Source organism: Lonchura striata, chromosome 1A (assembly GCF_050655825.1).
Source record: "Lonchura striata isolate lonStrDom1 chromosome 1A, ASM5065582v1, whole genome shotgun sequence".
Classification (NCBI taxonomy): domain Eukaryota; kingdom Metazoa; phylum Chordata; class Aves; order Passeriformes; family Estrildidae; genus Lonchura; species Lonchura striata.
The window spans coordinates 59679084-59810094 of record NC_140741.1 but is presented as its reverse complement, the minus strand read 5'-3'; the positions used below and the strand labels follow the sequence as shown (position 1 = coordinate 59810094).

At 39.9% G+C, this 131011-nt stretch overlaps 3 protein-coding genes across 5 annotated transcripts; 2 read left to right on the top strand and 1 right to left on the bottom strand.

The window, feature by feature from the left end:
* The first annotated feature begins 10297 nt into the window (after positions 1-10297).
* On the top strand, positions 10298-56633 carry NUP205 (nucleoporin 205). 2 transcript variants are annotated; one of them, XM_077783578.2, is made up of 43 exons: positions 10298-10335; positions 13328-13470; positions 14485-14656; positions 15595-15739; positions 16588-16747; positions 17907-18135; positions 18289-18453; positions 19194-19369; positions 21298-21414; positions 22636-22773; positions 23800-23950; positions 24720-24925; positions 26341-26523; positions 27168-27218; positions 27813-28022; positions 28776-28875; positions 30392-30529; positions 30773-30962; positions 31611-31731; positions 32235-32316; positions 32733-32897; positions 34974-35098; positions 36008-36122; positions 37800-37949; positions 38961-39035; positions 39758-39915; positions 40895-40975; positions 41792-41983; positions 43570-43840; positions 44283-44381; positions 45491-45639; positions 46344-46535; positions 47223-47344; positions 48446-48584; positions 48804-48930; positions 49873-49949; positions 50749-50877; positions 51398-51524; positions 52223-52389; positions 52796-52919; positions 53749-53877; positions 54573-54646; positions 55694-56633. In XM_077783578.2, the coding sequence occupies exons 1-43, from the start codon at positions 10308-10310 to the stop codon at positions 55844-55846; spliced, it is 6045 nt and encodes a 2014-aa protein (XP_077639704.1). In that variant the 5' UTR covers positions 10298-10307; the 3' UTR covers positions 55847-56633. The 2 variants fall into 2 exon arrangements, with proteins under 2 accessions (XP_077639704.1, XP_085425079.1); XM_085568953.1 differs by having other exon boundaries at positions 52196-52389.
* A 145-nt stretch (positions 56634-56778) lies between these two features.
* ARL1 (ARF like GTPase 1) lies at positions 56779-63413 on the top strand. The gene is made up of 6 exons (XM_021552870.4): positions 56779-56836; positions 59295-59432; positions 60754-60835; positions 61867-61978; positions 62670-62848; positions 63038-63413. The coding sequence occupies exons 1-6, from the start codon at positions 56794-56796 to the stop codon at positions 63066-63068; spliced, it is 585 nt and encodes a 194-aa protein (XP_021408545.4). The 5' UTR covers positions 56779-56793; the 3' UTR covers positions 63069-63413.
* A 431-nt stretch (positions 63414-63844) lies between these two features.
* On the bottom strand, positions 63845-127038 carry UTP20 (UTP20 small subunit processome component). 2 transcript variants are annotated; one of them, XM_021552867.3, is made up of 62 exons: positions 126904-127038; positions 126317-126397; positions 125148-125214; positions 124821-124953; positions 124189-124377; positions 123115-123196; positions 121889-122026; positions 121340-121495; positions 119617-119763; positions 119001-119135; positions 117491-117568; positions 116675-116853; positions 114588-114743; positions 113985-114073; positions 108657-108762; positions 107416-107566; positions 106963-107025; positions 106485-106643; positions 105478-105554; positions 104534-104613; positions 103632-103875; positions 102881-103099; positions 101089-101179; positions 99293-99378; positions 98612-98737; positions 97939-98105; positions 97214-97422; positions 94318-94461; positions 91897-91976; positions 90798-91024; positions 89737-89881; positions 89206-89293; positions 87980-88123; positions 87269-87319; positions 87021-87173; positions 86344-86499; positions 85821-85961; positions 84891-85028; positions 83528-83667; positions 82950-83029; positions 81846-82135; positions 81234-81373; positions 80614-80770; positions 79731-79829; positions 78968-79135; positions 78119-78285; positions 77044-77185; positions 76633-76749; positions 75749-75919; positions 75106-75234; positions 74533-74643; positions 73206-73285; positions 72389-72458; positions 71213-71395; positions 70245-70376; positions 68994-69126; positions 67755-67954; positions 67339-67410; positions 66360-66626; positions 65563-65689; positions 64584-64729; positions 63845-64244 (listed from the first exon to the last, which is right to left on the bottom strand). In XM_021552867.3, the coding sequence occupies exons 1-62, from the start codon at positions 126946-126948 to the stop codon at positions 64089-64091; spliced, it is 8397 nt and encodes a 2798-aa protein (XP_021408542.3). In that variant the 5' UTR covers positions 126949-127038; the 3' UTR covers positions 63845-64088. The 2 variants fall into 2 exon arrangements, with proteins under 2 accessions (XP_021408542.3, XP_085425078.1); XM_085568952.1 differs by lacking the exon at positions 126904-127038 and adding an exon at positions 126659-126677.
* Between the last annotated feature and the right edge of the window lie 3973 nt (positions 127039-131011).

The window sequence follows — 131011 nt, the reverse complement described above, 5'->3', positions numbered from 1 at the left end:
AAATCATTTCCATATTCATAAAGAAAAGCTTTTGGAATACATTTTCTTGGAAATAACCAATATGCACTAGCTAGAGTAAAAATGTCTGTTCATATGATTGATTTATATGATTTATATTTTGATTTATATGATTTATATATGATTTATATTTTGCTTTATGGCAGCATGGCAGCACTGGTCCATTTCTCAGCAATGTCCCTTTCTTGCATGCAGTTTGACCAGCAGTCACAAATAGTAATATTTGAGGCAGTGCCCTGAAGTTTGGGTTGGATGTGCTGATACATATAACCCATGAGACAATATTAAGGAGGGAAAGAGGTGGTACTCAAAAAAAAAAAAAAAAAAGTGTGCATCTGGAGGAGCACACACATACTGGAATTGCAGTGGAAGCCATCAGCATTCAGCAGGAGAGATTAACATACTTGATCCAGATGATCTTGTAACAAAAGAGGGCACTCAGGGGCCAGACAGCAAAGAAACCTTATCACATTATACAATGAGGGAAAATTATTCAAATATGGGTAGAATCCTCTCATAAACTGGATACAGGTCATAGCTGAGAGCTAGTGAGCCTGGGTTTCATCCATGCAAAAAAAGAAAGTCCAGCCACTTTAAAACAATCGTTACAAATATGCTCAAGCCAACTTATCTGAAATATTTGAAGTAACATCCCTGTGTAGGCTGGACTTCATTATGTTACTTATTATTGTTTTCAGGGAGTCATCACCTGCTCTTTAAAGCAAAACATACATTATGAGACAGAATGATTGCTCATTATTGTTATATTCCTTAATTGCCTTCTATATTAGTGCATTCAAAGGAATGTATTTTTCCTCTTCTGTCCTTCTTTGCCTTCATCCAACAGCACTCAGCATTTTCCAGAGCTCAAAATTGCTCACATTCTTACAAAAATGCCTCAGCCATATGCGATTTGCTGAGATGAAATAAAAAGTGCATGACTTGAGAAAATGCAATACTTTCTCCTGCATATTGATTCCATGGCTGCTGTATAAACAGGAACTGTCCATTACAAGAACTTCCACTGACTTTTTCTTGTGTTGGAAGTCATGTTCTGCATAAGCCAGGTGTGACAGGAGCTCACCTGTCAAGAAAGTATGACGTTGCATTAAAGGGTTGGCATGAACTTTGACGCTTGTAAATATATTGCACCAGCCAAGCTCCAGCTGCAACCTTGCAATTTTCCAGACAGATATATTTCCTTTTGCCAAAAGGAATGTGAGCTACTGCAGCTAATTTTATGCTATATAAATAATGCTGATAGAGAGACAAGTCTGAGATTAGATAGGCAAAGTAATAGCTTAAGTAGGAAAGTCAAAGCATTTATTAAACAGAAATATGAATTATGTTCCTTAAGGAGCTGAGGGAACCAGCTGTAATGAGGACAAATGAGAGATCTGAGAATAATTAGATCAGTTTTGCATATAGGCAGCACTGTAACTGAGACTCTTTATGACAGAGATGCTTGTACAGAGAAATTTGGCTCTTATATTCTGATAGAGAACATTCCCTCTTAGCTTGTGCTTGACACGCCGACAGAAGGAAAGGAATGTTGTGCTGTGTGCCTTGTGCTGCTCTGCCCTCTTTCCCCTCTGCTCCATCTTTCCCCTATCACTCTGTACCATGACTGGACCAGGCCAAGAGCCACTATGGGTCAGGAACATATCCACGGGGATCAGGGACCAAGCTGGTATGCTAACCATATTTTATAGATTAACCAAGACACCTAAAGCATGGAAAGATACTTTTCTATTTTAATAACCACTTTTTTATTCTTCCATATGAATTTAAAAATTGTACTATGTTTTCCTTGGCAACATTTTAAAATCATTGGTACATCAGTGTATGAATACGAGAATTTCCTGCTAACAAGCCAGACATGGAATTAAAGCCCTGGGTAGACCCATTTTGTTTTACTCCTAATAATCCAGCATTTGTGGGTTTTAAGGAATGATAAATTGCCTCTTCTTAAATAGGTTATATTAAACTGTAGCCAGTCAGCTCTGGTAGGTTCTATAGTTTGCTAAAGCAAATAAATCAGGTGTTGATTTTTATTTCAAATTACTTTCTTTATTTTTTTTTCTGCTGTTTACTTTTTTTATGTTGCTACCATACTTAGAAAAATTAATTTTTGCATGGAAAAATTCTGAAGCATGGAAAGCTTCAGAACTGATCTGCCCCAAACATTTCCACTGATAGTGTATTGTGTCATGCATGCCTGAAGTGTTTCTAATTTGTTTTATGCAAACCTTCATGCTGTACTGTGCAGTTGTCAGATTGTCATGGGAAGAAGGTAGTATATACTCAGTGTTCTGTGTGGTTTTAGTCCATGCCTAGCAGTTTTTCTCCTCATTAATACACAAACCAGTATAAAGTCTAAAAGCCACAGAATTTGAAACTTTTAGGTGTTTATATTTGCATGGAATCCCATGAAAGTACCCTGGTTTCCAAAACAACTGAGCATGTGCAACTTCTCCTGAGTTCAATGAAAATCCATGTTCTCTGAAAGACAGTTCCATTCTGCAAGTTTCCACACAGGACTTCTATGTTGAATATTAGTCCTAAACTGTGGAAAACACTATGTACAATATTGTGAACATTAAGATTAGGTGGGGAGCCAGCTGCTTCCCATTTGTGCAAAAAGACTTGGCCAAAGTCAGGGACCAGAGAGAAGTGAGTTGCTGGTTGCTTGCTTCTTCACTACTTCTCTTTGCAGATAGGAGCCTAGACATTGGAATTCCTTCCTCTGCGTAATAGATACCTTTCCTCATTCTTCTGAGCTGTATATACTTTGACTCATCTCAGGCCTACTTCAAAGACACAGAAATCAAAGGGAACACTCTCAGACCTTTCCTACTAGAGTGAAGTCATACATTCTCACCTCAGGACAGGTAAACAGTGAGTTATCTCAGCTGAGCTCTTAGTATAGACAAGGGAGTTAATTTTTCATCATCAAGATCTCATTAAAATTCAAGTTTATTTACATTTAATAATTTAAGTGAAATTGCCACTATGGATTTTTTTTTAAACAGTTTGAAAAGTAAAGTAGCTATTTTTTGAGGTATGTCTGCTTTCATGCACAGAAACAGCTCTCAGGTCTCAAAACATGCAAACTGCTGAAAGAGTAATGGTTCTATTGTACTCCTATAAAAAGCAGCACTGGGTGGTCTAATCGAGTTTTATTAGGCATTGCTTTCTAATTGTTGACATGACTGAACCATCAAAGCTGTAAAAAGTGCTTGTCTAATATTCTTAGTAGTGTACTTCCTTAAGAAAACTTAGCTCTGATACAGCATTCACCTTTAATTCATACCTTTCCTCTCAGATAATTGTGGAACTAAGATAATAAATAGAGTCAAATTCGTTTTTCATGGCTCATCTCCATCTTAGGTAGAGTTTTAAAGTATAGGTATGTCCTCCTTATAGGAGGTCTGCATGCCTCAGTCTGCAGAGGGCTGACAACTGCCATGGAGCAGCAGAAAGCTGCAAAGTTGACAGCACAATTTTCCAAATTAGGGCAAGGTGTGCCCTATTGGTAAAAGGCTGAGCTTCAGCAGTTTGGTCATGTTACAGCATGTGACAAAATGTTACCAAAGAGCTGATTACTCCTGTCCTACCACACTCCTTGTGTCAATTGGTTCTAGCAATGGCAGCCATGCTTAAATTGAATAATTTCTTACAAAGCTATCTAAGCCCTGATTTGGATGAGAAAATGCAGGATGTGGTCAGAGAAGCATGGTAAGAATAACACACACTGCCCTGGGTGATACTATAGCCGAGTGTGCACTTACTGTACTGAACTGTATTCTTCCCCTTGATTTTAAATACCAGCAGTTAATAACTATCCCCTTAATGTTGTCCCAGTTTGTGTTTGCACAGTATTTAAAGAGGAGGTAAGTTGCTTACAGACAGCGATTCCTAGAAGTGGACTGTTAACTCTAGAGGGATACCAGCTTACCAAAAAGCTAGCTTCTTGTCTCATGTTATGTGTGAAAGTTCGTGTGAGGCACGACTTGGAGTTGATCATTATTTCATGGAGCCATGAATAGGGAGAAAAGACATAACTTTCAAACAAGAGATCAGTTTTTTGAGAGCACTGGGTATATATGACTCACTGAATTATCTGAGTAGGCAAACAAACCAGAAAGTATTGAAAGAATAGCTGTGATCAATGAAAATAAAAATATGATTTTGTTCTTGCTGAGATCAGAAAAAAAAAATCCACTCTATGAATACATATTGCCTAGGTTTTGAATTTCTGTAAAGGAAAAAAGTTATAGCTGGTCAGGTTGACAAGGCTGGTAGTTCGCTTTCACATATGGTTCATGCTTTCAAGAACTCTCCAAAGCAGTTAACACAGAAGTTATATTTTTTTGTGAAAATAAAATTAATTAATATTTGAGTCAAACACATGCTGATGTGTTTGACAAAAAGACATGATCACTGAGATGAATCACAAGAGAAATATTCTTCAGCAGGTGGTCAGATTAGCCTTTTGAATGGTGGGATTTTTTCTGCCCCGTTCCCTGGCAGGTTTCAGTTGCATATCTGGTGGAAGTTTAATTTTTTTCACAAAGTTAAGTGTCACTAACAAGAGACTGAGAGTGTAGAATGCCAAAGACCTCTCCAACAGTCATGGGAAGTAGCAGCTGTATATTAAGCTGGGAAGAATTCAGCAAGCCTCTCACAACCTGAACAAGTAATCTGAACTCCTTCAGTGAAAGGGAGGCATCAATCTTCCCTATAAGGCTCTTTGAATCTCACCTCACAACTGACACTATACTTCCTGAGAAGTTCTGGGAAAATATACTTTGAAACACATCCAGTATGAAACAATGTCAAACTAAGACACCCAAAAGGCATAATCAAATCCTCATTAAAACTATGGCCATCTAATTTTTAGGGGTTTCTCATAGCTTAGTGTCCTTGTGTAGTTATAGTCTAAATATACCTGCAAGCAAACCTTTCCCTCAGTGTTTCAGAATGAGTCAGTACCTCGAGCTTCTCCTGGGCTGGACCTCACCATAACTACTTGTTTCTGCAGACAAACTGCTCATTAAAGAGGACTCAGAGTGATGCATAAGAAAAACAAAATTATATTGTTAACAGGCAGATGCCCAGGAATGCAGCTGAGTGATGCAAATACAGCAGGAGAAGATTTTAATAGACTTGTGAAAGATGTCCACTGAAATATTTTACATAAGAACCGATTAATACAATTTCTTGTTCCAGAAATTGAATTTGTTCAGTCCATGTCCTTTAAATTCTTGCTCCTGAACATAATTCTTCCTGATTCTCAGCAAACTTACATGAAACAAAAAAATGGCCTGGAGGAGGAAAGCAAATCCTTTCCTATGCTACCTCTTTACACCGGTACTTTCTTATGCTACCTATTTACAATGGTTTTTTTTCAAATAAGTTATCTCAGAGCATCACAACAGGGAAAGTATTTCAGTAACAAAAGTGCACAAACTATATTTTGTGTACAGGATACTTCTTGTCTTCTGCCCAGAGAGGTCCAAAGAAGTGGACAGTGCTGGGAAGATAATTGACAAAATGGTAGCATAATTTGTGAAGCAATTTTACATTGCAGTAGAGATGGCATTGCAAGATACTCTTTTCCTGAGGCTTATTGGTTCCTATATCAATTTCACTCAGTTTGTAAGTATAAAGTAATTATTTATTTCAATTTAGCTTAAACTGACTACCTCTCCCATTTCTTGCATTATACCTAGTTAAAGAAACCCTCTGTTTTGTATTAATAGTGCAGAGATTTTTGTGCAATTTTACACATCTTCAGGGTTGCCCAAGCGAACTCATTATACTCTTGTAGCTTTGCACTTATTTCAACTCACCCATGCTTGGATGGGAACCCAAAAGAATGAAAGAAGTATATAAGTCAGCTGCAGAATATATAGAACATGCTTTAGAAAGTGCTCAGAGTAAACTACAGGATAAAGCCTAAACTTGCAAAATTGGCAACGTAAAAAAACATCAGCCGTCCTTAAATCTGATATGTAAATCCCTGAACAGAATGAATATCCATAAGGCAGTTGATGTGCCAAGACTTCTATTTACTATATCAAATATCTTCACTTTGCTTATGCTTTGTTTTTCCAGCATTTCCTTGGTTGTAGGTTTCTGCACCTCTCGTTGACAATTACTAGCAGCTACATCGTTACATTTGTCAGATCACCTTTTGGGCTAATAACTGCCTCATTGCCCTCAGTAGCTGAATGGACAAATAACAGAAAAAGAAAGACTGTTCTTCTTTCCAGAATAGAGAAGAAAGAGAAACAAAACAGATAGCTTTAAGGGCCCCAAAGCAGGAGTTAGGGAAAAAATAACTCACAATACATCACAGAGCTGAGAACACTATTTTGACTTTACCTCTGAAGCCTGAACAAGGATCATACAGACCCAACTGACAAGCAGGATATCATTTATCAAGGCATTAATTTATGGTCAGATGCCAATAGTCACTAATTGTCTTCACCTGCACAGGAAGGGCAGCACTTGCTGTTGTTCGTCTCCTGCTCCCTGACCCCAAGGAAGGTGTTTGTATAACTTTGAGAACTTTTAGTTCATTGTTGCTTTTGACTAGATAAACCACTTACACGAGCTAGTGACAGCCTCACACAGTTTCTTTGATGAGCTTAGGTACCATGGTGACACTAGAAATATCTAGGATGGAAAACAGAGAAATTACAAAAATTATTTTGTTGAGAAATGCTGCAGGGAAATGTCTCAGACCTTTTTCTAAGATTTGATGCCAAGATAACTATCTCCATGTATAAAGCATGCTTTTTGCAGCAAAGACAGGATTATAGCCAGCTAAGAAGTTTCGAGGAAATTTAGCCAGCACATAAGACAATTCAGGGTTTTTTACTCCGTCAACTAACATTAAACAAAAATACGTTATTTTTCCTCTGTTCACATGATGGGGCCAGGCTGAAGATCCATTCCATCAGCATTCCAGGCCTGCTGTGAGATGCTATACCCATTTTTACAGAACAGTAAGCTGAGATGCACAGAGTTAGTATCAGTCAAAACAAGAGCTCCAGGAAGTCGTATGGTCTAACCAGTAGCCAGAAATGTTTCTGGCTTTTTGGGAAAGAGGCATATTTCGCAATGCAAGGACTGGTCTATTTATGTAGATGCACTTCTACAAGGCAACTTTTCAGTTTTAGTTGCAATGCTGAAAAGCCTTTCTTCATTTTTCTCCATCATGTGATGGAAATGTGAAAGATGTGATCATAAATGACACTGAAAATTAAAGGTAGGAAGTTAAGTAGGGCCTCTGAGGCATTTGAACAATACTCTTTTTTTGGCTAATAATTATTCTTCCTGGTAATAATAACACGTAAATACAGTAAATTATATCATCATCGTTATCTTCATATCTTGATGTATGATTTTACTATGAACCACTAAATAAAGTACTATCAAAATTAAGAATGTTACACCTGTAGCACATCACAAACCACCTACAAGTTACAAAGAGTAGATTCCCACTGTGTGGTTCATTTTAATTACTACTAAGAGTTATTTCCACCTATAGAAATTAGTGTAGATCTCTCACCACAGAAACAGAATTTGCTACCCTACAGGCAATTTGGAACCTCCTTTCCCTGGAATCCAGGGGAATTAATATCCATCCCAGGTATTTAGTGTCAGCCTACCTTTGATACTTCACAGATTTCTGTCTAGTAATTAAGAATTAAAGACATCGGTGCCCCTTCTTGAACCCATCTGTGTTGCAGAACTTGCTGAGAGCTATTGTTAGAGAGAGGAATGAGGTAGTCTTTCCCTATAGTGACTTGTGAAAAATAGACTACCAAACCAGCCAGTGATCCTGGGTAAACAATGGGAACCTAAATTAAAGGACAGCAAATAAAGCAAGAATAACCAAGAATTACTATTCATGGACTTCCCTACTCATTAAAGCATGGATGGATGGATGCAGTTATGCCAATAAAAATATGTGCAGAATGTATGGTATGGTGTATCTAGATGCCTCTCTTACTTCATCCATACTAGGAGCTGAACTGTCACAACTATTTTGCATTAAAATATCACATTGCTGACAGAGAAAGAATATAATAAATGCTGTGCAGCTGGAGCCAAACGTGGTATTTTTTCTTTTGCAGTTCAGCTGCCCAATGACCTACCCCTTGCCATCCACTATTTCAGGCTGTCTTCTTTTTTTTTTTTTTTCTTGTTGCTATGTGACCCTAGGTCCATTGGCAAGGAGAGGAAAGAATTATTTGGAAATTTAAAATACTAAATATGCAGTGGTTAGAAAGGTTTCTTTTTCCTTCAACAGAGTTCAAAAAAAAGTGGGTGCAATCTGGCTGTATCTGAATGCCAAAAGAAATATGACAGCTCTTAATGCCTGGGAAAGGATTTTTTTTTTTTTTTAATCAATTATTTATTTCTCTCTCCTCTTTAAAACATCATGTTTCTTAAGGAAACACAGCCTAGGAAATCACACTGTAAGCCAAACTTTTTCAGTAACTTTTGAACCTGTTGCAATTTCTGAGTCAATTCCAACCTAATCTGATCAAAGGCTAGAAGGCTTATAAACTTAGTGAAAATCAGGGAATGCATAAAGGAAAAAGATCAAAATTAGAATCACTGTGGAAGGAAAGACTGAAGCAAAACCTCAAGCTATCCATTGCATTTGCTGTGGCCAGGTGATCAGCACATGCATCTCCAAGTTTACCTGATACCTGCATTTCATAGTCATGGGTCTTGGGTGGCACATGGGCAGCAGAGGAGCAGAACTACAGCTTCACAGGGAATGATACAGGAGAGGATACAGGTACCAAGGCTGCTTTAGTTCAGCGCTAGGGGAATAATCACTTATTTTCTACTTTGACCTTATGCCTGGCTTTCTTCATTTCCTAGAATGAAATGAACAATTCTCTGTCATTCTCATCATTATAGGTCTAGTCTGTTCATGGCTAAGACTAGGATAAGATAAATCTCAAAGAAATATGGGACCTTTGACTAAACCAACAAATTAGGCCAAATTACTGAGAACACTTTCATCTATTGAACTCTGAAATTCCCCTCTTTTCTAAAATGTTAATTTCTCTCTCCTCTTCCAACTAAGTGAAACAATTTCTCTGTTTTCTGTCTCCTTTTTCTTACAGCTGTCTTGCCAATTCACTCTCACCCCAGGAGCACTACTCTCTCTCTATTACCCCTTCTGCCATCCCATTATAGGGGAGATCTACAGAAGCAAAGATGGTTATTTTGCCAGTTTCCCATGGGTCTAGTTAATTGGACATAGTTTTGCAACCATGAAATACTGGTTTAATAAAGTTCAAGAGGGGAAACTATTGGAACTAAAATTGAGTACTTTTGGAGATTTTTTTTTTATCCTAAAGGTAATACAGGGGGGAATTTCTGTAAGAATGGTGATTACTACTGGGACAAAGAATGGTAAATTCACTTCAGACACACTCTACTTTTAAGATACTGATATTTGTTCCTCAGCTCCAGATACATAAGTGTATAAACACGCTTTTTATTTTCTTTTCTTAGTTCCTGGTACTGTTTTCTTTCTTGCATTTTTTTTTTTCTTGCACATACTTTGTAGCTTTCTTTACAGGATAACTCCTATCAGAGCTGGCAGTTTTTTGGTTTTTCCTCCCCTATACAAAATTGTAAACCCTAGTTCGCATTGAAAAGTTATTTATTGTCTGTATTTTTTAAGACTTCAATCAGAAACCAGACAAGCTGGAATCGTCCTGGTGATTTTTTTTTTTTTTCAGTTAAAAAAATAAAATATTCTAATAAATGTATCTCCTAGTGCAGTGTCTGAATTCAGGTATTTAGCCATATTCAGTGAAAACGGCTTATAGGGCAGTGTTTGGAAGGAAAGACTCACTTGAGCGTGGCATGAAAAGGGAAAGAAGGGCACGGAATCGCTGTGCTATTTACATGAGAGGAGCGACGGCAGGAGTGCAGGATGCCGGCGCTCTCCCTCTCCCGCAGCCGCCGGGCGCGGTGATCCATTCACCTGCATTAACTACAGCTCCCATCAGCCCGGGCGCGCGGCTGCCCCGCCGCCGCCGGAGCCGCTGCTCCTGCCGGAGCCCCGCCGCGGGAGCGGCCGCGCTGTGGCCGTGCCCAGCTGCGCTGTCCCGCGGCGGCCAGCCCAGCCGGGCCGGGCCGGGCCGGGCCGGGCCGGGCCGGGCCGAGCCGAGCCCGGGGCCGAGGCACGCCCGGCCCGCCCGGGCCTTCCTCGGGCGCCGGCGCCTCCCCGCCCACTGCCGAAGATGGCGGCTCCGTTGGCGGTAAATTCGGGTAAGAACAATCTGAGCGCGGGGCCGCGGCTTCTCCTCCGCCTCTCCCGCGGCCGTCCCGCTTCCCGGCCGCTGCCAGTCCTGCGCCTCTCCTCCGCGCCCGCGGAACGGGGTGGCCGCCCGGGGCAGGCCGGGCGCGGCCAAGCGGCGAGGCGAGGCCCGGGCGGGCAGCGGGGCAGCGCTGCGGGGCTCCCGGTGCGGTTTGCGGGGTGCGGGCAGGCGCTGGGAGAGCGGCCTCCCGTGCGGCGGTAGCCGGGCTCGGCCGCGCAGAGCTGCCCGGCGACGGAGCTCCGCGCTCAGAGCTGCCGCCGCGCCTGGCTGGTCCTGGCGGGAAGTCACGGCCGGCAGCCGAGGCCTCCTTGTTTAGAGGGGACTGTGGTAGCTCGGTGTGCACGTGGTTGCGCATCACTTCGGCATTAGGCTCATCTCCTAATGCTGTGTGGTTTAACAGGGAAAAGAGGAGTATATCCAGAATTATGCCCTGCTTTCCACGTATAGTGGCATTGAGTAGTTAGAGAAAACAAAGCCCCTATCCCTCTTTAGTCTTCCTTCTGTAAGACTGAACCAGGTCACTTCTTTCAGCTTCTCATTCATCCTGTTCTCTGGCTCGCTATTTCAGTGTCTAGCTCTGAGGAGCCAAATATTAGACACAGTATGTGAGTGGAGGACTCCGAGATGCCTAAATAATCACTTACTTGCATCTGCTGGCTACAGCTGTTAACACAGCTTGGAGCCTGTAGGCAGCCTGTGCTGCTGACTGGTCAGCTTCCTGTCTGCCAGGACATTTGGGTATTTGACACTTGGGTAAAGCTGCTCTCTAGAAGTTCCCTTGGTCCCCAGCCTGTGCAGTGATTCTCTGTTGGGTGCAAGATAATGCATTTACTCTTGTTGAGCTTCATTAGGTTAACAGAAGGAGAATGGAGACCCTGTGAAAAACAGTTATCACTGCAATATAGGCCAGAAGGTCTGTAAATAAGGTTTTGTATTTCAATAGTGACAGTTAATATTTATTACTGATTCTAGCTAATAGAATTAAAACATCAATTCCTGTGGCAAGCAAGGAACAAATTTTACAGAGATTTTTTAATCTCACTGAATGGATTGCATCCCTGTAGCCTTACAGAAAAGCAGTAATAAAGCAAAGACTCTTAATGAAAAACTATCGCTTTGTTGAAGTGAAAATCGGAGTAGTTCAAATGAAACTATTTTATGAATTGCACAGCAAGAGAGTCCATAGCCTTATAATTAAAAAACACTAGGGGAAGAAGGAGTTTTTTCCAGGAAATACAAGAGAAATTAAAAGGAGATATGGCACTAGAACTAGTAAGGACTTTGCCTTAGGTTAGAGTGTATTGTTTGTGGGAGCAGATATATAATGGTTGAGTCTATCCCTTGGCAAGGTGTTCAGGCACTTAAGCATCAGCTGCTACTGTTGCCAAGAGAAGCAACTCACCTTATCTTTCCTTGCTGCCCCCAATGGAACAGTCTGCCTTTCTAAAACTAGTAATAATAGAGCAGCTTTAGTGGGAAAAAGTCAGCATGGTTGCTGAAGTCCTACCTCTTCCTATTCCAGGTGCCTGCTCCTTTCTCTGCAATAATCCATCTTTGTGCCATTGCAGAGCAAACTGGGTTGTAGATGTGATCCTGGTGAAAATAAACTCCTTTTTGGATTAGATTTTGGTTAACAAAGTTAGATCCTTAATTTATTCTAATTCCCTACGGTACGTGTGTTTAGGCTGGTGCAAAGCAATTACGTGGTAGGGACAAAAGTAAACAAATGGGCCAGGGAAGTAGTTGAACAGCTTTTGGTAGGCACTGTGGTTTGCTGCTGGTGTTTATTTTTATTTGGTAATGTAGTAAGAGTGAAAAGACAATTTCAAGTGGAAATAAATCTGGACTCTGAAGTTGTGTGGGACAGCCAGTTACAGCTGAGCATGAAATTATGCATCCAATAGTAGCTATTTCTAGGCTATTTCTAACTGTACAAGTTAAAACACTGAAGCTCGGTAAAGGCAAATTTATCCTTTTTTTATTGGTTGGCCTGACACAGCCATTCTGGCACTGCTAAATGTGTTCTCTCAGTCATTTGTAAATTCCCATATAGCTACTCAGCATGAATGGCTTCACCATTTAAGTATGGCAGTCTTTGATCTGACACTCTAGAAGTACTTTGAAGCTTAGGAGATTGGCATTTTGATTGTTGGGAGGGATATCAATTTTAGTTGGAGTAATCAAAGGAGTTTGTGCTCTCTCAATGGAGAATGTTTTTCTCTGATTAGTGAGGCAGGATTTCACACACCTTCCATATATGACTAGCTCAGTACACACTGGTTCATCTCTGACAATGTAGGAGCAATGAGGGTGATTTAAATAGCTTGCTTTTGCTTAAACCGCTTTTTGGTTTTCCCAACTTGCTCACTCAAGTAGTAATCTTTGGAAATGGTTGAAACAATTTTTCTTTAGCCATCTGCTGTAATGCAATAGTATTGTATATTTTGATTTGATGGATTGTTTGGCTAACAGTGAAGGTAGTCCTTTTCTGGAGTGTTCTGCAGAAGTGGTAGGGTCACAGTCCTGGAGGGATTTAAATGACATGTAGATGTGGCACTTGGGGACATGGTTTAGTGGAGGACTTGGCAGTGTCAGATTAGGGCTTAAACTCAATACCCTTACAGGCCTTTTCCAACCTAATACCTGTATTTTAAGTATTCTTGTAAGATGACTTTCAGCACCAGAATTTAGGTGTGTACATAATCTTTTTTGGTTCTTTACTTCCCTAAAAGCATTTAAGTTTTATATCAGACCATTGTTGGGTTTTTTGTTTTTGTGCCTTAGGAAAGGAAAATATGCTTTTCTTGATGGGTGTAAGAGTATACTGACGTGCCAAGAGTAACAGTAAGATAAAAAAGAGTTTACTTATTGAAAACAATATAGAAATAATTTGTTTTCTTCCTTTCTGTATTTCAAACACATTGTTTTATTTCTTCTTTTAGCTGCAAGCTTGTGGGGTCCATATAAGGACATATGGCAGACTGTTATGAATGCCATTTGGAAAAGGCAACCTGAAGCTGTTCATCGTCTCGATCAAGTTTTAAAGAAGCACAAATCTGACTTCATTTCTCTCTTCAGAAATCCGGTACTGGACTAATGCTCTCTTTTGGGATGAGCTGGAGAATTGATGATTTACTCAGTCCTTTACTGTTGTCTTACATGCCATTTTAGACCCTATCCATTCTTTTCATGTGACATTTTTACATTACATAACACAGATGTTTTATACCAGTCTTGTTCTGCTGTAAGAATACAAATAGTATTAAGTGGGAAAAAATAATACATACATATTGTATCTTCTACAGGATAATTTTATCTATGATGTTTTTTTTTCTCTCATTATTTGAGTGCTATTTTGAAAGGAATAGTAAAATTATCTGATGATCCATCAGTCATGTATTAACTTTTTTTGTTACTCTTGTGTGTCTGATGTAAAGTGCAAAGCTATTTTGTCTTTGGTTTTGCTCATGTTTCAGTCAGATTAACAAACATGCAAAACGGGTGAACAAATGAATTTAAAAAATACAGAATGTGTCTTGTTCAGAATGCCAGATAATATGAAAAAACTCTTTTTTTTTTGGCTGGTGGATCATAAGGTAGTAACTAGAAATAAGTCTTCTTTCAGTGGTGTAATTTCTCCAATGGTAGATGGCATTTTAAAATTGAAAGGTTGGAAAATTTAACAATCAGCTGTAGAGTTTCATCTGTATATTTTAACATCTGGAAAAAGAATGATGTAGAAAATAGATGTGAGTAACACAACAGTTCTGATCAACAACCCAATGTCTTTCACTGAGTTGATACCAATTCCTGCTGAGGATTGTATCAAAGTTTACTTTCAAACTAGTATTTTGAGTAAACTAAATGTCAGCACTGATTGTATAAGATTATTTTTTTATATTCTCGCAAAGAGACCACTGCTGTCCAAGCATAAAGCATTTTTAGGATGCTGTCTCTTTTTAAAAGCACTGCCTTTGTTTTTATGATAACAACCTAACCTGACAGAACTGTATTTGTGAGGAAGGATAAATGTGTAAAGCTTTATTCAGTATTTGATCTTGCCATTTGGAATAACTTCCGATGCTTTTTTCTCTTGCAGCCAAAAAATGTTCAGCAGCATGAGAAAATTCAGAAAGCAAGCACAGAAGGAGTTGCTATCCAGGGTCAGCAGGGAACTAGGCTTTTGCCAGAGCAGCTCATCAGAGAAGCCTTTATCCTCAGTGACCTCTTCGATATTGGAGAGTTGGCAGCTGTTGAGCTCCTTCTAGCTGGTGAGAAGGGAAAATATTTAAGATCTGGAGAAATACTGCTTAAATAGGGCCTTCTTATTTAAGTGTACCTTTAAGGTAAATACATGATACATTGAAGGCTTTAGCTTCCTAATACAGAATGTTCTTAAAAAGAGATTCTCTCTGTAATGTCATATGGTAGTAGTGTTGTGAACCCTAATGTTTGTATGCTCTGCTATTGCAAAGGGAAGTATATTCTGAGGAGGTTTTATGATTTACTTTCTGTATAATTGAATTTAAACATAATTAAAACATGATAGAGAATTTTTGCATAAAGCAGCATAATAGATACTGATTCTTCAAATTATGTATTAGTTATATATTGTTGTGTGATTCTGTAATCTAATAACTGATAAGTAAGAGAAGTGTTCTGGAGAGTGACACATTCTTTGTGTAGAAGATTGATTTTAGAATCGTTAAGTTAAAATTGTTAGATGTTATTACTAGCTACTGTTCATTAACTTGAAAAATTCATTAAAGAAGTAGATTGCAAGTTTGTCACCTTTGGAAAGCCATCTTCAAGTCAGGCTCACTTTCTGTTTTGAACTTGAATTTTCAGTGTACTTTCAGATAGAAAATTTAATTTTGAATAAAAGATATTACTGTGATAATAATTTTGAATTGATTATTATGATGGATGCATATCAGTGACAAATACCATTTGTACTAGGATGTTTATGGACTAGCACGTGAAAAAAATTTTGTATGTTTTAATAGTTTAATATTAATTTTACCAGTAGCACCCACAATATCTGGGATTTCTTTTGAGTGTCTGGAATAAATCAGAGTGATAGTGAATGACCACAGGTACTTTGAATGCGATATTTGTATTTCAATTAGAAATAAAAAGAGTTAGAGCTGTTACTAAGGCGTATATGTTCACCTTTCTCTGGCTATTTCTGTGGATTTTCATTCACTAGGAGAACACCAGCAGCCTCACTTTCCTGGGCTTACAAGAGGTCTAGTGGCTGTTCTGTTGTACTGGGATGGAAAAAGATGCATTGCCAATTCACTGCGAACCCTCATCCAGTCACGCCAAGGCAAGACGTGGACATTGGAACTCAGGTCTGTATCAGGGTGATGAGCTGATCAAAGCTCTTTGTTTTGAGTGCTTTTAGAACTAATTAGACTAAAGGGAATATGTATAGTCTTGAATTTGCTTTTTTCTCATACCTGATGCAGCTGCTTTCCTGTTTGTTTCTTAAGCATAATCATTTTTTTGCACATATTTTTGTTGGATTATAGAGATATCTATTTTACTTTTAGTTCTTTCATGGTACTTCACCTTTTGACAGCATTTTACTTCAGACATTCTCCCAGTCATTGGTGCTCTAACTAGTAGTCATTGCTCAGTATTTGAGAACACTGCTGTGTTCCATCTTTCTGTGTACTGTAAAAGGGAATTGTGGTCCTGCCTTTACTTCAAAGGAATGTACTATCTACTGATGAGCATTATATGCTAGTATTTTTTGCCTTGAAAAAGAAAGCAGTGCACACTGCTTGCTTCTAAGTTGGCTAGAGAAAGATCAAAAAATGTGTTCTACTGTAAAGATAAATTGTGAGTGCAGTATCTGGACAGTTGCATTTAGTAGTAACAAAGCCTGTGAGTTATGTGTATCTTGTATATAATACTTTTTCCTTTTAATAGAAATCTTAACTAGCTGATCCCTGTTGTATTCTTACATTTCACATTCTTGATCCTACAACTAGCTGAAGACCCTGTATCTATTCAGCATAATGTTTTGAGAGGGCGTTACTTACTGATTAGTGATGCACATTTAGTTGCTTTCCATATATAATTTATTTGTATGTTTTTTTGTCATCAAATACATTTTATGGGATTCATTATTTTAGACATGTTTGTGACTGAAAAACTATGATTAATTGTTATATTTATATTCTTTCCCTTATAGTCAGGAGTTAATTTCCATGACAACACGCTTTACAGATGACCTAATGGAACAGGGTTTGACTCAGAAGATTCTTACACTTGTGTCTCAGATTGATTTGAACAATGAATTTGATAAACTCCAGAGAGAGCGAGGATTGGGCAGTGAGAAACATCGAAAAGAGGTAAAATTCACCGAGCAGGGATATTCTTCTGTGCTGCTGAACACATTAGGATAGAGTTAGACTGCAAGGAATCCTTTACCTTTGCAAAGTCTGCTACTGTCAGAGATCACAGGTACTGCTCCACAGCTTGTGCAATATCAGTATGGGATTCACATTGTTTCATGCATTTCTATTTTGCTGTTACTCCCATATGCTAAGGCATGTCTTATTTTTAGTGAAGAATTGTAATAGTAAAAATCTAAGCCTAATAGTTATACCATGTGTAAATTTCTTCTTTAATTCTGAAGTCTGTATTTTAAATTATCAACATTACCATTATCTGCACTATTGACATAAGAAAAGTAAACTAATTCACAGATTATTAAAACATATTGAAACCAAGATGAGTCAGGTGAATAATTTTCTTAATAATCCAATTGTGTTAATATGCATTTCTAATAAAAAAGTGAAAATTGCTTAAAAATACATTGTTATCTTTGTAGTTCTTGGACTTAATTTACACTGTCACTAACTGCAGCATAATTTTGCTAGCAGGAAGATTTTAAACATTATTGTTTTAATTTTTTATCACCTTTCTAATGGGTAATCTGCCTAAAAATCATTCTGTGTAGTAATAAACCAATTTCCTTCCCACTGTATAAAGAACTAGCCTTACACTTCTGCTATAAATCTAGAAACTGGAAAGAGTATCTTTCTCATTTATCTTAAATTGCCCTAATTTACCTTAATTTCACTTTAAGATTAATTTTTTGGGCAAAGGGAAGGCTGACTGTATCTAGGATAACTGCCAGTGCAGTTGTGTAATTAGAGACAGGGAATGTGCCTTCTGTGTGATACATTTACAGCTATGTTAATTCTGTGTAGATTGGTGTCTCTTGAGCTCAACAGGGATGCTGGTTTGTGTGTCATCATAATTCCAGGTATCTACTCACACCTCCCATGAAATACATAGGAATATAAATGCAATTAACAAGCAGAAGTGTCCTTTTTTTGTTTAGCAAATAAACCCAACATTTTCTGTAGCTGCTGTCTTTAAAGTGATTTTTAGTTTAAGGCAGTCATTATGATTGACTGAGAAGGACAAATTGAACATGTTACCAGAATAGGTATATTCACTGGTTTGTTTTTTTGTTGTTATTTGTTTGTTTGTCTTGTAAAGGTTTCTGATCTCATTAAAGAATGCCGACAGTCTTTGGCTGAAAGTCTCTTTGTCTGGACCTGTCAGTCACCCCTGAGTAAGGATGACACTCTAATCCTCATAAGTTACCTGGAGAAGGTAACAGTGGAAGCCGATGGCTCGTTGGATGGTGTGAACTTGTCTCTTCTCATGGCTCTCCTTTACTGCTTTGATGTCAGCTTTCTGGAGCAAGGGGCAGAGGATCGTGAAGGTAATGCTGGCACCTTTCCCAGAGCGACATTGTACAGATGGATAAATTGTTGTTTAAGCAGTTTTGTTATTGATCAGTAGCAAATTGGCAGGATTTTGCATGTATTTTTTCACATTTGTTTACTGAGTATTGGTTTCGTGTTTTTTGTTGAAGACTTGATGCACCGGCTCCCTCTGCTAGCAGAAAGACAGTACATAGCAACGATCCACACTCGGCTTCAGGAGTCTCAGCCCTGGAAATTACCAGGCCTGCAAGCTACTGTTAGATTAGCCTGGGCGCTGACATTGCGGGGCATATCCCAATTTTCTGATGTGACAGGTAAATTACCCTGAAGTTCAGTTGCTGCACATTAGTATTCAGAGCCTGCAAGTCGTGTAAGTCAAAGGATCTATTACCTTTCTAAAATGTTATTTACTTCCTTAAAACTTTTTCTATGTGAATTTGGTTGTAGTGAATTGAATTGCTCTGAAATGTACACAGATGTAGAAGTAATTATTTACTAGACAGTAATAGTGCCTCATTGAAGTGAAAGAGATTTTAATGTACTGGAAAATTCAAGGATTTAATTTTCAGCTGTAGTATCATTTGAAACTGCTTAAATCCAGAATAGATTCTTGTGATTTTTTTACATCTGTAGATGTTCGACCTCAGTATCTTGAGATGATGAATATATTTGTAATTTTCTTTTTTCCTTTCTGAACCTCACAAACCATCTAGCTTTCTACTACGTTAAAATTGAGTCTACTCCAAATTATTTAATAAAGAAAATGCAAACATTATAATTAATGTTTAATTAAACTTGGTTTGTGATTCTTGGTTGACTGCCTTAGAATTTTTAGGGTAAATGGATATGCACTGTAACATATATTAAAACAGAAAGTTGAGGTCATCATCTGCCATTAATTTATCTTTTTTTCAGTCTAGGTCTCCTGTACAGTAGAAAAAACCGAGCTGATAGAAGCGTGGAAATTTGCATGTCAGCTGTGTATCCTGAAATATATTTGTTTGGTAGTAAATTGTTATTTACTTCTTCCCCTCTTGTGAATTTTGTTGCCTAGCTCTAGCAGAATTCACTGAGGCAGACGAGGCAATGGCAGAGCTAGCGATTGCTGATTATGTTTTCCTGTTCCTGACTGAATCTGTTGTGGCATCTGAAAATTTCTACCAGGAGGAATTTTACATTCGCAAAATCCATAACCTTGTCACGGACTTCCTTGCACTCATGCCAATGAAAGTAAGTTGTTTGTGTGAATACCACTTTTTGAGAAATGTGGGCATCTCTTCTATGTTTCTATTGTTTGGACAAGGTAGCACAGAGATTCAGACATCATGCTCAGCTTGAGCTCCTGCGCTCCAGAAAACTTGTTTGCTTTATAGAAGCCATAATGTTTGGGGTTTGTTTTCCACACTGAAATAGAACGTGGTTTTTAAAACACTTCAGTATGGTGAAATTTGCAAAACTAGCTTTTATGGTGGTAGTGGTGTTTGTTTTACAAGATTAAATTTAAATGAATGCTGACATTCCATTTCAGTTTGGGTTTGGTTTTTTTTTTTGGTTTTTCTCCTGCTTTGGCTCAGATTTTCAGTTGGGTGTAGCTAATTCCTGAAGACGAAGAAAGATGTTCATTATAAACAGGATTTTATAATATAGGATACAAGATCAGATATAATACAGGATACAAAAATCAGACCATTGACTTGCATTCTAGTTTGATATAAACCAGTACTAGTTGTTTCACAGGAAATTGTTAGTAGGCAATTGAGGTATAGCCCTACAAGGCAACTTTTTGTCTTAACTGCTGATAGGTAGTGGTTGGTTTATGTCCTCAGCTGTTTCTACTGAATCTCAAATTTTAGGTAAAAAGAAGTGTCTGTTTTGCAGGATCTTTGTTTTGCTTTGTGTATCTGTGTAACCTTTGTTCAGTTTTACTTAAATCTCTAAGTCAGCATTTTAATTAATTCTTCTGCATAGTTTTTAGCATTTATGGTACTTGCCAGTGATGATTTGGGTAAATATTTTGGTTGCCTGCATTATATTAGTTTAAAACTTGATAATTTGCTTTAGTACCTCAAATAATTCATAATTTAACTTGTCAACAGTTTTTTTCTTGTTCAGTTAGTATAATAATTTAGCTAGTTTGCTTTGACCTTTCCACAGTTATTTCTAGTTCTTAATAATTTTTCATGTTATTTTTAAACTTTTTCCCGATGAGGCACAATTATTTTGCTGCTCATTCTGTTTTGCATATTCAAATATATTAGACCATGAACTAGTCTCTATTGACTGTCAACATGTTTTATTTTTTTATATATTGAATTGGTTGCTTACTTCTGTTTCTTGTTCTTCAATGTCTCCTTAATATTTAACAAGACTTTTAATCTCATCTCTGTTTGCTTTCTGTTAACCTCTGTTGGGGTCTCATGTCAAAAGCTTTTTGAATTTAAAAATAATGTCAGCTGTTTTTTGTTCAGTAATTAGCATTTTCAACACAAAGAAGTTTAGGATGCTGATTAAATGGCTACTTTAAAAAAAAAATTGCTGCCGTACTTCTTGCTCTTCTCTCTTGTTTTTCCTGTGGTATTTATTGACGTGATAATGTTTCTGGCTGAGATAGAGTAACTCCAAAGTTGCCTCAGTTCAGACCTTTTCAAGTCATAAAGTAGCTGCAAGTAGAAGTATTCTTTAATGGTGAAGAAAAATGCAATCCACAGATCTATATACAGGAATCAATATTCTGCATTCATGTTTGCATTTACATTACATGTTTCTTTTCACTCCTTTTGAGTAATGGTCTAGCATTCTTTGAAACTAAGCTGTCTGGCTTTTAAATTAAAGAGTTAAAGGATCTTCCTTTTGAAGCCAAACCAAAGTATCTGGTGCAGTCATTTACAAAAAACTCCCATGATATAAATTAAGGGCTTTTGCTACGCACTGAGGGCTTTGGCAGTAAGCAAGCAATTGACTATAACTTTCAGTGTAAGCTCTTGGGGAGGAGAAAGGATTGAAAAAATCGAAAACTGATTATTCTTGTCATGTTCATGCAAGTGCATTTGCTTTCTTAGTTTTAATAGGCCATGTAGACAATTCCATTATTTCTGTTCTGTTTCATTCTTAGCTAAATATAGACCACTGTTTCTTTTTCCACTTCATAAATCCTGCAGGTGAAACAGCTGAGAAACCGTGCTGATGAAGATGCTCGCATGATCCACATGAGTATTCAGATGGGTAACGATCCACCTATTTCCCTTCGGAGAGATCTGGAGCATTTAATGCTTCTAGTAAGCCTTACTTTCTTGAAAATTACTGTGACAAAATAATTTTTGTGACTTCCGTTTGTCATCTGAAACCCATATCTGAATGATACCATATGGTGCTGGATCTTTTCCTTTGAGGATGTATTTTTTTTTCCTTAAGTATAGACACTTTTCTATAATTTTTCATATAAAGGAATTAATTTACTGCCTTGTTTTTTGATGTTAGTGTAATGGTTTTTATTATTTTTTAATAAGCAAATACTGCATTGTTTCTTAGGTTTGAAGGTTTCAGAGGTTTTACCCCACTGTTGGCAGTTACTCTGATAAACAATTGAAATGTTTAAATAATTCTCATGCATTAATATATTTGTAATGAGAGTTTTGGAAGACTGTTTTGTATTTGCTGTAGAGTAGGCTCAGTAAGGTAACTCCATCAAGGCTGATGGAATTACAAATTCCCTTATATCAGTAGAGTTTTGACCATAAGTGTACATTTAAAAGAATGACTTTCTGTCATATTTTTAATAAAATAAAGAAAATCAAAATAAAATGGAAATAAAAATACTTATATTTGTTTAAATATTAGCTATTAGGGTCTTAACTGCACTTTCAGAAAAACCCATGTTGAAAAACAGATTTGCATACTGAACTGAGGTGTCTTATATTTTCTGGTAATTTAAAAACTTGTATTACTAGTCTTTTAAAAAAATATTCCTTTAGGTTATAGGACATTAGCAGGAAAATTTGTAGTGAAATGCTTTCTTAAGCATTTCAGATAGCTATAGTAAACTTAAATGAAGAAATAAAAATTAGCTCTAAGAAATTTTTATGTTCAGATAGGAGATAAGGTTTCTAATTACGACACCAGCTAACTTGTAAAATTAACGTATAAATTAATTTTATACATTATATATAAAGGTAGGCATATGGTTGTTTAAGGAGAAATGACACTGGTTTTTTAGCAATTATTTAATCCATAATAGTTAAGTAGAAAATTATTAAATTCATTTCATGATTCATGATTCATTTCACTGTGCATTTGGAATTTTGCTGGCTGTCACTAGTTCCAACACCGTTATTTAGAAGTTGTGATTTTCAGACAGTTTTAAGAACTGGAGCACCAGCCCTGCGATGCTTTGCCTCTCAGATGTGTTGAGCTAATCTAGAAGCAGTGCTTATGTTTGAAGTAATTGTTCTTTTCTTCCTGGAGTTTATACTATTCTAGCATCTTCGTTTTTCTGACAGATCGCTGAGTTGTATAGGAAAGACCCCTTTAATCTGGAACTTGCCCATGAGTACTGGTGTCCGTCGGAGCCCCTGCAGACATCCACCATCATGGGCTCCTATCTTGGAGTAGCTCACCAGCGACCCCCTCAGCGCCAGGTTATCTGGATTTTCTTGAGTAATTACTAGAAACTTAGAACTAAAGTAACAAAAAACCTTCAAGCAACAAATTTTTTGGTATCCTTATTACAGATAACCTCTAAGAAGACTCTGTTTTTTCAATGACTGATTTGCATGTGTCCTGCTCTGCATGGCATGGTTGTTGTTGCTTGCCCTAAAATGAGCTACTGCCAGCCATTTATGGTTGTCAGTAAACTTAACAAGAGTACTAACAAACCTCTGTGAAATGTTATTTAGGTTTGATTTGTTACAGCTGCTAAATAGATTATGTTAGTTCTCTTGTGTTTTTTGTCTGATGACTTTTTCATGTAACTGAGAAGTTAGATTCCTTAACAATAAAAAAAACAAAACTTCATTAACTGCAGTTGACAGTATTTTGGGGTAAAAAGTCCTAAGAATATTTTAATTATTTAAAGTCCTAAAATTATAGTCCATAAGAGACAGAACTTAAAATTAGAATGAATAAACAACCTAAGCAGATAAAGCTGACATTCCAAAAACTCTTTGGCTATCTGGGGCACTGTCAGCCCTCATTGCTTCTTGAAGGACTGTGAAGTGCTAGGCAAAACCTTGTACAAGACAAATCAGACAAGACCTACCCAGAATACTGTCAACTTAAATTAGGGCCAGGTGCAAGCAAGCCTAATATGACCCTGAGAGGAACCACTGTGTGTGAGTCACTGTTCAGGTATATGACAAGCACACTGAATTCTTTACTTAACTTGAACTGTGAGATGTGCTAATAATATTCCTGTGGAACATTTGGGAGCTGAAGTAAATTTTATCACTAGAAATACAGAATTGCAGAGTATGTTCTGCAGTCACATGAGTTACTTCGTTTAGTTTCTCTTTCAAACATGTCAGACTGAATAGGCCAGTCTACAAAGGAATTGTCTACCCTGCTCTCATTACGTTAGTCTGTTTTCTTTTACTTCTTAATGTTTTCCTATAATACTCAGATTTTTCCTTTTTTTTTTTTTTAACACTGATCTTTATTTGTTCTAGGTTGTCTTGTCAAAGTTTGTTAGGCAAATGGGAGATCTACTTCCTTCCACAATTTACATCCCATACTTGAAAATGCTGCGGGGACTGGCTAGTGGGCCTCAGTGTGCTCATTACTGCTTTAGTTTGCTAAAAGTCAATGGCAGTAGTCATGGTAAGAGAAGTGTCACTTCAGCTCTTTCTCAACTCCTTTTCTTTCAAAAAGTGTGAAGACTCATTTGAAATGAATTGTGGCCTCATACTTTTAACATTTCATTATTAGTACAAAGGTGAAATTGGAAGTCTACTTGAAACTGTAATCTAAAAAGTGACAGATGAGGTAGTTGGATGTCTGAACACTGTAGTGAGCAAGTCACCTAGTGAAATAATGCTTTTTTTAAAAAAAAACACCATGTCTTAACACCGTAAGAAATGCAGAATGTCAGTGTTGCTTATTATAAAACAAAAAATAAGTAATGTCTAAAAGTTAGCTGTATTTACAAAATACACAGTGTAACTTTCCTGAGTTAACTTTGTTCAGAAGCACTATGTTCATTTAGAATTTTTTGATACACATAATACAATAGCACTTTCTCAAAGTAAGAGATGCTGGTCAGTCCTGTGTATTGCATTAATTTTGCATTGGTCAAATTATAAAAAATCCCCTACTTTGAAGATACAAATAATGCTGCAAAGATTCCAATTCATAAAACAGAAAAATTATTTATACTAGTTCTTTGTATTAGCACCTTTCTGTCTCAAGAAAACCATAAACAAGAAAAAGTCCCCAAACATAAATGATTAATTTTGGATACAATAACTCTCCTTTGAACTTTACTTTTTCCATTCGATAAGAAAGTCTTCCTTTTAGTTTTAGCTACCCTGCTTTTCACCCTGTGGAAGAGTAGAAAGAAAATCTTGTCACCTGTTTGTTGTTTTTCTAGCGGAAAACATCCAAGGAGCAGGTGGCAGTCCTGTCTCCTGGGAGCATTTCTTCCACTCTTTGATGCTTTATCATGAGCACTTAAGGAAAGACTTGCCAAGTGCAGACAGTGTCCAGTACCGTCACCTGCCTCTCCGAGGCATCACACAGAAAGAACAGGATGGATTAATTGCATTTTTGCAGCTGACTACTGTTATAGTCAATTGGGTAAGAAACATTTTATTTGGTTTTCTTTGTTAATACTTTTTTTTTCCTTGCAAATCATCGTCATTCATCTCTGAAATTCTCCTTGACCAAAAAGTATGTAGGGAAAATTTATTTAGCAGTTGTCATTTTATTAGTGAACTCCAAAAGTATGGGAAGCATCAGGAGTAACTGTAATGACCAAAAACTGAAGGTGTAGGTGAAGCAGAAAGAGATGATGCCTTTTCCTTAGTTGTTGGTATTGCTGATTTTTTTGCTTCTTTAACTCTCATGCTGGTAATGGAGATGTCTTTCAGAAGTGAGGTATATTCACAGTAAATCACTATGGAGTAGTAAAGTTCTTTGCCTTTATTTATGAGTTTGAAAAAGCAAAAGTAATAGTTGAATTCTAAAGGAAGTGGTAGAAATTTAGCAAGCAATGTTATCAGCTGTGAAACTTGCCTCCATGGTTATAATTTAAAAATGTCCCCAAACCAAGGGTTTAAAATTATTTGAATTAATTGTCTGGAAGAGAATTCCAGGAGAATAAGATTGCCATGCATAATTTTGTATTGTGACTTGTCTGTGTAATTCTGAATAGTGTAGAATTCTGCTCTTAAATACCCACCAGATTTTGCAGCCCAAAAGTTTTGTGATATAGTGAGATAGCCTTGGTTATGCTGACACAAACATGAGACAGATCAGTGAAACTAAATGTGTTTTTTAAAAATCCTCGATGTTGGGTGGTAATGATAATGGGGTGATCCTGTTTGAGTTGTAACATCAGCATTGGATACGCATGGAGAAAAGGGAACTCTTAAGACTAGTATTTCTTGGCATCATCAAATCATAGTCTGCAATGAAGATAAATTTGTTCTAAGGATGAAGGGAATTACTGGTTGATGAGGCTAGAGGCTTGTTCCTGTTCGGTGGTTCATCTCAAGAGTCTCTAGTGTGCTTATGTGAGTGATGATCCTATTCTTAGATTAAAACAAATTGATGCAAGTTATTAGAGAATATCCAAATGAAGTGTGAGTTCATAGAATATTTAGAAATAGGAGTATATAGAATGTTTGTAATAGAAATACTAATGAAAGTCCCTCTACCCATGCCTGAAGAAGCTGCTTGAACCTAAGTACTTAAAGACTAATTCCATGAATGTGTGTCTACTAAAAAAAAAGTGGATTGTTACAAGAAGCTTGTACTACTCAAATAATTTTTCTGTGTAGATAGGCACAATTTTAGCACTTAGAAGTCTTTATACTCAGCTTTTTGTTTAATTAAAATGGTTGCCTTTGGAATTGTCTACTATTCTTTTGATATTTTATATACTTTCAAGTACAAAGCAGTCTTTGGTACTGAACCATGAATTAGAGATTGAAAGACATGAAAACCTTCAAAGTAATAATCTGCAGTTCCATTTTCTGTTGACTCTGTAGAGTGAGAATGCTCGCTTGGCTCTTTGTGAGCACCCTCAGTGGACACCAGTAGTGGTCATCCTGGGACTTCTGCAGTGCAGCATTCCTCCTATTTTGAAAGCAGAGCTATTAGAAACCCTTACTGCTTTTGGAAGATCTCCTGAAATAGCTGCTTCACTCTGGCAATCCCTGGAATATACACAGGTATCTTAGGCTTTTCAGTGCTTAAAAACGTAGCATCATAGTTTGTTGAAATTGCCAGTAGTATATTTGAAATAGTATTACATTTCCTCCTAAATTTTCTTTTTGCCATTGTTGAATACAATTTTTTTCATGTACTTAATGCTTTGAAATGATTTTGAAAATGACAGTATTGCCTCAGAGATGCCATTGGCTGTGCTTACTTTACATCAATACAGGTTTTCTAACAGTCCTGTTTCAACTGTAATTGCTGCCTTATTTTTAGTTACTAGTAAGAGATCCTGACAATAATGACATCTCACCACCTTTGCTTCCTACTTTATGATAGTTCTTAAAGTATACTATTGTAAGAGATAATGAAGGAAATGTCTTTCCCCTACCCAATATAAGATAAAAATAATGAATGTGAAAACGTGATGCAGATCTTGGAGAGTATAAAGCTAAAATCAAACAAGTGTCAAACATAATCCAGCCTCTCGGACAGAAAAATCTTGTCTTTTTATCCTTTAAAAGGATTTAGAAAACCTCTTCTTAGATCTAAAATGTGATTAGTGTCTTTTTCTTTAACTCCTGATAAAAATGATGGAGATGTACTTTGATTAGTTGAAATGTGTTGGTCTGTATTCATTTCTCTTTCTGTTTTGAAGATATTACAGACTGTGAGAAGTCCAGGCCAGAGACAAGCAATTGGTATTGAGGTAAGAGAGTCTCTGTACTTTGGCAGCCTCTCTGATCATCTGCATTTGGGAAGCATTTGCAGAGGCTGCCTCTCCATGTGTCCATAGGAAACTTTTCTAATAGAGGCTGTTGTTTCACTACTTTGTAATTTGCTTTTGAGCCTGCTTGTAATTTCTGGAGATTTTTATCCATTTTTGCAGTTCAGCTAGTATAAAGCTAGTTCAGCTTCATACTAGTAACAGAACAGCATCTAAACCCTCAAATTCCTCATGACCACTTCTTATCAAGTTGTTCCTCAATTGGACTAATTTTTGTTGCCTCTTTGGTATAGCTCACTTTGCTTCTAACAACAGTGGTAAATAAAAACAAAGTAGGTAAATGTTGAGGCATACCTTCTAGTAGCTCAGAAAGAAAAGAGTATGTGTTGCTGAACTGAAATAACAGTACTGATGCTTTGCTGCTTTTGCTCTGTTGTACTGTAGACAGAAATGCTGCTAAGTTGATTCACTGTAAAGTAGTCCACAGATGATGCTATTATATTATTTTTCACATGTTTCTTCCTTCCCCAAAATTTATGATTTGTCTCATCCTCTTTTTAATGTCCTCCTGGGAAGGTTGAATTGAATGAGATTGAGTCCCGATGTGAGGAATATCCTTTAACTCGTGCCTTCTGTCGACTCATCAGCACTCTGGTGGAGAGTTCATTCCCAGCTAACTTGGGAGCAGGTCTCCGCCCTCCAGGCTTTGATCCCTATCTCCAGTTCCTCAGGGATTCTGTGTTTCTCCGATTCCGCACAAGAGCTTATCGGAGAGCTGCTGAAAAAGTAAGTTTTGTTTGAAAATATTTTTTTTTTCCTTAGGATATAGTTGTTGATGTGGCTTAGATCTGTTTGAGAAAGCTTTGCAAAAATAACCTGGAGCACTTGGTAGTGTTTTGATTCTGTAAACAGGTGATATTTCAACTTATGGTTCAGGATACACTTCAAAGAACCCTGTATAAAATATCTTTTAAAAAAGAAGTTTGTATTTCTAAATTTCACTTTGATGTGAAGGAGTCTGCAAGTCTACTACATGGCTAATGATTTCTGAATATGACATGCCCAAATCTAAAAGTCAGATTTGTCTTTTTCTGAATGTTACCTCAAAAAATATTTTTGACTTGCTGAACCAAGGAATTTGGCTTTTGTTCTGGCTGAAATACTTCTGGATGAAGGCAAATGCTAAACTGTATCCTAGAAGCTGGCTATTCTTGATCTATTCTTAGCTGTGTACCTAATAAAAACTATTTATTGCTTATAGTTACAATATCCTAATATGTATATTGTATACTAAGAGCCAAAAAACTGGTAATAAATCTCTTTCAGAGTTCCCTTTTGACTTAAGAAAGAAAGCTTGGGCTTTCAAATGATTTGACATGATGAAGTATAGTGTTGTTGGTGTGACTATGTAATTTTGAAATGCTAGCCATAATTCTGATCCATTACGTCACTGCATGGTGTGTTGTGTTCTTTGTCATTGTGGCCTTGCTTCAGTATCAGCCTTAATCTGTGTATGATTTGTTTTCTCCTTATCTGCAGTGGGAAGTAGCTGAGGTTGTTCTGGAAGTGTTTTACAAATTGTTGCGGGACTACGAACCTCAACTTGAAGACTTTGTGGACCAATATGTGGAGTTACAAGGTTAACTTGTTCATTTGTTCACTGACAAACAGAATTGTAGATCGTTTTGCTCTGTTTTCCCTCTGTCTTGGGATCTCTTTAATATTGCAAATAAGCTTGTGGAAAGTTAGCCCAAGACATTAAAATAAGAAGATGTTAAAAAAATTTCCACATAGTGTTGAGATCTGCATTGCTGACTTAGTAGATCTTCATGTACATTATTTTCTACTTCTCTGTCCCTGCTAGGAGGATAACTTCCATCTCTTTAATTTCTGATTTGTTTGAAGAGCAACATTTGATACTTGAATACCAGCTTGGTTTTGGCTTGTTCTTCTGGACTTGTTTGGTCTATAGCTAAATCACCACTATTTGTAGGATTAAGTTAAAGCCATCACTGTATTTGAAATAACCTTTACTATTAATATTATTGATATATGAATTATTGAAAGCAGACAGTAGTGGTGGAATTGTGACCTGGAGTAATGTAATTCTGAGCAACTATTCTTTAAAAGGCTAAAGTAGATTACAGACTTGCCTCATTATAGGAAATCAAGGGCTTATTTGGGCTCTGATTTTTTTTTTCTTGAAACAAAGTTTCTTACAATGAATTCCATTGTGATGCCTGTGGATTTTCTTGTAGCAATGCTGTGAGAGCCATTTCTTAATTGAAAACAACTTTAGAGTTGGAAAGCCTCTGTGCCTCATACTTTGACGAAGAGTACTTGGCAGCATAACTAGCTCAAAAAATTTGTTACCTTCTTCCTGATCTCAGCTAATCATTCAACTTGTATGGTTATTTGTGGGCTCCACAATACGCTGGAGAAATGGGTTAATCTAGTTTTGGGTAGATGCATTTTTTTGGACAGATTCAATGTGTGGCTCCACACACAATGGCATGTCTTTTCTCTTGGTGTGTGGTGGCATGGCACACACAGAATGAATGGAAAAAGGGCATTTTTAAAGCTGGTGCCAAAAGAAACCCTTGTACACTTGTTCTCACTTGTGTGTTTAAGAAGATTCTTACTGTTTTCCTTCTTTTATCTACCAAGTTTATGAAGAGCCTAGATAAATTAGAAGCATTAGTCTTCTCCTTTTATTTCATGTCATGAACGTCTTTGAATTTTAGGCTAGTAGGTTCATTTTTGCATACATTATTACAACAGTCATAGGATTTTCTCGTGGACATTCTCTTTGACTTCTGGAAATACTTTTTCCCTCATTCAAGGACTTTGTGCAGGTTTGGGGGCAGGATGTAAACTTTCTCCAGTTTCTTTTGGGTAAGATCTTTTTTGGGATTAAATTTGAAATTGTGCTATTAGATACTGTATAGTAATGGTAATTGCCCTTACAACTAATCCCAAACTTTTAAAATTTCCTCAATGGCTTCTATGTAAAGAAAATCTCTGACGACCTTATACAAAGGATGTTGCTTAGAGCCATGAGGGGTGTTATGTTTTGTAGCTTATGCTAACTTGAGTAATAGAAGAGATTTTTATTAGCGGTTTTATGTATTTTTTTTTACTACTTCTGTCTTTAGGAGAAGAAATAATAGCGTATAAGCCACCTGGATTCAATTTGATGTATCATCTCTTGAATGAGTCCCCAATGCTGGAACTTTGCCTTAGTTTGCTAGAAGAAGGGGTTAAGCAGCTTGATACTTATGCTCCATTTCCTGGTATGTGCCTAGAATTTGTTTTTCATGTGAAGTCAAAATCTATAGTAAGTAGGATTCAAAGCTAACATTGCATGTCTGTAACTTACTGTTGTATCTCTTGCATATAAAAATTTTGAGGAAGTTTTCCTACTGGTAAACAATGGACAAGTTTTTTTCCTTGGTGCAAGGCTTGATGAATGACATTTATGAATGTAGTCTATTTAGTTTCTCCTTTGTATTTCTCATGTACTTTGTGCGCTGCAGGGAAGAAGCATTTAGAGAAAGCTGTACAGTATTGCCTTGCACTTCTAAACCTAACCCTACAGAAGGAGAATATTTTTATGGATCTGTTGCGGGAGAGCCACCTGTCCCTTATTGTCACACCACTGGAGCAGCTGCTTCAAGGAATCAATCCTCGCACTAAAAAGGCCGATCATGTGGTGAATATTGCTAGGTACGTACAAAGTACTGAGAAGGGAGGAGTTTTGGAGGCACAGAAGTGTTTGGATACTGGATCCTTTCATTGGTTTCACTAGCCAATGATCCTCTTCACACAGCGTGAATTTTTTTTTTGTGATATGATCTGTGATTGTCTAGTACAGTATTGAGATCTGTATTTATAGTTTTTCTTTCTGAATTTTCCCCCTCTCATTATTTCTTTTTCTACCTTATGTTCCATGATTCTCTTGCATGTAATTTAATTTTGCCCCAAACTTTGGTTGTCACACAGTGGGAAAGTTCAATGAATTTGGTACTTGGCCATGTTTTACAGTATTGTCCATTATTTACTGTATTATTAAATGCCTACAAACCATTGTTTAAACTTCTGCAGCAGTGTTTAATGTAGATATTGAAAAAAAAGAATGATAAAAATTCCAGGAAAGATGATTATCCCTACTTAGCCTACTCATCCCTCCCAATGCAGGAGCATTCAGTGCTTCATACAGAGTGAAATTTTAATTAAAGCTTTAATGTTATCTCATATAATTTGATTTGTAAATGTTTTAGTTCTAAATGTTGTTTAACTTCTTATCCATGCATTATCATCTTGAAAAAGTTAAATTCTCAACAATTTTGTTGCCATAATCTTGTATCTTTGAAGGTATCTTTACCATGGAAACAGCAATCCTGAACTAGCTTTTGAAAGTGCCAAGATTTTGTGCTGTATTTCTGATAATTCCAACATCCAGATAAAACTAGTTGGTGATTTCACACATGATCAGGTAAGTATCTGTTTCTTTGAATCTGGAAAGAGAATCTGATGGAGAAATATTGGGGCTTCATAATATTTCTTTAAAGGATAGGTTTCTAGGTCAACTACATTAAAACTATATTTTGTTTTCTATCTCCTGACATATACAACATCTTTTACTGTGGCATTGGAAAAACAATTCCTTCATTAATTGAAAAAAACAATATTGTTAATGTTTTCAAGAAGAAAAAGGGCAATATTCTTTGAGATAGGGGGATCTTCTTGTGACTTTATAGTTTTCAGTTTGTGAGAATTATTTATCATATGTAACAACATTAGATTTTTTTTTCCTGTTCGCTGGCTAATTGCTAGCCTGTTCTTAGACCATCTTGACTTTTAACTCTTGCTTATTAAATAGGTTATATAATTTTTGTCTAAAAGTTCTGTCAACTTACATGAAGGGAATTATGAAAAGTATTTGGTTTAGTACTCTTAAAATTGTCTTCATTTCCATCCTTTCATTGTTGAATACAGAGTGTTAGCCAGAAGCTGATGGCTGGATTTGTGGAATGTTTAGACAATGAAGATGCAGAAGAATTAATTAATCCAGATGAGGGTATGTAAAAGGCTTCTTAAAATGGCTTAAACAGTTGTCTTTTGCAAGGAATGAAATTAATGAAAGAAGTTTATAAAGTGTTCTTAAGTCAGGAAACAATCTTCCTGTATTTTCTGTGGAATTAGACTTCTAACAATGATCAGCACTTGTGTTTTTTAAAATATGTCCACAGTATGATGAGCCAACTCCAAACTGCGTCTGTTTTTAGAAGACAAGTACTTAACATTGCTTTAGGTATATTATTTACAGCTGTATTAACAGCAATTTGTAGTTTTCTTCTTATATCTCTTTGCAGTAATATAAACATTCTTGTATTTAACTTGAAGACACAAAGATTACTCTATTATATGGGAGTTTTTTACTTCATTAGTCATCTTGTCTGCTTTTTCTCTTTTTCTTTTCTTTTTCTAATCAAGAACTGGAGCCGGAGAAGAAGCGGGCACAAATCCATCATGAAACAAGGATCCATATTCTGAATCTCCTTATCACCTCTCTTGAGTGCAGTCCTCCCAGCCTAGCTCTGTATCTCTTGGGATTTGAACTGAAGAAACCTGTCAGCACCACAAATTTGCAAGATCCAGGTATGAAGACGAGAGGTTGATCTGCCATTTAATCAGTTCTGCTAACAACACTGAGAATATTTATTGGGAAATTCATGGGAAAAAGCAGTTCCTCTTCAATTAAAGACTAAAAGAACAGGCCTTGTTCAAGTCCTCAAAAGCTGAATACATGAAAAGATATATTAATACTCAAATGCAACATTTAAGCAACTTTAGGATTTGAATCCTTGTTTAAGTTGTATTTTGGACCAGACTTGAAATTAGAATTGTGAGGGAAAAACATAATTCAGAAAGGAAAAATTAATGTATTTATTATTTAATACAGCGTAGTTGTGTCCCTAGTATAAGGAAGTTGATTTGATGATGCAAGTAGTACCTACATATGACAACATGTGAGCCTACAAAGAGAGTGTTACTTTTACTGCTTGGTTCTACTCCTTGGCTATTGTTCTGTCCTTCCTCAAGCTCCTGTTTAAAATTATTTATAGGAAAGAAAACAAGTTTTGTTTTTTAATGTTGTAGAAGAAAACATTTTAGAACATGTGGGATTTCATTCTAGTGCTAGGAATATATAAATATATTAATTACATCTATATGACTATGCAAACTTCAGAAATACCATTCCTGCTTTCAAGCTGAATTGATGAGAGTAATAGTGTGTTACTATGTGTCTTGTTTGCTGCCTCAGTTTCTAATTGGTATTTTACAAAACAGACTGAGCAAGTCCAGCAGGGATGATCAGAGAGCTGGATCAGTCAGCCTGTGAGGAAAAGCTGAGGGAAGTCTGGAAATGAGAAAGGCTTTGAGGGAACCTAATAGAAATCTTTCAACACCTGCAAAGACATAAATGACAGGATAAAACCAGAGTCTTCAGAGGAGTGTGGTGGGAAGATGAGAGGCAGTAGGCATAAAATGAAACAAGAGAGGCTGAATTTGGATATAGGAGAAATTTTTTCACCAGAAAATGGTGAAGCAGGTTAGCTATAGAGGTCTTGCAGTCTTCATGTTTGGAGGTTTTCAAGACCCAACTCTCTAAAGCCATGAACAATGGTTTGATATGTAGCAGTAGTTTGGTGTTGAGATGTCATGGTGTCCCTTCCAGTCCAGTCGGAAATACAAGGTTATTTCTCAACTGTTTTAAAGGATTTTTTATATAGACAAGTTTGAACAACATTCAGTAATTTGATTTTAGTTTTTTGAGAAGAATATTTCTCATTATCTTCAGGTTTGTATTGGATGCTATGGTCCACCAGTTTTTAGTTCTTCATAGTTCTAAATGAAGAGTAGATAGGACCTGAGTTTTATTTCCTCAGATATTGTGAAATATCTGTAGTTACACAATACAGGTAACTGATCTGCACCCAAACAATTTTGCAGGGTATCTGTCATATCTTAGATCAGTGATGAGGAAATCTGTCTCAAGGGTGTGAGAGACCTTGCCGATGTCTTTCAATTTTCTTGTTAATAATGTGAAGAAATAATGACCGTAAAGACATTTACCTCAAGATAATAATTTCCTGCTAAAGCATAAATTATTCATGTTCAAACAGAGATTATTTCCCCTATAACAACTCTGATTATTAATGATTTTGCTGCTTTAGGACATCTTTCTGGGTTGATTAAAGAATTAATTGGCTAAAGGCAGAATGCAAAAAGGCAGAATTTTGACTTCAGTATTAAAATCTATTCCCTATTCCCCATGGTTGCAGTGTCAGGTGCCTTTAGGAGAATTAGTCATATAATGGCTGTATTTGTAAAGTAAGACAGGAACTTTTTAAAGCTGTTCTTTGAAATGGTAAAATGGATCTTGGTTTAAAAGTGTTAAAGCAGAAATTCAGACCGATTCACTAGCATCTCAAAAGCCTACAGACTAAGTATAAATATTTTCATTATGTTTTTGCTAAAACATGATTCCTTCTTTGATTTTAAGTAATGGTAATAAAATTTTGCCAGAAGTTTTTGCTGCAGCTCTTTGGAGCAGTATAGTGTAGCACAGGGTATTTGAACAATTTAGGGTCTGTATTTCTGTGTACTTGATCTGTACTGGCTATGAAGGAAAGTAAGATCAAGAATGTCGAGTTATTTTTCTCTTTTCAGGTGTCTTGGGTTGCCCACGGACTTGCCTTCATGCTATTTTGAACATACTGGAGAAGGGTACTGAAACAAGGAGTGGGCCTATAGCAGTTCGGGAATCTCCCCATCTTGCAGAACTCTGTTACCAGGTATTCAGCATACTTTCTGTTGGCATCTACTAAAAGTAGACTCTAAATAAAATTGGCTACATCTTGGTTGGTGAACACAGATGGTTGTTGACTCTGATAATAGTTTCATTTTTAAAATTAATATGTCAGGTTTTTATATATATTGAACTCTTTCTATTTTACCTTTTTCTGTTTCAAAAATATCTCCCAGCATCACAGAAATCATAGGATCTGCACTCATGTCAGAAACTTGGAATTAGGATATACGTATTAAAGTTACCCTAAATATTTTTGGTCAACCTCTAAGTCCATTGCAACATGTGCCATTTTTTTTTTTTTTTAATTTTGGAAGAGTTGTATGATGGCAAATAACATAAAATTCCAGCTAAGTCAGTGAAATTTTCTGCTTTATTCTGTAGCCATGAGAGAATGTACATGTCTGAGAGAATGTGTGGCTGAGAGGGTCAGGTGGGAGAGACAGCTGAGTCAGACAGATGTGTGAGGTATTTGATGCTTGCACACTTGTATCATGTTGAAAATCCATGGGCTCTAGAAAGGATTTTAAACATTATTAAAAGCAAAAAGCAATTCTGTAGAAACAGGGGAAATTTATTACATTTCCTGTCTTGGTGGATGTACACACAGAAAAAGACTTATTTTTAAGTGAGCTGAACAAACAGGCTTATCTGTTGTCATGTTGTGAACAAACAGCCATTGTGGTCATCCACATGCTGTTAGTCCTTTAAGATCATAATTCAACATCTGTTACAAATAATATGTTCAACTTTGAAGAAAGCTGATTGAAAATTTACTGTAAATACTTGTAATATTGTTTGAGCAGTAGAACAGTATTATGCTTCTTTTGATTTGGTGGTTGGTTTGTTTTAAAATAAATTCCATTCATGGATGTCTACTGTTTTTGATTGTCAGGTGATCTATCAATTGTGTGCGTGCTCTGACACTTCAGGTCCAACTATGAGATACCTGAGGACCAGTCAGGATTTCTTATTCACTCAGCTGCAGTACTTGCCATTTTCTATCAAAGGTAATTTTTATGCTTAAAATTCAATGCATTTTTTGACTGCTTAACAGTGAAAGAAGAAACATAAGCAGCATTATAAAACTGAATTTATTGCAGGCTCTGCTGATCGTTTAATTCTGCAAAAATTGAACTCTCCCTGCTTAAGAAGTTCAGATTATTAATGCTGAACTTTTGGAAAAGAATGTTAGCTTTGGAATGCACCAAGTCTTCAGAACCACATCCTAATCTGTATTGCAATTATCATTGTAGTTTTGTTATATCATGCTACAGAAAAAAAATGTAGACGTAAGAGTGTTAAAAAGAACCAAGGGAATATAAGGTTGATGGTTGTAACCAACTGTGTTGGCCCTTTCTTTAAATAAAGTACTTTTAACCCAATGGTGTGAGAACCCCGGCCTTATTTTGGGATCCCATGTGGTGGTGAAATTCTTCCTCTAACTTGTGCTTCCAAAGAAAAACTGCGCAGGCTCTTGCTGTTTGGTCTCAAGGCAGTTTATTGTTAGTTATCTAAAAGATTGTCTTCTCGGGCTGCGGCTGCTTGGTCAGCGGCCTGGGCAGAGACACACACACGCCCTGACATCCTCTCTGTCTGCTGTCTTCTTCTTCTCTCCCCCTGCCCAGGGCTGCTGCTATCTTTTATATGATGTATTGCGTATTACATGTTTATAGTTTTCCCCCAATACCTACTACCTATATTACAAAGTGCTTTTCTACTCTAAACCAATCTGTGAGTGCCAACATCACCAAGAACATGGAGGCAAGGAAGAAGAAGGAGGAAGAACAGGATCAGCCCACTTTCCTCCATCTTAGAACTTCTGACCCCCATGTACAAAGTAAAAACCCCCCTGTACAAGTGTTAAAACCCCCCTGTACAATACTAAAAAAAATTCCCCTCTGTTTTGTAACTACTTTTACTATACTATCTAACCTTTTGTGACTGCTTGTTCCATCTCTAAAGTTGGTAACTCATTCCATGGCTCAAACTCAAAATCACAGCTGTTTCCAGCTGCCTGTCAGGGTCTAAAATGCTTCTGACTAAGGCCTGGAACCTCTAAAAATGTCTGAGAGACATTTTGAGTTCCAACAAGTGGGTATGTTTTTTATTTCAAAACAAGATTTCTCAGGTGTCTTAAACTGAATAAATGTACTTTATCAGATGCTTGACCATCAGTCTGTTGTTCAATGACAGTAAACCTAGCATTCAATACATGTATCCAGCATGTATAAAGTGCTTTAGATGATTCTTATATAACTTAGGAATCTAAATTAGATGAATATAGGAAGAGTCTAGGAGACCCACATTCCAGTCTCACCAATTTTGATTAAAACTACAGTTCACTTGGATAAATGCCTGGTTATTTTCACTAAAATTGTAACTGACCCTATTGGCTCATGAAGCACTGCATTTTTCACAATGACTGTTCTAATAGTTGGATCCAGTTTTGTTGTATATGTGTATATGCTTATTGCATATATATGTTTGATTTGTTTTCAAAATAACCACATGGTCATTTATTGGCTTTTGTCAGATCTCTATGTCTTTTTGTCTTGTAAACAATTGGTACACAAATAATAACTAATGACATCCTCTAAAAGCTTTCTCAAGTGAAGAATGCTTACCTTGGATTAAGTGATATTATTTATGCTCAGTTTTATTATTTTTGTCTTATCCCCGTCCAGAACACGAGATTTCAACACTCAACCAAATGTCTTGGCTAATGAAGACTGCAGCTATAGAAATGCGAGTGACATCTCTGAACCGCCAGCGCTCCCACACACAGAGACTGCTGCATCTGCTGCTCGATGACATGCCTGTGAGACCATACCTGGGTAAGGGGAACTTATGGTGAGGCTAAATAGCCTGGACTAAATGGAGAATGAGACACTTCATTTGAATTCTTTTCTTCATAAGCTTGTGGCAGCTCATTTGTGGTATGGGAGAAAAAATGATGGTTGTTGTAGACTCCAAAGTGAAAGAAATCAGGGCATCATTTTGTTCACTGCTGATAGAAAAATTAAAAGCAGTTTATGAGGTAGGAGGGGGAATATTAAAAAAAATAAAATTTTAGAATAATTTGTTTTGAGACACCATTCAGAACTGTTACAAAATAGAGAAGGTGGAGGGTCTTCCATGGTGAACAGTTTAAGACAAAGTTTCTCAGTCTTAATGTCTGTCACCAGCTGTCAACCCTCTCTCAGAAGATAGTAGATAAACATCAATTTTGCTTTTAACATTATGATATCACAAAAGTGATATTTCATCCCAATGTGTAAAATTCAATGTTAAATAAAAAGGCAAGATTTCAGAGTTTTAGAACAGGGTTGAAGTAAATCAAGAAAAATAAAACCAGATGGCAATAAAACTCTTTACATGAAGAAAGTGGAATAAATTGGAGGTATTTCAACAGGTTACTGTAGAATATTGTTTTCCCTTACTTTTATCAGCCTGAACACTCTTCATCCTTGTGAGGATCTGAGTATGGGAAATTATGTTCAGATATGTTACTCATTTTATGGTGTCCATCCAACTACATTATTCATACTAGAGAATGGGATGTCTATTTAAGCATTTATACTATTTTCTGATCTGTATATAAAAATTGGATACCTTTTGTCAGATAAGTATTTTTTTCATGTAAGAGTTCAAGGTGTATTGTATTAGAAGGCTTTAATCTGAAAGCCTTCTAATTAGGCTTAAACAGGCTTAAGAAAGCTTAAACAGCCTTTTAATTAGACTTAGATTTAAAACTGTGCTCTGTCTTTCACTATTAATAAAATAGGCCGTATTTTTCACTTAGATTTGCTTTTTGTAATTTGTTTATTATGTTTTATTACCTTCAGCTGATGGTGAAGGAGGAATGGAAGATGAAAGTCGATCAGTCAGTGGATTTCTCCACTTTGACAGTGCTTCCAAAGGTAACTGTTATGACTCTTGATTATTTATCAGTAAAGTGTATCTGCTCCTTAACAGGCAGGAGGGCCACCTGCAGAAAGGACACTTGGGAAAAGAAAGTAATAGGTGTTCTCAAAAGCAGCAGTAAATGAAAACAATTTGATTTAGTGTGGGGAAAAGAAAAAAAGAAGAACCTTGATACAGATGGTTGGAGTGAATGAAAAACACTGAACTGGAAAGGCAGTTTGAAGAGTGTGTTTAGATATCTGTGCAGGGATGAAATGGGAGAGTGGAAGTCTATCAAATGTATGGCTGACAGTAGAAACAGCAAGACTGTTGCTAAGGCTGAACATATTTGTATTTTCATGGCAAAGAATGTAAGTCCCACATAAATAAATAAATTCAAATTCTTTATGGTTTCTCAACAAAAGACTGCAGAGGTTATAATTGAAAACTACCCTGGTTTTATTTAGGAGAAAAAACCAGTCTTGTGTTTATAAATACTGGATGACATGCATGTGTAACAGGAGAACTATACAATATAGGACATCTTAAGAATTTAAAGCCTTAAAAATGTTTTTAAACTTGTTACATAGCACTTTCTGAAGGTTTAATGCTTTCTTTTGAAACTTTACACATTAAGCTGAAAATCTACATTTACAAAGGTAAATTAGGCTCCTTTTGTTAACTTTTTGGTTTCCCCTTGTTATTTACTGATACAATTTGAATTTACTTGCATTTCCAGTACGCAGAAAGATCTTAAATATCCTGGATTCAATTGACTTCAGTCAGGACATTCCAGAGCCTTTACAACTGGATTTTTTTGACCGGGCTCAAATTGAGCAAGTCATTACTAATTGTGAGCACAAGAATGCACGTGGACAAGTGGTCTGCAACGTCAAGGTTAGCATTGGTCTTTGTTTTCAAGTTGCATGTGCTATTTTATAACTTAGTAATTAAAAAAAAATAAATCTGTGTTAATAATACTTTGAAACTTGCTTTTATATAAAAGGTGTATGTTTCAGATAGTATTTCTTTGGTTGCCAGTACACAACTACGTAGCACTACATATGTGTAACAATTACATGTGCAACGTTGTTTGTACTGTGGCAGTTCTTGGAGGCTTTACTTATGATTGTATCACATTGTGATGAGTACTTGACACGTGTGTATTATAAGTTGTCCTGAAGAATTTGTGACCCTAAAAAATGAGTAAAACTTGTTAGAATCCCAGTCCATCTGTTGCATCTGTCAGTATGTAGCCATCTCCTAGATTATTTTAGGGGGTACAAATACATCTCCTTTGTCACTTGTCCTAGTTTTGGCTCAAATACTGTTAATTTTCTTCATAGTAGCTGGTATAGTATTGTGCTTTGGATTTAGGATGACAGTAATGTTCCTAACACTTTGATCCTTTAGTTGTTCCTAAGCAATATTTACTTAGTGAAGGACTTTTTAGCTTCTCAAACCACCCTACAGTGAGTAGGCTGTGGACACAGGAAGCTGGGAGGAGACACAGCCAGGACAGCTGACCCAAAATTTGACAAAAGTCCATACCATGTGATATCATGCTCAATGTATAAATTGAGGGGAAAGCTGTCTGTGGGCTGCTGCTCAGAAGCTGGCTGGGCAGTAGTTGGCAGGTAGTGAGCAATTGCATTTGTGCATCCCTTGTTTGTAGTATTCTAAATGTTATATTATTCCCCCCTGCTTTCCTTTTGTGTCCTATTAAACTGTCTTTAACTCAACCCACAAATTTTATTTTGTTTTTCCCCCAGTTCTCTCCCCTACCCCACTGGGGCAGGGAGCAAATTGCTGTGTGGCATTTATCTACATGCCAGGTTAAACCGTATCATTATTTAAGTTTCACATTTAATTTCAGTACGTTCACAGAGTTCTGGTTGCAGAAGTCAATGCCCTTCAAGGAATGGCAGCAATAGGCCAGAGACCTTTACTTATGGAAGTGAGTACAGAAAAAAATTAACTACTGTTTGTTGTTGCTCTTGGTGGATTTCTTACCCTGTCAAGCAGTAAGCATTACTATAATAGATTATGGATTTGAGTCCTAACTTAGATTTAGTAATTTCTGAAGACAAAAACACCAAAACTGATAAATTAACTTCTTACCATACTGTTGTCTAAACAGCTGGCCTGTAGTCTGTTTTCTGTCCTCTTCCCTCCCCATTAGTGGTAACAACTGCAGCTGCCACCCCCTGTACAGAAAGCAGTTACTCATTGATGTCAAGATTGGCTGTTCAAGTACAAGTGTGTTCACCTTATGGCCAACATCATTTTGTCTTTCTCTCACAGGCGATGCTGATTTATTTCTCCTTTTTTCTACACAGATATAGTTTCATTGAACTTGGAGATTAGTTATTTTCTGAGTTTCCTGCCATCTTTTAAATTAAGTCAAAATTGGTTAAATGGATGCAAAGGATAAAGGAGAAATTACTCAGATTGAGTGGGAAAAAAAGGCACAAATAGTTTTTTCATTGTTGTTTTTGTTTCAGTTTTAAAATGCTGGAAAAGAATTTTCCTGGTCAATTTTTTTCCTATGAGATTGAGACATTCATGATGTCTGTCCTGTGAAAAGCAGCTCAGAAATGGGATGGACTACCTTGTTAAAGTAGTAATAGCAGCTTATTTTTAGTAAGCTGAAGACTTAACATTTTATTCTGAAGACTACTATTAATAGAAAAAATTGTCATCCTTAAGTCTGTCTTTGCCATGAATTTCTTTGAGCACATTGTAGCTGAGTTTCTTTGTGGTGGGTTTGCAGGAGATCAACACTATCCTGCAGTATGTCGTGGAGCGCAACAAGCTGCTGCAATGCCTCCATGCCAAGAGGCATGCTCTGGAGTCATGGAGACAGCTGGTGGAAATCATACTCACTGCCTGCCCCCAGGATCTCATACAGGCTGAGGACAGGCAGCTGATTATCCGGGACCTGTTGCAGGATGTGCATGACAAGGTAGTGCTCTGCTGGAAATCAACCTTCTCCTTCAATTTTGTTGCTGCATCTTTTTATGTGAAAGTGCTGCAATTCTGATTGTAATCCAAAAAATTTTTGTCTGCCTTTAGTATTCTTTTTAGTTTTCTGATTCCTGCTATGCTGAAGTAGATTGTACTTTGGACAGAGGGGGTACTCTGCATTCTTGCATAGCTACTGTTGAACTGTGAACTATATACTGACAGGTTTCAGAGGCATTTCAGTATCATCCAGCATGACGGTAGTCTGGAAAAGGTGTGTGAAAAAAGAAACAGCCTGCTCTGATGGGAAACAAAGAAGAACTTATTGAAGGCTAAAAGGAAAATGCTATATTTGCTAATTTACTGCGTTTAGATGACTCACTGCAAATCCTACTGCTGCTGCTTTTGAAAAATTGAAGAGTTGAATGAAAGATTTTACAATTAGAAGGGCTTTTGGAAGTATGAGAGCATGTCTTAAAAGTCTAGGTGTTTTACTGATGAGTTTTAATGATAATTTTTCAGACAGACTAGACAGTTACTACTGACCCATCCATTCTAAAAGGCAAAATTTTATGAAAGATCGTTGTATTTTTTAGTCTGCTGGGGTATTGTTATTTTTTTTGCTTTATTGCAAGAGTTATGTGGTTTGTAGTTCTGACTAATAAAGTTTTGTTTTGAGCAATATATATAAAAATGTTATATCATTTCAAGGAAGAAAGTAACCTTTTGGGTTTTGTTTTTGTTACTACTATTATTTTTTCTGTAGGCATTACGTAAAAGTTACCTATTTTTAGTGGAGTGCTGGTTTTGTTTTTTGTTTGAACTGAATTAAAAGACAGGAAATAAGCCTTCACTAGCTGAAGAAATTTTTTCCTAAAATCTTTACAAAGAGGAAATTTCAGACTCTTAATTTTCTGTAACACCTAGGTGAAGACTTTTGTGAAGTTGAGAAAAAAAAATAGTTACTGTCTGTTGAAAATAATTGAACTACTGTTTAAAATTACTATATTGCTTAAAAGGAAAGCTCCTTCAGTATTAGTGATAAAGATACCAGATTTACCTTCCAAATAATAGAGTGAACAAAAACAATACCTGCAATCTTCTTGTTAGAGTTGTTCCACATTGTCTTAATACTTCTTTGATGCTCAACCCTTTTGGTTTTTTAACTAGTACCTTCACATTTTTAGTGGTAATAAAATAGCTGTATAGCAAAGCAGATAGCAGTTATTCTTTCCCTAGCTTAGGTTTAAATCTTTTGCTAATAATGCATCTCAAATATAAGCACATTTCTTCCCTTTCTGCCATCCAGATTTGATTATCAGCCTGCCTGTGATTTATGTGAAAAAATCCAGAATGCTAATGGTCTTCTCAATTAAAATATGTTCAACTCAGGTTTCTAAACAAGTTTCTGACATTACTGATTTTGATGTGTTTTAAATACGTCATGTTAGTGAAATCCTTAAGCATAATAAATTAAATAGTTGTGAGAGTCTAATTTAATTACTTTAATGACTCATTAAATCAGACACTTTTAAACATTTTTTTTTCTCTTTTGCCTTTTTTTTGTCTTTCTACTTCTGTATTAAGATCCTTGATGATGATGCAGCTCAGGAGTTGATGCCAGTGGTGGCAGGGGCTGTGTTCACCCTGACTGCCCACCTGAGCCAGTCTGTGAAAACGGAGCAGAAACAGCCACTTGCACTCTCTATGGCAGGACAGTCCCAATATGTCTTGATGCTGGATGGTTCTTTTACCTCATCACCTGGCTCTGAGAGCATATCCATGGGTTTTGCTTCTGTTGGTGACTCCTCCCTCCACATCATCTTAAAAAAGCTGCTGGATTTCATTTTGAAAACAGGTATGTTGACTTCTGCAGGGCATGTACATGAATTCCAACTGCCAAGAGTAAAAAGATGGGCTGAGCTGCTTTCAGATACTGCAGTGAAGATATTTGATACAGTCAGGTGGATCTTACATGATTAGTATAGATGTAACTGATGTTAATAACAAAAAAAAATTAGCAAACACTTAAAAAAAATCTGAACAACAAAGAGAAGAGAGATATGTAAATGACTATAAAGAGAATTTAATATTTTCATTCTTTTGCAACATCATAAACTTGCTGAATTTACTCATAAATACATGTTTATGCCAGCAGTAGAACTTCACCTTAAAGAATTAAGTTGTTTTATTTTTTCTGCCAGCACTGCCATAGGAAAGTTAAATTAAGTGCCAATGGAAGATGGTGTTAAGGAATTTACATTTGTTTGGTTTTAATTGTGAATGTTTCTTGTTAACAGGTGGTGGCTTCCAGAGAGTGAGGACGCACCTTTATGGATCATTGCTTTATTATTTGCAGATTGCCCAGAGACCAGATGAACCAGACACTTTAGAAGCAGGTATGGACCAAGTGTATTTGACAGAGGGCAGAAAAAAAGTTATTATTAAACCCTGGAGGGTACAGGTTTTGCATGCTGAGTTGTCTTCTGGAAATAGATGGAAAATATCTTGCAATAAGAGCCTCTGAAATAAATTGCTTATGCTTTCACATCTTTATGTACACTCATACTATAGCAATCCTATTTAAAAAAACCCAAAACAAATTCCAAAGCAAAAAAAGTGCAAAACACAAACCTCAAAACAAACTCCAAGGTTTGTTTATAATTTCATACCCTTTCTCTTCCTTTGTCTGAAGATCCCCCTACGAGGGAAACAAGCACAAAAGCCTCACACACACCGCACCACCATCCCCTCCCAAAAAAAAGCCAAAAATAAGCCAACCAGAGTAATATTTATCCTTGATTGCTTATGGTAAATATCAGATTCTCTCTGTGAATGGCTAAAATACTTGAATTGTTAATGTTTCTAATAATTACTCAGACAAGAATTGAGAAGAAGTCCTCGGGCTAGTTACCTGCATGCAGACTTTTACTTGGCTTGTGTTTTGAGCTACAGTAGTAAAAGAAAAAAGACAAACTATGAATTTGTTATGTGTATGACTGACTTTGGTTTCATTCTCTCCCATTTAAGTTACATTGTTAACTTAGCTCACACTGAATGCTTTGGTCCCAGTGAAAGTTCATAAAATCCTGGCATGATTTGGGTTTGAAGGGACCTTTAAAATGATCTCATTCTAACCCACTGCCATGGGCAGGAACATCAGACCAAGTTGCTCAAAGCGTCATTCAACCTGGCCTTGAACACTTCCAGTTTTAGGCCTATTAGTTTATCTATGTAACAAGTACTAACATTAGGATTATTTTAAGCAGACTATTTACAAGGGTCATGTATGTACCCAGGTCCACACTTTTTGCTCTGGCTGGTCTGTGTGATATTCAAGGCAGGATGGACTTGTAGAACATTTGCAGTTAATTTAAAAACCCTTGACCATTGTTGGGGCATTTTTGTTGCAAGGCGTAGAGAGAATGCCCTGAAGGATGTAGCTAAGTTAATGCTAAGATGCCTATCTTAGAAGGTTTTAATTTTCTGTTTTATTTGCTTTTTACAGCTAAAAAAACTATGTGGGAACATTTGACAGCTCCTGAAGATATGTTTAGTAAATTGCAACGGGAAAACATGGCAACTATTGAGAGTTATGGGGCAGCTCTGATGGAGGTGGTCTGTCGTGATGCTTGTGATGGCCATGAGATAGGACGGGTAAATGCATCTATTCTTTTAAAATTACTGTTCTGTTTGTTTTAAAGAACGTCATCTGTGCAGAGATGGGAAGTTTCATGAGGTAGAACTAGATACTGGAGTTCTGTAGATACTGGGTCTGTTTCATGTTTCTGTCCTCCCACTCATCCTTCAAGCTGCTGAAAGTAGAACCATACATGCATAATAATTTTTTTCTCAACAAGGCTGTGTGTCTTGTTGAGAAAGTAGAAAGCTCTGCTGCAGAAGATGTAGGTAGGGACCTCTGTGACAGTTATTTGTTAGTATTTTTAAGTCATGGACTTACTCACCTTGGGAAGATGGGACTTCATGACAAAGTAATTTCTGATAGGAGCCAGTAGCTGAGAATCTAGTCAGAAGGCAAACTAGTTTCTAAATAGTAATCATGCTTGAGGCAATACTTCTTTAAAATATTTTGCCTTAGTTATTGGTCAACAATATATGTAATGTTTTTTAAAAGAATAATAGAGAAAGGTAATTGGCTCATACTATACTAGTGTCAAGAAATCTAAAAATATTTTTCACGTAAATGATTGCAATTGTAGTGAAGAAATGCATTCTGCTTAGAAGAAGCTGCTAGAAGAAATTGCTTAGGATTTCACATTTCTAGGTATTAATTAAAAATCTCATTGATGTTACAGGTTTAATTCTGTTTTGATTTGTTTGTTTTTCTTCCCTCATCCCAGATGCTGGCATTGGCTTTACTCGATCACATTGTTTCAGTAGACAAGCAGCAGCAGTGGCTGTTGTATCTCTCGAATAGTGGCTACCTGAAGGTGCTTGTGGATAGCCTGGCAGATGATGATCTGGCTCTACAGAGCTTGCTCACACCTCAGCCCCCTTTGCTTAAGGCACTGTACACCTATGAGTCCAAAATGGTAACAGTACTTTAGAAATTATTTTGTGTTACAGTGTTCATTTTTTAATTTTACTTTTTAGTTAAAGTTGTTTGTCTACACTTTGCGTTGATTGTACTCAGAGATGTTGTTAAGGAGGCTTTCCTGTCTGACCATGCAAGAGCACTCTGGCAGTCACACTTGCCCCACCAGAGATTTTAATTGCTGGGAACAAAGTCCCTTCATAGCAAGCGGATCCAGTGACCAATGGGTGCCCCACTTTACCCTCACCACACTCACATAATCAAACCAGGTTTCATTACTGGTTTGACCCCAGGTTTCCCAGAGCAGTCTCAGACAGCTTGAGCTGGTACCTTTGAGAAGGGACCCTGAACAAAGGAACCCCTGGGTTTTTATCCACTCAGCCGTCTCTGTGAGTCAGTCTGGGGTCTTCTAGCTGAGTCCTTGTCTCCTGCTGTGTCTCTGAGTGTCTGGTCCTCTGGCTGGTGCTCCATGTTCCTGGTGCCCTTTGTTTTGCAAAGAGTGGGCAGTTCACAAGCTCTTGCTTGTGGCTCCTGCCACCCTTCAGAGCTATTTGCCCTGAAGGTATTCCTTAAGGATATTTTACTAACATAATATATTTGAAATGATGTTAAAATCAAGTGAGAAAGTAGACATTATAGGTCTCATTGTGCATCCTCAAAGCTTAACCTTCTGTCTCTTGTGTAGGCATTCCTCACTCGAGTAGCCAAAAGTCAGCAAGGTGCGTTAGAGCTGTTGCGATCTGGTGTGATTGTGCGGCTGGCACAGTGCCAGGTGTATGACATGCGACCCGAAACGGACCATCAGGGGTAAGTGTTGCTTCCCTGGCTGATGGTGAAACCAAGGCACAGTCTTCCTGGAAGCACATCACATCTTGGTATAGCCTCGTGATTTTTCAGTATTGTGTGTATATTTCTTAAACCTATCAGTTCAGTTTAAAGCTACCTTTCATTGAGAGGAAAACTTCAGATGTGGGTATGAGGTTGTACTTGCATGCTAATTACTTAGACTACAAAAAAATTATTTGATATCTCAGATAAAAATGATTAATGTATTATTTTCAAATAATTTATACTGTAATGTTTGACAAACAGCTTACACTGTAAACTTATTTTGGGGGCTTTGCAGTTGGTGAAGTGTAGAGTTTGTCCTCCACCATGAAGCATTGAGAGAGTTGTGAATTAAATGCTATTTCAGGAATATTTTATGATGTGTTTTAAAAAAAATATTCACAGTTATATATTGCTTGACAAATTTCTTGATGTGCCACTTGGCAAGTTTCATACCACGTTAGTTGTTGTGAGGTGATTGAGAGAAGATCTCAGAGAAGGAAATTCCATATTTAGGGGAAATTGCCTGGATTGATTTCAAGCCTTGGTCCTTGTTTTGAAAACCTTGTTTTAAACTTACAGTTCTTAGTGACATACTGAGAGTTCAAACACTTGGGAAAAATTTAAGATTTAGGCAAGGTATACTATTTGAAATAATAAGATTTATATTGTATAAAAGATTGTATAATATGATTGTATAAAACCTACAGAACATTTGTGGAGGATTGTATTTAACAGTTGCTTTAGAATTAAGCACAACTTTTCCTAAAATATTTGAGAATACCTAGTTTTGTATATCAGTAATCAGGTATCATATTTCTGCAACAAAGTTATCTGGTTTAGTCTAGCATAACACTAAGAAGTAATTTTCCCTGCTTAAAGAAAATGTCTGGCAGCAGCTGTGTATCATAAATGTGTTGCTTTTATAAAGTCAGTTCAAGTCTAGGCATCTCAGTGAAATATGAATGGTTTTAGGTTCTTGAGGGATTGTAGGCTGAGGCTTTGCCTCACTAGTGGACTTCACTCTTCTTGCACTCTTTATCTTTTTTTTTTTCCTCCCTTGTTTTTAAACTTCCTAAGAATGTATGCAATGAGAGATCCTCCAGTCTTCATTCCTACTCCAGTGGAACGTTACCGCCAGATTCTTCTTCCAGCTCTTCAGCTGTGCCAAGTGATCCTCACATCCAGCATGGCACAACACTTGCAAGCCGCAGGCCAGGTAAGTTCCAAAACATACTTGAGTATCACTACTTTTGCTCATTCAAAGAAATTATATGTGCCTTTGCTCAGATAATAAGTTGTTGTTTTTTTGGTTTTTTTTTAATCCCATCCGCAGTGGTACACAATGTCTTTTAAAGTTCTTCAGAAGGATTGTTTCCTCTCTGCTTGCCAATAAGTTTTGAGTCAATCATATTCTCTCCTTTTTCTTGTGGTGCAGGTTTTACAGTTCCTAATTTCCCATTCAGATACTATCCAGGCAATCCTGAGGTGTCAAGATGTAAGTGTTGGATCTCTCCAGGAGCTGGCCTCCCTGACAGGAATAATCAGCAAGGCAGCATTGCCTGGTAGGAACTGCAGTTTTGAAATCTCAAGGCCATTTGCAAGAATGTCAGGCTTTGTTTTCTCTCAAGAAACAGTAAGACAGAAGAGTATATCCATGGCAATACAGATTTTTTTTGACACGTAGAGCTCTGAGAAAAATAAAGAAATGTTAAATAATTTTTCTTGAAGTAAATATGCAGTAGACAATGTGCTCTTACCCATATGTATCTGACTTCCCATTTTCTTTTCATCATGTTACCTCACACTAAATACTTTTTGTCTTGGAGGTGACTTACAAATAGAAGTGCTCAAAATATCTGTGGTATCTTCAAAAAACAATTTTTATTCAATAAACTCTGTAGTGGAGGAAATTAAGATAGAAAATTGTTTGCGTGCCCTTTTTTTTTTTTAATGTCTTCTCTGTTTTTATTTCTTTAAAATACAAAGTTTCCTGGGGGGGGAAGCATGGCAGATTAACATACTGCCATTTCTCTTGGATGACTTGCCTTTGCAAAGGACTGCTAATGATTGTGATGGATATAGTGGTTTCTTTTGCATGCTTAGTAGTTCAAAATAACTTCTTTGTTTTGATTTAATGGTTTTCCTTGTTCAGGAGAGATGTCTGACTACAGCAGAAAGGAGTGCAGAGCTGTAGGTTCAGTCCAAGTACTTTTTTTCTTATAGTGTACAGAACTTTGTACAACAGCTGTAATTTCTATACCAGCCTCCCTTCCTCCTTGCCTCCATTTGATTACTTACCAGAACAAGCCACATGCTGTCATGGGTCTCCTAATAGCTGCATTCATATCTGAATATTTTGCTCAAAAAATATGCAAAATACAAGTTAAATGTTTGGCTGAAATATTTCTGATCAATGCTTATATTTAAATGTATACAATGCATAAATCTGTTAAAAAAAAAAAAGCCCAAACAAACTGTTACTTAATGGCTGTATCTTTTATCAGGTGTGCTTAATGAGCTGGACATGGATGTTAATGAAGGGACACAGATGGAGCTACAAGGACACATAGGGCGATTTCAGGTAATAAAGTCATATATTTAACCCATGTCCTTTTAGAATTGGTTAACTATATGTGTTTCTTTCTGTTTTTCTACTTTGAATAGTAGCAGTTGGGAAAGAGATGTTTTCCAGCATCAAGAAGAATGTGTGAGGCTTTTTTTGTGGCAGTGGGATGGGGTTTTGGTGGTCTGTTTTTTGGTGTCTCCCCACACTTCCCTGTCCAGTAGAAGAGATAACATTTGACAACATCAGGCTTGCATCAGGGACTTTGTTTCCCTTCCTAGCTTAGGACTTACATGAAGAGAAAAATTTGAAGCCAACACCAAGTCATGTGAAGTAATGCAGAAACAGTCTGTTACCACTTTGGCCACAAGCATGTCTTCAGCTCAGCAATTTGGTCTATCAGACATGCTAGTGATTAATTTATTTTTTACTGAATTAGTATTTGTACTCTGCTTTTACCGGACTTCAGATTTTGTTTGTCTGTATAGGTAAAAGCATTTTAGGTGTGTGAATGGGTAAACCTAAAATGTTATTGATAGTATTCTGTATAATAATCTGCATGAGACTCAAGAGAAGTTGTGCACTTGTGAATTGCACTCATTTCTCATTGGCAGTGTTTTAGGGTGCCATTGATTTCTAAATTAAATCAGGGTAAGTTAAAACACTAAAAACTTAAGTTTTGTTTACAAAGTGCTAGAAGTTTTATCTGCATTGCTTTCTTAATACTGTGTTTTAAGGGACATGTATCATTTAAGTGAAAAGAATCATGCACCTAATTTGTTGAGGTGGTAATTTAAATGTTCATTTCTTATGTCAGCGCCAGTGCTTAGGACTTCTGAGTCGCTTTGGAGGATCAGACAGGCTACGTCAGTTCAAGCTGCAAGATGATAATGTAGCAGGAGACAGAGTAAACAAGAGGGATGAAACTGAGTTGGCCATGCAACAGGTAAGGACACAAGATACAAGAAGCTTCAGTATCAACATTTTACCTGCTGTGCAGATTTGTTTGGTTATTATAATTTCATATGGTAGTGGTAATGCTCTACACTGGTTTTAGTATGGTATAGGAGTCCACATTTTATTTAAAGTAATCCTTGAAAATGTATTTACTTTCATTTGCATTAGAAACCTTTATTGTTTTGTATAAAATCTCTTGAATTTTGCAGGCTTAAATTGATCAGAAATGTTCAAAATGAAACCTCTGTATAGAGGGCAATGGCTAACACTAGCTTAAAGCCAAAGGGGACTTAAAATTATCCAGAAATTTTAGCTAGCACTTGCAAGTCCTGGACTTGCAGTAGAAAGAGAGTTTGTAACTGATGAGAAAATAGAATAATCACATTTTGGTGAGAAGAGAGGAGCAAAGCATGTTGATCACCGACATTTGTCAATGTAAAATTTAATGCTTCAAAGTCTGTAGTTACTGTAATTGACATGCTGTCTTTTTTTCTTTCCTTTGTTGGCAGATTTGTGCCAACGTGATGGAGTACTGTGAGTCACTGATGTTGCAAAGTGCCTCCAGTTTCCAGCACACTGTTTGTCTGTTTACTCCCAGCCTATCAGAGTCAACCAATCGAGATGGGCCTCGGCAGGGTGAGACTTTTCACTTGCTTTTTTATGAGCCTGAACTGTGTGACATTTGGGCTACTAGAAAATAGTGAACCAGAGACCGTAGTTTCACATACTGTTTAAGTCACTTTATGCCAGTACTATAGCTGCTCACTCTCTCATTCTAGAATCCATGCTTATTCAACTTTGCACTAAGCCAAATCAGGAAACGAACCTCAGTTAAAACAAATTGATTTTTCATCCACAGCCTCAGAAATATATGTCAGTAAAGAAATATGTGCATGTAAATAAATAGCACAAGACAGGGAAAAGTCAAGATCGTATTTCAGCATCTGTGCTGGATTACATTATTTTAAACTAGGACTTCATTTATGACATGTAAGATGTGTTTTGATGCTGATTTCAACTCTATTGCAACACATAGAAAGAGTTTACACTGTATTATTATGCAGTTGAATGGCTAAAATATGCAAATAGTAAGTCTTCTAATCTAATTGCATTTCACATTCTATACTTAGTACTGCACTAGGCTGACTGCCTTTTAATACTGCAGTCACAGAACTTTTTGCCTAGACTTACATTTATGTTACTTCTGATGCAAGTGCAAAATACAAAATATACTTGCCAGTGCTTTCCTATCTTTCACTAGGTTATTGACAGAGAGCATAACTTATTGATTTCTTGGCGTTTTTTAGTTTTGTTTTCTTCAACTTCTTGTCTAGATACACAAACACCAGTGGTCCCATATTGGCACTTGCCTGGCCTGGGCATTATTGTTTACCTTCTGAAACAGAGCACTAGTGATTTCTTCAGTTACTATGACAGCCATCGTCAGAATGTTAACAAACTGCAAAATGTGGAGCAACTGCCACCAGATGAAATAAAAGAGGTAATTTTTCTTCTGACTGTAGTTTCTATAGTTAGTAACTTGGACACAGCTGTAACAAAGGCTCCAAAGCATCTCTGATAAGCAAGTAGTTCCACTTCTTGTGCATATTCTTTTCTGCTCTTGGTGAAGGGGGTCCATAGGAGTGACCTAAAACTTTAGGGAAAATATTTGGCTTAACTTTGTAAAAGTTGTGACTTTCATTATAGTTGCTTGGAGATGGGTTTCATTTTTCCATTTTTTGGTCAGCAAGGTTATGCAAATTCAAAATTGAGAGCAAGGTTGTAAAGAAATAGCAGGTTAGAAAAGTTCTAGAAAAGTTCTATTAGTAAGTAACCTTATTTGCTTATTTCTCTTGATGTTCTGTAATTTGCTACTGTCTTTCTGGTTTTTTCTCTTCCCATCACAGTTGTGTCAGTCAGTTATGCCAGCTGGGGTTGACAAGATTTCCACTTCGCAAAAATATGTATTGGCAAGGCGGCGCCTGGTGAAACTAATAAATAACCGAGCCAAGTTACTATCCCTCTGTTCCTGTATCCTTCTAAAATTGAAATGACCCTCAAGGTGATGATTCCATAAAAGCAGAGAGATAGAAATAGGGTTTTTTAACCTAGATTTCTGACCACTTTTAACAAAAATTCTTTGCAAAAAGTAAATTTGAAATACTGACAATTAAGTTACAAGGGTATTGCTCTGCTACTGCCAGAATGTAAGGATTTTCAAATTAATAATTCCCATTTTGAAACCCAGCTAGGACTTTCTGCAATATGCTAGTAAAGGAATTGTTACAGCCCAGCTCTTCAATTTTAGTGTTCAGGCACCATAAACATTCACACATGTCTAAGTGTGGTGGAAGAAATACTTTGAAAAATAATTTTGATGTTCCTGTCATAATAGGAATTTGTAGTCTTACAGCCAACCTTGCATAAACCTAAATCTCATAAACACCAGTAATTCTATGGAAATAACCAGTCATGCACAAAAGAATTGTCTTCAACAGATCTGAATTTTCCTCTGCAACCTCCCTTGGGAAAGATGTGCTCTTGCACGCTTCTCTGTTGTCACCTAAGATGTTACTGCCATGCCCGGCTTTATAACCTCAGCTTTACTTACTGCATGCAACTGAGGTACTTTTACAAACCACATGAGCACTCCATACTCTGCTCTCCTCCTGAGGCTCTAGATTGAGGCTCTGCAGGGTGATGAGGACAGTGAGTGTGAGTGATCCATTGCTGGGCTGTGGCAGTGAAGGTGGTTGAGCTGACATCTTCAGCTGTTTCCAGGTGTGTAAATATGCTCATTCAGTAAATGTACAATCCAAAGACAACCAAACTGGAGTCCTTCACTGAGATGTGTCTGCAGATGTCATAGAAATATGTCTCTTCATTCTTTGGCGCCATCTGGAACACTACCTACTGCACTGCACACCAACTGACTCCCAAGACCCGCTGCTGTCCTCTAGGATGTCATTTAAGAAAGGAAGGCTACAAGGTGAAATTTCTCAAGTATCAAAATGCCTTTGAATAACTTTTTATGATTAGCTTTAAAACCGATTTCATACTGTTAATATATTACATTTTATATCTAATAAAAAAGATTATGTTTGGATTTGGCACACCTTTGGATATTCCACTGGAGAATTGACAATACTGATATTGGTTACTCACAGACTTCTGGGTTTTGTGTATTACACATAACTTCCAAAGGAAAGTAAAAATAACTTTTTTTATTTCTGCTCTTCAAACTAACTAAAGTTCAGTTAACACAATCAGATAAATGATCCAAAATACAGAAAAATATTTCAGAATCATTTAAGATGAAATTATGAAATAAAGTTAATATTGGTGGTTTATTTTATAATTATAGCCACCATTGATTCACTAGAGGATTTTAAGTTAATTGAATTTAATCTTCTAAAAAAGAAAGAAATGGAAGGAAATCATGGAGAATGAATTTGTGGAAGAGTCTTTTGCTTAAAGTGCCATGTTGTGTGATTAAAATTATTTATGATTCACTTTGTATGTATTTTCTCTAAGTCATTTAAGTAAAAAAAATAGTGTAATTTCTATTGTGTAAGTTTACTTCTGGATCAAATTGGAACACTGTTTTAAATTTGTTATAAGACTTAATATAGAGATAGTGCTCAGCAGTCAACATTATTTTAACATCTTGTTTTCTATTGCCAGATTCCTTTGGTTCTGAGCCAAGCTTGGATTTCAGTAGTGGACTGAATCGAGTGAGCCAGCACGATATAGAACAGGTGAGATGTGACAGTCTGCTGCAGGGTACAGAATGCTCCTGGCTGCCCTGCAACCATTAGAAGCAGTCTGACTGTTGTTTTCCCACTTTGAACAATCTGCAGTAACACAAATTTAGGATTAGTGAAGCATTACAAAATTGGTTTGGAAAATACTGTGAAACAGGTGACACTTTTGCTGCTGTGCACATAGCTATGAATCTTAATATGAAGAGCTATGTAAAAAGTAAGCTATACATATAAAATAATCGTTCTTTTCCTCTTACCAAGCAGTCAAATGGTGTTTTGTAATAACAGCTTTCCAAAACCACCAAATGTCCTTGAAAGACCTGCAATATGAGAGCAAGTTTTTAAATTTTCTGTAATCATACTGTTCACTATAGGTCAGCTTCAGGCTATAGAGAAATGAGATCAAAAGGTTAGCAGGAACTGAGGAGACTATAAAATGTGAATGTTAGAATAGAAGTAATTACCACTTACACAGAAATAAAATAGCTTGTATCAATTTGATGCAGAAGTGGCAGGAAAAAAGATATTAATAAATCCCACTGACATTTCTATGACTATACAGAAAAAACTGTTCTTCAAAACTGCAGTATCAAGTACCTTTATAAGATCTAGAATTGTAAGGAAAGTTGCTGTGTGTTTTGTGATGAGGCATCTGTCATTTACTTTGTTTGTTCAAAAGTAAAGTGTACAGTATCATCTTGATAAAATACTTAAAATATAGTTAATTCAGTGACTCTTTACCTATGCATTAATGAAAAAAAAAAGTTCTTGGTGCACATGGACTCTCTAAAAGTCCTTAAAGGACTAGGAAAATTTTAATTGGAAGATGTGTTTGTAGGACTCTGAGTGAAGAAGCTGAATTATAACCAATAATTTCTAAACCAGAATAAGTAGTATTTATTAGAGAAGTCAGAAAAAAGCAGGGAAAGCAGGTCAGAGAATAAATCATAGTGAAGACGTTGACAGGCAGTGGATGATAAGCTGGCATTTCAGGAAGAAAAGATTTTGTATTGACGACTGCATTAAATCTCTGTTTCTCAGCTTCAGATTGAAGCCACAAACAGCTTTGGTGAATCTCTGCAGAAGAAGCTCCTGGACATCGAAGGTTTATATTCCAAGATTCGCTCGCGGTACACCTTTATTCAAGCTCTCATTAGACGTATCCGTGGTCTCCTAAGGATATCAAGGACCTAAAAGACACTTGGTACATGTTGCTTGCCCAATGAAGCTGTGTACTAGGGCAGGCCTTCTGGATCATTGCATTTTATAGATCAAACATTTTCTAAATACTGCCAAAATTATTTTGTTACTTTTTTTTATCCCCGTGGATGAGTTTCCTGTATTCTTTCCTACTGCTCCCAACTTGACATAAAAAATAAAGGATTGTTTTTGACTGAATTATGAATAATGTAAAATTTCAAGCAATAAAGAATTCTAATGGAAGGCCTCAAGGAAACAGGAAGTTCTGCAGCTGTGATGATACTACATTTGTTGATGCTTTCAGAGAAAACTAAAATATCTTTGTCTGTGGTGTTCCTGTTTCACACAGAAATTTAATGAGACCATAGAGTTCCCATTTCATCACTTGCAGACTGATTGCTGTGGTGTGGATTTTATATTCATTTTGTACTGTGAACTGCTAATTTCTGCTCCCCCTCGTCCTTTTTTTCAGCCGAAAGAAGTACAAGCTGCTTCTCTTTGAATAAGTTTAAATGAGGAAAGTGATAAAAGTCATGGAAGGTAACTGCTATAGGTTTAGTTCTTGTGGCTGGGGGACTAAAGGTTTCTGTGCTTTTCTTGCTGCAACTCTAGTGTAAGGACAGAATCAAGTGCATGGGTGTAAGGACAGAATAAAGTGCATGGGGAGGAAGCCAGTAATCGTGAGTGGTAGGTTGGTTTGATAATTAGATTGTTATCCTATGAGGCATTCATATATCCTTGTATCTTCTGTAAAAAAGCTATTAAAAAAAGCGTAATCATGGATTATTGACATGAGATCTGTTACACTTTTCCCTTACGGAGCTGAGCTTACGGCCCAGTTCATGTGTGCCTTGTACATTGTTTCCTCTGAGTTTTCATTATGTAATAGTTCACATTTTTATGATTTTACATTTACTTATCTGCACACCCTAATTACACAGATGACGCATTTTTATGCAGGGATGATGACAGTGCTGCTGTCAGGTGAGGCCTCTTAGCTAATCCACAGGAGCAGCTTGGTATCAGCTGAACTTTGACTACTGCCTTCCAGCAGGGAATGTTTCTTGTTTCTCCACCTTCGGCGAGAGGCAGTCCCTAGTCCCCGAAGCGTGCTGGCTCGGCGCGGTCCCCGCGGCGGGCCCCGTTCCGGGCCGCGTTCCGGGCCGCGTTGCGGGCCGCGTTGCGGGCCGCGTTCCGGGCCGCGTTCCGGGCCGCGTTGCGGGCCCCGTTCCGGGCCGCGTTGCGGGCCCCGTTCCGGGCCGCGTTCCGGGCCCCGTTCCGGGCCCCGTTCCGGGCCGCGTTGCGGGCCGTGCGCGGCGCGGCCGGCGGTCCCGCGCGGCTCTCGCCGGCCGCGCGGCGGCCCCGGGCGGTGACGCCGCCGGGCCCCGCCCGCCGCGCGTTCCGGCGCCGCAGATTCGTCACGGGCTGGCCCCGGGGCCGCGGTTTTTATTCTCCAAGCCTCTCTCTCCCGCTCCGATTCCCGCCCGGGCCTGTGCGGGGAGGGTCCCGCTGCCAGGCCGTTCTCTCCGCGCCGGGGGTGCAGCCGGGCTCCGCGTGTCGAAACGGCGGCAGGCGCGGAGCGCTCTCTTTACTCGCCGCGGCGCTCGACGTGGAGCCGGGCGGCGGCGGCAGCGCCAGCGCGGCGAGGGCAGCGGAGCGGGGCGGGCCGGGGCGCCGGCGGAGCGGCTCTACATGGGTGAGGAGCGAGCGGCAGGCGGCTGCCCAGGGGCCCGGTCCATCACGGCCCTTCCGGCGGCCGGGGAGGCGGCGGCGGGTCGGTGCTGGGCTCGCCCGCCCGCCCGCGGCGAGAAGCCGGGCCGGGGGCCGCGCTTGGGCGGTGCCCGCCGGGCCCCGGCTCCCCGGCAGCCGGCCCTGGAGCGCCCGCAGGCCGCCTGCAGCTGCCTCGATGGCGGGGCGTCCGAGCAGTGGCAGGAGGGTGTGTTCGGTCATATCCTCAGGCTTCTGTGCCCCTGCCACCTGGCAAAATTAAACTCGGAATCAAGTCTGTAATGGGCTGCTGATAAGCAGCGGATTAGGAGAGGAGGTCCTGCCACTGGTAAATGAAGTAGAGGGTAGAGAGAGGCCCTGAATCTGAGGGTTGAGTGATTGAGGTGAACCTGTCCTATTGCAGATGGTATTTGAGCAGTGTTTTAGCGTGGGAAAAGCATGCACAATAGCGTATAAAAAGAGGGAGTGAGAGGTGTCTGCCGGCAAGCAAAGTTACTGACTGAAAGAATTTTTGCATCTTAGTCCTCCATGCAACCACTGGTAACCTTCTACTTGTGATATTTCCGTTGAAAGACCTTTTTCCAGCTCAGTTCTCTTAAGGTTATTTGCCTGTCTGGCAGTAAGAGGTGACATGAGCAGCACTGTGCAGACTGGCAACTGATGGTCCCTTGTACCTTTTCCTTGTTTTCCAGGTCTGTAGCATATGTGGTGGGATGGGCTCAGAAGAAATAAAGCAGCCTGTTATCAGTCTGAGTTCCTTCTGACGTATAAGTTTGTTGCTCCCTCCTTTCCCTGGAAAAGCAGATGCCTAGACAGGCAAACATAGGGAATAATTTTTATTCAAACATCTTTCAGTATGATTTTGGTTGCAAATCTTCTTAATTTCTTTCTGATATATTTATCAGTGTTGTCAGTGATTCTGGCTTGTTGGATGTTTCATTACCTTTTGCAGGTTTTAAGTGTATTTACAAAGTTATGATTTGTCATTAAATATGTTAATTATAAAAATCTTTGGAAAAAATGTTACTGGCTTAGAACATCAGTATTCTTTTTATGAATAAAAATCTAGTAGGCATAAATCAGATATTAGCCTGGCCACAAGTACTCTTGCATGCATTTAGAGAATAAGTGAGATGCTGGGACAAGCCAGTTTTGATAAAAAGAATGAGAAGGGTATTTAAAATCAGCTGCTAGACTTCTCTGTAGCATTAACCTACTTGATTTGGTGCAGCTTTGCTGTTTGTAATTAAATGATTTAATATGTACCTACTGATTTATACCTAATTTTAAGAAAAAAAGAAGTGGGTGATCCTGTGGAAGACCATAGACATCTTCTGATTCTGAATTCTTTCAGGCTTCTTTTGGTCTTTGTATAGTCTCTGGCACTGAAAACGTAGAGTCTGATACAAGCCAAAAAGAAGATGACTCATATTTTGGCAAATGAGAGAAAAGGGAAAAATAAAATGGTAACTGAGATTTGATGCTGCTGCAGTGTGATTTGCTGGAGTGAGCTACCATAAAATCATGAAATGGCAACATAAACCAGGAGGACATGATGTTGTTGAGCACGCAGCCATCTGGGCAACAACCTGGACTTGTCCTTTTTCACTGGAGAAGAGAAACATCTTGTAGGCCAGTAAGAAATGAGGTCAGTCTGCATATCCTCCAGAGAGCTGGCTGACATTGAAATGTCTTTCTCTTCTGTTTTTTGTAGGGGGCTTTTTCTCTACCATCTTTTCCAGTTTGTTTGGAACTCGAGAGATGAGGATTCTCATCCTGGGGCTGGATGGAGCAGGAAAAACAACCATTCTCTACAGGTTACAAGTTGGAGAAGTTGTTACCACCATTCCAAGTAAGTGATCTGCCCATAGGGAGAGCATTTGCCTGAAACCTGTGATTTTCCTGTAGCTCTGACACATAAACTTTGCCAGCCAAACTTACTACATGCTTCCTTCATAAATAAAAGGACCTTATGTTGTGGAAGCCTTGCACTGTTGTATCTAAGAACTTTTCTTGGATAAAAGTATTACAGAAGAATATTTTATACTGCCTTTCAAAATGCAAAAAGGATTTGACCTCTAGATTGATAGCATGATTTTGCAGGCTATTCGTGATAGGTCAGCATTCAATAGATGACAAGTTGTGGACTGTATAATTCTTTTGTTTCCAAATAGAACTATGTGAACTTCACAGGTCATTGTTGCTGTACATAGGATGGTGTACCTTTTTTTTGACAAGGGTTATATAAATATTTTTGTTTAACATGGAGAAGAAGAAATCAGATAATTTAACTTTACATTCTGTAGAAAATGTAACAAAACTCAGTGTGAGGTTTCAAGGGAGAAGATGATGCATATTTTTAAAAATGCAATTGATTTTACCACTTGTCTTTGCATTCATGCAGCCACACCCACCCAGTGTGTGTGCCCAAGTGTTCTGGCCATGATCATTCTGTGTAACATGAGGGACAAGGGATGCTTGACTTTTTTGTCCCTGTCCTGTCTGTTGTGCTCCTCCTGAATCTGACTTTGCTCAGGATTATTACCTTTTAGAAGCCAACAGTTTGCTGGGACATAAGTTTTTTTCCTGAGGATTTTGCTTATTTCAGCCTCCATAAATTTTAAGCAGCCTGTGCCCACTGTTCACTTCCCTGTGCTATGTTTCTCTGGGCTGGCAGAACAAGGAATGACATATGTGATACCGCAGCCTTGTTGCCATCTTCCAGACATTGGTATTGAGTCCTTTCCTGAGAATTGGTTTCGCTTTGGTTCTGCTGTGGCTCTTAGAAGAGTGCGGACCTTGTGTAGTCAGGACACATTCCTAGGTGCTCTCCTGCTGTCTGTTGTGTACTTGGTTATCACAGCAGGCCAGTTCTTTAACCCTTGCTCTGTTTCTTTTGATGATTTCAGACACACTACTGTTGATTTTTAACCACCTTAGCATTTGTTATAAATCTCTTGTTACAATATGTTTACAATGTGGTTTTATTAGTTCAAAATAAGTATTTCTGCATTATTTTGAGTCATGTCTGTTGGGGTAGCTTTTCAAAGGCATGAGCTTCATTATGCAGCTACTGAGAATTTTTGGGTCTGAAAATCTTAAACTGAGTGCTATGATATTCTTCAGAAAAACAGGAAAATCATCAACAGTAAAATTGTTTAACTTCGTTTCAGCCATTGGCTTCAATGTTGAGACAGTGACCTACAAGAACCTGAAATTTCAAGTCTGGGACTTAGGAGGACAGACAAGCATAAGGTAATAGATTTCTTAAAGTCAATTAACTTTCTCTAAAAAGTGCCAAGTTCTTGGAATTCTCATAACAGGCATTTCGAAAATTATTTAAGTTTAAAAAGCCCATTCTCAGGAGAGCATTTTCATCTAATGGAATTCAGTTTGTAAAACCTGTGATGCACAATGCACTACATATTGGAAAGAAAACAAGCCAGTGTATTCATTTGTATTCGGTTTTGATTTGAAAAACAAATTTATTAGTGTAGTAGGCAATTGAGTAGCATTCTGAGAAAGAGTGAAGGAGGTGATAAAAACCCAGAAGATACTTCCTAGCTTTGCATTCTTAAGAATAGTGAAGTTGGATTTAGAAATAGATGGTAATTTTTTAGCAAGCTTCACAAGTTTTGTAATAAATCATTAACAGTACTCCTGTATGATCCCCTTGCGATTCCTTTTTATGATCCCTACTTGCTCAGTAGCAAGATGCAGTTAGTGATAAAGGTTCCTTCTCTTTTTAGTTTCAGTAATTCTGAAAAAGGTCGTTTGTTTTGGTCCTTGTTAATTACTTGCCTGTATTAATTAGTCATTTAAGATTTCTCTGGTGATCCTTCTTTGGTGACTGTAATGAAGATGTCTATGTCTTTAAACTTCCTTTGTTTTCCTGTCCCTTGGTTATGGACCTGATGTCCTTCAGTCTGATTCCCAGATAAATCTGTCCCCAGCATGTTTGTTCTTTCCCTGTTTTCAAGTTGTTGCTTTATTTGCTTTATGTTGGAGTTTTTTTTTGTTTGTTTTGTTTTGTTTTTGTTTTTGTTTGTTTGGTTGGTTGGGTTTTTTTGTGGGTTGTTTTTTTTTTTTTTTTTGGTTCTGCCAAAAATAGAGAGTATTTCTATTGTCTGTTCATTTTATAGCTTCTTGAAGAAATCTACTTGCTTCCTGGGGCCTTTCACCCCAGAGAGTTTTTACTTCCTCTCGGTGATCTGTTTTTAATTATCTAGCTAAAAAGAACTGCTAAAATGCAAATGACATGACTGGAACTTCTCTCTCCTCTGCAGGCCCTACTGGCGGTGTTACTATTCAAACACAGATGCTGTCATTTATGTAGTGGACAGCTGTGATCGAGACAGAATTGGCACTTCAAAATCAGAGCTTGTTGCTATGTTAGAGGTAAGAAAACAAGGATCACGGTCATTAATTATCAGTAAAACAAATTCAGAAATTAAAAGGTTTTTTTGAGTAAGTACAAAATTTGATTCAGTGAAGCTCAGGTTCACTTGTCAAACTTCAGCCCTCAGCATAGCCCATGCAGCAGTTCTGACTGAAAAAGCATTGAATACTCTGCAGCATTATCTGGACAGTTAATTTCATTTAGCCTTGCTGTCATATGAAAATTCACCTGCCTGCCAGGACAGCTGCTCAGTACTGCACTGTGACAAGATAAAGCCCTGAAGGATTGACAGTAATTAGTATCCTACGATGTTTTGAAGCCAAAGAACAAATGTAGAACAAGGTAATAGAAGTAAGATGAGTTGAGTAACACTTTCTTTCTCTTGCCTTGTCGCCCAAAATACCTGCAAGCTCATTTAATGTGCATTGTTAAATCCAGCTAGCAGCTTGTTTTGTAACTTGGACTGGCCATGTTTTCAAACTGCTCCTATAGGACATCATCCTGGAATTGAAAATAAACACCATTCTTTCACGGAAGAATTTTCTACAGAACAGAAATCAGCAAACAAAATAATTGAGAGCTGCTGAAATTCCTTTTTATTGTATGTCCAGTTTTTTATTATATAGGTTTTCTCTCCTTAAGTTCCATAGAAGTCTCTGCAACAACTTTCACAATTTTTACTTTTTTTAGGAAGAAGAGCTGAAGAAAGCCATTTTGGTGGTGTTTGCAAATAAACAGGACATGGAACAGGCCATGACTCCCACAGAAATGGCAAATGCCCTTGGCTTACCAGCTTTAAAGGACCGAAAATGGCAGATATTCAAAACCTCTGCAACTAAAGGCACAGGGCTTGATGAAGCAATGGAATGGTGAGTACCAGTCTAGTTATGCTTCATTCATATACCTAATTTTACATATTTGGCTTTTTTTTTATAAGACTGGATTTGTGGATAGTCTGATGTAAAAGAGTCCACATTAGAAGAATGGCTGGTTTTCTGCTGGGAGTATTTCAGCAGAATTTAAATGACTTTAGTAAACTGACTTAATCTTTTTCCTAGGTTGGTGGAAGCCTTGAAGAGCAGGCAGTGATACAAAACTGACCAGTGCAAGGAAGTGTCAGCTACAGCCAGCATCCTCCTTTCTGCAGTTAAGTATTTTCAGGCCACAGATACTTGTAAATAGAACAGATTTGAATTTGACTTCTGTAATGTGGATGCCTGTCTTCAATTGTAAAACTGAAATAAGTGAATGTGTACATTATGATACTCCATTTCTTTTTGTTTAAAGAATGTACTTATGTTAATTTGTATGAAAGTCTTACTAGCTGAGAAAGTTGGTGGTTTTTTTTTGTCATTCCCCCTTCCTTTGGTGGTTTTGGTGGCCAGCATATTGGTGTAGATAGAACACTAATAAAATTTGGAACTGTCAGCTATACCCGAGGGGTGTGTTGCTTGCTAGAGGCTGCTTGCTTTACAGAAACAAGTCCAAGTGCTTCCGGTTCCAACAGCCACGTAGCTGAACACCTGCAGAGGTGCACCTTCAGTGCAGACACACTGTTACACTGAAGTACAGCAAGAGAGCACAAGTCGTGCACCTCTAGTTGGCAACATGGAATTCAGTAGGTGTCTGAAAGGAAAACCAGTGTCTTCAGCACACACTACTGCCCTGATGTGCCAGGGCAGTAACTTGAATTTAACTTTCACCTTCATGCGCTGTTGTTCCTACACTCTCATCTTAGCCAGAAGTGACAGGTAAGTAGCTCAGTATAGCAGCAGAAACTGAAGGCCAAATCAAAGTCAGGCAGCAGACTTGTCTCTCTGGGATCAATGTGTTCATAGGCAGGAATGTAATCACCACAGAACTCATTTCTTACAAACGAAGTAAAATTTAATATAAAATGTCATAGTTGTTGCCCATTCAGCTGTACATGCTCCAGTAATTATACAGGTTTGGAAAAAATTTAGAAGTTTTTATTTAAGATCCTTGAAAAAGGACATAAAAATATTAATAAATACAGTTGAAATATGCAAGTACTTCTTAAAACAGTAATTAGTTCTTTAACTCAGTATTCCTTTTCCTAAATTAATCCTCCAGAAAGGAAAAGCCTTTTCATTCCACCATTGCTAAATCTTTCAGTGCATTACTTCGATGTCGCTTGGCCTTGTACATAGGGCGTAGAGATTCTATCTTTCTCTTCCTGGTTTCTGCTTTATTCTTGTGTCTCTTCAGCTTCCTCCTTGCAGCAATGTCAGGATTTGCTACAGTCTAAGGAAAAACAATACATTGTTAGTTCATTTGACAACTAACAGCAGTCCCTGTGAAAATCATGAACTTCCTAAGAAACTGGTCACCCAGGTGCTGGGTTCCTCAAAACTGAGAGTATTCAGGCTGCGTTGCCCTTCAGGTAAGAAGGAAACCATCCCTGTCAGCCACAGCCTGTGCAAGAGGCCAATCATACACAGCTTCTTCAGAGTTTTATAAAGGAACTGATGAAACTGTCCTACTTAAAGATGAAGTTCTTGCTCAAACTCCCCTTCCTGGGCATCTCTCAAGCCTTTAGAGAGCCCCTATTTCTTCTTCTCTCAAGAGAAAGTGGAATCTTACCTGCAAAGCCCTCTGTTTTTTCCTCATTGCTCTTTTCTGGTTGGCCTGTTTTTGCACAGCAGAAAAGGCCAGTGAAAAGGCCTCCAGCCCCACTAACTTCTTAAGAAGTTCTATGATTTCTTGGGATAGGTTCTTTAGTGTTGGATCTGTTAAAACAAAATTGACTTAATATTTTCAGCATATGGAACAAAAGCCAAGAGCACAAAATGGATTCCTCTTTCTTCAATAAAGGATGGCTGCACTGATAAACCTTGCCCAAACTGGTGCCTGTGAAATCTGCTGGTGCTTCACCAGCCTTCTCAGATAATGGCTTTTCAACCAGCAAACAAACAAACAAAAAAAGCTTCTGAGAAGCAAAAAAAATTTTTAGAAGGGTCATCCCAAAAGTAATTACAAATGGCTTTCTACATATAGCCACTAGGCTTCTAGTGAAATAGGCTTTGTTGGAAATAATGATGATTCCAGTCAGAATCCTTGGTAAGCAAAACAAGGCCTGGCTTAATTGTTGGAATCACTAGTTAGTGGCAATATATTAACTACAATCACTGAGGGAAAAAAAGATACTGGGAGTGAAAAAAGGCTATAAAGAGGTCCTAAGGGAAAACTGAGAGCAGGGCAAATACTTCCCTCAGTCTCTGAAACAGTTCTTGCAAGTTCCTCTCAGCAAGGACTCTCTAAAGAGTCTTGCCACCATGAGCCCACCCTTGAGTACTATGTTTTTCCCACTACACCACATGCTCAAGCTTTACCCACTTGGACACAGGAGCATGCCTAACTTCATTCCAGTCTTAGAACATGCAGGTTTCTATTTCAGCTAACATACACTCTCCTCCCTTCCTGGTATTTTGGTTAAATAGCAAGCAAGTGAAATTCACTGATTACAGTATCAATGCCTCAACAGACAAAAGGAATAGCAGATAGTGTTTATACTGGGGCATACCTGTGATGCACATTCCTCTTTGTGATGGAAATCCCTTACCTTGCTCTGCATAGTTGCTGTTCAGCTCCCTGTACAGAGGAGTGAGAATTGTTGGAAGGTAGGGCTTGATCCTGTCTTGCCCCAGATCCACCGAGATTGCTCCCAGGAACTTAAAGATACAGCTTCTCTGAAAAGAAGTGTGTGGAACATGAAGGAAAGCTGGAAGCAAGCTTCCTAACTGAACTGCTTCTATGGCCATGCATCACTGTTCAACACAGCAGGTGTTTTAGACACCTGAGTCACAAACTCACTGCTGTTTCAAGGTCTTACTGAATCCAAGTACAGCCTTTAGAGACACAATCCCTGTTGTGTGAGCTGGGACTGGGCTGGCAGCTGTTGACATTTTGAGCAACAGGTCTGTTCTCACTGTCCTCAACTGAGGCAACTGAAGACACAAAAGCTCAAGCTAACTCTGCACCATGGGGAACCACAGTGCTTTTTGTGATGCTCTCCCACACATCCCCGCCCCTTGTCCTAGCAAGTTACTCCATACTGCCATTCCCCTGCCTGCATGAGCACTCTTGGGCATTCAAAGGCACTGCTCTGTTCTCTTCAGCTTGGTGCCTTGGGGTTTACCACTCTTCCACCACACCCCAGGAGGCTGGAAGCATTACCAAGAACCAGACTGGCACAAGCCTTTCCTGAGAACCCCAAAATAAAAGGCTTGTTTCTTCAGCACCTACTAATCCTTCCATCAGTGCCAGTTCACAGTACCCTCTGCACCTTGTTCTCTGAAAGCAAAGAGCCAGAGCAACACTATCCTGTAGAATTGCCCACCTCATCAAAAGCAGTGTTACCTTTAAAGGGACCTTAGGGGAATATGCTGCTTCTCTCTTCACCATGACAGAAAGCTTCTTCATTAACCATAGCAGTGTGGCTGGCTGGCCTTTCTCTTGTGTGTCCTCTCTTTCTTCCTCTCCTTGAGCAGAAGTATGTCTCTCATCCTCTGAGACCTCCTGCTCTTCCACTTCACACCTGAGTTCTCCATCTGCTTCTTTACCTTCTTCTGAGGCAGGGGCTAGCAAGTAAAGAACTTTGGCCACAAAAAGTAAATTCTTTATAACCTGAAGTGTGGAAACAGAGGAGTCAGTCACTCTGGGTTGCTTCTGTAAGCAGCAAGGCATCTAAGAGTCAAGACTTGATCTGACAGAGGAACTTGCCTGATGTTTCTCCCTCTCTCAGCCCCTAAATTATTAGGCTAGCCCAGAGATAGGAGGCCTTGAGGGGAGGAACATCAGGAGATGGGCATAGATTCCAAAAGAGGCTCTCACCCCGCTGTAGTTGTCCAGCTCTTTATTCCATGAGGTCTGGGGGGAAAGAACGGGGGGAAAGAGGACAAACAGGAAGGGTCATCGCCTTATCTAGGCTCTGGACAGGGAGGGCTTCTCTGGCTCTCTGCCAGCCCCGCTGGGGCAGGAAGGAGGGGACCAGGCTTATCTTGAGCAGACTCACAGGGGTCCCAGGGAATGGGGAAAGGCATAGCCCAAGTGCACCGTAACACTTGCTGACCTGGGAGTCTGCAATGGAAGAGACCCCAGTGCTGCCCTGCATAGTGCTCCCCCTTTCTGTGTCCCTGCCACCCCTCAGTAGGCTGACACCACAGTAGGGACTTTCTGGGCTCCCAAGAGGCTCACAGCTGCTCAGATGTCCTGAGCAGAGAGTAGCTAGCCCTGAACTGTGTATCTGCCCTGAGCCACCACCTAGGACACAATATCCCTCACATGCCAGGGCCTGCTCCGTGCCCTCCTGCAGCCCCAGACAGGCTCCTGCCCTTACCTGCTCACTCAGAGACATGTCCAGGAACTTGGACTGCAGCTGATGGCAGAATGCAAACGCAAGTTCCTTCATCTGGGGAAATGAAAAAGGAGAAAGGAATGATTCCACTGAAGGGAGCTGTTATCAGAGACTCAAAGCAGTATTTTACAGTCACCAAAGTTCCCAGGGGAGACCAAAGGATCAACGTAACTACTATTGCCTTCATCTTACAATCTGGAAAGGTATTTTTGTGCTGCTGAGAAAAGACCCCAGAGAAGCCCCCTCCCAGCAGCAGAGACACCTCCTCAAATGCTTTAAGTGATGAGGATTAGACAGCAGACAAGGAGAAACATGCATACCAAACTATGAACTATTTTTATGTCCCAGTCAGGGAATGGGCATGAGCAGAGTGAAGGGAGCAGTACAGAAATCATTACCTTTTTGTCCAGTTCAGCAGTCAAGAAGACTATGGATGCAGACAGCTCTGCTGGTGTCTTTTTTCTCTTCCCTGATTTTCTTTCCTTCCATTTGTTGACAAGATCTTCTGGCTTGTAAGATGCAAACAACAAACCAAAGATCTCCGTGGCTGTCAGCCAGACCCAACTATGAGGATACCACAGGTGAGACTGGACATGATCTAGGGAAAAGAAAACCTCTTTCAGCAAAGGAGATGGTCCATTGAGAGCAAAAACAGAACCAGGTCACTCCCAACAATTACCACAGCATATGCTGCAATAAAAAGGTGAATGAAATGAACTGTGCTCATCTGCTCAGAACATAATAAAAAACCTTCTAGCAACTCAATCCAGCCAAAGCAAAGAGCAGCAAAAACCTACAGGCAGCCACATGTCTCCACAGTGATCAGGCAAGTTATGTCTCTGCAACAGCTCTGGTCCTCTCGGGGCCACAGCTCATCTGCCCATGATGTCTGGGGACTGGCTGCTGTGAGACTTGTGTCAGCTGGCCCTGCTGCTGATGGTCAAATCAAACCCCTGGAGAGAGGCTGAGGATGCTTCAGAGAAGAAACGGAGCTGCCCTCCTGTCTCACCCTGTAAAGCTGCCCATCACCAAAACCAGGATAACTGGTTTTCTGCTATCTCACTAAAGGCACCTGGCAGGCTGGACTCTTCAAAGTCACTAACCAGCCACATCAGCTGCTGATTGCAGTAAATGAAGCAGTTAAAATAAGGGCAACAAAACGGCAATAAACCAGCCTCATATTGTATCATCTCACACAAAGGGAAATCGCTTGAATCAAATAATTTCCAGGTCTTCACATCCTGACAGACACACAGGTTTTAGAGCACTATAACCACATGCCACCATTTTCTGGCTTGTATGTATGAACAAGGAAATACCGTCTCAGGAGAGCTCAATGTTTTCATCCAAGAGAATTTAATGATGGTGAAACATGCAACAGTTTCAAACTATTTGCTCTAGGAGTAATAGAAAGTAATTCCCAGCAACTGAGACAAAGGGTGTGTTGTTTTCAACCATGTAACCTTTTCCATTAGCAACTTCTTTTATTGCCCAGTAACTGCTGTGTGTTAGCATTTTGCAGAATGGAAACCTTGTATAATAAAGTTCAGTCATTTATGCTAGGGTGTGAAAAACCACAAGGCACACACAGAATTTGTCTTGTAACACAGCTGTAATAATTCCTGAATCATACTTACTCCAAATACTGCTCACAACATCACCGTTCCTGGTTAACTGAATCAAGTTGCATTCTGTGATTAGCTTTTTTACCAGCACAAGAAAGCTGAATAGAAGCCTATCTGCAGCCTTCTCCTCTTCTTCTTCAGTTATCTAATAAAATTAGCAAGAAAAATACTTATGAGAACCTGAGGACAGTGCTGCTTAATCCTCACTAGATAAATTTCAGATCAACCATTTGAAAAACCATAAGACTTGCACCCGATTCCTGATATAAACACAACAGAAGCACCTCCACTGAAGCATTTCCTCTGGAGACAATCTCTGCAGGAGATAGTATTAGAATCATTCTTGTTTTTCATACAGACATTACTTTAACAAACGGCTAGGTTTCTAAATGCAAGCAATTACACACATTATGTCTGTGCATGTATTTGATTCTCATCATTAGAGCCCAGCTGACTGCAGATTTGCCTGTATCACCTGGGAAGCCCCCAGTTGCTAGGACAACACTGCATGTGCTGCCTGCAACCACTAGCTGGCTTGATGTCAGTTGTTACTACATGTCACAGCACAGGGTGTGATTACACCAAATTTCTCCTCACTGCAGGTATTTTATTTTAATCTCCTGCCAATTTACAGATCCTGAGATTCTTTTCTCTCTTGTGCAAGGGCAGCATGCTGAACATAAGTAACATTCATGGCCACTCCCCAAGCACAATGACTGGGATCCCTTTGGGATTATCATGGTGACTGGCAAGCAGAGTCAGAGGCAGCCTTGTTATTCTGAGTTAATCAAGTGCACTAAAAAGATCTTCCATACAACAAAACCATGGTCTTAAAGTACAGGAAGGGAATCCCTTTGAAAGTTAAAGCTGTAGATAACACTGGACAAAGCAGACAGTGACATGCCATGCACTTCTGACATGCAATGCTAACACAAATCTCTGCAGCTAGCAGACATGTTTCCCACATTGCAAGGAGCAATATATCTGCTGGTTACACTGTATGGTTGCAGGCTCAGGCCAGGTGGCTTTGCAAAGTTTCTTTTCCCCTTGTGCTGTGACATATGACAACAAATTTGGGCTTACAGGCAAAAAAACATGGTTCTGGGTCAGTGAGGTCCTCTTCAGAACAGAGGTATGTGTTTTGTGTCTATCCTCAGTCTTGAACAGTAAATTCAACTGTTAAATCTCTCCTATACTTCTTCCCTTTTCCCATTTCTTAAATTCTCTTTCCTCGAGCTTAATGCATGGAGAAAAATTACTTACATTTTCAAATTTACTTGGGTTAATTTCTTTTTCAATCAAAGTGAGGACTGCTGCAAGCCGCCGTTCAAACATTACTCCTTCCACTTCAACAAACAAACCACATGCCTGGGCAGCCAACCTCCTGTGTGAGCTCTGACACAAAAAAACCCCAAAACATTAACTCTTATAAGCAAATCCTGCAGCTCCCAAGTGCAAGGAGCTGGTAGCAACCCTTACTTTCTCCCTGTAGCAACAGAACCTTAAGAGAAGCTGGTTTTCAGAGTATATTGAAAAAGGAGATGCTGCCAGCGAGGTACAGAAGTGCCCTGCAGCACAAGTTATCCCTGGGAATGCACCCTAAAACTGAATTCCAGAAGACCTTTTCCAGCCCAGTTCACAAGTGCAGAGACCTGGGAGCTACTTGCAACTCTTCACAATGCAACAGGCAGCTTACAGTTACAAACCAAAACTGAACATATTGGGATGGAAAACATGATATGCTGAAGAAAGCTAACTCTACTAGTGCAGAGGGAGAGAACTTGGGTTCAGCTAGAGGACAGTTTATCACCCAAGCACCCAGATAAGACAGCAGGTCTTGAAGACCAGGTTTGCTGCCTTCCAGTTGCCAGCAACAGAATGAAGCATGTCTGAGATAAAGTCAGCACAAAATGCTGGGATCAGAAGAGCTTTAAGGAATTTTCTCAAACGTCTAACCTGAGCAAAGATTACACTGTGAAATACTTGAGCTAAAAGTGGAACTGTTAGAAAGCCTCAAAATGAAGCTCGGAAGTCTGTAGGCTGACCTAAAGCATCAGCAGGTCCCTGTATTTCTGCAGCTTGATGAAGCTGTACCATTTCTTGCTCTTTAAATCAGGAACAACTAATCCCCCAACCCACCAGATCTGGTATTAGCAATCTCTCACTTGCCTTAATCTTACTCAGCCCTCCAACAGAGTTCAGATCTGGTCAGCGAAAAGACCAAAGAGTACCTTTTTGCTGTGAAACCATTGTGTGACCAGCGAAAACATCAGATCTTGTTTTTCACTGCTGATCTTACGGAGAAGAGATTTACATGTCAAAGCCGCCATCTTTTTGCATTTGGCTGAGTCATCATTTATCATCATCATACAAAGAGAGAGGAAAAACAGCCCACAGTGTTTGTGCAGGAGATCCTAGAAAGAAACAACCATTATCAACCACAAAACACACAAGAAGCTTCTGTCATTTAAAGAGAAAAAGAGGGGTATTTGCTGCACTATATTCAGGAGCAGTGTTAGACCTGAGTGGGCTCCATGCCAAGGCAGCTGAACTGCTAAAACAGGATGACCCTGTTGTTGGAACATAGAGGGAGTGTACAGCAGCCCCAGCCCCACTCTGACTTGCTACTATATCCCTGGGTCAGCAAAGTGGATGTGAAAACAAAGTGCATTTTCATGCCCAATGCTCACTGAAACAGGCTTAAGTCCTCAGCATTGCAGCAAAACCCACATGTCCTCCTCTCAGAGACTGCAGCTTTTTGCCACCAGGAATCAATCTGAAATATTAAATCATCAGGCAGTGCTGAAACACAGCTTACTGTGCAGAATTTCTCTTCCTTCCAAATTCTTGTTTGATTGCACTTCCCCCAGTGTACTGAATGCAAAGTTAAACTCCAGCTGCAGAGCTTCAAGGCAGCTTAGGATTTTGCCTATGTGATCGTGTACAGTTACTTTTTAGCTTTCATTTTGATCCACCCCACTGAGAAGCCCTTCCTCTCCAGTCAGGCCAACCAAACAGAACATACCAGTTCCGTCAACAATCTCTCATGAATATTGAAAAATCCTTACAGTGAGAAAGCTCTAGACTTCACTTTCTATTCCTGTTTCCTAAACTGGCTGTGTTTCTTCCTGGCATAAATCACAACTGAGTTTATCCAAACTCCAGCTGACACAGCTTTATTTTACTTGCAAACAGAGCACATTAGGCAAAGAAGTACAGCAGACTTTCCAGCATGTCATTTCTCGTTTGCAGCAAAGCCAGGTTCTCTGGAAATAAGTCAATGTTCTGCTCGTGGTAAGAGGTAATAGGAACTAGCAAGTGCTTCCAAAATAAACTGCTTGGAAAATGCTGTTACTGCAAACCCCAGTAACTGCCTGATTCTTGGAACACCAGGGGGTGCTCGTTACCTGTGGGAACATGTCGAGGAGGTACGCAATAATCTCCAGTGCAGATTCCCTCCCAGTTTCATACTCATACCTGTTAAGAAATAAAGGATTAACTGTCAGGGATGAGTTAATCCTCCTATGAAATTGCCAATAACTTACAACAACCAATTCCAGAAACACACACTGATAGGGATCCTTCTACAACAGCTACCAGACCTGGCCTGATACTGTGGACAAGAGAAGCAGCAGGTCCATCACTTCTGTCTGTCAGAGAATGAGCACAGGGGCATGAACAGGCCATGAAGGGTTCCAGCCCCTTTGAGTCAGCACAGCCACACTGTGCTGGGGAGTCTGATAAATGGCTGTCACCTTGAGCAAGGGAGGGGTGAAGCTCAGGAGGAGGTTGTAGGCACAACACTCCTGCAGAATCGGTACAATTGTTTTAACTGTGCCTGCAATTGCACTTGAGACATTGCCATGGGATAACAGTCCCCTATAAATGCACCTTCCCTCCTTCCTCCTGGATTTTCCATTTCACCTGTGTCCTAGGGTGACTTTATGATAATTCACAACCAGTGGAGGTGGTAAACCACTAAGCAAACAACAGAATTTTTGCTTACAAACAGATAAAGAACAACATTAGCAGTGAAACAGGGATAAGTAAAAAGGAATTGCTTAATCAAACAGCCTGACTTGGGAAAAGGGAATTGTTTTAGAAGTAGGAAAATGAAGACTTTATCCATGCCTTCTGCTTATTACAAAGAGCTTTTTGGGACACTAGAGTCACATTTAAAAACAAAGTTCTGTTCTCACAGAGATGTCAGGAATATAAACTCACTCCAGCTGTGCGAGCATGAAATCCAAATTGGGTTTCAATTTGTCACCAAGAGGGTAATCCAGAATGTATTTTAAGTAAATCTGGAAAGAAAAAACAATACAGAGAGGAGTTAAAATAAACACTCAGGTAAGCTTGTAAAAAGGTTATGAAGAAAATTCAGTGATGGAGCAGCAAGCTTATGAGAATCATCCCTTTCATCCTGTTCCTATTATACAAAGGGTCAACAACTGCTGCCAAGCTCTGTGCCTGGAACAGGATCAGTTTTTAAAGTACTACTATGATTTGCACAGGTATCTGTAAAAAGATCCTGCATCCTTCAAAATCCATTCTGTAACTATGATGCTACATTTCGTAGCTGAAACCTACTGAACCTATATCCTAATGCTTGAGACAAAGTAACCAGTTCTGTCTTTCAGTTGGTTTTACCTTGGAAAGAATGAGGAAGTACAGGAAAGCAATTATGGCTTTGTGGCAAATTCACTTATCCTGGGGCTTAAAAAAGAGCAAAGCTTATTTACATAGGCTTAAAAACCTCCAGAGGAAGGACCACGTCACTGCTGCTAAGCAGCTCTCCTGTACTTGGCACTGGTGAGGTTGCACCTCAAGTAATGTGTTCAGTTTTGGGCTTCTCACAGCAAGAAAGACATTGAGTTGTTGAGAAGCAATGAAGCTGGAGAAGGGGCTGGAGCATAATTCTTATGAAGAGTGGCTGAGGGAGCTGGGATTGCTTGGCCTGGCGAAGAGGAGGCTCAGGGGAGACCTCATCACTCTCTACAACTGCCTGAAAAAAAGGTTGGTCTCTTTTCCCATGTGACAAGTAACAGGACAAGAGGAAATGGCCTCAGGCTGTGCCAGGGCAAACTCAGATTGGCTGTTAGGAAAAAGTTCTGCACTGAAAGGGTGGTCAAGCACTGGAACTGGCTGCCGTGGGAAGTGGTGGACTATTTAAAACAGGCTGGAGGCATTTCAAAGAAGAAAAGAAGTTATAGATGTACCACTCGGAGACATGGCTTAGTGGGGATGGGGCAGTGCTAGGTTATGTGTTAAGACTCAATGACCTTAAAGGAACTTTCCAACCTAAACAATTTTACAGTTCTATGAACAACCACAGTCTCCCTTATAGGCAAGGAGTCTGTGATTCTGCTATGTCCCAGTTTCAAGAACCAAAGCCAGATAACAAGGGGAATAAAGATAGTAAAGAAGGGGAAATGTCGTTCAGGGTTCAGCAGGACCAAGGCACACATCTGTGAGAGACAGGATGGCCACACTAAGCCCTCTGGCCGTCAGACATCTGTAAATAAAGTGAGAGACTCTTCACTCCACCAACCTGCCTGCACTGGACTCGCACTGGCTCACTCTGACCCGTGATGGCTAGCTGGGCAACCTTCTGCAGCACATCATCAATTTCAGGGACAATCAGCTTCCTGGATAAAATAGCCTGAAAATGTGAAAGCATAGCTAGAGTCACATCATTTTGCTTATACAGTGTGAGATGCAGTACTAGAACCTGGACAACACTGGCCTCAGGTGGTAACTTAACACTAAGTTTTTCACACAGAGAGACAACTCAAAGAAAAAAAAAAAAAAAAAAAAAGGATGGCTTACATCTGTTTCTTTTGGGCATCACAGAATACCTGGTCTAATGATCAGCGATCCTGATTCTTTAGCAAAAACATACTCAGATCCAAATAGATCCTCCTATGCACTGTGTATAAAACAGCCTCCTAAACAATTTTAAACACTGACTATAAGTCAAACAGTAAAACTTTTTTTATTTTTTCTCTTATAAAAGAGAGCTTCAACAGCATTCTGTAGCCTGTTTCTGATGTGAGAATGCACAGCCTTTCACCAGGAAGTTCCAGTGGCTCACAGAACACCCACAACTGCTGCACAGAAATACCTTGAGAAGGCCAAAGGCAGTGGCTTGTCGTGATGAATCATAAATGTCTTCTTCAGCAAAGCCAAGCAACACTTGGAGCTGTTTGCTTGTTATCTGACTCTTTGCATTCTTCACAAGTATTGTTACACACTACAAAATCAAATTGCACATTGTCAATGCACATACAATGCCACAAAATAAAGATCCAGATGCCGAAGTCTGATTTGATTTATACCACTTCAGCTTGTAAAGACAAACTGCTGCTCTAGAACATGTGGTCAACACTATTCTCATCACATTTTGCTTTCAGATGCCAATTGTAAGATGAAAGTAAACAAGTGAATTGCCCCCTATCCCATGTCTCACTTCAGCTACCAGGATTTACTCATGTGGAACAAGATATTCCTACAATGAAGAAAGAAGGCAAGTATGTCTCTATAAAGACATTTCTTCAGATCCAAGCTGTGCATTTTCAGGGAGCAACTATCTTTAAGTTTGTATTTGGGAAAGAATCAGCAAGGCCATATATTCCTCACCAGCTTGTGATCTCCAGGCTACCTCTCCAGGGACTACCTCCTCCAGCAGATCCAGCTGCAGGAAGGATGTGTCTCATTCTAAAAAGTTAATCCTAAAGCAGAAATAAGCAGAGCTGGGTCTGACTTACTTTGAAACAGCTCACAACCAGGTGGAAATTCTGGCCTTTGGCTATTCCTGTCTTGGCAAACTCTTTCAGCAAGAGGAAAAGCTGCTTGATCAGTGACTCCATATTTGTACTGACAGAAGGCAAAGGGAACTTTAAAATCCATACCAAGGACTGCAGAGCACCAGTTATCACCTGGAAGAAAGAGCCAAAGGACAGCACGTGGGTACAGTGACACTGAGAGAACTCCTCTTGCTCTTTTACAGACACAGTCAAGCTATCTACAGCTCTGGTAAAAGGCAGTTAGCTAACAAACTCAACCTCTTTTGAACCATTCATAGGTAACAATAGGGTTTCTCAGCTCTAAAAGCACTATCTGTGACTCCAATGTTCTATAACTTTGATTTTACCAGGTAAAGATATGATGCAGAGCTGCCTTCAAGATACAGGAAGCCCCACTGCAAGTATCTGACAGGGTATGAGGTATGCCTTCCATTCTTGGGCTCTAGGCTCGCTCAAACCAAAAGCTGTCCCAAAAAGTGGCTGCCTAGAGTGCTAAGAATGAAGACTTTGGAGTTGGATCAGAAGCAACCACAGTTGTGACAACACTTCTCCCAGCAGCTACAAGATCTCATGAACTTCCTCACAGACAGTAAGTTCCTCATATAAACATTCTCTAGGAGAACTTGTCCCCTGCAACACGGAGCAGAGATTTCAGTCCTCCATCAGCCACAAGCCTCCTTTAGGGTTACATGTCCTCAAACAATTTAATCTGCACACTATTAAAGCAGGTTTGAAAAACTGGTGGCTTTCTTTCCTCTTGCGAGTCAACTGCAAGATGACATTCGTGGGCAGGACTCTTCTTAGTACAGCAGAGAGAACACACAGACTTCAGCTCAGAACTGTACCTTGACATCCATAGATTTCAGGCAGTCTATAAGCAGCTGAACAAAAGGGTCTAACATTTCCAAAGCATGTTCTTCAGAGGAATTTACTTTGGATCTCTTCAGGCTCATGTGCAGCAGCTGTCATAGAAAAATCAGGACATTTGTCTCAAAATCAGTCAGAACGCAGAAGAGTCAAGTAAGGTCCCATAACTGTTTCAGGTTATAGCAGAACTTATACCATATCCCACCCAAATATTTCAACAGGCTAAGCACTTTTTATTAAAAAAAAAAATCTCTAAAAGCACCACTGGAGTTACAATACACAAAGTGAAGTTAAGGCTGTGGTATTAAATCCATGTATCCAGAATACTTTCCTTTGCATACTCTTAACAAAATTTTGAATGCAAAGTTTTTAATCTGAGGAGATCTTACCCGAAGTCCTGAATCAACCAGGATATATGTGTTAGTCCTGCTGCTGACACGTGCTTTCTGCCCTCCTCTTGTGGGAGTGGGCTGGAGCAGCAGGCAGCTCTCTGGTTGCAGACGAGGATCTGGAGGAGGGGCAGCTTTTTTCCTGAAAAGCAGTGTATGAATGGCAAAAGAAAATATTATTCAGATATGAACCCTCTCCACAACAATCCTGCTGTTGGGAGTAAAAAGAGCTGAACTGTGCTCAGCTGCTTCCCACACAGCAAGCAAAAGCAGGTCACAGATGGACCACAATATAAATAAAAATAAAATAAATAAATAGGTTTTATAAAATAAAACCAATTTGAAAGCAGCACAACAGACGGATCTCAGACTTGAGAACAATGCCACTATTCCAGAGATAACAAACACACCATCATTTGTAAAACACCCTCACTTTTTTCTTAGTGGACAGACCAACTTCTGAAATTCCTTCAAGCAAATACACATGCTGCCACTACCCACTGCTCTTCTTTACTGATCTTTACTTCAATTATTGGATGGCTTACAAACACTGCTCCAAGAAGTCTGCAAACAGCAGTAATAGCCTAGAGAAAGCCAGCCTACGTAACAGCAAATGAAGGACACCCAAACCCCACTCTGAGCAGTGACATCACCAGATGGAGAGAAAATCTGATAGTTCTCCGCATCTTCTGCCCCAGCAGCAAAGCAATAAAGTGAAAGCCCATGTTTTTTCTTGTTCCTCACCCCACCGAAATGCATCCTGCTTCTAAACACTGTCCCTTGTGTCTTCATCTTTAACATCCAAATGGATGTTATCAACTCATTAGACAGTGAAAAAGCCTAGCTGAAGTTCCTGAGGACTTGCAGGAGTGGACTCCCATGAGTTCAACAAATGCTAACTCCCTTACTAAGCTTTATCTTTGCCCTCTAACTGCCCAAATTATTCAGTTACATTGAAAACAAAAAGGGAATGAAAGCAAGGAAACTCTCATGCATTTGATCAGTTGGATTTGAGAACTGCTATTTCTCCAAGCAAATCAATACCAGACCATCTGAACAACATCCTGGAACTCACTTGGCTTTCTCAGTGAGCAGAGGCAAATTTTCACTGATGAGACCATGACTGAGGAGGAGGAGGGATTCTGCATTCATGTCTGAGTTGAAGATCAGCCCTGCCATGATGTGACGCAGTGCCTCATGCACCTTCCGGACTATCTTCAAGCTTGTAGTGCTCTCCAGAATCTGCAAAGGTAAAACCACGAGAACTTAAGAGGACAGCCTGATGGCAATTATCTGTTATCTGTATTAAGAAATCATGGGAAGAAATAGAGCAATTTCTCTCTCATCATGTTGTCATAGTCTCCAGCTCTAATTTATGTGAACAGCATCACATTGCCTTAGCTTTGCACCAACATCCCTCCCTTCCTCTCCAGCCTCTTGTCAGCTTCCAGCCAGTTCACTTATACCCACCTGGACACAAGAGCTAATAAGCAAACCAGTGTTCCATTCTTGCGTGAGCTTGCACTCTGCTAAAAATTCTGCATCTTTGAAAAGGCAATTATTGCACATAGATAGACCCTGGATACATTTTGTTGACATTTCCTTCATGCACAAGAAATTAAAGCACACAGCAGCCTTGCAGGACTTCTGAGCTCCAGAGGAAAGAAGAGTGGGCAGAGAGAGAGTGCATGGAGAACTCAAAGTGGGATGTTTCCACTTTAGCAACAGTTAAAAGCTACCCAGAATGCCACTCCTTGCCCCAGACATCAACAATAAAGTCTCACTGCTTTCCCAGAGGAAAATGGGAAGCCAAAGCAAGATTCCATAGGTGATTTCAAAGTAGCCACCCAGAGGCTCTAGCATCACCTTACAGAATTGAGAGTCCTCACAGTTACTAAGAGAGACTCTGGCTGACTTTTCTTACCTCCTTCAGTGGCAGAATAAGTTTTGTCACTTGGCTCCTTCCTATGAACTTCCCAAGAATTTCATAGGAATCATAACTCTTGTTTTTGCGTGCTTCCATGATCTTGGAGACAATTCCCTTCACTTCTTTCTCTTCAGCTACATTCCCAAACAATTCTTGGTTGAAAATCTTTGGAAAACAGGCAAGAGAAGTGAATGAAAGAAGAAAAGCAGGCTCCCCAGTAGTGACAGTACACTATTTTTCCCCACGTGTCACAGAAGAAACAATTGTCCAGGTTTCCTGTAAATCATATCTATCTTTCCTTTGTCAACACAGAACATCTGAGTTTAAGCACATTAGATGAGAACACTGCTTTCACATCCCTCTGTGGTTTTGTGATACAAGGAACAGAAGTGCATCAATACAGATCAATACATCCCAATATACCCCATCTGTGTGGCCAGCTGAGTTCCTGGGCTCTCTGTACTGCACTGAGTAGATGTCTGCTGTACAGGACAGGAGTATAGGAAAACACAGGTAGGTGCCTTAATCTTGAATCCATCCCCTCTCAGAATGCAGGCCTCAGGATACAGCCCCAGAGGTAACTGAATTCTCTTGTTTCCCCTCTACAAGGGGGCCTACTGGTGCCTCCCTTCTTGGCAGTACACACACAACAGCCTAGTTTGCCACCAAATCAGAGACAACTTACACAAAACCTTCCCCTCCTAGAATATCTCTCAAGCATTTCATGATGCTTTTTCTTTCGGTCTTGAATAGCTCTTACCTCAATCAGGATATCTAAGCAGGGGTCCAAATCACCAGCACTGAGCCTGGTAGTAAGGCCCTTCAGTAACAGGTTCACAGTGAAAGTCAGCACATGGAGCTAGAGAAAAAGAGAACAGATCATGCTTCCAAACTTCTGCACTGACCACTTTAATCATACTGCATGGGGACACTCCCATACCAGAGACATCACAAGTCACACACTGCACCTGAGCTTTCATTATAGAAGAAAAAAAAACAAACACCGGGAGGATGAGAATCCATGTAGTAGCAAGAGAAAAAAGATCCCTATGCCACCACATACTGGCAAGAGGGCTGGAATCTCCTCTCTCCCCAGGGCTCTTACTGATATATTTAGGCTGCTTCAATTGCTGCTTTTACTATTACAGTAGCCCACAATAGTCCACTGTGGTAATTCACATGAAAAATGACTCTTAACCTAAACCATAGAAAGAGGAAAGATTAATTAATAGTCAGTGCCTTGGCTCTGGATCTGGGAAACAAGCTCTCAACTAGCATCACCACAGTGATGTCTGTGCAGTCTCTGTGGCAACTCCCTTCAGATACTGCTTAGCTCTCATGACCTTATTGAGAGATTTCCTCTAATCTTACTGGAACCAGAAATTCATCCTTTCCCTTCATACCTCAACTCTTCACTAGGAGAAAGGCTTAGACTCTTAAGTTCTTTGAGGATACAGACCCTTATTTGACAGTTGGAATGGAGTAACAAGGACTGGTGCAGGCATTAGCAACAGTATTTAATTGAGTTATACCAAACTATTCTGCCAGCGCAAAACAATTTCAATAGCAGCTTCCCTTTGGATTCTCCTCCCAATACATGAAAAAAAAGCCTACAGAGAGCAGAAGAAGATTTTCAGCATTACCTGGTAGCCATGGATGAGTGCAGACCGCATCTCCTTTAAGATATACAGAAGGTAGTGCACTCCCAACACTTCCATGATTTTAATGAGGGTGTTACGGGCAATGTCCCGTATTTCCTGAAATCTGTTTCTCAGGAATGTGCAGACTTTCAGTAGGATGCTGGAAAAAAAGACAGATGGCTTTGTTCATCCCCAAGCAGAGCAGAACTAATTACACTGCCAAGGAGGTTGCTTTTCAGGACTGTTTCACAGCCACAGCTGTACTCACAGCCAGCCTCACAGAGAGGTTTTATAGGTATACACACACCTACTTGTCCTTCAGGATGTTTTACTGATTGTCCTTTCTTTCTGTACATTTTTCTTTCCTCAGCACAACCAACTCTGCCTCTGCACCTTGATTCATAGCTCTGCTCTTAGGTCAAGATTTACAGAAGTCAAATGCTGAGGTGCAGAGGTGCATGTTACTAGGAACAGGAATTTCCAAAATAAGTATTTAAGGTCTTTTAGGATACCCCTCTTGACTTTAGCCATGCACCTAGCCACAGCTTGAGAAAGGTTCCTGCACTCATTCCCTGCACAATGAACAGCCCCACTGGGATGCAAGGAGCCCCACTGGGATTTACCTTGGTAGGTTAGCTTCCATCACTTCCTGGGGAAGACACTGCATCATTCTGACCATTGCAAAAGCTAATGGAACACGAACTACCTCATCATCATTCACAACATTGGATTTCACAAGCTTGTGCTCCTCATCTCTTTTAACCTTTTTAAGAGAGCAAGACAAAATGCACTTTTAATATACAGAAACAAATCCTGCTTTTTCTCAGCAAACCCTAGAAGAAGCCAGTATGGCAGGCTGCTATCCTCTGATGACTGCAGGAAAAACCCAGACTGCTAAAGGACAGGTGAGAAAAATCCCTGTGTTTTCAATACAGAAATTAGGCTGGTGCAAGCAAGCAGCTGAGAACTCAAGAGGCTGGACAAAGCAAATAATTTCACTTGTGTACTCTGAGACAGTTCTCAGCAGGGAAGTTAAGACACCACATCCACATGACCAGACGGTCGGTCAGTAATCTCCATTACTCAGAAAGGGCATGAAGCCTTTTTTTGTGCTTTCAGATGGTCTCTCTCCAGTTTTATTTTTTTAATGTGTTGCATTTGCACTGGCTCTGAAGTAGCATCCCGATCCTTCAAGTAACAGCCTACAAAACACCTTTTAAATGTAAACTCCTCACCTTTGCAACAATACACCTGTGCAATTTAGGCAAGATGTTGACTGTAACTGTTTCTTGAATGTGTTTGATCAGACACTGAAGCTCCTCTTTATTTTGGGGTAAGAACGAAACAGGTTTGGGCACTTGTTCAGCATTTTCAGATGGCTCAGCTGCTTGCTCAGGTTCTACTGGCTTCTCAGAGAGATTCTTCCCATTCTTTTCTTCAACTTCTTCCTCTTCCCCTTCACTCTGCTCCAGCTCCATGGTTTCTTCAGCCTCCACCACTGGCTCAAGGTCCATGGCAGCAGCTTCTATCAAGTAATTGCCAAAAGTACAGGTAAATACAAGAGAAAACAGAACTTGAGCCCTAATAATTGAGACTCTGACAGCTTGGTTCTAGAGAAAGCTCCTACCTATCGCCAGTGACAGCAAACCATCAATAAGCATTAGGCTTCTATTGGGTAAAGAAGCTTTGGCTTGCTGGTTTCTGATAACCAGCCCTCAGAGCCAGGTTTAAAGCAAAGACTACGTTACTCTATGTCCAAATCCCGTAGTCAGCTGAGAAAAGGTCAATGTGCTTGTATTGTAGAGAACTGCCATTCACTTAAAATTGAGGCTTTCACAAGGCAAGAGGTACTGACAAGCACAGCTGTGAGACATCCTCCTCCTCCACCCAAAGATCCCAAAATAGGTAACCACAATAGTGAAAAAGCTGAAGACACAACTTCATCCTGTGAAATGGCAAGGGAAGCAAGGTGAGGACATCTTGGCTGCAGATAACCATGAGAGCAGCCAATGCCAAAGAGAAACACCTCAGGTGTGTCAGCAGCCATTGTGGCTGGTGCAGACCTTAAGAACCACATAGGTTATGGGCTGTTTTGGCTTCTAAACAGACGTCTGGGATGGAGTGGTAGTGTGAAGACGACTCCCTACACCTCTCCTGACTTTGTCAACACACAGGAGAAAAATCTGCACTGCTCCTGAGGAGACAAGTCAACACTAGCTTCCAGTATGCCCATTTTAAAAAGACGGAAGTAGCTGATGTCAAGAATAAACCACAAAACTTTGATTTGCTGCATTTGAGCAGTTTGAGGTAGTTTTTACAAGCAGACACAAAAAGCTTACCTTGATTGTCAATGGTCACAAGTTGCTTTTCAAGTGTTTTATGGTCAAAGTGAAAAGCTTCCAGCACTATCTCTAACAAGCTGCAGAAGGGAAACATGAAGAAAGATCAGCCCTCTGCACAAAAAGAAGAGGATGCATATACAACAGAAAAATCTTATAAGCAATTTTTGGAAAACATCAGATTTAGTGACACTGCACCATAATGAAGTTTATCCTGAAAAGCTCCAGAAAATAAAAACTGGTTACTTCTCACCTACATGCATTCTGTGACCTCGCTCACTGTGAAACCTCACAGAGAGTGGTACTGGAGCAATGGAGATGCCCCAGGAGCAGGGATAGCCTGACAGAACCACTGCCCTGCATTCAGTGAGACATGGTATAAGAAACTAACAACCTGTTAGAACTTCATAGCTGCAGGCAGCAAGCCATGCACACCTTCACTTGTGTAAGCCCACTCAAAGCCAGCAACCTCTCTTCTCAGAGAAGAGGCTGAAGTCCATGAGATGCTCCTAAAAACACTGAATTGTGCCTAAGGAGTCTTTGGAGAAATCCGGAGCAGCACTGTTCACAATACTCACCTGACTCCCAGCTTCGTACCGATCTGTCCTGTTTGCAAGACATGGATGAAATGCTTTAAGTGATACAAATATGCTGACCATGAAAGATGTCGGCAGACAGCTCCAACAACTTCAACCGAGGCTGTTACCATATTTTCATGCTGCTCAAAAGAGAGAAATTCAGTTGCTGTTAGCATTGACAATGGTCATATGTCTAAAGCATCCTTTACCCAAAGCAACAAGAGACAGAAGTAACTTTTGTCTAGTGGGGATGCTTGGGATTCAGTACTTTTAGATCTCCTCCTGAGCATCAAGTTAGGGAAAAAAAAAAAAAAAATCACAGTCCATCAAGCAGATCTCCAGACTCACTTCCTCCAAATTATTCTGCACACATTTAAATTTTCTCACATACTTAAACCTATGGGCTCACTTGTGGTAAGAACAAGAACCAATGTCAAGGCATCCAACCACAAACATATGGCACATTGCTGGTCAACTATTCACATCCTTTTAAGATATGAAATAAAATGTGTCTATTTCTTCACCAAAGTTCCATCAATATATTTTACTGCCCTCTGGTCAAAGAGCTACTCAGTCACTCTACTGAGGGGCATAGACTACACTGCTGCAGGGGCTTGGTCCTGTGCCTGAGCTCTAATTGTTTCAGCTTCAAAAGAATATTTCTGACATTAAGCAAATTAGACATTTACTTTGCTTGATAGAAGCAGGTCTGCTCTTCTGGTAGTGTGCAGGGAACTACAGAAGTGTGAAACCTGGCTTTTAAAGGCCACAGGTGGAAAGTCCATCCACACTGACATTACAAGTAATTTCACTGAAAGTAACTAACAAAACTTCACCCTTCAAATTTTAATTACAAAGCTGCAATTGATTTCAGATGTTTTCAGCCAATTCCTGCAGTTTGCCTCTGAATCCAGAGAATACTGTATTTATTCACACCTCTGTTACTACGCCCACACTATATTCCCACAGTCTACTGTCTAAGAGTAACTAATCTCACAACTAAACAGGAAGACAAAAGTTTGGAGTCAGAGGGTATAAAATAAGAAGCTGATTACAAAAAATAAAGACAAATAAGACCCCAAGTAAAAAAACTAAAACAAAACAAAAAGCCCTAACCAAATAGTTAAGAGATCAACCTTTGAGAAGTAGGACAAGTTTAGCAGATATAGGACTGAGCCCAGACTGCATCTTCACTTTCCAAACCCTCTTTCTGCCATCAAAACCAGCACAGCACTTTTGTCTACAATGGAGACACTCACTTCACAAAAACATCAACTATTTAAAGTGGTTATGTTTCAAGGGCAAATGGTATATGAGAAAGGTGAAAATATTCAATTAGATGCATTCAGTTAAAAGAGCCCACCTTAAGCATTTTTTCACTGAAAATGGCAGTTGTAGCATAAGGCATGATGTAGTTCTGGAGGGATTTAGAAGACAGCACAAGCTTTTCTTCAGTGAGCTGCTTTGCCAGTTTCCTCAGAGCTCGTGCCCTCCTGTGAATCTGAGACATATCACATGGGAGAGAGTGAATGAGGCGGTGCTCGAGTCACAGCTAGCCCAAGAGAGCACCTACATCCCGCATGTATGTTCCAGTTTTAGGCACTGGCATAAACACATTACAGTCATTTCCAAGGCATGCCTTTTTCCTTAAATCTCTGGGCTTTCACTAGCCTTTTGCCTCAACAGATATTCCAAGTCAATGGTATTGTGCATTTGTAATCATAAGACTGCGCTATCTTCAGGTATCAGACAAGGGAGGCAACTGTAAAAAGCAGTTGCTGCAATGAAATGCAAAGACCAGAGAAAATTACAAGTTAAAAACTTACAACTTTTCATATAACTACAGATACAGCAAAGACTCTCTCAGCTTGCATCTCTGAAAGCAGAAGAAATGTATTTTCATATTGCAAGAAAAACCAGGAGACCAGTCTTTGTGTAACATTTATATTGCAAAGGTTTGTGAATGGGAAGGGGCTGCAGAGCCGCTAGACTGAGAGCAGCAGGGAATAGGCCAGAAAAAACAGAGACCCATTCCATGCCTGTGTCAGAGGAATCTTCAGGATACTGCTGGCTGTGGGCTATCATAAACCCAATACATTTCTAGACAGAAACATGACTTTGATTCTCAGTCACTCCTGATGATGTCTACATCCTTCTTTTTTATAACAGTATCTAATGACACAGGTTCAATTTCTCTGCAGACAACACACAGATGCTTTGCAAAATATCCCCTCACACTAAGATGCTTTTGGTAGGGGAAGAGAGGCACTAAGAAATGCCTGCTGTCTTTTACCTGCATGTGTTTCATGTTCTCAAAGAAGTCCATGTCAGGATCATGGCGGTTGGTCAGCTGGACCAAATCCTGGAATTCGGGATTTGTTGGGAATGTCTGAATGAGGCACGAAAGCAGTGATGTGTAGTCCTGCTGGATGCTCTAAAAATAACAAGCAGTGATTATTAAGTATCCCTTGGAGAGGCTGATATACAATTCTGAGAAGAGCAGTGCTGTCATTTACTAGTGTTTTAGTCAAATGTCCTAATTCTTGGTAACAACAAATGCTCCTATTATGGCCTGCATATAAATTAAAGCCTTCCCTCCAAAGAATGAGTTACAACTGAGCAAAGCTGAACAACAACAGAGAAGCACAGCTAATATCTATAATTTTGTAGAATTTTATAAAGTTTCAAATGAAGGACAAGTTTATAGTGGGTATCAGCACTTCTTAACCCAGTAGGAGACTTTGAGAACTCACCCAAAAAACATCTCATTACCCTGAAGATAGCTGGAAGTGTGTGATCAGATACCACTGCCTTACCTCAGTCTTACTCCTCAGACCCCTTCTCACAGACTCCAGGAGAGTGTGCTGGATTAGCTCCTTGTACTCCTCTTCTGTGTGGCTGATTTCTGCCAGTCGGTGGATGAAACTGGTCAAGCAAAGGCTTGCATTGTCACTAAGAGCCATATCCCCGAGCTGAGTGGATGAAGAAATGGCACCACATGAGTCTGGCTATGACACCTTTCTCTACCCAAAAGCTGGGACAGAAGAGTAACTCTGGACACAACATAACGAGTCCTGCAGAGACTCAAACTCTTGAGAGTTTTCCTACAGAAATTCTAGTCCCAATTTACGCCCATCATACCCATCAGGGAAAAAACCTTCTAGCTTTACCAGCAGGCTCACACAACCAGAACATGCTACAACAAACAGAAAATCAGCCTTTCAAGCCTGTAATGTGCCTTTTATCCAGTACAAATGATCAAACAGTTCCAGGGCTCACTGACAGAAAAAATGTGCTGCACTGTATTTGCCTTTTGGGACACACAGATGAAAAGGTAAACAGACAAAACTTCAAAAATGTGTTTGTAAGAATATCTAAAGATACTTTCTGAATGTTATGTGGTGCCAAAAAACAGCCAATGGAAGTGAGTTGAAAGTTAGATTCATCAGGGACAGGTGGTGCATATAGCAGGAGAAAGAAACATTCAGCCAACCTGGATGGTATAGAAGCAGTTGTGCATAACAGGGATGAGGAAGTCAGTATCCACTGTTTGCATTTCCTTGATGTGGGCTGTGATTGACTGAAATGCTGACAGACGCACATCGAAGTCAATATCATCCAGATGTCGCTGATCAAAGGCATTCAGCTAAGAGAGAGCAACAAGTCATTAATGAAAAATGACAGAAACATGATCATACCATATTGGGGGGAAAAGGGAGCAGAGAGAGAAATTGTGCATACCTTAACAACATCAGTAATATACTTCAACTTAGCATCCAAGTCAGATAAAGTCTAAAAAGAAACATAAAAACCCAGTTAACTTTATAATTGTTAAAAATTTTGGGTAACTCAAGACTTTACCACTTGAGACAAAAAGTAAGTAAAGCAGCAGCATTAGTCTTTCTCCAGTTAGAACCCCCATAAGAGCCTTTCTTATGTAAGTTGGAGGACATGTATTTTAAGTCCTAAGTTTCCAAATATCTACACTGTACATTTCCTGTGTTTTACTGCTAAAAAATTATGTATTTATGTAAGTCACTTCAAAGTAATACAGAACATCCTACTATAAACTGTGAGAGAAGAATACAAATAAAAATCATCTTAAGGATACTGAAATCCATTCTTATTTCATCAACATGCAGGATTTGTTGCAGTTTAAATGCTTTGCTTGGCTTCTCTTACACTAAACATCCCTGGTGAGGCTCACATCAACCAGGCTGTAAGCCAAAGCTTTTACAAATCTTTGTGCAGCTCATTAATTGCTATCACCTAGAACTCTGTTACTTTCACTTCACACAAGAAGAAGAGTAAAAAGATTTTTAAAGTCATGCACAAAGAATAAATGTCATGCACTCCTCTTATTTGACCTTATTAATTTATACCTAAATTACCTTACTACCACAAGATCATTTACTCTTAAAAAAGGCATAGAAAGATGTAGAAATGCAATACCTGAAATACCAAGCACAACTTATTTCGAGACAGTTTGTTCTGGATGACAGAAAAAAGCTTTGCCAGTGGTTTGAGAAAGCTTGTAGGGTTTGAGCAATGCCTCAGCAAGTTCTGCACGGTCTCCAGAATGTCAATTTGTGTACCCTGAAAGAGACACATAGCTCTCAATAAGTACTGAGACCTCACAAGATCATTTTATTTCCCTGGGACACATTTCAAGACACGAAGTGCACATTGCTGTACTTCATTCAGATCAGAGATACTGAATGAGAACAAAGAATTAGAAGGACACAGTGCAATCATCAAATCTCTCAGAAGTACTTGCAGCCTCTCAATTACAAACAATACAGTGTTAAGAGATGACTGTCAGCACAATAAAGACTTCTTTTAGTGTCTTTCCTCATGACTCAAAGGTCAGGAGAACTAATAGAGCTTTAAAAAGCAGTCTTTCTTGAATATGTGAGATTAACATTAACAGCACCATATACTTCACAGAATGGGTCAGATTGGAAAGGACCACAGGGGTCAGTTTGGTCCAACCTCCCTGCTCAAGCAAGGTCATCCCATGGCACAGGATTACATCCAGACAGGTCTTGAGTATCTCCAATAAGGGGGATTCCACAGACTCTCTGGGCAATGTGTTCCAGTGCCTGGTCACTGCACTGTAAAGCTCTTGTATGACCTCCCTCAACAGCATTCACATGTGGTCCCCTAATGACTCACAGATTTTAAACCCCAAAATAGTACTGTATACAGTTTGCCTTTTTGCCTTTAATCCAGCAGCAGACTGATGCAGCACTGCCCAGTACACCACAGACACCACATACTCAACCACATGTATTCACATCACTGTCCAGATGCTGTGGCTTTGGAGTGAATAAAATCCACAGTGAAGAAGAGCAATTATTTCAAAGCAAGCAATTTGGTGGATTGACTACAGTGACAAAGAAAGTAAAGACTACATCATAACTTCTGCAAACCTTCCTCATGACAAGGGGGAACAGAATCAGTCTGGGCACTAGCACCTCTGGGTGAGTAATGCACATCAACACACACTGGCACTGCATTCTGAGCAGACTACAGACATGTGAAGACTTGATTCCAGGCTAATAATAAGAAATGGCATGTAATCGATATGATTTTTGATTGTATCTTAAAGAAACAAATATACTTTATTAAAAGAAAAACATATCTTTAGTAGGGGGGAGGAAATAATTTTTACCTACCTGCTCCATGTTAGTCTGATAAAGGAAAGGAAGGAGAAGGCTCACAAGCACTGAATTCTGGCTCTTTTCTTGTATGAATTTGCTGATCCTGCAAGATTGGACAAGGTAATTTACTCTTTTATATCATTTCAATTACCAATACAAAGTAAAGAAGTCTGTCAGCACTAGTGTCATTTCACAAGGCTTTGTCAGCCTATCCAGGCTACCAGAGCATACCTACCAAATTCACAGTCCCAGCCTAAGCATTCAATTCCACATGACTGCATGCATTTCTGTACCTTTTTCTAACCTCAGGAGATATTAGGTTTGAGTACCAGCAACAAAATCAGCTAGAATCAATTTCTGAAAACTTACCACCTAAGTAACCAGGAAACAGCAAAGTCAAGAACAGATCCAGGTATTTACAACTGCTGCAAATTGAAAAGGTTTGAGACACAGTGTTTTTTTTAATTTGGAAACTATTACAATAAGCCTCTTTCTTTCTCCCTCCTTCCAGCTTTTTTAATTTTTCAGACTCTAAGAATCACTTACTTGGAAAGTATACTCAGCTCTTTGCTGACTTGAGCTCTGTACTTCTTCTTTTTCACCTTCTCCACACTTAACATTGTTTTGCTGAAGTACTGAAGTATGGCAGGAACATGGGGCAGAACCAACCGGCAACCTAGGCTGAGGGGCTCTGTAAGAGATACAACAGTTAGCAACACCCAAGAAACTCTGCTGCAAGAAACAGAAAGGAGATCCAATCCTACTCAAAGGGGAAATTAGGATAAAGAAGGCTTCATAAGTAGAAGAATAAGTAAATAGGAGCTATGAACATGGAGGGCAGTTGGTGGCTGGGAAGAAGCACCAGCACTTGCTGAGACTAAGTCTAACATGTCTGAGATGGGATCAAAGAAAGCACACAGCACTCTCCTTACAGATTTCAGTAACAGCCCTTGTAAGTGCAGGCTTATCAGAAGGTACAAAGGACATTCCTCAACAGTAGCAATATCTCCTAAAATGACCGGAGCATTTGGAGATGTGGTTTTCTTTATTCCACCACTGACCTCTTGTGTAAAATCAAAGCTGCCATAAGAAGGGCATGTGCTCCTTTCCACTAGCTTTGAGTGTTGCAGGCAAAAGATGTCTCCACAGCATCAAACACAGCACACTACTGTTCTGTCTATTAATTCTCAAAGATGCCAGGTCTTTCCAGTCAGGGAGCACAGACTAAACATCAAAGTGATACAGGATCACATGCATACAGGAATGGGGCCTTTATATAAAATGTGGTGCTAGACGCAGAGCCAAGTCAGCAATGCAGTTTTTGAACTTGTATCAGTAAAAGCTTCACAGACAGAACAGGTCAACATTGCCCTCTTCATAAGGCATCTCTCTGTGCTCAGGACCCTAATACTCAAACATGGACTTCATCAGTCATCAAGCAAGCAGGACTTTACAGTTCTTGAGCACAACAAGACAAATTTGTACCTTGATGTTTCCATCTCTGCCCGGAGGTCCTCTTTCCCAGTATTCTTAGACAATCTCACTATAATCTAACACCTCCATCTAAAGCACCCAACATGTCTCTCAGAACTCTCAGGCAGGCATACCTTCTGTCACATCTCCAGTGGCCGTGACAACACAGTCAGTCACGTTCAGACTGGAAACCTGCTCCGTGGGTTCAAAATCAGGGCTGTTGAGAAGGCTATCAGCAATGTCCATCACAAGGCTGGATGTGGCCTCAGACAGATTCTTGGCTGACAGCACAGCAAAAACATTTGTCAGTATATCACTCTCTGGATGATCTGGCTGCTGCTTGGCCAGCAAAGGGAAATACCTGAGAGAAAGATTATAAAAAGGTTCACTGAAAATTAAGTTCAGAATTTTCAGCTTATAATTCTCTTGTGCAAAAAGTCACACAAAAAATAATGCCTGTCTTCCACTTCAACCAATAAAAAAGGGCACAAAACCCAGAACAACAGTGTCATGAAAAATATCATGAATGGAGCTTGAGAGGTTATCAAGTCCCTTTTCTAATCCTTTCTCCACAGCCTGAGTCTCCTGTTAAGTACCTAGTGATCCAATATCATTTTTAACAGAAGTTTGTACATAAGGTCTTTGTGCCTACCAATGAGGTGTCTCAAAAGAAACACCAGATACTTTAGCAAAGGTAAAGCAGTGAGTTTTTGGAAAAGGTAAAAATCACTCAAGACAGTTTAGCTGGAACTTTTCAGTGTCTGAATAAAAAAAAGCTCTTTAACAACTTTCAGTAACAGACTCTCAGTCACAGATTCTATGCTGAACTTGCCCATACTCTTTCACAAAATAGAAAGAAACAGAGACACACAAAAACATGAAAGAAATTATATATACTGTAAAACTGACTTCCCATCTCATAAGACTAAGAAGTCATTGGTCAAGACGAGCATATCCTAAGAAGTCAGACCTCCTCCTCACCTGTAAGTTGGGTTTGGGCTGTATATGTGTTTTAGTTATTATTATTAATACATGGAAAAAGCAAGCTATTAATAAGTGAGCTCTTGCATAAACTGGAAAGCTTCCCAGCTGCTTTGACTGCTATGAAAAGAATAAGAGTCTAATGGAAAAAGAAAATATGGGTTTGGACACAATTATTCAGAGTGTGCTCTTTTTCCCTTGTGTTTTATGTATTCACAAATACTTAGGTTTCTTTTCCAAAAGAACACTTACCTGGGGTTCTTACTCCAGGTGTGAATGAGTTTGAGCAGAAAAGTTGGAGAATACTGACTCTCTGAAGCCAATCTGCAGACCTAAAGGAGAGAAAAATCAGACACCAACTCAACAAAAGTAAGTAAAGCCTCTTAAAAACCTCATCTCTAAAAAAGGCGTCACATTCTATAATTTATCTTTTTTATAAAGTAATTTCAATCTTTTATAAAGTAATTTTCCAACTTCCTCAATATTTATCAAATGACTCTGAGATCATTTTACTCCTGTTTATACAGTATTCCAGCTACGATTTTTGCCTTCCCTGGAAACTACATTCCCATGACACTTCACATTTGCCACAGAGACTTGGCAACCTCTCCCAGACATACCTATGAACTCTCAAGCACAGCACCCAAAACTCACTCCTCCCACACTTCCAATGCCCTGACTGCAGCACCTGGTCTGTATCTCCATGGCCTCACTGGAGAGGCTGGAACATCGTACTGCATCCCGTGAATGGGATCTCCTAACATGGTTCTGTGTCCAAAACAACCCCACCTCAGAGGTGGCCAGCCAGAGCCACACAGAATAGCTGCTGCTCCTCCACAGGTGGACACAGGCTAAGGTGACACAGGGCACCCTCCTCTCTCCCACTCCACAGCCCAACAGGCTCCACCCAAGTCACACAGGTGGGTTTCCACTGTGACCACGCTGGACTGTTGGCAGGGCACCACTAGTGAACACACAGGCAGAGCAGGCTCCAGTGCTTTCATGGGTGGTAGGCAGAATGGTGCATGTGGGGTTTGGACTAGCTCAGTTTGCTCAAGACCTCAGCATAATAGAAAATAAGATAGGTCTGACCATCATAGACAGGATCTTAGAAATCTTCTCCTCCTGTCCCAAATACTGGTAATATTACCCTGCATAAAACAGAGATTTCCTGAATGATATGTAATGGAGAGTAAACCATTAATCCAATCCTGCAGGAATGCTGCTGTGCAGGCTAACAAGCTTCTGCAGCAAAATCCTGAGCTGTGAACAACAGCAAACTCCAACTGCAGGTTCAACAGGCTTAAAACAGTTTGCCCTCTCCACGAATTTTTTACACACTCCAGTTCTATAGTTTTAAAAAAGGAAAGCACACAAGTCAAAATTATTCTTTTGCCAAAACCAAATCTTCATGAAGTTCACCAGAAACGACTCCAGAGGGAGCTTCTCGATTGTACTACCATCTAAGCTTCAAAACCATGTCTTCCTGACATATGTAAGGATAAGAGGCATTCCAACTATTTAGTAACAAAAGTACATCTTGTTCAGAGTTACTCAGAATTTGCAAACACTGCACTTCACAAAACCTTTACGTGCTTTGCTGATTGAAAGCCTGAACTGCTCTGGAACTGCAATAAATATTCTCTGTTTTTCCCACACAGCACCCTGGCTGTAAGAAGACTCCATGGACAAACCAGGAACATGCACTTCCCTGTTGCCCAGCCCAGTGCAACACACAGCTATATGCACTGCCTGGTACCATTTTATCAACTGTTTGTCCACATAACCATACTACACATCACATATTGTTAGTGGTAGAGCAGAAACAGTATAGCAGTAAACAAACACAATGTCTAGAGAAGCAGTTCTGTTGTTTCACAGCCTAGACCAGCGCTCTTTAACAGGCTTTTCTGCTGCAAGGAAGTTGGACATTTGGATACCTTAAAAGCCTCTGTGGAAGAGCATTCTTGGAGTTAGCCCCTCTTACTCAGTTAACCTCTTCATGGACACAACTGCTTTTAGAGCAGAGACAACCCAGCAGCTGGTACAGGCACTCCCTGACAACCCCAGAGCCACTGCACTGACAATGACAGCACAATTTAATTTTAAATCCTGTGTTCCCCCTCCATCTCACAGCAGTGCATTTTCCAAGCTCAGAGGTGATCTGAATTTCTCTGATAAAAGCCACAAGCCTGTGCTTTGTCACTGTGCTCACACAGACCTCCTGGCAGGCAGGCTCAAGACCACTTAGCCTACTGACAGATCCTCCTGGGTCCTTCCTTTCCTGCAGCAGCATTTGCTTCTGCAGTCCCTACCCACCAACTGTCACACAGAAAAGTAGCAAAGTACACCTGGAAATGACTTGTATTATTTAGCTTCCTTTAAGCATCTAGGGAAGAAGTCTGCTTCTGTGGTTAAAGAACAAAGAAATGGCATCCATTTTATTCAGACAAATTAATCTGTACTTTAATCTGTCACTTGATTATTCCAGGACTAATCAGAGAAGAGCCAAGAAACTGGCCTTGCACAGACACACCAGGATGTCACAACCTGTCCAAGGCCACAACCAATCTAGCAATTGACAGAGCTGACATGATGGATTCCAGTACAGCTGGAGAATTCTGAATGGTACATGTTTCAAACAAGTTATTTGGAAAAACTAGAAATACTTACCTGAGGCCATACCACAGCATGGAATACTGCATCAATCTCTTCTGTACTAAAGCTGTAGGTCTCATAATCAGAAAAAAACTCTGCCACAAGCTTAAGACCAAGACGTCTCAAATTCTTCAATGGATTAATCAACCTAGGTTGGACCTGTAAAGAAAACCAACAAAAAACCCAACCCAGTAAGACCTTGGCAGAACAACTACTCTGAAATAAAACCAAACAATTGATTGACCACATCCAGATACATCCTTTGCAGAAAATTCTGTTTTCTCTTGCAACTTGTTCACAGTAGCAATCTACATTTCAGAGGTGACCTAAATGTTTCCAGAAGGGGTCTGCCTGTTCCTGCATTGAGTCAGTTGCACAGGACTCCTTCAGCTCATAAAAAATCCATGCTGATAGGTTTAACCCAGTAGCATTTTCCCCTTTTGGATGCAATGCAGAAAGCTACACTACAATTAATCAGATTTCAAACTTTGACACTTAAACAATTCTGCTTTACATTTGGTAAATCAGCTCTCCAAAGTGGAAGTTGTACTTTGCACACCAAGATCTTCTGGGATGAGATCAATGGATGAAGAGAAGGGGGGAGGAACTGAGAAGAAAAGACTGTGAATTAAGTCTTCCAGCAGAGTAGGGTGGGGTATAGAGTACAGCATTTAGTTACAGGAAGGTGCTTCCTGTACCCATTAGTGGTTATGTTCCACAGCCTTTCTTGGGAAAAACATTTCAGTAAGGGAATTCATGCACAGCTGCATTCTGACTCTCCTCCCTGAGAGGAGTTTTGACCTGAGCAACCTAAATTATTTCCACTCTGCAATGCAGCTCACAGCATGAGGACATGAAGTAGCTCCACAGTGTAGAGGTAATGAACTTCAGCCTCAGAAATGACAAAGCCACATGAGAACAAATGAAAGCCACTGTCTGATATTGGAGTTCTTTTGGGTCTCAGTATCATGATCCACCACAAATGGATCCAAGAATCCAAAATCACAAGTGAAAAAGACAAAGAGGAGATGGTGGAAAAGGAACTGATCAAGCTCGTGCAACAGGATCTCCTAAGCTATGCTGAACGTGTACTAATGGAGTGCAATCAGCTTCCAGGTGGCAAATAAACTGTTTGAATGCGCAAGGAAAGCACAAACCAGGATACTATTGCTTATGGCAACCTCCAAATGAAGCAATTTTGGGTTTCCACTATCCAATCACCATAAGAGTTCTCTGAGATCAAGCCTTTGAGAGGACAAAGAAACTCAACAGTAAACACAATCAGTAGGAAATGGTAAATTAATAACTTATCTTAAAGTGGTTGAAGTTGATGTTTAACTCTCCAGGCAGTATCAGTCTGCAATAAATTACTCTCAAACTCCAAGAATGTCTTCTAATTATTAGTCAAGATAAACAGATTTCTCACACTCTTCCTTAAGCTTTTAACAGCCCCATGGCTAATGAAGTGCTAAATTAAGTTCGACAAAAAACAGACTGTCACTCCTGACATTACACAACCATGACAGAATTACTGTAGCAGCTCTGGCAAAATGCAGCTTTCCTATAAGTTAATGAAGCAGCTTTTAGAACTCCTGTCTTCTGTCTTCATTGACAACATGTAGGTATATGCAATGCACTGCTCAAGTCAGACTGTGGGATGCTGATGTCCTCAAATTTGCTCATCCTCCTTGTAAATTAACACAGTTACCAGGTTCTATGCAGCCTGCAGGCAATGATAAGACCTTGGACACTGCCTATTGCAAGGATTTGCTTTATTCAATGGATTTTGTTTCAAATCAAGTTCTAACCTCAAATGCTCACAGCTGGTTCTTGGCAAGAACACGCTCATGGTGACAAACATTCATTCCCACTTGCTCAGGCCATCATCTCATAATGCCTCGCAACAACACAGTGATGATGATGACTGTGCAGTTTGCTTGTTTCCCACCTAATATATGAACAGGTTCTGTACCAGGAAGACAGAAAAGCCTGGCTCAGTGTTACAGTTTCTGAGCAGCTGGCAACAGACCCAAGTAGCTGGACTAGAGCTCAGGGATGTCTGTGCTGCTCCCCTGCATACAGGGCAGCAAGAAGCCAACATGCCCCACCTTTAGGTACAATCAATCTTTAACGGGACATTTTCCTCACCTGACCCCTTCAGCATGTACAGCTGTTGCTCAGCGGGGGAAAAAAACATTTCCAGTGCTCTGCAGACACCTGGCTAAGACCCAAATGGTAACACTGGATTAGTATGACTACTGATAAAGATAAAGAGCTGAAGGTGCTTCTAGTGTGCTGAAAGCATGGCTGGTAGCCATGTCCTTCCTGTGTCCCATGACAGGAAACATGCAGGGCAGATAATCACTGTGATCATCCACAATGCTGAGCACCCCTGAGGTCCAGCACTGCAACAAAACACTTCATGGACAAGGTTTGATCTAATGTCTTCAGGCAAGGAACAATAAACCTCGCCTTCTCCTGCTCAAATGTTTTATCCTTGCAGCCAAGAAACTCCATCCTTATGGCAAACTTCAATTTCCAGCTATAAAATCTTGTTACATGTTTACAACAGAACATTTATCTTGCTCTCATGCCCATCTCTCCACAAAACAGGTAGGAACAATGCACAGAGATTACCTTCAACTCTCCCTTCAGTAACTCAAACAAAAACACAGTTCAAATCAGTTTTCTAAATACACTAACTTGGCTTGCACAGCTTGAGCCCTGGAGCACTTTCAGACAAGCACCACTGGCCTCTATTTTGACAGACTTCTAATTGTTAAACTTCACAATGGCATTCAACTTCTCTTTATCTGAATCAGTAAAGCCCTGTTTATATGTGTAAGCTCAGAGGAAGAGGAGAGAAAGGAACTTAATTTTTATGTTTGTATATTGTTTGCATATATCGTACCTTCTCTCTTTGCTGGAGGATGCAGGATACCACAGCAGTCATGCAGAGTAGAATCTGTAGAATTTCAGGCAGGTATTGCTGGATCAAATGTCCCATGTTTTTCAACACAACTTCAAGACCATTGAAGAGGCTATGCTGACGCCCAAGAGGCAGGACTTTAGCTAAATCCAGCTCTGACATACTTTGAAGGACTGCAGTCTGGCAAGGCCCTGTGACAGGCAAAGGAACAGCAAATTATCTAGGGAGGCACCATGAAGACACCCACTAACAAGAATATTTCAGTGAAAAATAGTGGAATTTGGCCCTAAATTACAGATCCTCACAGTCAGATTTTTAAATAAGAACATCTCTGTGTCTCCATCTCTCTGATATTTAGATGTCTCCCACTGCTACAGAATCAGAGCCCTTTACAAGCTCTCTTTACTGCCATGATACTCAGGCTAGCCTATGATGCCAGCCACTACCCACTCCTGGCCTGCTACAGTTGACTTGCACAGCTGTGGCAAGTTGTTCAGTTTTTCTGACCTTGGACACACAAAACAGAGCAATCATGCTTTGTAAGGAGAAACTCAGGGGAAATCTAGTCCTTACCAAGGGTTTTCTTTCATCCTTTCAAGGCATGGTTAAGAGACAAACTGAAGCACATAACAGTACTAAGCATATTTATCCTCCCACATCTCTACAGTCAGGAAATACTACACCCCCAGTTTCTATGGCCTACCTACCATTACTGAATTGCTTCACAGCTTCAAAGAGTAGATCCAAGAACATCCGTATCTCTTCTGGCAGCGAGCCGGCCAGAAATCGCAGTACGATCGACATGCGAGTGCTCGCTGAAGACTTGCCCTGTGTTTTGCTCCCTGTTTTGTTTCTCATTCTGCCATAGAGAATTCTTCAAGAACCAAAAAAGGTTGCATTAGCTTTCAGCAAGCCATCTGTTTCCCAGCCTCTTATTCTGCAGGAGAAACTCTGCTTAAAAATATTCTCTATCATGTTCTCCACTGAACTACTACAAATTGCCCAAAAACATCTTAGTGAAAGATCAGCTTCTGCCTCTACAATGGAAACTTCAGGTATAAAACTGGTTACCTTGCAGGACAATTCACATCACTGCGAATAGCTGGCAACACTCAATGAACTGAAACGTTCTCACAGCTCTCTGTAATCCTTAGTAGAAACAGTATGTACCAAATGCTGTTTTTAAAGAAAACACTATTTGCGTAACACATTATATAAATTTGTTAATAACAAAACCATACAGAATATCACAAACTAAATCATCAAACTATACCATTAACCATAGGTTTATCTCAACTATTCAAAATGAGAAGCAGCATTACAACTCTCTGATCAAGGTACTCTGTCATGAAGCTTTTGAACTCACACTTCAGAACACACCTCATAAGAACAGGGATGAGATCTGGTCGATGCTCTGTTTTTACTACTGTGGTCTCCTCAGAAATACTGAAATGGACTATCTCTTCTTTAAAGCTCTTGTCCTCCAGTAGCCTTTGCAAGTTCTCCCTGAGAGTAATAAACATTATTTGAGGGCAGGTAGGGTTATGAAAATAGATAGATAGACACACAGATATATCTACACCTTATTACCTACCTATCTATCCTTGCTGTGTACAAATATTAAAGTACTATTTTCTCACCCTTTTATAAAAAAAATAACTTAAAAGCCAGTAAGTTCAAGCTAATTATGTAGACAAGTAAGTCCTGGATGTATTCCAAGGAAATTTTTTAACTATAGACTACAGTTTTATGCTGTCACTTTCTTTGGATAGTTATAAATCATCAGTACAAAAGACATCTACTCCTAACACTACTGACAATATTCTGGGACAAAACTGAAGTGTTGCTATTTTTCTCTAAACACAAAAGAGACACTAATCAACCTCAAGACCTCTAAGAGAGGTTTCCTCTCTTAGAAACAAAACATACAGCTGGCTAAAATTAAACTTTACATATCTGTCTTCAACAAATACAGGACCCAAATAAAACTGACCCCAAAGCAGGCTTCTGATATGACAGCAGGCTCATTCATCAATGCTAAAATAATATAAAAGCTCTTACCTGTAAGGCAGTAGATGAGGATGCTTGTATGTCATTATACAGTCAAGGGCTATTCTCTGTACATTCTGGTCTTGATGAGACAGTAGCTGCAAATAACAAAAGAAAGAAAATGAGTCCCTATCCAGGAGACAGAAGTGCTTACTAAAAATAGTGAAACAACCCAAAGGCTACAGGCTCAAGCAGGTTTTGAACTAACTTATTTAAATGGAAGCAGAATGTATGTGTTGCCAGTATAAAGCCAAGATGTACATGCACAGCTTTCACTCATAAAAAGGGGCATGGCTGCTGGTAGTTCAAATACACTTTTCCTTCCTTTCTACACAGGACAGTTATAATATTTGTTTTTCATAGATGTCTTTTGGACCACTATGTGTTTGCATTTATCATCAAAGCCAGTGATCAGCTGTGTATCTAAGAAGACTGGATTAAAAAGCAGACTACCCAAACCATTCCAAGATATCTGTATTTCTTTCCTGTGACAAACACAAACTACTTGGAACACTTGGATGCAAAGTCTCACTGAGATTTGCCTTCTCTTGAAGATGACTCTTCATAACCTAGCCACTAAACACCACCAAGTAGTGGCCACAGCATCAAGACCACCTGAGTTAAAGAACTGTTTGCACAATGCACTCGGGCACATGGTTTGATTCTTGGGGTGTCCCATGCAGGGCTAGGAACTGGACTCAATGATCCTAATGGATCTGTTCCAACTCAGCTGTGATTCTGAGATTCATTAGGACAGGGAAAAGAAGTTGAGAAATACAGATAATTTTCCCAGGCAGCCTCTTTATGAATTCTTCAGTCTCCCACCAAATAGGATAGGCAAGTGTCATCAAAGGTCATGATGTCCCTATGCCAGATGGACACATCAGCCATGACAATGCATATACTAAGACACAGAAATGCAAACAGTAAGTGAAGTAGTCTTTCTTACTGTGCCAGGCTGTTCTTCCCACAGTGATTTGACCTTTACACAACTGTCCAATATTTTGCTAAGAACACCGGTAAGCAAACACATCGATCAACTGTTTTCCTAAGCATTACTTTGAGGTAGACTGAAACAGAGTGGATGTCTGCTAGAGATTGTCAAATTCAGGGACTAAAGAATGGAGCTTTCAACACCCACAGCCTCAGAAAACAAACTGGGAACAATGAGAGCAAACTGCAATGACCTGAACAAATCCACAAGCTGGGAACCAACACAACCCCGTAAAATTAAAGAATGAAAAAACAAAAACACTTTAAGGATTGTAAAATAAAGACTTATAATTCCTCTTTGAAGTCATACTTTTGGCAATTCTTTAAGGGAAATCCCCAGAATCAAGCAGATTGAATATTCTTCAAGAAGAAATTCCTTTTTTCATGTCTGATGATCTCTTGTACATACTGGCCATAGTCTTGGTACACAAAACACTATAGGACAAAGACAAACCTTAGATCTTCACCAAGTTTGGGATATTAAATCCTCCTCCATAGCCTGCATGAAGCGTAAATGAAACAGATATCCTCTGCAGCCACTCACCCACCTTGCCAAAGATTACTACTTGGCTGCTGTCAGATCTGTTTGCCAGTGCCACTCCTGGCAAATGAAGCCAGGTAACTTAAGCAGATCTTTGCCTAAGGGGCTCATTTCAAGTGAAGCCTGTTAGAAAGTCCTCTCAAGGACAGTTCCTTTTTCAGCTGTCACAGCTGAGTTCAGAAAATGACAGGTTTCCTCAGTATTAGACACTGCTCTCAAATAAGAAAGAGTTAATTTATTAGTAGCATTTCTAAAAGTAAGCAGATAGCCTCACCTGGGTATACAAGGCATTTAACTTCTGCTCCAGATACAATGCACGAGGATTTGAGAATTTTGAGAAAACTTGTAAATGGGCTATTAGTTGCCTGCAAAACAAAGTAATTATTTTTCAAAATAGCCATGAAACAAACAGTGAACTTTAATTAAAATTCATTAACAAGAAAGAAAACAAAACACAACACAAGGGGATCCTAAGTCTTCAGCACTATTTTAGACCTATCAAGAGGCATCCTATTCCCTAAGCAGCTCCTTCCAGCTGTCACTGCACTGCACAGAGAATGCCTTTACTTCAGTAGCACTGGGTAGGCACAGTTTTTTCATGAGAAAGGGGTACAGTCAGGATGCAGCTTACTCCTCTCTGCCAAGCCAGCCTAGAACATCAAAATTCTGTATTTATCTCTTTGTTTATTCACTTGTCCACAACTGGTGCCCATGTTGCTTCTACCAGTGTGATGGGCTGCATTCAGCCAGAGTGTCCTGGACTTAACACTGGGCTCCAAGGACGGATGGGAGTCAGTTCCTCTAGCACTGGCAGGGTCACCTCACATCTGCCTCACCTCCTCTTCACGGAAAGGGACACAGAAGACCAGGATAAGGAAGGTGTGAGATCTCCTCTTCTATGTGTGCTGTGGAACTGGTAGAAGCTGTCCTCATTCAGCTGCTAATTTACACTAAATCCTCCAGACACCTGAGCTGGGCCACCCTTTTCCATGGCTGGGCACAGACAAGGGACCAGCAAGATGCCTTCCAGAAACCTCACAGGGATTCCTGGGCAGGTGGTGGTCCCTGCTTCAGCCAGGCTTCCCAGGACACAGAATACATCGCCACAAGGGAGTCCTCCCTGGCACAGGCCTGACCCGGGAAAGGAGGTCACTTCACAACTCATTAACACACCCTCAGTAAATCTTTCATGCCTTTGTTACAGTTACGGGGAGCTAATGTTTCCACTGATGTTCTGAGATGGAGGCTGGGAAACAACAAAATATCTTGGACTGTCACTGCATTTTAATTGCTGATAACTTGCAGATACAAGCCAGAATCTGGGAAAAAAAATGAAACACCCATAGGACACCTGGTATGAAATGACACTTTAGGTTACATATCATATACTTGTCTTGTTCCAACATAGAAGGTGATATTTTTAAGTTCTTTGTCAGTACAAGGGCCGTCCTTTGCAAAAAAAGTGTCAGAATATAAATCTTTGTGCTGTATTTGTAAGGGATATTTGACAGAGGTCATCACTGGGGAGAATTCATAGAAAGAGCAACTTTCTCTATGTATTTAGCACTGCAACAATGACACTCAGCAACATGTAGCTTCAGTCCACCGAATAAAAACCCTGGTCCCTAAGAAGACAAAGATTTATAGTGGGCAGGAAATGGCAGAATCCCAGCATCAGAATACATAAACAAATAATCTAATTTTTTTTTTAATGTTTGGGAATGCCCACAATTTTCAAAGACTAACAGATATGCACAGATAAGTCAGGGAATTCAGGTACAAGAGTCTCTGAAAACATGAGAATACTATACATTTTTTGCCTTAAGTAAAACACACCACAGACTGGTCAGCAGATTACGAGATAATGATAAAACCTGGGCAATGTATTACGATTTTTAGTAATGTACAGGCAGAATTTCTGACTTGTAATTCACTGAGAAATGATGAAGCACAAGCAAAAGAAGAAAAAATAATATATACAAAATCACAGCTTGCATCTCAATGTGAGCTGTTGAATCTGCCTTTCCATGAGAGCACTAGCAAAAGGGAAAACTAAAAATACTTACTTAGCAGCAGCTCTTCTTGTTTTCTTTTTCGGTACTCCTATACTAAATGGTTTCCTTTCTTCCTTTTCTTCTTCTTCCTCCTCCTCCTCCTCCTCCTCCTCCATAGCAACATCATTCACCTCTTCAGCAGATACTTGTTTTGCTGCTATGGTACCACTAATTTTCCTTCTGAGATCCTGAGATGGAGCCACTAAGGAATCTGCTGGGTAGTACTCATTTCTGTGTTTAAAAAAAAGGAAGGAAGGAATTAAGAAGCATAACATTTTTCAAGGTTTCAGGGCAACATCAACTAAAAACCTCACCATTCTTATTGCAATATCTTATTATGTCCATCATACTGTCTGATATGTGCACACATATGCAAGCACACCATTGCTTTCCCTCCAGGGCAGGAATTTGAATCAGTCTCTAACAAAACCAGTATTTTCCCCATCCTGGGGGAAAAGACTTTGGTATTCTGTGATTCCAAATTAAAGTGCATTTTCATTAAAGAGGAACTTTATTTCCATGGAAATCTCACTATAACTGAGTAATGAGACTGACAATGTCAAGTCAGTGAATGAGAGACTGAGAAGTTTCATTTCAGCCTAACAGAATCCACATTCCAATTAAAAGGTTATCTCTACTGGAAACAGATACGTCATCAGCCATGCATTTAAGAAATAAAGTCTGTAATGGGATAGACATCTTAAAGCTCAGCAACACAATGAAAGCAATGTGTTCACTCAACTGAAAAATAAATGTCACTTACCGAATGAATCTCAAAAGAAGTGGGGAAAGTTCCCTTGATCGAGGTTCCACTCTGTCCGGAAACTTATCCAGTGCTTTCCAAAGTAGGAAACGGTAATTTGTGTGGTCCAGCCGTTCACTGCAATCTGTTCTACTCCTCAGCTGCTCCAGAAAGACAGTCCCCACCTCTCCTTCTGGTATCTTCTCACTTTCTGCTTCAGCTATGCTCTCCTCCTGTTCATCTAATTCATCTTGTAGCTCCATTTCTACAGAGGAGGTAAGAAAATCTTTTCAGGTTACTTGATAATCACCAGTAGCAAGGAATCTATCCCCCATTACAAAAGTAATACATTTGGTGACATGCACTTGTTTAGACACAACTGTATTTAACAGCAACCTGAAAGACACACATTGCTTAGAAAGCATTCTAGGATGCCTTGCAACCCTGGCACTTCTCAACTGGGCTCAGTTCCGTTGAATAACAGGGAAGGTCACAAATGGCTGCATACTTTTGACTCTATATTGACAGATTGCATATGCCCATAGGTAAACCTCAAGAGCACACAAGGACTGTGTACAGAAATTCCATGGAGCAGGAAGATGGTCTGCACCATTACACAGGTTTTGTCACTTTTCCTGACCAGTCTGAGCAGTGCCAGCCTTAAGCAAAGACAAAACTGTTGCATTGTTTCCCACAACCTGCAACTCCCTCCTGTAATGCAGGTGGCCTTTTCCAGCTACTGCTTGGTGTTTAGGACAAGACACAGCTTCCTCACAAGCCTCTCCACTCCTGCCCTGGACATGACAATAGTACTGGTTCTGCATTCCCCCATCACACATAAATTTGGGGAACTTGAAAAACAGCCACATAATTCACCATTAGCTGGGTTACTATGATAACCATGCTTAGGATAGGTGACTTACCAGCATAGCTAGCAGCCCTCTCCAAATGCTCATACAGGACCTTCCAGAACTGTTTATTTTCCATTTCCTTTGCATGAGAACTAACAAAGCAGAATACAGTATTAAATTAGAAGGAAGATAAGAAAAGGCAAGCGTCACTCAGCTAGTTATCAACTACCACAATCAAAGGCTTTGATCACTGCTTTAATGTGGCTGTCCAGAGACAGGACATCTGCACAATGCAGCTGTAGCACTTCCTTGCCTTTTCTCATGGATCCCAAATGTCAACTGTTATTAAAATAATCTGGTTGTATCCCATGACTTCAAATGAAACTCAAATTGAGTAAAAATGTTCTCAAGCTTTCTACTGACTTCTGTACAGCAAATCATATAGAATCAAAGGAAGAATTACCATGGACATATCTTTTGAAGAGCTGGTTTAATTTTTTTTTCTTTAATTAATTCACTGGATTGAAGAGGAAAATCCCATCCTTTTTAATCATACAACAAAGGAAGGAAAAAAGAAGAAGATAAAGTCATGGTGAAAGAAGTCACTTATTTTTTCACCATGGTAAGACTTCCCTACTACTTAGTAGGTTTTAGAGGTTTTCCAGTAAGGACAGAAAAGTTGGCAGATGAGGAAACTGAGAGAGACTTCTTGTTCCTTTAAGCATTTGTGAAACATAAATCAAATCCTGCTACCTCTGACTAAAAACTCTGATGTTATTTGACTGTATTTGTTGCAAATTCCCTTTAAAATACGAAAAATCAGGAAATAAGATGAAGAATCTAAAAAGGTTAAGATTTGAGAGATCAAATTAATTTCAGAAGATCTCACATGAAGGTTCTCGTGCACAACCTTCTTCAAACTGGATATTTTTTACCTCATCTTCTGTTCACAGAAGAATGAAAGGAATGTCCTGTGAGACAACTACAGACTGCAGCATCCAATTGCATATACTTACGTTATGAGTTCAATTACAGGATCCCAGAGAGGGCTGAAGTTAATATAAAGCATTCCTAGTAAATATCGAAGAGGCACCTAGAATGACATACAAAGCACCATCTTGTTGAGAAGCAGAAAACAGTAGATAAAGACCAACCAAGCTCCTCTAACCTTTTTTCCTCTCAAATAGGAAACTTTGATCAAAGAAGTTCTCAGGAGTGCTCCAAAAGATGAAGGAAGTCACACACATAATCATTCCTTCATGTGGAATATCTAGAACCCACTTCTTCATAGCTTCATGTGGAAATCTAGAACCCATTTACTCTAAGCTACACTGAGATCTCATAACTACACCAAAATAACATGAATATGGAAAAACCAGTTCAGCACAGATGATCTGGACTGTCTCTCTATCCACCTTCAGTGCTGCCACAGCAAAATGAGGGACCTCAGACAGATGAAATTTTGCCCAGAAGAGTATTCACTGCACTAGGCCTAACAGCATGTCCTCTAGACTGGCTCCTTGCTGAGCTACATGGAGAAGGAGTGGCCTACAATCCTTCCTAATGAACGTGAGGCCCCCTTTAGCTCAGCAACAGAGGAGATTCAACAATCACAGTCATAATGGATTTTCCTGCTGAAGCAAGATCCAGAGGCCACCAATGGCCAGTGGGGGTGCTACCAATGTTCAACCACACTGAGGACATGGCAAGGTCATGAGTTTAAATTTGCTTACAACTCACTTCTCCCTGGAATTATTTGCTTTCCTTTTCAAGGCATCAAAACAAGATTAATCTGACTGTGGGCCATTTATCTAGATACCACTATTGTACTGCTAAACACAGTACTCCTGAGGACAATAGAAACTGTGATCCCTACTAACAAGTTTTCTAAAACCTAATCTGGGAGTTAATTAATTTTTTTTAATGCACTCTCATTAAAATCTCTGCAATCCATGTGATGAAATAAGAACATTCTCTTGGAACAAAGGAATGTGACAACTGCTTTTTGACAATAAATCCTTACCTCCTGCAAAGATCCACTTGGTATTGCATGCTGCACTATGTCACATCTTAGTTTCCTTAAATGGAGAAGTTTCTCTCTGTAATCATTCACTGTTGCTGGCACAAGTTCTGCTTGGAGCAATATGGCAAATAATGGCTGGAATTCCCCTGTGCCATCACCCTGAACAAACAAGTGACAAGAATTCTGTTAAGAGTACCTTTATCGCATTGAAAATTACTTCCAAAAAAACTATACAGACTCACAGCCGTTCTGGACAAAAGAAAAAAGTCAAAGGACTTGCTCTGGTTTCCACCATTTAGGCACACTTCTGAAAACACCAGAAGGTGGGAGACAAAGAAATAAAACTGGAATGTGAAAGCACAAAAGCAGAGGACCACCTCTACTAGATACATTTTGTTTCTGCAAAATGAACAACATTTCATACAAAAAATGAAACACAGACAGCTTTGAAATGTTAAATGAAAAGCTTTAGCCCTACCTCAATCTGTGCAGAAGGTGGATTATCAAAATGGCTTAGAATTCGAACCGTCGACAGCCGGACCTATTCCAAGCAGAAGCATATGTCAGGCAATATAAACTGACACATACACACCTACAGAGAGATTAATGTCTGGTACAGCACACTGATTTCACTAGGTTCATCGTGGAGCTGAGAAACAGATGAACTCCTGTAGTCTAGAAGGCAGTTAGAAGTGCATGCATTATGCTCCTGCCCTGATTTACCTCTAGGGAAGAGGCAAGGCTGACAGGGCTAACAGTTAACCTCTGTTAACTCATGCCCCATTGACACAGGCCTAAGCAGACACTATAGAACTAATAGCTTTACACCATCTCATGTTTCTCCTTTCAGACTTTATCATTTAACTAAGTTTACTTATATGTTATTGTTAAAATACAAATTACTTTGCATGTGCTCAAAGCAGCAGATTACCTTGGAAACACCAGTGGAAATATTAGGATGCAACTTCTCAAACAAATCCATTAGGTTCCCTTGGGATAGGGGTTCCTGGCAGCCACACAATGCCAGCCTCGTGTAATAGAGATCAGCCAACAGCAATGCAGAGGGGTCTGAAGGGAAAGTGCTAAAACAATGGATGATTTTATTAGCATACAGAAAGAACTGCAACATCACTGGTATTTAAAAATAAGGCAGTAGTGATAACTACAATGTTAAAGGAAAATTCCACAATTTCAGATTCTGCTTCACCAGCAGGCCAGTGAAGTTAGACTTCACCAGCACAATGACTTCCAGCTGCAAAACCCATGACAGCCCAAGAGGCATGAGATCCCTCCTTTGTGTGAATCAAGCTTGTCACACTGACACTTGCATACTGAACACACAGCTGCAGAAAATAAGATCACACAAGGGCTTTTGATACTGCCCAGCTAGTCAGTCAGTGATCAACTTCATCAATAATCTAGGCTTGGGTGAGACCCCAGGAATCTTGTCTGCACATAGAGAAACTTCCTTCTGCTACCTTACATCACTTGCTCCAAGCACATTTCACAGCCAAGAGCTGACAGGAAAGCATTAGGCTAAAGCTCACTGCCAATAATTCCTGCCTGATTTGGGCAAGTTGTTTTATCTCCGTCATGCCTCAGATATGAGCACCATAACTTCCTAAATGAACAGGATGTTTTGAAGCTCAAGCCACCAATGACTTGGAGATGCTAGAGAGAGATTAATGGTCTTCCTAAATCCCTCTAGCCAGCCAGTTTTCTGTGCCAATTATAAACTAAATAGAGTAAAACTAAATAAAATGGAGTATACAAAAAAGCCTTTGACACAGCTTTGAAAGTGCTGCTCCTGTCTCTTTTATCATTGTAATGTAACACAGAATTACTAAGTGTAGCATTCCAAAGCAAAACTAGAACCAGTGTAGCACTCCAACATAAAACTAGAACCAACTTATTTGACACACTACCCTGCAGCTAAAAAAGCATCAGTTTGCAGACAAAATGTCATTGAACATGAACTATATCTATTATCCAAAAAAAGTGCCTACAACTTTGCTTCATTACATAACCACAATACTGAAGCAATGCATCAGCATAACAGAATGGGCAGCACAGAAAGAAGCATTTAACCAGCTCTTATATAAAAGCAAAGTCAAATTTTTGCCCTACCAAGGAAAACCATGAAGCACCATAGAACAGGCAGAGTTTACTTACGTCACCAAGCTCTTGACACGCTCCACAGGTAACAAATGGAGTACTTCAGCAGATTCCACCAAACTAAGTAGAGTACTTACAGCTTGGCAGGCCACAAATAGGTTTCCTGGAGCAGAGAAAGAACAAGAACATCTTGTAAATTTACTCAGCTCTCAGTGACTTGTGCTTGCATGGTGCATGCCCATCCTGAAAAGGCTGGAGTCAGAGAAATAAGGTAGCATATGGATCCAAGAACTGGCATGTGTATTTTCTACCATACCACATAATCATAACACATAAAATAAGTGCTTCCCTGGCTATCAAAGTAAGTTCCTCCTCCAGCAAACCAGCACTGAAAGCTGTGACAGCTCCCAGTTTGCATGTTTCCATCACACCCACATGTGAGGGATCTGGAGCTAAGCACTGTGACAGGAGTTGCAGACAGCACTCTGCTAAAAACAAAGAAATGCTGCCAAATTGATCTGAATGTAGCAAAACCAAAGCAAAAATACACACTGATGCTACCACCACAGGTGCCTATAAACTATGGAACTTTGGCAATGCACTACTGTGTAAGATCTTCAAAGCAGTTTCATGTACCTAAAACTGATTATATATTAGTGAATGGTAGGTGGGTTTGCCGAATTTTGTCTCCTTTCTAAACCTCTCAGACTCCTTTTGAGATGGAGGGTTTCCCAGAAGCCCATGATAGCCAATTCCCTGACAGGCTAGAAAGGGCAATTCCTTTCCCACTACACTTCTAAATTAGCAAATAGGTTTAAAAAAAAACTTTTGTCTCCTTTGTCTCCTTCCAGGTTGAAGAAATACTGTTCCTAAATGAGATAACTTAGAGAAAGTTTTAAAAAGGTTTAACTGTCTTACATGCTGCCAGTGGAAAAGAAAGGGAAGTGAGCATTCCTATCCTATTTATTCTTTTGCAAACATTATTCTAAATTACTTAATTCTCCAGGCATGTGCCAGATCCTGCTAACCATTAACCTCCATAGGGTGCTCTCTCAAAGAGAGACAAAACATCAAGTAATGACAGGAGGAAACTTTCTGCATCTATCTGCACAGTGTAAGGACAGTTCCCAATGCAACCTGCATGCCCTTTGGTAGCAGTGTGCCCGTGCTGGACAAAGACAGCAGCTTTCACCTCACTACAGACACACCTGTGTGATCAGTAAGGGAAGCACTTCCACACTGGCCCTGAAGAGCTTCCAGTAATACCTTGCTGTTGCTCTGACCCAGTTTTCAAGCCTGTTTCCTTGCACTCCACAGCAACCAAAACACCAAAAACAACCAGTTCTGGAACCTGCACTTTGCCTCAGTGCTCAGAGGCCAGGGAGGTCAAATGGAGCATAGGGCTAGGAGCTTTGCACAGGCAGTGAGAGGAGACTGGAGTCCTAGTAGAAAGGGAAGGAATTGCAGGAATCCTGGAGGTGGAAAGAATGCCAGAGGATGAAAAAAAGCATCCAGAAACCCTAGTTTGGGAGATGGGTAAAGAAAACCAAGCAAGTGTACTATGGGACAACAGAGGCATGAGTATAGGACTGAGGATGCATTTATTTTATTTTGCATTACTGATGAAGGAAGAAATAGCAATGTGCCTCTGGCATGCACACAGAGCCTGAGCAGTGCTGCTACTACTACCAGTAAAGATGAGACCCAAGAAAAGAAATTCTAGTTATTCCTTTTTTTAGGCTAAGTACATCACCAATAAAACAATCATGACAGCATGAAAAACCTGCAAATTTGACAAAAGAAAGGCCTAAATCAAAAAGGGACATGCTTGACAAAGCTTCTTTAAAGAAGAAAAAGCAACAGAGCTGACTGGTGGATATGTTCAGGAATATTAACAAAATGACAGACAGCCCTTACAAAGGAACAATGAACACTCAACCTGGGGTATTCTAAAAGTTGTTTATAGTTTGTCACAGGGTCAAATGCTTTCTAGCTCTCTGAGTAAGAACTGCCCTGCTCTATGCAGGCTCAGTTATTTTTTTTTTTCTGGCCAGAAAGGGAAGACAACCAGTGACCATCTCCTCCTGGAGAAAAGATGCAGCATTTAGAATTCTTGGTGTCTCTTGGGTCAGAGATGGTGTGGTGGTTTTGGCTGGGATAGAGGCAATTTTGTTCATAGCAGCTAGTATATAGCTCTGTTTTGGATTTGTGCTGGAAACTGTTGATAATAGAAGGATGTTTCTGTTTCTAAAGAGCAGCATTCACACAGCACCAAGGGCTTTTCTGCTCATTTCCTGCTTTTCACCCCACTCCACCAGTGGGGAGGCTGGGGGTACACAAGGCTTTGGAAGGGGTGTTGTCATTTAACTCCAGCCAGCCACCAAACCCCCTGCAGCTGCTTGCCCACTCCCCCATAAGCAGGATCAGGGATAGAATCAGAAGGATAAAAGCTAGAAAAATTGTGGGTTGAGATAAAGCAAAAAAAACCAAAACACGCACACAAGCAAAACAGAACAAGAATCTGCTTTCTATGGGCAGGCAGGTGCTCATCTATCTCCAGGAGAGTAGGGCTCCATCACATGTAGTGGTGACTTGAGAAGACAAATGCCATCACTTCAAACATCCCCTCCCTTCCTCCTCCTTCCCCAAAAATTAAATAGTGAGCATGAAGTGATAAAAGTCTGGAATATCCCTTTGGTCAGTTGGGGTCACCTGTCCTGTGCCTCCTCCCACCCTGCCATGTATCCTTAGCCTCCTTGCCAGCATGGCACCATTAAAAGCAGAAAAGGCCTTGGCAGCAGCTGTACGCTCAGCAGCAACAAAAACATCTCTGTGTTATCAACCCTGTATTCAGCACAAATCCAGAACACAGCCCCATACTAGCCACTGTGATGAAAACTAACTTTACCAGTGGAACACAGCTGGCACAGCTGACCCCACTGACCAAAGACACATCCCCTAGCATATAGCACCATGCTCAGCATTTAAAACAGGGGGAAGACAAAGGCATGACATTTGTCTTCCTATGCAACTGTTGAGTGATGGAGCATGAAAGGGCTTTCTGGGGATAGCTGAGCATGTGCCTGCCCTTGGGAAGTGGCAAATTAATTCCTTATTTTGCTTCACTTACATGCATGGCTTTTGCTTTACCTGTTAAACTATTTGTATCTCAACCCTTGAGTTTTCTCCCTTTTTACCTCTCTGATGCTCTCCCCTCATCAGCAAGCAGCTCAGTTACTGGCTGAGGTTAAGATACAACACTTCTTTCTGGCACCCAACATGTGGCTTGCAAGGTTAGAAGAAATAGTAATGTACCTCTGGCACACACAGAGCCAGAGGTTGCAATGTGCTAGATTGAACCCTGATTGATAGCTGTTATTGCTGTTTAGCTATTAATTGGCAAGCTTCTGTGCCTGCCATAAAGCTTGCTTGTCTTACTGTATATTAGCAGCCACTGATCATTAGTGACTGATTTTTGCTTTCACAGCTGTAGTGCTTTACTACTTAGCTGTACCTGAGAACATTTTGATAACAGCCATGGCAATGCACCCAGGTGGGCAGGTGGCCAGGGCAGTGCTTCTCTTTTTGTCCTGCTGTACCAGCCAAGCTGGAATTCCAGTGTGAACTTGAGTCAATTGGACTGTGACTTGTGGATGCGTCCAAATAGGAGCACGACATCCCAAAGCATCTGTGGCTGTGGTTAAGTCTATGACAAAGTAGGTACATCTCAAAGCAACTATGGTTTTAGTTATGTCTATGTTGCAGCAGGCGTACCTCCAAAGGAACTTCCCTTGTGACCCAAGGGTAAATCCATGTTGGAGAAAGTACACCTGAAGCATCTGTGCCTGTGGGTAAGCACATGCTACAGCAGGTACACTGTGAATCACCACGAACTATGCATGAGGTCATGCTGGAGCACCTGAAAGTGTGTGGCCATACACAAGTCCATGACAGAGGTGCACTCCTGAGGGAGAGCAGCCTTGGGTAAGGCCATATTTGGAGCAGGTGCATCTCTGAAGGCACTGTGGCCCATGGCTGACCTGGAACAGGTGCACCACAAAACACCTGTGGTGATGGGGATTCTACACCACAGCAGGTATACCCCAGGAGAAACTGGGACTCATAGGTAAGACTTCACTTGGAGCAGGTACTCCCCTAACAAGACTGTGGGTAAATTCAAACCCAAGCAGGGGCAAGGAGAAAAGTTCACTGCAATGTTAAGCCCTGTGGCCTAGCCCAAAGGGATTGGGGTGGAGATTATAACAGACACAACATTAAACTGTTTTAACCCATTTCAGTTGCATGTTGTAGGTTTAAGTCACATGTTGTAAGAATTACTATAGCGGGAACCACCTAAACCAATGGAGGACATGCTTTACAAGAAGCAGTGCAATTGCAGCAGTGAATTAACATGAGCTGACTCTGGTGGCAAACAATTCCACACAAGACACCAACTCTCCTGTTCTGAGTGACCACCGTAACAGGTGGAGCCCAGATTCATGGATTAAATGAACTCAGCAGATATTCTGTGAACATTCTACAGGGATGGTCCACAGACTAAGGGAATGATATTATATCAAAGGTTGGAAGGGGAAAGGGGTGGATAATGAGGTTGCATTGGATAGTGCTGTACCTGAGCAAGACATAAATGGTAATGAATAACAGGCAGAGAATGTGCTGGTTTGGGCTGGGATAGAGCTGAGTTTCTATATAGCAGCTGGTATGAGGCTCCGGCTTGGATGTGTGCTGAAAGTAGTGTTGGCAACAGAGGGATGTTTTTGTTATCAGTGTGCAGCCCTCACAAAGCATCAAGGCCTTTTCTGCTTTTCACGCCAGCCCACTAGTGAGTGGGCTGGGGTTGCAGAAGGAGCTGGGAGGGAACACATCCAGGACAGCTGACTCCAACTGACCAAAGGGGTATTTCAGACCACATGGTCATGCTCAGCAGATAAAGTGGGGAATGTTCAGAGTGATGGTGTTTGTCTTCCCAAGTCACCATTATGCATGGCAGAGCCCTACTCTCCTGCAAGTTTCCTGCCCACCCATGGGAAGTGGTAAATGAATTCCTTGTTTTGATTTTGCTTTACCTATTAAGCTGCCTTCATCTCCACAAACTTTCCACAAACTTTCTCACTTTTACTATTCTGATTCTCTGCCCCATCCCAGTGGGCAAGTATGAGCAGGTGAGCAGCTGTGTGGGGATTACTTGACAGCTGGGGTTAAACCACAATGGTCTTTTTTGGCACCCAACACAGAGCTCAAGCTGGTAATTTTGGATACGGTGCTACTATTACTCATTTTCATGCTTCGTGCAATCAAAAAAACTGCTTTTATTTTTTTATATATCAACAAAAAGCAAATAAACAGGAAGTAACTGTAACTGACCTTTGCAGAGACTTCCTTTGTCAATGGCTGTGAAGAGAGAGTCTATAAAACTCGTCACATGAGGCAGAATGTGGTCTTTGTTCATTGGTCTGTTCAAAATACATGGAAAGACTTATTTCTGTTACATGGACACCTACGTATAAAAGCTATCACATTTATCTCTATTAAATTACAGGTAGCTCATTCCAAGTTTGAAAACAGCAGCAAAACTGTTTTTGCTATTTCTGCCCCACAATTTAAGTTGTAGCACTCACTGCATCTTCTTTCTAACTAGTCCTTCAATAATTACTGAAAAAATACTGTTGAGAGAGAATAGTGCTTAAAACACACAAACTGACATGTGTCAAGAACATCTCTATACTCAAATTCAGTGAGTAGGCAATCAAGAAGCTGATATTCTATTCCTGCCTTTACTGTTGACTCATGGTATTTCCATACAGCACTTGTTTTTGTCTTCTAATTCCCATTTCCTGAGCCTAGCACTAGCAATTATTGTCCTTTCCTTAGTAAAGTGATTTCTTACAGAAAGAGAGTTAATAGGCAGTAAGAAAGTAGACAGTATTACAGAAATGCATGACAATAGTACCTTAGAATATCCCTTACCTAATATGTGGCAGTACAACCAAAGCAACCCAAGCCTGTGAAAGGTCAGTAATGTCTTCCTTCTCTGGTAAATGCATTAAAGACAGTACATGATCCAACACTGGTACTACTGCCTTTTCTCCTTGTCTTTTACTTGTTTGTTGCCTTGTATTAGAGCTAAAAATAAACACAAACATTTTAATAATTCACCATTGCATATCAGAGATTGTTCCTTTTGCTCCTATGACATTCAAAATCATGTAGTCTACTTCTAGCAAAAAGGACTTGCATTAACACAAGAGATTTTCTTCTCCTCAATGTCCTCTACTGCACAAAACATCATCTAGTTATGCTGAAGAGCACAAAACACAGCCCATAAGAAATGTCAGTTCTTTATTTCTAGAACAAAAGACACTGGTTCTCAGTTGGACATCCTCACAACTGGGACATACAGACTCTAGGAACACCTGAGAGTAATCTCTACAACTGTTATTAATAAACCATGACAATATTGACAGAGATAGATGACAGGAAACAGTGAGGTAAAAGTTTTGGGACTTAGATGGAATCACAAGGTGAGCCCAAATCATCAAGCCTATTTGCAGACAGAAAGGGTAACACCATAACACTATACCAGAACACATGAACAAGAGTCCTTCACACTCCATGCACAGCAATCTTTCCATTCTACCCAGTGCTTGCAAGATCACAGTCAGAAGTCTGCATAGGCTTCACTCTTCAAGAAATACAGAAGCTCATAAAAAGCCAACAGTAAGAATTATCAGAGGCTTAAGAAAATACATTTATAAGATAAACCTCAAGGAATTAGGATTGTTGGTCCAGACAAAGAAGATCTCAGACACGTCTGATGATGAAAGCCTGCTATTTGTAAATGCTTGATGCAAAGAGCAAGAAATATTCTGCTCTTCATGTTTCCAGCAGATAAGTGCAAGGGATTTAAACTGCTGTAAAGAAGATTGAAGTTATATACTGAGGACTGGAGGAAAAACCCCTAACAACCCAAGAAAAAAACAAAAGCCAAAAAGCCCAAATAAATAAAAAACCACCTGTATAAGTATAAAGATAGCAAAGTACTGGCACAGACTGCCAGAGGCAGCTCAGAAATCTCCAGAATTGGAGTATTTAAAAATTAGGTAGAAGAAGGGGTATGCAACTCTTGAGATGTCTCCTGGCCATAATTTACACTACTAACATTGCAAGAACACAAAAAACCAAGGTCCTTGCAGCTCTGTACTCCAAACCACTGAAAAAAATAGAGAGATCAAGAAACAAAGAAAACAAGTTTAATCATTTTGATTCAACTATCTGTTCCCGAAACCTCATTTCTTATGGGCTTCCACTATTATTAAATAAAAATATGAAAATTATGAAAAATATGAAAAAACCACACAGAGTAGACTGCTTAAAGGAAAAACAAAACCTTTCATAAAAGGCAATACAAAGTCAAAAGTTTTGAATTAGCTGAGTTAGAATTACTAGAAAAATCACTATTAGATTAGCAATGGTCATTCTGTGCTTCAGTGGTTACCCCTAATTTTCCAAAGAGGCTCTGGGGAAACCACTTTATTGCAACCAAGCTATATTTGTAACTAAAAGCAGTCAAGCTGTGCCAGCACAGTGCTGCTTCTGGATTAATTACATGTCCTTTGATATCCAGCTGTGCTCCATGGCAAGACTACTGTACTGCTGCCAAGAAAGCTCCTGGACAAGACATATGCATACAGGGGAAAAAAGCTGGGGCACAGGCAGGAGGTTAGTAATGACGAGAAGCTGAACTGCTGCACTCACTACAAAGATTAACTGCCAAGGGATGCAGTTTGCATGATGGTATAAACAAATCCCCATATGTGCACCACAACACTCTATGTATCAGTGACCACCTTTCTGAAGTGGCATCTCTTCTCATGTAATTTCAAAAAGGAAAGTGTTATCCTACTATATCACTTGGTTTGCAAATCTGCCAGCAATGTTGCCATTTTACACAACTCCAGCAAATACCAGAGGGCAACTTTTATGTGCTCTGCACTGCCTTCAGGCCTAGAGCCACACAGGCACATTTAGTGTTAGCTAAACTTGAAACGTCTCACCTGACAGATGCTTCAGTGAAAACAAGAGGATACTTTTCAAATGCCATTGAACCAATGGTAGGAGGTTCTGCTTTCACCAAAATAAGTTTAGCCAGAATTGCCACAGCCTCATCCTTTGTGATGGCATCTGTGCCAGAGAAGAAATGTTCAATGTATTCTAGAAAGCATGGGAGAAAATGCTAGAGACAAAAAAAAAAAAAAAAAAAGGTAAAAAGTCAAAGATTGGCTAGTTTCATTATTCATCATCAAATCCACAAAAAAACCCACAACACCAACCACAGGGAAATCCAAATGCTCAAAACTAAGTCAGCAAAGCATCAGACTTATCAGTTCTGGTGCCCCTAGACACCAGCAGGGACTGTAATTTAATGCAAAAATTCATTTTGCACCCAATCCAGTCTTATCAGAACACTCCAGATCCTTGACATGGTTTTCACCTCCCATTCCATTTAATTAATTTGATTCCTTCCAGATTGCCACTTATACAGCTTATTCTTAATTTCCACTTAGTTTCTCCAGAACTCATTCTCTTCTCCCATCCATAACACACTCACCCTCTTAAGTCCCCACAGACGAGCTGCTTTTTGTGAACAGATACCTATCAGATTCTCCAACTCTGAGAACCCTTACACAACTTTAACACAAGAACACAAGTAACCTCTTTCCTTCTTACCATATCATAACAGAAGTTTAAATAAACATCACGTCAATACACAACAATCCTTCAGCATTCAAGGCAGGTAAGTATACAGTGGATTCGCCAGTTGTTCCCTTTAGCAACAAAAATAAACAAAATGCACAATCACTTCCACCTACCCTCTCAAATTGCTTCATTGTGAACATTGCTTCAGAGAAGTCCAAAAGAAAATGCCGTTCAAATCTACTTGCAAATACCTGCAAGATGGAAGTGAAAGGTTGCAGAATGAGAGACATTCATAGTCAGCTCTGTACTACCCATGGGATATGTTTTCTGGTGTACAAATCAAGCATTCTTTGAATTCTTGAGATACTCTGCCTGGCTCTCCTGTTAATTCCAGTACACAGAGCAGCATTGTTTCCAAGTGACAATTCAGGTACAGAAATGCAGTCCTTTTTAACAAACCCTACTGACACAACCTTTTTGACAAACACTGCTGGATCCTACCGTCTCTGTGCAATGACAACCAAGCTACCTGTTCAGTGTGATATGGAAAATGGAAGTTGAAAGTTCTAGGACTGCAGCACAGACACATGAACTGTTAGGAAATAGCTTAGGCCCAAAACATATTTCAATTCGGCATTTTTTCTGTGTAGCAGGTTGCAGAAAGTTTACTACCTTATGGATAGAGCAAACCTCTGTGCTTTTGAAGCACAATAACAAAATTGTTATTCCCAATACAGGAATAACAGGATCAGTAGTCCTCAATGCCAAGATAAAATATACACCCAGATCTCTCTTTCCCAGCCCCTTCAGAACACAAGGATAGCTTTAAGCCTCCTCCAGTTTAACAGAAGCCCACACAAATATCCTCAAATGTTTGAAGAAGTCTGCTGAGCAAAACTGGCCTCATGCAACAGGCAAAACAAATCTTACTTCAGCACAAGTCAACACTAAAGACCAGATGAAATTTGATCTTCTTTAAATAATTGCAAGTCTTGCTTTCCCATTGTAAATCGTGTGGCATTTTTATTTGAAATATTTTTTCACACACACTAAAACTATGGTCCACACTGTTAATTGCAAAATTATAATTTACTGTAACATGAAAACTAAAGAATCAGACTCCACAGTATAATCTCCTGTTGATCTTTGCAACACTACATTTGATAGGAATGTATGCAGCTAATAATGTCAATGCTCCAATAGCAAAGGTAATACTGAAATATGTTTATCCCTGCACTTTCTAAATCAAAGTTGCACTTGTGTGAACCTTGTTCACAAGGCTAAGGCATACTTGGAAACTTAAGGAAAAATTTTTTTTTTTTTTTTTCACTAAGTTTGACACAATGATCTGCTTTATCACCATAGGCAGGATGTATTCCTTCACAGTTTTCCTTCCTTTCTCTACAGAGGCTGTAGGTGTTTGAATTGGAGCCTGGATTTCATTGGAATGATGTCTGCCATGGTGACACTGCTATACTGACAGCCTGTGCAAGACCATCAGGTAATTCCAAGACCTCTTCAGACTTTATTTAAAGCACTGGGCAGGTTCTTCATTATCTGGGCAAAAAGGCTGAAGGGAACCTTATAGCATATTTCCTAGCCTGAAATACAATGTCCAGAAATCACCCTGCTCTAGGGAATTTGAAGACTGGGATTCCTGGTCTAAGCTGCAATCCTTGTTACCTTCTGAATAGTTTCCTTGGTCAAAGAATCTGGCAACAAAACATTTTCCGCCAGCAGGAATGAAGAAATGGCATTCAGCAGCATCTTGCAGCAAGATGATGAGAGATATGGTGTCTGTAACATTTTTATTAAAACCTGAAATGAAAAGAGAAAACTCGTATTTGTCCATGAAGATAATGATTATCTGGTCTGAATGGCATGGACAGTGCCTGGACCAGGAGGGCACAGAGTCCCAAGCTTCAACCCACAGAAACAAATCAGCCCCACTAAAGTTTGAAGGCCTTAAATCTAGCCTAATGGGGTCAAATGTATGTGAATCTGGCAGAACTGCTCTATACCACTGATATGGGGGAGTCTCCTCCACAGTGGCAGGAACAGACTCTAGAAGCAGTAGCCCATTCTCCCCATTGCTCATTTAAAGCTGGGCTACGCTAGCATTACAATACAAAGGTAAAATCTCACAGGATCAGTGAGGTAGCAATACTCAAAACACATGTCTCTGTTCACTCAAATCCTAAGCCCACTGATGCATCAGAAATGGGTACAAATGCTTCAGCTGACCACACCTCTTCCATGTTCAAATGATACCTCTCTGACACATCTAAGTCTGACTCACCTGACAGACATCTTCAGGCAGTGAGATTTTAGATCCATTTGCATGTTCCACTAAGATCAGATAAGCTTGCAGAATCCTTTCCATCTGCTCTGAAGCCACAGCACAGTTGACCTCTGTTATTTTCCTCTGCAAATCTAGGAGTGACTCCTGTTTAAATAAAATAACTTAAATGCTTCAGATAAATGAACAAACTCTGTTTCACTTACTGCTATTTGAAGGACTTTCTGAAGAAACAGTATCTCAGCTGCCCAACAAATTACTGTTGGCTCTTTTATACATATTCCATAAACTAAACCATGCAGAAACACTGTGAAATTTCCCTTAGGTAAAAACACATCCCAGATTCCTTGGACAGAAACACAAGGAACTCCTAAATTCCTAATTAGGGTCCCCAGAAAGGCTGACACGACATACAAAGTAGGAAAGAGGAAATATTGGGTTCCATATTCACAATGGTTTGGAAGCACCCAGCTTTCACTGAAATTACCAGAATTCAGGTACTTTTACACTTCATGAATCCTTTTGCTAATGTGGATGCTGAGAGATTACTCATATAATGTACATTCTACATTAGTGTCTCTTTCTGTCGAGAAGATATAAACTCCTATCCCTTATCCAACGAATTGAACCCAATTAGACAGCTATGACAGACTACATCCCTCTGAGCAAGATATCCCCTGTGCATCCACCAGCTCCCAGGGTAAAAGAAAAAGCCTCATTAAAAATAAAAGGCAGTATGTAATGAATTTCAAAGATTTTGTAACAACTGCAGATGCTGAGTCAAAGAAACCTCAGGGATACAAAACATTCAGTGATAAACAAATCTGTAGCTAATGACAGGTAAAAACTGCTAATCATATTGGGTAAGGCCAGAGGAACTGGATGGGATTTTCTATGAAACTAGTTAGTCACAGGAGAGCAGTCTCAAGAAGGAACCAATAGGAATTATTCACCCATGCTGGAAGGACTACCCTACAAAAGCTCATGTGAACCATTTCCTGCAGTTTCCTGTTTCATCCCTCTCAGAAGCACAACTGACACAGTCTGTTGTAAGTTGCAAGAGGTTTCAATCCTCCTTAGCAAAACCCCCTAACAGATGTTTGTAAACTTTTAAATACTGATCAGGTGAGTAAAACACACTGCCAGGCTGTGTCATTGCTGATTATTCTACATCACCCTGATCCAACACAGCACAACCCACAGCACTCAGCTGTGCTCCTTCAAACCAGAGTGTAACCCCCCAAGCAGCAACACAGGAACACCCAGACTGAAAACATTCTGATTTTCAGTACTTGGCTGCAAGGTTCAAACTTAGATTTCCAGGTTTAACCCAACTCTTTGCGTTAAAAAGATCTGAAGGGCAAAAAGCTTCCCTTTTACTGTCATAAAGTGATTTTGAACTATCAGTAGTGCAGCAACATAAAACAAACACTACATTCCAGCAAGGGTTCTGCAATGAATGCAAAGACAGACTGTACAAACCATCCTTGCGCAGCCATAGGACTGAGTTCCAAGTCTCACCTGCAGTAGTTCCCTTCTCACTCACAAAACCAGGGTAAGAAGAGTGGAATTTTTCCCATGACTCTGTATTTTATGTTTCCAAAGCAGATAAAAACCCATTTCTGGTCCAGTAGAACACAAACACCTTCCTCAATAAGTGCAGAATTTTTTCTGTCACTCATGAATAAAAAAGTAACAGTAAGAAGAAAAGCAATCAGTCTACCTCCAGGCACTTGAACACAATGTCGAAATGCTCCTTATGGATATGCACTGCAGCTGATCTGATCATTTGCTTGAAGGCTTCTCCAACAGCTACCCATGGTAGCTCAATTTCTTCTTCAGTCATAGGCCCCAGCTTCATAAGAATTAACTTCATAGCCTGCACAGGAAAAGAGTATATTGTGTTCTTACATCTAGAAAATAAATCTAGCAATCTCAAAACTAATTATTGCAAGGTATTGCTAAAACATTCCAGTGATCTCAATTCCTTCTAGAATGACTACAGAGAAAAAAAAAAAAAGGCTATCACCTAAAATCTGAAATATCAGCAAGAAGTGTGATTTCAGCATACAGGAATATTGAAAAGGAATTACTTAAAACAACCTTCCTGTATCCAAAAATATTCTTAGAAGGCTTTCAGACCCTACCAAATAATTACCAACATGCTTATCATCAAGGATTCACTGAGCTGAAGGAGAAAACACTCCTGGTTTCAGTGAGGACTGCCTAAGGCCCATTGCAGTAACAGCTAAAGCAGCAATCTTGTCTTTACCGTCTCTGCACAAGAGTGGAACATGTTTCGAACACCCTTGCACATCTCAAAAAGCAGCTGTCCTACACCTTCCACCTTTTCAGGGTGCTCTCCCAGGTCACGGAGCATTAAATTGAAGAGTTCATTTTTATCAGAAACCTACAAAACAGGAGATAAAAAAAATGTTATCTTCTATTCAGAGCTGCCAGATGGATAGAGACAATCAAAAGGCTCCACAGAAACCATGTTGTTCTCCTAGTCCTGCCTTCCTAGAACAGCTTAAACTCCTTATGTCTGTGACCACAAAAAGAAATTCAAAGAATAAATTTGATCAGCTATTCAGTCACTACAGCTCCCACAACCCCAGAATATACACAGGTCTGCCGAGGTCACTGCAGCTGAAATATATGTCATTTTTCTCATGATTTTAAACACATACATAAATGCACTGTTAAACTGGTCACAACTGAAACAAAAAAGTCCCTATCCTGATGAGAAAGAGACATGTATCAGCTGAACACAGAATCCAGTCATCCGAAACTAGAACCATACTTGAGAATACTGCAGACACTTCAGGTCCAATATTGTAAACACCTAAGTTTCCGAGGATTTGACTTAAAGATCAGAAATTTCCAAAAACAACCAATCAAATGAACATGCTTTATTAAGGTTTCTAACTTAGGACAAAACTGAGGATACTCAAACTTGCTAGCCAGTCTAAGGAATCCCGACTTTTGTATGTTTGACTAAAGAAAACCCAACTACTACCACTCCCTTTCCTTACTCCATGAAAGGCTGCTGTCTGATCTTGGCTGATCTGCCTGGGAATGTTAAGTACAGTGATCTTCAGGAGAGGAAAAACATCACAAGAATTTCAGTTCTATAAAGGCCTTTAGGTATTTGTGAAAAAGCCAACAGAAAAATTTGCATATACAAATTCAAGCCTCCCTTCTGCAGGATTACTTTACTATTTCTAGTCATTGTAGATACACCAATGACAGGCATTTAGTTCAATGTCTCTAAACAGCAAGTGCTAAGGCCTCTATTTGCTACTACTGATAAAGAATGCATGACATTCTCAGTATGAGAGAAGAAAACCCCAACAAAATGACAAAAAAATGACGACTCAGGACACACTGTATGCCAAGCTTTGTTAATCCTTCTCTGGAGAAAATCTAATATTGCATATTGAATCCAAAAACCACCTCAAAATAAAGATAGCACCAAAATACAAACATCCCACTTACCTTTCTCATTAGAAAGACAAAACTTTCAGCAGCAAAGTTTCTGATGTGCAGTTTGTGGTGAGCCAGCAGGGTGCTGTACAGGCTACAAAGAGACAAAATAATCCATTGTCTTAGGGGCAAAGCAAGAATTGCCATCAGCTGGTTAAAAAAATTGTTTCCACTTTACATGACTACTGTTTACAAACCCTAAGAACATGTCCTTCTAGAGAAGGCCAATACTTTTCCTCATCTAGATTCCTTTCCACTCACCCTGAAAAAAGAACAAGAGTTCTGCAAAAGAGGTCAAATGACAGTGCCAGGCAAATTAAGCCACAATCAGAAATACCCTTCAAATCTGCAGATCTACAAAGATTCAACTGTAGCATCAAGACTTTCAAGATATATGTTAAGCAGCAATAAGTGAAATGAAAGCTGAATTGCCAGATTTGTATTTCAGTTGAGCCAACAGCCTCTCCTGTACACTTAAAAGTTAAAGATTCAGTTTGCAAGGCTGATAAATATTTGCAGTTTGCTGGTATCAGTAACAGTGGCAGATGGCTCATCACAGGTTCATTGCAGAGGGAGTGGTGCCTCAGATTCTCTCAAATTGAGCAGATAATTTTTCAATATGTTCGACACCTTAGCCTGGGCTGAGGACGAAATCTGTAACCAGTTTCTCGCTCCATCTGTTCCAAACTGAAATTAGGAGGAAGAAACATGGAACCACTGTCTATGTTAAAAGAAAGAGCCCAGCTACATCAGCAATTTAAGACTGAACAAGTGGTCACACTGGGTCAGACCATGTGCTCAGTAATTCTACAGCAGCTGCCAAAAGCAGATACCTGGGAAAGGTTTAAAAACACAGCAAGCACATATGAAATCAGCTTTCAAGCACCTGCAGCTCAGGAACTCCCCAAGCCCAGAAGTCCCTGAATTTGATAACTCCCTGGAGTTTGGCCAGTCCCCCTCTGAGAAAAGCTGAGAAAACATGCTAAAAAGTATACTGAAACATTAAGCCATGTATTCATGTGGCATTTACATTTCTATGACATCTAGTAATTGCTGATCACGACAGACACTAAATATTGTTTTTACCTGTATATGTTGTGTATGTCCTTCACCATCAGTCTCCACAAGTACTTGTAGAGATAGGAAAGAGAAGTAAAAGCCCATTCTAACAGCTCTGTGTCCTGTGTATCCAATAACTTGGTGATGGCCAGGAAAAAGTCATGAAAGTGAGGATAGAAGTCAGCCTGAAGATCTCGAGCCAACTGCACCACTAGACTGTATTTCAGAAAATACACCAGTGTTAGGGCATTTCAAAAACAAACCAATAAAAACCTAGTCAAATATAAAGAAAGGCAGCATCACTTCTCACTTTCAAATAAAAAAAAAAAAAATCACTTATTAGGCAGCTGTGGATGGCAACAATCTTAAAATTTTCAAAAAACCAAGCAGGCAGCTTGGTCATTAATATCAAATGAAGCACATTAATATAACATCTGACATTCAGTAAGTACTCCAGCTAATTTATTTGCCATCTTACAACTATATGTTTTTTGAAGACTTAGAACCATAAAGCTCTACCAGAGAAATATGACCACTTTGGGTATCTCATTGCTTATTTTCCTTAGGCACAATAAAGATAATAAACACTTAAAACAAGATTCATGCTTACTTGTAATACCATCAAGGCTTATGACTACTTTTTGTGACCATATACTTACTTTAACAGGGGTTGGTAAGCAAGACTGCCTTCAACTTGCAAATGTGTCTTCAAGCTCTGCACAATAGCATTTTGGTAATAAACCAGCTGGTTGAAGGACTGGCATTTGTTGGCCACTTCATTGTAGAATTGCACTGTTCAAAGAACAAAAGAGAAGCCCTGAAAACTAGTCCAGTCTATATGGTAAGCATATAGAGTGCTACAGAATAACAGTGCTCCAGAGCCCAGTCCAAAAACCAGTCAGTAATCTCCTACTGGGCTCTGGATGAAGAAAAAACATATTTTAGCAGTCTAAGGAAAGCAAGAAACATGAGTATAAATAACGTACCAAAATGCCGAGTGAGGTTCAGTTCCTTCCATTTCCGCAGTCCTTCGAAAAAGTAGGTTTCAACCTCCTGCCAAAACAAAGGTGAAAAATAGCTACCAACCCTAATGAATGTGTCCTGTAAAGATGAGAGGCTCAAATTAAGACAACTATCAGGTGCCTTAAATATTTAAAGAATATTCTAATAAATCTCAATGACTAATTCCAATAGGTACTATGGAGTTTCCCTGAAAATAAGTCTTTCTTTCAATATTCAAAACACATTTGAAAATATTTTCTGGTGACAGGACTTGTTTACATAATTGCCTTTTATACCTCTGTTGACTGGCCTTGATAATCTAAGATGCTGAGCCATAGCTCACGCAGCACAATGCCTTGGGATTGTCTTTTGGCATCCTCTCAGCTATTGAGTGGGAAGCTCAGAGCAAGCCAGTAGGCCAGGTGGCAATAACCTGCAAAGCACTATAATCATAATGATGATTTATATGACACACAGAAATGCTGTGATCCATAGAGACACATGTTCATACTTTATACACATGCTGCCAGTATGTGGGTGTCAACAGGTCACAAGTGATGCGTCCCATGTAACAAGTGATAGAACAAGAGGAAATGGCCTGAAGTTGTGCTAGAAGAGGTTTAGGCTGGATATTAGGGAAAATTTCTTCACTGAAAGGGCGGTGAGGCAAAGAAGTGGTTGAATAATCATCCCTGGAAATATTCAAAAGATGCGTAGATGTGGCACTTAGGAACATGGTTTAATGATGAACTCAAAAGTGTTAGGTTAACAGTCAGACTCAATAATCTTAGAGATCTTTTCCAACTTATGATTTTCAAACTTCTGATTCTATTGCAACTACTCCGCACAAGCAAGTCTTTCAGAGTCTGGTCCTAGGACTGCTAAATGACACGGCAGCATCTTTTGTGTTCAGAAACAGGCCCACCAGCCACATGGAAGACAGGGTGGTACAGACAAAGTGCCTCAATGGCAATACTGAAAAGAAGGTAAAAAAGTAGAAGGGAACAAAGCATGAAATGAGGCTCCAGAAAAAGCAGTTCTTGAAGGAGGTCCTTTCCAATTTCCTCCTAAATAAATTTCTTAAGTGACACTTTCATAGAGTATGTTTACCTGTGATGTTATTTCAGAAAATAACCACAATTGCTACTCTCACCTCAGCATAGCTCCCAGTTCTGTCAATTCGATGAATAATATCAATATTAATGTTGCTTAGGCGCTCCGAAAAGGTAAGAAACTGCAAAAAAAAAAAAAAAAAGAGACACATTTCTTGCTCAATTCTGAGCACAGCTCCTCCAAATCTCTTTCGATAGCACACACACTGCAAACAGAAACCCCACTTCTAAAGGCGGGCTGCCAGATAATACCCGTCAATACCAGCCCTCGGTCAGGGCAAAACGCCCAGCAGCAGGACTGACCCTCTACCCCGCCCCCGCAAACCGGGGCTCGCAGCCCACGCGTCTGCACAACACGGTGACAGCGATGCACAGAAATCTACCTAGATTTGAGCAAACTGCCCCGCTCTCAGTCTTCCCGAAACAACGCCCCGCTGGGAAATAATTCACCGACGCTGTCCCGCTGTCGGGACCTTGCAGGGCTGAGCAGACCCTCAGATGCCGCCCACCCTCGCGACTCCGGCCGCGGTGCCGCTCCGGCAGCCGGGCACGACCGCCGAACTGACAGCGACGGCGGAAGCCTGAGCTCCGTTCCCCCGGCCAGCAGCCGCGGCCGGCGGGCGCTCACCCGGTGCGTGTTGCCCGACTTGTGGGCCGCGGGCTTGCTCTTCATGGCGGCGGCGGCCCCGCGGCGCGTCCCGCACGTGCGGCCCTAGGCGCCGGGCGCCGCCATGCCGGGCACGGGCTGCCGGGAGCAGGGCGGGGCCGCCGGCGGAAGGGGCGGGCGGTGCCGAGCGGGACCCGTGCCCCCGTCTCGCCTTGGCTGCGAGCTGTGGGCAGAGCAGCCGCGCTCGGCCGTCGTCTGTGCGCTCTGGTGTAGGGCGGCGGGCTGGGGCACCTCGGTACCGGGGGACGCTGCGACGGTGCGCTGGGAAGAGCAGTTTGTGCTATGGCGGGGCGGAGCGCAGCCCACCGCACAGCATTGACGGCTTGTCCCGAAACGGCCGGTGCCCAGCTCCCCGATCGTAGTAGTGATTTTTGTCAGGACCTCAGCAATTTAAACAAAAATGCCCATCGCAGACAAAGTACATGGAAACCAAGCCCTCGCACCAGAGGAAATGGTTACGGACTGGTCATTCCTTGCAGCACCACGGCTTGTGGGAGCCTCTGCCTGCGGCTGCAGTTGCAGGAGGGGAGGGACGCGTGAGCGCGGTGGGAGATGGGCCTGAGGCTGGCAGGAGCTCTGGTGCGGGCAGGTGTAGCACGGACAGCTCGGAACCGTGCGGCCCTCCGAGGCTGCGGCTTGCCCAGCGTGAGAATTCGGCCCTGCCGAGCCCGCCCGTCCTGCCTGCTGCAGGCGGCTCACGGCCATTCCAGAGACCAGGCTTGCAGGCTGCTCAGACGGGAAGACGTACAGGCGGATGGGAGCGCGGCTGAAGTTCACGAGCACGTAGAGACCCACAGCTTCGAACACCCAACAGGTTAAACACTGCCAGGTGCAGCTAGAAAAGTTGCCTACGGGCAGGCAGTAAGCCATTAACTTGATAGTCATCTGGACAGCTAGGGAAACGTGCTTGCTTCAGCACCTGTGGAGTTAGAGCTACTGAGACAACTTTAAACCTCGTTCTTCTGTTGTAGAAATAGAAAAGACTTATGGTGTTTACATTAGATGGGAAGAGAATAACTAATTAGGCATTTAAGTTTGAAAAGGTTGGCTTAAGTGATTTCAAGGCCGTATATCTCCATAGAAAGTGAAGACAAAAGCATGTTGCGAGGTCTAGATCCATAAGCACTTAAGCACCAATATGGATCTGTTTAAAAGCACAAATAACTCCAGAAGTGGTTAGTAAATTCACTTACGATGTCTCCTACCTATCATATACTTGTGGAAAACAGTCTACAAGATCCTTTTTTCCATTATGAATAGCATCTATAGCAGAGCTGTAGAACTTCATGGGATGCATGCACTACAAAATCACCCAAGGACATGAGCAAAATCTAACATTCATGTGCAGTAACAGGGAGAAGAGCTCAGGTGTGCTCTGACTGTGGCAGAAGTCATCATCAGCAAAAATAAAATACTTCAGAGGAAGTTTTTAAAAGGCTAAAAATGCTTGTTTTGTGTCTGCAAATTGGCAGTTTCTCAGAAGATTGAGATAGGGTAGACCTGCAGCTGCTGATTTGCCTGAGAGTTTCTGGTTGCAAGAGCTACTCATGGATTGCGTGTCAGCCAGCACTGAATACTGCATTTAGAGTTACATCTGAGTGAGCCTCAGGCTAATAGCCCAGGTATCAATACCACTATGGCCAGGGCAGTAGGTCTGGTGCCCCAGCTGGCAAGGTTCAGTGACCCAGAAGGGCCCTTCCCCACTTTTATATGAGCTGCAGCTATGTTAACAATATCTTTACTACATACGCTCCCCTCTGACTGCAATGCCTTAAGCCTCAGGACTTATTCTTTTTCTTTTCCAGTAAGAGATGAGGTTTTCCCAGCTCTGGGCAGGCCCCAGCTCCAGAACCATGTAATTATCTGATGGTCCCTGCCAGCAGTTCTCCTTCAGAAATTTATGCTACCGGCATTAAACATTACAAGCAGATGGCCTTCTGAAGAGTAATTGCCTATTGGTAGTAATACCTGAAGAGGTAAGTAGAGGAAACCTTTGTGAAATAGTATATGCATGTCTACCAAAGTAGTCACCAATTGAGATCTAACTTCTTCAAACACACATTGTGGGCTACAGCTACCAGTTCCTGACTCTAATCCATCAGCACTCCTGAAACAGGTCTGAGATTCTTATGTCTACTCCATTATATAACAAGATCATAGATGAGCAGAAACAACTGTGAATTAGACCTACCAACTTCCAATCTTGGATGCCCAAAGCTAGGTTGCTCAATCAATATTAAATACACTAAACAGTTATTTGAGCTGGTTGTGAGCCCAGAAGCCACACAGGTGGCATGCAGTGGCTGAGGTGGATGTGGCTGTAAACTACTGCATCACAGGAGCTTTTCAAAATCATCCTGTAGGGAGAAGCTGGCATGAGTTGAAGGCAGGTTATATAAGTGTATCATGTAGTTTGGTGTTTCTTTCAACTGAAGCAAATAGATTTATCATTTTTAAATTTGTCTGCAAAGTAAGATGAGTCCTTTGTAACACAACAATATATTTTCACTGCCAGTTTCCTCCTCAGCTTCTAGCTGGCATTTTGCCTTGCCTTGCAGCAGAAAACCCCACAAGATTATGTAGGATGTTGTTGAGAGCACTTCAAAATCAAAGCAGACAAGATACTGGAATCCTGTTCTGCAATGTGGTGGAACTGTCTGGCCACATTTTTTCTAATATGCCTGAAGCATAGAGATTCTGCAAATAATGCAACTCCAGGTCAATGCTAGCTGAGTCGTAGAGAGAATTTCATTGGGAGAAGGTGAAACCCTTAGGTTTGCTGATCAGACAGGGTTGGAACAAGGGGCTGGAATTTAGATCCCAGATTTTCTCTCTGCAATATCATAAATTTAGGGACTTTCCTCACAGAAAGGGGCCCTGACAACCTGTTTCAACCCTTGACACAGCTAGGCCAGTGACTCATCTATTTCAAGGCAGGATCCTGCTGCAGAGCTGAAATCGGGAGCTAGTACAGCTCCATCTCTTGAAGTAAACTGAACAGCACCAGAGCACAGGGACTGTCCATACCAATAGATCATTAATACAATCCCTGGCACAATTTTGCCACAATTCATGCCAGTTTTCTGCCCAGTGGGAACCCACACCTGGAATTTTTTTGGGCTTTGGCTTTCTGGTTTTTGTTTGGTTTTTTTTTGGTTGTTTTTTTTTTTTTTTTTGTGTTTTTATTGTTGCTGTTGGTTTGGTTTGCTTTTGGGGTTTTGTTTGTTTTGTTTTTGTTGAGGTTTTTTTTTTTTTTGGTGGAGAAGAAAGTCTTAGAAATGATTTGTGTTAAAAAGATAAAGAGATAAAGGGTCTGATTTCCCCACAGACCACTTGTGTACAGACAGCCCCTGGAGAGGAAGGGTTTGCTGTGGTGGCTACTGCTGTTGTTCCACATCTACTGCTCTGCCACAGCAGCAGAAGCAGAACTGGCTACAACCTTGTTGAAAGCAGCAGCAATTGAAGCAGCAGAAGGAGGATTCACAGGGGAATCATGGACCATGGAAAGAAAAATCAAAAGGCGGGATGAAGTCTTGTTCCCCGAAAGAGATATGAATGCTCTCCTGCATTTCAGGCTCACCATTTAAATGAGGGGCATTTGGATTTGACAGAAGCCATTTGGATTTCATGGCTGTCTGTCATGTGTCTGGGACTACTAACAGTCTGTTTACAGCATGCCATTCAGGGCAAAATAAGGCTAGGCTCACTGAAAGGAATGGTATGTTCCTGGCATTGAATAGAAGGTAATGTACAAAGCAATTGGTACTGTTCTTCATATCTCTGCATCCATCTCATTCATGCATTGAAAGTTAGGTATGTAGGTTTGATGTTTTGGCTAATTAATTTGCTGCTTTTTGTTTTCTTAATTGAAGCTTCAACTGTCGTAGTATTCATGCAGCTGTAACTTTGCTTTCAGGTTCCAATAGAGTCAGTACTGCCTTATCCGTTCCTGATCTCATAGATCCAGGAGACGTAGTGTACAAAAGCTGAAACACCAAAGAAAAGGCCTATAATCTCAGCTCTGCAATGTACTGTAAGAAAAAACATTTAAACATACATACCCTTAAGT

Bases quoted from the DNA above. Each gene is read 5' to 3' on its own strand.
- NUP205 (XM_085568953.1), top strand. From the start codon at position 10,308: ATGGCGGCTCCGTTGGCGGTAAATTCGG. The intron at 23,951-24,719 runs GTAAGAGAAGTG...TTGTTTTTCTAG, and splicing joins AGTCAATGGCAGTAGTCATG to CGGAAAACATCCAAGGAGCA. The intron at 39,036-39,757 runs GTAACTGTTATG...TTGCATTTCCAG, and splicing joins CTTTGACAGTGCTTCCAAAG to TACGCAGAAAGATCTTAAAT.
- ARL1 (XM_021552870.4), top strand. From the start codon at position 56,794: ATGACGCATTTTTATGCAGGGATGATGACAGTGCTGCTGTCAG. The intron at 56,837-59,294 runs GTGAGGCCTCTT...TGTTTTTTGTAG, and splicing joins GATGACAGTGCTGCTGTCAG to GGGGCTTTTTCTCTACCATC. The intron at 62,849-63,037 runs GTGAGTACCAGT...TCTTTTTCCTAG, and splicing joins CTTGATGAAGCAATGGAATG to GTTGGTGGAAGCCTTGAAGA.
- UTP20 (XM_021552867.3), bottom strand. From the start codon at position 126,948: ATGAAGAGCAAGCCCGCGGCCCACAAGTCGGGCAACACGCACCGG. The intron at 116,854-117,490 runs GTAGGTGGAAGT...TTTTGTCTCTAG, and splicing joins CAATGAAGCAATTTGAGAGG to CATTTTCTCCCATGCTTTCT. The intron at 71,396-72,388 runs GTAACGAGCACC...GTTTCTTTCTAG, and splicing joins TCCTCGACATGTTCCCACAG to GATCTCCTGCACAAACACTG.